This window comes from Hordeum vulgare, chromosome 2H, assembly GCF_904849725.1.
Source record: "Hordeum vulgare subsp. vulgare chromosome 2H, MorexV3_pseudomolecules_assembly, whole genome shotgun sequence".
Taxonomy (NCBI): Eukaryota; Viridiplantae; Streptophyta; class Magnoliopsida; order Poales; family Poaceae; genus Hordeum; species Hordeum vulgare.
Genome location: NC_058519.1, coordinates 638,901,358 through 639,045,536, shown reverse-complemented (window position 1 = coordinate 639,045,536; position 144,179 = coordinate 638,901,358). Strand labels below are relative to the sequence as shown.

The 144,179-nt window shown below is 44.0% G+C and overlaps 7 protein-coding genes and 3 long non-coding RNA genes across 14 annotated transcripts; 7 read left to right on the top strand and 3 right to left on the bottom strand.

The window, feature by feature from the left end:
- Positions 1-17,960: 17,960 nt before the first annotated feature.
- Positions 17,961-18,447, bottom strand: LOC123431099. The gene is made up of 2 exons (XR_006623031.1): positions 18,099-18,447; positions 17,961-18,008 (listed from the first exon to the last, which is right to left on the bottom strand). It is a non-coding gene; the product is annotated as an uncharacterized LOC123431099 (long non-coding RNA).
- A 13,486-nt stretch (positions 18,448-31,933) lies between these two features.
- On the top strand, positions 31,934-35,759 carry LOC123428202 (2-alkenal reductase (NADP(+)-dependent)-like). The gene is made up of 8 exons (XM_045112385.1): positions 31,934-32,459; positions 32,548-32,725; positions 33,074-33,240; positions 33,329-33,395; positions 33,496-33,615; positions 33,722-33,785; positions 33,878-34,927; positions 35,666-35,759. Exons 1-6 carry the CDS (start codon positions 32,277-32,279, stop codon positions 33,763-33,765), a joined length of 759 nt encoding a protein of 252 aa, XP_044968320.1. The 5' UTR covers positions 31,934-32,276; the 3' UTR covers positions 33,766-33,785; positions 33,878-34,927; positions 35,666-35,759.
- A 4,007-nt stretch (positions 35,760-39,766) lies between these two features.
- On the top strand, positions 39,767-40,294 carry LOC123431096 (SKP1-like protein 1). Its single transcript, XM_045114937.1, has one exon. The coding sequence runs from the start codon at positions 39,770-39,772 to the stop codon at positions 40,292-40,294; it is 525 nt and encodes a 174-aa protein (XP_044970872.1). The 5' UTR covers positions 39,767-39,769.
- A 45,012-nt stretch (positions 40,295-85,306) lies between these two features.
- LOC123431095 (2-alkenal reductase (NADP(+)-dependent)-like) lies at positions 85,307-89,191 on the top strand. Of its 4 annotated transcripts, none has more exons than XM_045114936.1 (9): positions 85,307-85,894; positions 85,983-86,160; positions 86,509-86,675; positions 86,764-86,830; positions 86,931-87,050; positions 87,157-87,220; positions 87,313-87,494; positions 88,162-88,362; positions 89,101-89,191. In XM_045114936.1, exons 1-6 carry the CDS (start codon positions 85,712-85,714, stop codon positions 87,198-87,200), a joined length of 759 nt encoding a protein of 252 aa, XP_044970871.1. In that variant the 5' UTR covers positions 85,307-85,711; the 3' UTR covers positions 87,201-87,220; positions 87,313-87,494; positions 88,162-88,362; positions 89,101-89,191. The 4 variants fall into 4 exon arrangements, with proteins under 4 accessions (XP_044970871.1, XP_044970868.1, XP_044970870.1 ...); XM_045114933.1 differs by having other exon boundaries at positions 86,928-87,050; XM_045114935.1 differs by having other exon boundaries at positions 86,928-87,050; positions 88,139-88,362.
- Positions 89,192-93,199: 4,008 nt separating this feature from the next.
- LOC123431094 (SKP1-like protein 1) lies at positions 93,200-93,727 on the top strand. The gene has a single exon (XM_045114932.1). It carries the CDS (start codon positions 93,203-93,205, stop codon positions 93,725-93,727), a length of 525 nt encoding a protein of 174 aa, XP_044970867.1. The 5' UTR covers positions 93,200-93,202.
- Positions 93,728-95,280: 1,553 nt separating this feature from the next.
- On the bottom strand, positions 95,281-96,015 carry LOC123428873 (protein TOPLESS-RELATED PROTEIN 2-like). The gene is made up of 4 exons (XM_045112986.1): positions 95,992-96,015; positions 95,751-95,889; positions 95,553-95,662; positions 95,281-95,403 (listed from the first exon to the last, which is right to left on the bottom strand). Exons 1-4 carry the CDS (start codon positions 96,013-96,015, stop codon positions 95,281-95,283), a joined length of 396 nt encoding a protein of 131 aa, XP_044968921.1.
- Positions 96,016-118,426: 22,411 nt separating this feature from the next.
- On the bottom strand, positions 118,427-118,913 carry LOC123431093. Its single transcript, XR_006623030.1, has 2 exons — positions 118,565-118,913; positions 118,427-118,474 (listed from the first exon to the last, which is right to left on the bottom strand). It is a non-coding gene; the product is annotated as an uncharacterized LOC123431093 (long non-coding RNA).
- Positions 118,914-132,280: 13,367 nt separating this feature from the next.
- On the top strand, positions 132,281-133,988 carry LOC123428872 (2-alkenal reductase (NADP(+)-dependent)-like). The gene is made up of 5 exons (XM_045112985.1): positions 132,281-132,868; positions 132,957-133,134; positions 133,483-133,649; positions 133,738-133,804; positions 133,924-133,988. Exons 1-5 carry the CDS (start codon positions 132,686-132,688, stop codon positions 133,986-133,988), a joined length of 660 nt encoding a protein of 219 aa, XP_044968920.1. The 5' UTR covers positions 132,281-132,685.
- Positions 133,989-133,994: 6 nt separating this feature from the next.
- Positions 133,995-136,165, top strand: LOC123431092. Of its 2 annotated transcripts, XR_006623029.1 has the most exons (5): positions 133,995-134,024; positions 134,131-134,194; positions 134,287-134,468; positions 135,136-135,336; positions 136,075-136,165. It is a non-coding gene; the product is annotated as an uncharacterized LOC123431092 (long non-coding RNA). The 2 variants fall into 2 exon arrangements; XR_006623028.1 differs by lacking the exon at positions 133,995-134,024 and having other exon boundaries at positions 134,045-134,194.
- A 4,008-nt stretch (positions 136,166-140,173) lies between these two features.
- On the top strand, positions 140,174-140,701 carry LOC123431091 (SKP1-like protein 1). Its single transcript, XM_045114930.1, has one exon. The coding sequence runs from the start codon at positions 140,177-140,179 to the stop codon at positions 140,699-140,701; it is 525 nt and encodes a 174-aa protein (XP_044970865.1). The 5' UTR covers positions 140,174-140,176.
- Positions 140,702-144,179: the final 3,478 nt, after the last annotated feature.

Here is a 144,179-nt window from a genome sequence, read left to right as displayed (position 1 = left end):
TGTGATGCTTTGTAATACTTTGTGATCTTGTTTGCACTTTAATGACATATATTCGTGTTGTTTGCACTTGTGTTGTGCTGTCCGTACTTTGTGGTGCACTTGTGGTGCTGTTTAGGGGCAGATTCAATATATATATGTTGCTGTTTGTATCTATGTTTTGCAAATGCAGGGAATTAAGAGAAAACAAATATGGAAAAAAAGCAAAGAGGGTCTTTGCCGACAGCTCACTGACGGCAACGCCTTTGCCATCGGTGGGCTGTCGGCAAAGAGGACACGTGGCGACAGCCTGTGCATTCTGGCAACTCTGGGCATCACAATTTTTCGGCTTTGCCGTCAGCTGGGACAAAGCTGTCGGCAAAGAGGAGGCCAAGGGGACTCAGGGGTAGGCTTTGCCGTCAGCTGGGCTCTAGCTGTCGGCAAAGAGGCGGCCAAGGGGACCCAGGTGTTTGGGCTTTGCCGTCAGCTCTGCTGCGGTTGTGGGCAAAGAGGGGAGGCTTTGCCGTCAGCTCTGCTGCGGCTGTGGGCAAAGAGGGGAGGCTTTGCCGTCAGCTCTGCTACGGCTGTGGGCAAAGCCTACCGTTAACCTTCTAACGGAGCTCGGCCTGCGCCGTTGCCGCCACTTCTCTTTGCCGTCAGCCCGTGCCACAAGGCTGATGGCAAAGTCTTTGCCGTCGGTGGAGCTCCGGCTGTCGGCAAAGAAGGTGATTGCCGATAAAATCTTGGCCGACACCTTTGCCGACAGCTCACTAACGGCAAAGCCTTTGCCATCAGTTAAACTGTCCTTTGCCGTCAGCTCTGGCTGTCGGCAAACCAGCAGATTCCAGTAGTGCAACATGACATATATTTTTAATCTAGGAGGTATGTGAACCGGAAATTCCAACCCACCTAGAAATGCTTCTCGAGAAGTTAACTTTGGTTGAAAAAGAAAACAAATACTTGAAGGAAAAATTGAAAATAATTGAGGATAATAATATGGAAATGGAGTTGCATGTTGCCGGGGTCATTGGCGATCGCAAGATGAAGATCGATGCGATGCGGTTGAATATGGATGCAATGCGCTTGAAGATGGATGAAATGCGCTTGAAGATTAGGAATATTAGAAAATATGCCATTGATAAAGAGGCTTGGTATCATTATGATGTTGGGTCAATTGTTACCTTACTTGCGATTTTGATCGCGTTTGTTGTTGCATTTAAATGTTTTACATAGTTGTATGTTGTTTTATGAGAGAACTTTATGTATTTTTTTTTCAAAAATAACATTTGATAACTATTGTGCTTTGGTTTTAATGTGATGATGAACTTGTATTAATTTGGTCATTTCTCTATTCATTTTGTTCTCCAATGGTTTTTTGATATATACATAATTTCATAATAGAGATGAACCGCCAATGGATGTACGGTGACCGACGCACTTTGGAGTACATTACGAACCGGGACTAATGCCCGAGTCGAAAAGGGTTGTAAATTGATGATGTGGCTTTGAATGGTGCATTTTGAAGACAGAAAAACTATGGAGTTCAAATAAGTTCAAAAAAATGAAATCCCTTTCTAACAAACGAGTTTCCGTATGAAACCCTCATACTTCCAAAGAGATTGTACGTTTTATACACGAAGTGCATCCAGTTTTTGTCGTACACCTCTCAACTTTCTCGCACATGCTATGTGGGTGAAATAAGGATACCATGCCAACTTGGAACCTTTTCAGAGTTCATTTCAAATACTTTTCAATTTCATGGTCTTATAGCTCATAATAATCAGTAAATGCATGAAAAATAACAAATGAAGTCAGAAAGGATTGTAAATTGATGATGTCGCTTTGAATGGTGCATTTTGAACACAGAAAAACTATGGATTTCAAATAAGTTCAAAAAATGAAATCCCTTTGTAAGAGACGAGTTTCCGTATGAAACCCTGATACTTCGAAAGAGATTGTCCATTTTGTACACGAAGTGCATCCAGTTTTTGCCGTAACCCTCTCAATTTTCTCACACATGCTATGTGGGTGAAATAATGATACCATGCCAACTTGGAAACTTTTCAGAGTTCATTTGAAATGCTTTTCAATTTCATGGTCTTATAGCTCAAAATAATGAGTAAATGCATGAAAACTAACAAATGAAGTCAGAAAGGGTTGTAAATTGATGATGTGGCTTTGAATGGTGCATTTTGAACACAGAAAAACTATGGAGTTCAAATAAGTTCAACAAAATGAAATCCCTTTGTAACAGACGAGTTTCCGTATGAAACCCTGATACTTCGAAAGAGATTGTCCGTTTTTTACACGAAGTGCATCCAGTTTTTGCCATAACCCTTTCAACTTTCTCATACATGCTATGTGGGTGAAATGATGATACCATGCCAACTTGGATCCTTTTCAGAGTTCATTTCAAATGCTTTTCAATTTCATGGTCTTATAGCTCAAAATAATCAGTAAATGCACGAAAAATAACAAATGAAGTTAGAAAGGGTTGTAAATTGATGATATGGCTTTGAATGGTGCATTTTGAACACACAAAACCTATGGAGTTCAAATAAGTTCAAAAAAATGAAATCCTTTGTAACAGACGAGTTTCCGTATGAAACCCTGATACTTCGAAAGAGATTGTCCGTTTTGTACACGAAGTGCATCCAGTTTTTGCCGTAACCCTCTCAACTTTCTTGCACATGCTATGTGGGTGAAATGATGATACCATGCCAACTTGGAACCTTTTCAGAGTTTATTTCAAATGCTTTTCAATTTCATGGTCTTATAGCTCATAATAATCAGTAAATGCATGAAAAGTAACAAATGAAGTCAGAAAGGGTTGTAAATTGATGATGTGGCTTTGAATGGTGCATTTTGAACACAGAAAAACTATGGAGTTCAAATAAGTTCAAAAAAAATGAAATCCCTTTGTAATAGACGAGTTTCCGTATGAAACACTCATACTTCGAAAGAGATTGTCCGTTTTGTACACGAAGTGCATCCAGTTTTTGCCGTAACCCTCTCAACTTTCTCGCACATGCTATGAGGGTGAAATGATGATACCATGCCAACTTGGAACCTTTTCAGAGTTCATTTCAAATGCTTTTCAATTTCATGGTCTTATAGCTCAAAATAATCAGTAAATGCATGAAAAATAACAAATGAAGTTAGAAAGGGTTGTAAATTGATGATGTGGCTTTGAATGGTGCATTTTGAACACGAAAAAAACTATGGAGTTCAAATAAGTTTAAAAAATGAAATCCCGTTGTAACAGACGAGTTTCCGTATGAAACCTGATAGTTCGAAAGAGATTGTCCGTTTTGTACACGAAGTGCATCCAGTTTTTGCCGTAACCCTCTCAACTTTCTTGCACATGCTATGTGGGTGAAATGATGATACCATGCCAACTTGGAACCTTTTCAGAGTTCATTTCAAATGCTTTTCAATTTCATGGTCTTATAGCTCAAAATAATCATTAAATGCATGACAAATAACAAATGCAGTCAAAAAGGGTTGTAAATTGATGATGTGGCTTTGAATGGTGCATTTTGAACACAGAAAAACTACGGAGTTCTAGAAGTTCAAAAAAATGAAATCCCTTTGTAACAGTCGAGTTTCTCTGACTAAAGATCCAGCGAAACCACGTGGCATGACGCGCAAACACGTGGCGTGCCGCATATGTTATTAGTCCCTGTTCAGGACAAAAATCGGGACTAAAGATTCAGGAAAACCACGTGGCGTGCCGCGCAAACACATGGCATGCCGCATATGTTATTAGTCCTGGTTTTAGATACGAACCGGGACTAAAGGATTGCCTATATGAACCCTCCCCCTCCCACCCCTCTCCCGTGTTTTTGGGCGTTGAGGTGTGAGCATGCATGCCATGCTCTTGCCAGTCTAGCTCATGCATATGAGAGAAGAAGAATGCCGGCTGTTGTTATGGGGGTCTCTCTTCCTTCTTCTCCTTGTGCTAGATATTTGTTATGCATTAGGGGAAGAAGGAATAGCGACCATCATCGACGGTCGAAAAATCAGGTGAGGGAGTGTCCACCATATATGAGAGAAACATTAATAGCAAAAAAGAATTATCATAAAATAAAATTAATAAGTAATTATAAACAAAATAAAATAAAATAAATACGTATTTTGTTGTAAGTAGAAACAAAACAAAATAAGCTAACTAGCACTTTGAATTTAAGTAGAAACAAAACAAAATAAACAAAACAAAAAATAAAAATAATAATAATCAGTAAATGCAACTAAAATAAGTATTTTCTGTTAAAAATCATTAAAAGCAAAAAGAATTTTCATAAAGAACTTTTTTTGTTAGAAACTTTAATGGCAAAAAGAATTATTATAAAATAAAAAATAAGTAATTAGAAACAAAAAAATAAAAAAATAAGTATTTTGTTGTAAGGAGAAACAAAACAAAATAAGCTAACTAAAAAACTAAATAAAACAAAAATAAAGCAAAAAAATAAAACAAAAATAATGGAAAAAAATAAAAAAATAGATGTTCCTCTACTCGTTGGAGCCGCGACGGAGCTTATAAACAGGCTCGGAAGCCCTTCGCTTGGCGAGGTGGGACTAAACATTCAACCGCACCACGGCTGTGGTAGGCAACCGGTACCAATGCAAAATAGAAATAAAGCAAAAACGAAAAACAAAAAAAACTAGGAAAAAATAAAGAATTTACCACCAACTAGGCCACCACGGCCTTAATACGACTAGAAACCCATCCATGGGCCAGGATTCAGGCCCGCAGTAGGCCCAGAAGGTCCATCACGCAACGCATTAGCAAGTAGGTCCGTAATCCTGCAGTGGAGAGGAGCTCGAGAGGGGTGCGGCAATGGGGCTTATAAACCACTACGTGCCCCTCTCAACTAGCGAGGTGGGACTAAACTTTGGCCGCGACGCGGGCACCGCACGGGCCTTTGGTACCGGTTCGTGGCACCAACCGGTACCAATGCCCACCCTTTAGTTCCGGTTGGTGCCACCAACCGGGATCAAAGGCCGCCGCTTCCCGCCCTTTGGTCCCGGTTGGTGCCACCAACCGGGACTAAAGGGGGCATTGGTACCGGATGGTGGCACCAACCGATACCAATGGCTTTGCTATATAAGCCAGCACTTGTGAAAATTTCGTCAGTTTCTTCGATTCCTGCGACGACGACGCCAGGCTGTCCGAGCTCGCCGTCGTCGCCCCTGCCCCCAACCACGAGGTCGTTGCCCGGCCCGACCACGCCGGCGTCGCCCCTGCCCCCCGACCACGCCGCGCGCCCTCGCCGTGCCTCTACCGCGCCCCTACCCGCCCCGTCGACGTCGTCGCCGCCCTTTGCCCCGTCGATCGCCATCGCCCCTGCCCCGACCACACCGCCGTTGCCCCTGCCCCGACCACGCCGCCGACGCCGCCCTCTACACCGACGTCGGCGCCGTGCCTCTCCTTGGTCAGGCCGGCACTGCCCACCCTGTACTCTCCTTTGTTCATATAAATGATGATTTGTTTTTTTCATTTTTATAAAAATGTATATATGTATGTATGTTCTCTGTGCAGATAAAAGTTAGATTTTTAGTACATTTGGGTACATTTTAGGTTAGTTTTATCTATATATATTCTCTGATTTAGTACATTTTAGGTTAGTTTCATTTTTAGAAAAGTTTTATATATTTAGGAAAAGAAGGAAGAAGGAAGAAGGAAGAAGAAGAAAAAGTTTTATATATGCAAAAGTTACATTTTTAAAAAAGTATGATATATAGCTAGGAAGATAACGAAGAAGAAGAAAAAGAATGAGAGGAGAAAAAGGAAAATAAGAAGAGGAAGAAAGGAGAAGAAGAGGAGAGGAAGAAGAGGAGAAATAAATAAGAAGAGAAAAAAAAAGAAAAAGAAGAGTAGAAGAAGAAAGGAATAGAGGAGAAAGAAGAAAAAAATAGAAATTCTAATTTCTATTTTTTTCTTCTTTCTCCTCTATTCCTTTCTTCTTCTCCTTTTTTTCTTCTTTTTTTCTTCGATTGCTTCTCTTCTATTCCTTTCTTCTTCTCCTCTTTTTATTTCTTCTTTTGTCTTCTTATTTTTTATCGGGTATGTCATTGTCGATATACCCCCTCCCGATCGAACTTCAACACGAGGGGGGGTACCGATATACCCCCTCCCCGATAACATTATTTTCCCATGTATATGTATGTCGCGTTGTTGTCGATATAACCCCCTCCCGGATAACTTTGACATGAGGGGCGGTCGATATATATACCCACTCTCGACCATGATAACTTATACCACGGGAGCACCCCCCCCTCGGCCCTCTCGCTCGACCAAAACTCTCAAGGACACCCAAACCCTAGAGAAAAAACGATGTTGGTCTCCTACCCCCTCCCGCCGCGCCCCTACCCGACAAACTCTCTCGAGGCCACCCAAATTTACCAAGTTAAAAGAGCGTTGTCGTCGAGGCCACCCCAAACCCTTGAAGCGTTGTGTCGAGGCCACCCCAAACCCTTGAAGCGTTGTCTAGGCCACCCCAAACCCTAGAGAAGCAGCGTCGAGGCCACTAACATGATTCCTTATTGTGATTAGCTAGCTAGTTCTACGTTTGCCACTAATATATATCCATCTGTACCATGTTTGAATAATAATTGACATGTTGTAAATATTTGCAGAAACTATGGATCACTCCCGAGACGAAGAGGAAGAAGCGATGTTGGGGGAGATAATCGCACAAGGAAGTGATGTCATTGCGTCGTTTCTTAGAGACACCGATGGTTTGGAAGGACTGGGTGAAGAAGAGGGCTATGTTTATGATGATCTGGAAGGACCGGGTGAAGAAGAGGGCGTTCATGATGATCTGGAAGGACCCGCCGCCGCTCCGTCTCCTCCGGCGCGTAGTCCTTCTCCTCCGCCTGGTAAGAAACGAAAGACAGTCGCAGCCGCTCCGTCTGCTCTAACGTGTAGCAGTACAGCCAGAGGCAGGCAATACAAATATGGTCCTTCTCTGAAGCCTCTAGAGAAGTTACCATACGAGAGGATCCCGGAGGAAAACGGGAAGATCGTGGAAGCCGAAGTGAAGAACTTCTTTGAAGGGGTGAAAGCAAAAGAACATCCACCTCCGGAGGAGAAGATAGATCCGGTAAAATCAAAGCGTACTCTGGCTGCCCTGAAGAAACCACCAAAGTCTCCAACGAAAGGCAACTATGAGCGCATTATTACAAAGTCATTTATCAAAGCGCAGCGGTCGGGAAGTACTGTCAGTGATCAAAGGTTAGCAGAACGACGAGCTGGGAAAAAAGTTGCCCAACTCGGCGAACAAGCGAACCAATCGTTCCCCCCGCTCAAGGTGTCTAGCGATATCGTCGCTAATCATCCGGGGATCTTGTTGCCCGGTACCAATCCTGCATATTACCTGCCCGATTATGCACATTTTGATTTATTGGAGGTGGACCAACACAAATACGTGTACGGGAAGCCTCTCGTCAAAGATGAAAGATCTCTAACAACGATGATGCGAAGATTCCATGATTGGTACATGAAAACTTGCAAAGAGTCTAGGGGGAGTAATATTTTGACGCTGGGAGTTAGAAAGGAGCATGACCTCGTTGGACTTGAACTCTTGATGGTTCCATTTGAGGAGTTCTTCCCGTTTTTCAATCTAAAGGCCCTCGATAAATTAGTGATCACTTGCTACTGCCTGTAAGTAGTACTACTTCTGTCATTAAGTCTCTATATATAGGTCAGCTCTTTCATTGCATGTATTTTTAATTATCATCACTATATTATATGCAGATTGAGGATCGTCGAATTGAAGAAAAGACAAATCGGTGATATTGGGTTCATTAACACAAATCTCGTAGATGCATTTATGATTAAATGTCAGGCCAAATATACCGAGGCCAACCTGCTACAATCGTTTGTATTGAATCAAAACAAAGCTATAATACTCTTCCCTTACGAATTCCACTGAGTGTCACTGTCTTGTGCATATTCGGTTTCCCTGATTAATCAAGGTTATAGTAATGTAATTGATGAGTTATGCATGCGTGCGCAGCTTCCACTATATTCTCCTATAGATTAAGCTTGAGCAGGGACTAGTAACCGTCTTAGACTCGATACGAAAAGATCCCAACGAGTATGCGGACATGACTGAAATTCTAGAGAAGTAAGTTAAATCGATCATTACCGCACCATATCGGCAACTTTGTTCATTTCCTGATATTAAGTAATTGTTTTCTTTGTGTGACAGGGTTTGAAAAAAATTCACCGCAAAAACTCCGGGACTGCCGAAGAAGCTGTAATTTAGACACCCGAAAGTAAGTACTATAGTAGCATGTTCCACGCATCTCCTAGTGATTCAAGCGCTAGTTTCATCAATACCATTTAGCATGATTGTTAACTATCAGTTTGATTGACCTCTATTTCTTGTAAAGTGGTTGTGGCAGGAACCAGGGAATGATTACTGTGGATACTACATTTGCGAGTCCACCCGCCACGTGACCTGTGAGCGGGGCTACTCTGACAAACAATATGACGTGCGTAAATAATAATATTCACAATTTTATTTTATTACCATCATTTGTGTTCAGTTTCATTTATTCATGTATATGTATTGACCCCCTTCTTCAAATTAGATATATCGGATGCGGATTGAACTCCTACCAGTAGATCGTATGCGAGGAATTCAAGAGGAATTGACGGCATTCTTTCTTGACCACGTGATCGCTAAAGACGGAGAATACCATGTGAACGCTAATGAGTTGAATTTTAATTAGGAGATTATATGGTAAGAGATAATTATATTGTATATATGTAGCCAGTAGCGTCGGATAGATATACGAGAACTTGTTGTTCGACCAATCTCTCAGAGAAGGAGAGGTGGTTGATATCACTTCTCTTTGTATGCATATGTTCATGACAATCTTCTGTTTCCTTCATTTGCTTACTAGCTAGCGTGTCTAGTCCTCTCTATACGTATAGTATGCAGCGTGGACCAAGCACGAAGATAAGAGAGGACACTTCTCTCTATTCATTAGCTAGCTAACACAATATATGAAACACCTAAATTAACCCCCCAAAACCCCCTACCCCCCCTCCTTTCAAAAAAAAAACCATCACCTGAAATGCTGACGCATGGATGCCTTTTGGTCCCGGTTGGTGTCACCAACCGGGACTAAAGGCCCCCCTGCTCGGGCTCGCCGCACCGGCCACGTGGAGGCCCATCCGTCTCGGTTCGTGTAAGAACCGGGACTAAAGGCCAAGGGCATTAGTAACGACCTTTTAGTCCCGGTTCCGAAACCGGGACAGAAGGCCCTTACGAACCGGGACAAAAGGCCCTTTTTCTACTAGTGATATGTCTGCTTAGCAAATGGTTATAGAGGGTACAGCGGGTTGCGGTAGAGTGAACCGCTGAATATAGATGGGGGAAGATGATGGAGATGTTGGTGAAGATGACGGAGGTGTTGGTGTAGATCGCCGTCACACGATGATGTCCCGGGCGGCGTTTTGGCGCCGCCGGGAGAGAGGGGGAGAGAGCCCCCCTCCTTCTTCTTCTTCTTCCTTGACCTCCTCCCTAGATGGGAGAAGGGTTTCCTCTCTAGTCCATGGTCTCCATGACGGCGAAGGGGCGAGAGCCCCTCCGAGATTGGATATCTCTCTCTGGGTCCTTCTGTTTCCGCGCTCCCGGATTCTGCATTTCACCGTTTCTTAAATTCCCGGAGATCCGTAACTTCGATTGGGCTGAAATTTTAACACGATTTTCTTCTGGATATTATCTTTCTTGTGGCAATAGAAGGGCTCCAACCGCTTTAAGGAGTGGCCACAAGCCTGCCTGCCGCGGGCCCACCCCCTGGCCGCTGCGACGGGGCTTTTGGGCACTCCGTGCATAGCGTCGCGTTGATTCTTCTTCCCAAAAATCATAAATATTCCAAAAAAATCCCCGTAAGTTTTTATTACGTTTGGACTTCGTTTGGTATGGATATTCTGCGAAACAAAAAACATGCAACAAACAGGAACTGGCACTGGGCACTGGATCAATATGTTAGTCCCAAAAATAGTATAAAAAGTTGCCAAAAATATATGAAAGTTGTAGAATATTGGCATGAAACAATCAAAAATTATAGATACGACGGAGACGTATCAGCATCCCCAAGCTTAATTCCTGCTCGTCCTTGAGTAGGTAAATGATAAAAAAGATAATTTTTTATGTGGAATGCTACCTAGCATAATCTTGATCATAGAATCTAATAATGGCATGAATACTAAAACACGAGTGATTCGAAGCAATAGTTTATCACTGGACATAAAGACAATAATATTTCAAGCATACTAACAAAGCAATCATGTCTTCTCAAAATATCATGTCCAAAGAAAGTTACCCTACAAAATCATATAGTCTGGCTATGCTTCATCTTCCCCACACAACATATTTAAATCATGCACAACCCCGGTTTTAGCCAAGCAATTGTTTTATACTTTAGTGTTCTCAAACTTTTTCAACTTTCACGCAATACATGAGCGTGAGCCATGGACATAGCACTATAGGTGGAATAGAATATGGTGGTTGTGGAGAAGACAAAAAGGAGGAGATAGTCTCACATCAACTAGGCGTATCAACGGGCTATGGAGATGTCCATCAATAGATATCAATGTGAGTGAGTAGGGATTGCCACGCAACGGATGCACTAGAGCTTATAAGTGTATGAAAGCTCACAAAAGAAACTAGTGGGTGTGCACCCAACTTGCTTGCTCATGAAGACCTAGGGAAATTTTGAGGAAGCCCATCATTGGAATATACAAGCCAAGTTATATAATGAAAATTTCCCACTAGTATATGGAAGTGACAACATAGGAGACTCTCTGTCATGAAGATCATAGTGCTATTTGAAGCACAAGTGTGGAAAGAGGATAGTAGCAATTGTACATTCTCTCTTTTCTCTCATTTTTTTTGTGGGCTCTTTGGCCTCTTTTTTTATTTTTTTTATTTATTTTTATTTTGGTGGGCATCTTTGGCCTCTTTTTTTGTAAATGGGCTTCGCTGGCCTCTTTTATTTCCTCACATGGGACAATGCTCTATTAATAATGATCATCACACTTACAACTCAATATTTAGAGAAATGATGACTCTATATGAAATGCCTTCGGTAGTGTACTGTGACAATGATCTAGCATAGCAATGACATCAAAAACGGACAAGCCATGGAAACATCATGCTAGCTATCTTACGATCATGCAATGGCAATATGGAAGTGGTGGCACATGTCATGAGACGGAACGGTGGTAGTTGCATGGCAATATATATCGGAATGGCTATGAAAATGCCATAATAGGTACGTATGGTGGCTGTTTTGAGGGAGGCTATATGGTGGGTGTAATGCACCGGCGAAAGTTGCGCGGTACTAGAGCGGCTAGCAAGGGTGGAAGGGTGAGAGTGCATATAATCCATGGACTCAACATTAGTCATAAAGAACTCACATACTTATTGCAAAAGTCTATTAGTCATCAAAACAAGGTACAACACGCATGCTCCTAGGGGAAAGGTTGGTAGGAGTTAACCATCGCACGATCCCGACCTCCACACAAAGGATGACAATCAATAAATAAATCATGCTCCGACTTCATCACATAACGGTTCACCATACATGCATGCTACGGGAATCACAAACCTTAACACAAGTATTTCTAAAAAACACAATTACTCACTAGCACGACTCTAATATCACATATTCATGTCGCAAAACTGTTGCAAGGAACCAAACATATCATATTCAGTGATCTACAAGTTTTATGTAGGGTTTTATGACTAACCATGTGAATGACCAACTCCTGTTAACTCTCTAAATAGGTATAAGTGAAGCATGAGAGTTTACTTCTTTCTACAAAATATATGCCCCGCTCTAACAAATATAAGTGAAGCAAAAGAGCATTCTACAAATGGCGGGTTTCTATATGTAGGGAAACATGCAATCCAAACTTCAAAAGATATAAGTGAAGCACATGAAGCATTCTATAAAGCCATACTCAAAAGATATAAGTGAAGTGCAAAGAGCATTCTATAAATCAACCAAGGACTATCTCATACCAGCATGGTGCATAAAATAAAAAGGAAAAATAAACACAAAAGACGCTCCAAGCATTTGCACATATCATGTGACGAATTAAAATATAGCTCCGAGTAAAATTACCGATAGATTGTAGACGAAAGAGGGGATGGCTTCCGGGGCATCCCCAAGCTTAGACGCTTGAGTCTTTCTTGAATATTACCTTGGGGTGCCTCGGGCATCCCCAAGCTTAGGCTCTTGCCTCTCCTTATTCCTTCATCCATCGTGCTCTCACCCAAAACTTGAAAACTTCAATCACACAAAACTCAACAAAACTTCGTGAGATCCATTAGTATAATAAAATAAATCACCACTTCAAGTACTGTTGTGAACTCATTCTAAATTCATATTAGCATTATATCTACTGTAATCCAACTTCATCATGGTTCATACCCCCCGATACTACCCATAGATTCATCAAAATAAGAGAACAATGCATAGAAAACAGAATCTGTCAAAACAGAACAGTTTGTAGCAATCTGTATATTCTGTATACTTCTGAAATCTCACAAAATCTGAAAAATTACGGACGTCTGGAAAATTTGCATATAAATCATCAGAAAAAAGAATCAACTCAAAAGCTCTTCCAGAATAAAAAAGAAAATTAATTTCGTGAGCAGAAAGTTTCTGTCTTTTCTCAGCGTGATCAAACAACTATCACCCAAACTAATCGTAAAGTCTTTGCTTGGCACATTATTTTTAAAAACACAAAGGAATTGTACAAGGGGATAATTATTTTTGTGAGAAACTTTCATGAAAAATTCTACATTGTTTCCATGAGCATGAACACAAGTGTTCAAGGTCGACCCTCACTTCCGCAATGCATCACCTTTCAATCGCTTCTCTTTTTGAAAAAGTTTTAAGTTCCCCTCTATATTTTTTTTGTTTTTAAACTATATAAAAGCACTCAACAGAAATAAATGACTCTCTAAAACTTCCGCGTTGTCTCCCAGGCAGCGCTTTCTTTAAATACATTAAGCTAGGCATAAAGTGCTCAAGTAATGGATCCACCCGGATCCCAAGGTATATCAAAGGCAATTTTAATTAGCAATGATTTGAAATTTAGTAGTGAGCACAAGGTAACATATAACAAGCAATGACGAAGTCTAACTCTCTTCCTATGCATTGGCATTTCATAAAAGAACAATTAATGCACACCAAGTAAAGGCCAATACATAGCATAAGCAGTTTCTTGCAATTTTATCGTATTGGAAACATAGAGAGGTGGAGATGTAGTTCCTCTCTCATAATAACTGCAAGTAGGAGCAGCAAGCACATGCATACTATATTCATCAAAATCATCATGTTTAACATAAGGGACTATAGCTAGCTCATCTTCATAAGCATCATTCATATTGGCAACATGGCCACAAGCATGGCAAGCATCAAGTTCATCAGAAAGGGATATTTCAAACGAATCCAAGGGATCATAGCAATCAACGTAGCATTCATCCTTCGGTAAGAACGAAGGGAAATTAAACAATGTATGAGTTGAATAGTTACTCTCATTAGAAGGTGGGCACGGGTAGCTAGTCTACTCTTCCTCCTTTTGTTCTTCGCTCTCCTCGTCATCTTCTTCATCTAATGAGCTCACAGTTTCATCATTTTCTTCTTCCATAGTTTCCTGCAAAATATTAGTCTCTTCTTGGGCAGCGGAGAATTTCTCCTTAAATCGTTCAATATGGGCATTATATTCATAACTAGTATAACAATAACGAAGCATAGCCAAATTTTCAGATCGGTAAGGAGCATCATCATTATCATCACACCTTTTAAACAAAGCCTCAATTTCATAAGCACCAATAAAAGCAACAAACTCTTCTATATGATCCACATCATAGTAATCATATATACCATTAGCATAAGAAGCCAAGGTTCTATGATCATTAAATTCACAAGAAAAGGGAAGGTGTGGAGCTTTCATCCTAGAGCAACAAGTAACACCATGTCTCTTGCATAGTTCCCAAGCATACCATTTCAACAAATGGATTTGATCCCATAAAAGTTTCCCTTTTTGAGTCAAGCGATAGTCCCTAAAGTATTCACGTTGATCCAACGTGTATCCCATTATATAATTGAATGGGGCTTTCTCAAGATTATTAAAGAAGTGCATAATATTTTCCACATAACGAGCCTCGAGGGTTTTAGGAGGTTCCCCATCTCCATGAGTAGCAAGTACATCTAATTTTTTTGGTATTTCGTGTTCCATATCCATAACTAAAGATAGATAACAACTTAGAACAGCAAATAAATCTACTTAGTGATAAAGCAAACAAGCACACACGAGGATATTCACCCCACGCTATTGCTCCCCGGCAACGGCGCCAGAAAAAGGTCTTGATAACCCACAAGTATAGGGGATCAATTGTAGCCTTTCTCGATAAGTAAGAGTGTCGAACCCAACGAGGAGCTAAAGGTAGGACAAATATTCCTTCAAGTTCTATAGACCACCGATACAACTCTACGCATACTTTACGTTCGCTTTACCTAGAATAAGTATGAAACTAGAAGTACTTTGTAGCAGTGATAGGATAGACTTGCAAGAAAGTAAAGAACACGTAAATAAAACTAGGGGCTCGTTAGAAAAAGAAACAAATACGAGTGTCTAACGAGTGTGGAAAAGTGGTGGTAGGAGTTGCGGAATTATCCCTAAGCAATTGACTACGTTACTAGATCGATAGCAAGTATCATGTGGGAGAGGCCTCTGCTAGCATGTCATCCCTTATTTAGAATTCTATGCACTTATGATTGGAACTATTAGCAAGCGTCCGCAACTACTAACGTTCATTAAGGTAAAACCCAACCATAGCAATAAGATATATTGGTCCCCCTTCAATCCCATATGCATCAATTTCTATGCTAGGTTTGAAGCTTCTGTCACTCTAGCCTGCCAATACATAGTCCTATCAACATACAACTAACCCTATGGTGTGATCCACGCACGCGATCATATGATGGGCAGCAAAGGACAGCAACATAACCACAAGCAAATTAAACCAATCATAGCAATTCATCAATCACCGATAGGACAACGATAATCTACTCAGACATCATAGGATAGCAACACGTCATTGGATAATAATATGTAGTATAAAGCACCATGTTCAAGTAGAGGGTACAACGGGTTGCGGTAGAGTGAACCGCTTAATATAGATGGGGGAAGATGATGGAGATGTTGGTGAAGATGATGGAGGTGTTGGTGTAGATCGCTGTCACACGATGATGTCCCGGGCGGCGTTCCGACGCCGCCGGGAGAGAGGGGGAGAGAGCCCCCCTCCTTCTTCTTCTTCCTTGACCTCCTCCCTAGATGGGAGAAGGGTTTCTCCTATGGTCCATGGTCTCCATGGCGGCGGAGGGGCGAGAGCCCCTCCGAGATTGGATCTCTCTCTCTGGGTCCTTCTGTTTCTGCGCTCCCGGATTCTGCGTTTCACCGTTTCTTAAATTCTCAGAGATCCGTAACTCCGATTGGGCTGAAATTTTAACACGATTTTCTTCTGAATGTTATATTTCTTGTGGCGAAAGAAGGGCTCCAACAGGCTTAAGGAGTGGCCACAAGCCTGCCTGCCGCGGGCCCACCCCCTGGCCGCTGCGACGGGGCTTTTGGGCACTCCGTGCATCGCGTCGCGTTGATTCTTCTTTCCAAAAATCATAAATATTCCAAAAAAAATCCCCATAGGTTTTTATTACATTTGGACTTCGTTTGGTATGGATATTCTGCGAAACAAAAAACATGCAATAAAGAGGAACTGACACTGGGCACTGGATCAATATGTTAGTCCCAAAAATAGTATTAAAAGTTGGCAAAAATATATGAAAGTTGTAGAATATTGGCATGAAACAATCAAAAATTATAGATACGACGAACACGTATCAAGCTGTATGTGTGTTGAACGCGAAGGTGTCGTCCGTTCGGCGCTAGATCGGGATGGATCGTGGGATAGATCACGAGACGGATCGTGGGACGGATCACGAGACGGATCGTGGGACGGTTCGAGGGACCGATCGTGAAGACGTACCACTACATCAAACGCGTTTCTTAACGCTTCCCGCTGAGCGATCTACAAGGGTACGTAGATCTAATCTCCTCTCATAGATGGACATCTCCATGATAGGTCTTCGTGTGCGTAGGAAATTTTTTGTTTCCCATGCAACGTTCCCCAACATATAGGAGGACCAGAGTCGGGACCGTGTCGCGATCATGAAAACTGACTTGGTTTATATGTCGTATACTTACCGAAAAAGAAATAATTAACTTGTGTGCCAAGACATAAAAATAAAATGGCAAAAGGAAGCCACGCCCCCGCAAGGCAATAGGCCGGGCGAGGCGAGGCGAGCGAGCGCGCGTGTTTTCTTCTCCTTTCTCTTCTCAACACACACTTGGAGTGGTGGAGAGAACTCATTATATAAAGAGGTCAGCTCTTCCTCAACTAGCTGTATAGGACTAAACTTTAGCACCACCACACCAACTCTTGCCATTTTACTCATGGGATCATTTAAGATTTCAGAATTTTGAAGATAGGCCAAACCCATCAATTCTAACACGCATCTGCCTCAAGTTCTAGATAGAGGTGTGCTAGACCGAGCTCCGTTGTTCTTGGCTCTAGTGTGTATATAGGTTGATCTCCTCCTCCTTCTCGTCAGAGTGGACGGAGAGAATTTCCTGATTAGAGGCTCCCCCTCGTACCCCCTGCGTCGTATCCCCGAGTTAGGCAATCATAGATATGGGTTCTTTGGGCCCGATCCCGGACAAGGCGGGCTGGTTGGCCTCCGTCGGGTCACCAACGGCCAGTCTGGCGAGCTATGGGCGATGTGTGTGTGGGGGGGGGGGGGGGGGCACTGTGTTGCGTCTGCTACAGCGCGGCGGTTGGAGCTTAGCGGGCCCGAGCTGGACCCGATTGGGGAAGTTGGCCTCGCGTGTTCCTCCTCTTGAGTTCGGTCTGCTACCGCTTGAGCCGGTGGAGGTTGTCCCCCCCCCCCACATGGTTGTGGTTCTGCCGGTCCCCGTGTATGGTGACCTTGTTTTGCCCCGTCTGGCCTGGCAGCATTTGTCGTGGTGAGATGACGGTGGTGTCCTCGTGAGTGTGGTGTCGCATGTTGGTGGACGGTAGGCACGGTGAAGCCGAAGGTTGGTCCTAGAGTGTGGGCGTGAGAGGTCAGGACAAATTTTTGTCGGGTCTGACTTGAATCGACGCGGCGAGCGTGTGGGTGCCACCTTCCTTCTTAAAGGGTGTCGGGTGTACCTCTCCACCACCCCCCTCCATGTATAGGGAGAAATCCTAGGACTCGTTAGGCCAGCAACATCGTCGTCGTCGCAGTCCTTCTTGACGGTGTTGCTTAGTACGTGGCAATCTGATGACATTTGAGTGTGGTGGGATTCTCTCGTCAGCGCAACGGTTACGTGATGCTACAACTTTCGTTGGTCCGGTATTGCCCGCATTTTTTCTCTTATTTTTTCTTTTGAGCATGATTGTGTTGTTTGCCCCCGCGTGAAACGCATTGGTGTGTCGGATGGTTGCTATAATAATATATACCTCGAAATAGAGTTTCGCACCGTTATAGGCTATCTATCTTCGTTATCTATGGACATGTTGGTCAAGTTTATCCATGGTTGTGGACTGTACACGTGGACATGTAGTTGGCTAAGGTTATCTATGGTATGGACATGTAGAGCTATATGTGAAACCCTCGTGACGATGGTGTTTGCATACCTAAGAAATTCTGTGGAAACACTGTAGTAGTTTAGCTAGCTGAACCTGTTTCACTTCGCCCCTTGAATGACCAGAATTTGCTTATGCCATGCCTTGTTGGTTTGAGCTGGCCGTGTTTGCTCTTTGCTGTTGAATGGGTACGAGTTCGTGCTGAGCTCATCGTGTCATGTGGATCACAGCATATTGCATCCAGAAACACACAGACACGCACAAGCATGCATTTCCAGAGGTCATCGGAGCAAAACATACATTATCAAGCTGCAAGAACAACACGCATCAAGAGGAGAAGGAAAATATACGAAAATCACAAGGGAGATCACAGCACCGGAACAAAACCCTCCTACCTACCTGATCGAACGAACAACGACAAACTAGAGAGCCAAGAAGTCCGAATGAGGGAACTCCATGCGAGGACGACGACGACGACCTCTTCTCCTCCTACGGTATGAGGAAGAGGAGGAAAAGCGCCCGCCGCATCGCCATCATCCCGCCTCTGTGAATGATGCTTCTCCAAAGATGCGTATACCCTCAGTATCTCCATCTCCATCTCAATCAACATGCCCTTTCCAAGCATCTTCTCTGTTTTGAAACTAGTCATCATTTGGGTCTCTAAACTTTGAACGACGACAGTGATCGAGTGCATTGAACCTGGACACCATCTTGTAGCTAGCTAGTCATCGATTCTGTGATGAGTGTGTTGCCATCAGTGTCACAAGCTTTCCTGGCACTCTCTCTCTTTATGCCGTCAGCCCATACTATACAGTCACGTATGCACAATGAGACAACTAGCCAGACCATTTGGACCAGAGTCGAGAGCAGACAGGTTTTTTAATAGAAAATACAGTACCAGATTAGGTCCATGTGCTGTGGCATCAGGGCTACCAAATGCGTCCTAGTTCTAACTTCTAAGCATTATTTTGTACTCGTATGTAATAGCTGACCTTTAATCTTTCTGAAAGAGAAGTACTAGCTGGCCTTTAATTAACACTGATGAACATGAAGTCCCTCCGACTACAGACACGTACGTACGCAAACGACATGTGAAAATACTTTATCTTGGTATATGATTATCTCAAGCTTAGTTCTTCGCATTTTTTTTGAAGATCCAGTTTGCAGCTGCCTTTTCATTGATTTAGCAGAAGAAGAATACAAGAAATAACCTGATCAAGTGATTAGGAAAGGACCGCGGATTCACCAACAGTCTTGTACTCCCATCAAAACAGGGCTGACGAACAAACTTCTCACGTTGGATCCCCAAAAGGGGACGTTATGCATTTTGCTCCGGCCAGACGGCATTGCTTCAGATCGCTACGAACTCGATCGATCACTCGCCGAACGCATGGTATGTGTCCACGGAAAGTGCACCCATTTCTTTCTAACCAAATGTGCCACTGCCAAGCCACCGCGATCAGAATGGACCGCTTTTGTTCTCAACATGGATTCTCCTGCAGCCTGACGACACATTTTAATGAAGCCACTGCATGTGAAAAGTAGTATTAGCACCAGTGGAATAAATTAGTAAGCAGTCAAGATACTGAACCCACTATTTAATAAACTGTACAAAAATGCTGTGATTTTAATTTTTTTAATTAAGTAGAGGTGGCGCCCTTAACCTCTTCTGGATAATGGTGCGCAATGTTCAACATTTCACACACGAAAGTGCATTTTCTCTTCTTCTTCTACCTATGTTCCGGATTACTTTTCTTGTACCTAAGTTCTTTATCAGCTATACTGACTTTTCGTCTAGAATTGAGCTCCAAACTTGTGAAGGATGTGGACCAAGTTTAGAAGACTCACGTGAAACCCCTCCCCTCGCGTCGCCTCCCCTCGGGCGACGCTAGGGGCTCCCGAAACCCTAGCCTCCAGAGTTTTTCCCTCCTTCCCCGGCCGCCGCTGCCGCCGGCAAGGGCCGCGGTGGCGGCGGGCCCTGCGCCTTAGAGCCAGGGCGGGTGGTGCCGCGGAACCCCAGCGAGGCGGAGGGGCCGTCGCGCGCGGGGAAGACGGGGGCGGCAGTCAGGGCGGCGGACCTGATGTGCGGCGGCGTTCGTGGCCCCATGGCCGGCCGTGGTCAGGTTGGATGGCGGCGGTGGCGCTCCATCCGGCGAGGGCAGCGGTTGCGCGCAAGGGCGGTCATCGAAGGCTGCGGATCTGGCGTGTCTTGCCCAGATCTGTCACGGCTTGGACTTCTTCGGTCGGTGGCGCGAGGAGGATCGGTGCGGGGCGGCTGGAGGCCCCTGCCGGCATGCCTACGGCGGTCTTCGTCTACATGACGTGCCTCCCTCGGTTCCATCCAGCCACGAGATCGGGGGGTCGTGACTTTCGGTGAAAACCGCGCCGACCTCGGTCATGGCGGACGATGGCGGCGTCTAGGACGTCGTTACCAGCCCATGGCATCGTTGTTGCGGGTCGTGGCACCACACTCGTGATGCTCCGAGGGAAACCTTAGATCTGGATCTACCGGTCGGACGATGATGTCATCTTTGATGTCGTTTCCCTCCTGAGGGCATCGTTTTGGAGTACGTGCTGGGTGGACGGGACAAGAGGAGGAGCGGTGTTTGATCTACCGTGAGCCCTACGGTGTAGCCCGGCGGCATGGCGCTGCGGTGGTTCATCGACAGGCACGTGTAGGCGGATACGTGCAGGATGGTGGCGCTGTCTGGCACCGTGGTGGCGTCGACGACAGACCTCGCAAGGATGATGCGTTTGTTCTAGCTCTGGAGAGGGTACGGTGGTAGATGGTGGGGCGGCCTCTGCGCCGGACCAGTTTGGGATCCAGTCTCAGTGGTGGCTGGGCTGGAGCATCAGACTATAGATGTTAGGATTTGGTGCGATATCTGTTTGGTATTTGGCCCGGACATTCAGCACACCTTCATCAAGGAATAGGAGAAGCAACATGTGTTGCCTAGATGGTGGCTTCAGGCTAACTGATGTATTACTTTGTATGGTCTCTGTGAATAATTAATAAAATGGCTGCATGCATCGTCTAGATGCAGAGGCCGGGGGTATATCCTCCTTTTCTAAAAAAACTGACTTTATCAAGATACTGCACCATATCATTTATTTTTAGAAGGAGGAAACGAGCCCCCGGCCTCTGCATCAATCGATGCATGCAGCCATATTATTAAATATCCCAAGTAACAAAATAGTTCGAGATAAGTCTGAAGGCTGAAAATAAAATGAATCTGAAACTAAACTAACTCTTAAGAACTAGCCACATCCGGCGTAACTAATAGCAGACTACGATGCCTATACACCTAGTCTATTACTAGCACGCCATCCAAACCGGTTGAAGATAACCCGTGCGGCCATCTCCCATCGGTTGCACCCAGTAACCATAAGCTCCTTGTTGTCCGCAGGACTGAGTAATGACCACGTACGGATCCAGGACGTTGCTCGGAATATGACATGCAAAAAATTGTTGAATTTCTTACCATTAAAGATTATGTCATTCCTGGTATTCCATATAGCCCACAAAAGAGCACATATCCCTATTCTAATAAGTTTAGATACTAACGTCCACTCCATTGAGCCACGTTGTAAAAATTGAATCGATACACGTAGGTGGGATCACATTAAAAGCTATATGGATAGTGCGCGAAAGTAGTTTTGCGAGAGGACAGTCCAAGAACAAGTGTCTGATTGTTTCATGTTGATCACAATAACAGCAATTCGATCTACCTCTCCAACTACGCTTAATTAAATTATCTTTGGTTAATACCACACCTTTGTGTAAAAAGCACATAAGTTTTTTAATCTTTAACGGCACTTTAATATCCCAAATATGCAATGATCTAGCTAAGGGTCCTGAATTAACCAGATCTGTGTACATGAACTTAACTGAAAATACCCCATTGACAGTTAAAATCCATCGAACATTGTCTGAATGATCTGATAGTTGTACCTGCATAAGTCTTCTTACCAGATGCATCCATGCCTCCCAACGTGCTCCTACTAGAGCTCGCCTGAAGTGCATATTTATAGGTATCGATTCTAAGACTGTGGACACATAGTCCTGCTTACGTTGCGTAATATTGTAGAGCATGAGATATTTTAAAGCAAGTGGTGTATCCCCAAGCCAAATATCTTCCCAAAATCTTGTTGAGGTACCATCCCCTACAATAAATTTCACCCGTTGAAAGAAATTAATCTTTGTCCTCATTAACCCTTTCCAAAAAGGTGAGTCATTGGCTCTAATTGTAGCTTGAGCTAGAGTTCTTGAGGTTAGATACTTATTTCTTAAAATTTGAATCCACATACCCTCTGTCTCTGTGGAAATTCTATACAACCATTTGCTAAGCCAGCATTTGTTCTTTACTTCTAAATTTTCAATTCCCAAACCCCCCTGGTCTTTGGGTCTACAAATCATATCCCAACGTGCTAGTCTGTATTTTTTCTTATTCTCATCAGTTTGCCAAAAGAAACGAGATCTATAAAAATCCAGTCTTTTCCGTACCCCTGTAGGTATCTCGGAAAAAGACAAAAGGAACATGGGTAGACTTGTTAAAACAGCCTCCATATGACATAAGCTTGCCCTTCCAGCAACTTAGTTTCGTTTCAAATCTTTCTTCAATACATTTCCATTCTTTAATTGTTAACCTCCTGTGATGAATAGGGATCCCAAGATAGCTAAAAGGTAGAGAACCCATCTCACAACCAAATAGCTGTCGATAAGCGTCTTGCTCTTCTCTTGCCTTCCCAAAGCATAAGAGTTCACTTTTGTTAAAATTAATTTTCAACCCCGATAGTTGTTCAAACAAACATAATATTAATTTCATATTCCTCGCTTTCTCCATATCATGTTCCATGAAAATAATTGTATCATCCGCATATTGTAGAATGGACACACCTCCATCTACCAGATGTGGAATGAGACAACCTATTTGTCCTTTCTCTTTGGCTCTTTCAATGAGCATTGTCAACATATCTGCTATATATTAAACAATATTGGAGACATTGAATCCATGTGTATTAACCCCTTATGTGTTTGAAAGAAATTAGCAATGTCGTCATTAACTTTAACTCCGACACTCCCCTTATGAATGAAAGTGTCAACCTGCTGTCTCCACTTTTCATTGAACCCTTTCATACGTAAGGCTTGTTGAAGAAAAGACCACTTAGCTTTATCATAAGCCTTTTCGAAATCCACTTTAAAGATAACCCCGTATAGTTTCTTTGTGTGAATTTCATGAAGCGTTTCGTGCAAAACAACAACACCCTCCAAAATGTGTCGCCCAGGCATGAACGCTGACTGTGTTGGTTGGACAACTGAATCGGCTATCTTCGTTAATCTATTGGTGGCTGTCTTAGTAAAAATCTTGAAGCTGACATTGAATAAACGGATAGGTCTAAATTGTTGGATGCGCATGGCATCCACCTTTTATGGAAACAATGTTATTGTTCCAAAGTTAAGGTGGAATAACTGTAGCCGACCATTGAATAAATCATGAAACATAGCCATTAGATCCCCCTTAATAACATGCCAGCACTTTTTATAAAATTCTGCAGGGAACCCATCTGGTCCCGGTGCTTTATTGTGTTCCATTTGTACTATTGCATCATACACCTCTTTCTGTGTGAATCTAGCTGATAAAACCTCATTCTCCTGTTCATTTAGTTGAGGAATATCCTGAACATTGGTTTCATCCAAAGAGATCATCGTCTCATCTGGTGCACCAAAAAGACTCCTATAATATTCTGAGATATATACCTTTAAGTTTTCATGACCTATTATAGTTCCCTCATCTTGCTCTAGCTGAGTAATTATCTTCTTTCGATGTTTGCCATTTGCAATCATGTGAAAGAACTTAGTATTATCATCCCCATGAACCAGCTTCATCACCTTAGCTCTTAGTGCCCATTTCATCTCCTCTTCTCTCAATAATTTTTGCAATCTAATCTCAGCATCCATTTTAATATTCCTATCAATAAGATTTAGCTGCGCTGACTCAGCTTTGACGTCAAGTTCATCAATCAGCTTCGTTAGTCTTTCTTTTTCTTTCTTATAAATACCACTTTGATTTTTCGCCCATCCTCTAAAGAATCGGCGCAAATTTCTGATTTTGTTTTGCCAAATTTCCACACTGGTGGATCCACCTAAGTGTGTAGCCCATTCCTTTGTAATTAGATCCATGAACCCTTCTCTTTCAAACCAGCTTAGTTCGAATGAGAAGACATTCTTGTTGCCCCTATGATTGGCCTCCCGTGAGTCAACTAGAAGAGGCGTGTGATCTAAGATTGCCCTCTGTAACGCTTGTACAGTGACTAATGGGTATTTATGCTCCCACTCAACACTAGTAAGAACCCGATCCAACTTCTCATATGTTGGTATCGGTAGTGAATTTGCCCAAGTGTATTGTCTGCCAGAAAGACGAATCTCCCTTAAATTAAGACTCTCAATAACCATATTAAACATCGCTGACCATCTTGTGTCAAGATTGTCATTATTTTTTTCATTCTGTCTACGAATAATATTAAAATCTCCCCCACCATAATTGGTAATGTTTCATCTCCACAGATTCTCACTAGATCTGCAAGAAAATCAGGTTTGAGCTCCAATTGTGCCGCCCCATATACAGCCACTAGAGCCCACTTAAAACCATCAACTTTCGACCTTACACGAAATTTGACGGAGAACTCACCATAGACCACACTCATCACCTCTAAAGTCTCGCATTTAACCCCAAGTAAGATCCCACCGGATCTTCCCCTTGGTGGTAGACAATGCCAATCAAAATCAACCCCTCTTGATAAACTATTTAAAAATTGAGTTGTGAAATTATCTCTCCTAGTTTCTTGTAATGCCATGAAATCCAGATTATATTGTATCGATGCTTCTCTAAGGAACCTTTTTTTAGCCAAGTCCGCCCGACCTCTGCTATTCCAAAAAATTCCTTTCATAATTCATCATGAAATTTTTTCTTTTGTTTAACTCTCGCACTCCTAACCACTGATTCAGGATAAACCTTCCTTTTCCAAGATCTCCTAGTTTTTTCGTGAATACTATTTAAGTCATTATGTGTTTTGTGAATGATACTCCGCATGTGAAGAGGCCATATACCCCTCCAAACCCATATCATCCACATCGTCTACTTCCCCGTCTATATGTAAAATGCTATCACATAATGTTTGAAGTTCAGGACCTCCTAAGTCATTAATATCTGAATCATTCATAGGTTTAACCGCCGCTAGATTTTTGATAAACTCTATGGTTCTGTCAACTTCTAAATCAAGAATATCATTGATGGACTTAGCTATATTTTTACTAGATGTACCCATAGAAATTCCTATGTCGCTAGCATTAATCATGATCTCAGAGTCATATAAGTTTAAAATAGAAGCAGTTTGATCAATAGACAAACCTGTAGTTGTTTCAGCATCTCGTAATTTTGCAGCTCGCATAGCACGTCCCATCAACATATCATTAGCATCAGGCTTCTCCTGAATACGCTGACTGAAATGTCTATCACCAGATGTAGGATCCGTTATCCCACCAAAAGAGATCACATCATCATTAGTAATCTCATTGTGGGTCTTCCCTGTTACCACAGAATCAAAGTGCTGGTCAAAAGTTGTTTCCTGAACAAGATTATTGTACTTAGAAAAGAGCACTTGCTGCTTACTATTCGAAGTACTATGAGAAGGGACATGACTAGGAGAACGGCTCGCCTCCTGCTTACTATCTCGCATGAGCAATGGCACATCCCTCACAGTCGGCGATGTCGGAGAAGTGTGACAGCAGGCCTCCTGCGTGTTATCGTGCACAAGCATATGCAGTGGCTCGGCCCTCCTAGCCAGCGGTACTGCAGAGGATGCTTGTCTGTTCTCCTGAGTAATCATATGCGTGGGTAATTCCAGCTTTGATGTGGAGACCGATCGTTGAATTGGAACAGAAGGGGTTGGCTCAACATGTGCCTCCTTTTGTACAAAAGCACTGCCAAGATTGTATGATGTACTCATAACATCAAACGAACCAAAACGTAGTGTCTCCATGGGTAATTTCGATGTAGAAGATGCACCCCCAATAAGCGGTTTCTCCTTATTAGAGGAGGGAGGAGGGTTAGTGTTATCCTTTGACTGATCGGAATGTTGATCATTCGCATCCCCATGATCCTTGTCCCTATCCTCCCCATCGGCCATGAGAATATCAGCACCATTTGGCTCCTTTTGTGGCACCTTCTCGACCTCCACTTCAAGGTCATAGTGCACACCATCATAAGACCACGGAGCAAAATCAGGAATCTGGTCAACATCAAGCACCATCACAAGCAATCTGGCTATCCCCCTTTTGCGTGTAAAAGGCATATCTACTTTCTCAGTCTTCCCAATCAACCAACCAAGGCTCCATACGATTAGGAAATCATTAAGAAGAATTTCTAGAATGCCTGAGAATCTGATCCAAACCTTCTGCAACCTAGTACCCTGCGGTGTTGGTTTAATGCATTCCTCAAACTCAAGTAAACACTTGCTGCCACTAACCTTACTGACCCCAAAAGTGAGTAGACGTTGAAGATCCTCTCTTCTAGGAAACTCAACCTGGAAGGTATTTTGATCCACCCTTATTGGTTCCCAATTGTATGCCTCAGAAACAAGCCTTCTCATCTATTGAGATACTTGCTCAGCAGTCAAATCCCCATTCGTGACTTTGACGAGACCCGTTCTTGAGCTCTCAAGACGAGGTGGAGTTAGAACTGAAGTGGAACCTGGTGTCTCAAAAAACATTAGTTTGCTGTGGCAAGCCCCATAGATGCTCATGACCGGCTTAGGAGCTAAAAGTAATGGGCATGCCATATCAATATGACCAGGCTTTTGACAGATATCACACAGATCCGTGGTACAATCCACAACGAAGTGTCCGGGAATCCCACACCTATAGCATGTCAATTTTTCTTTTTTGCGAGCCGCCTTGTTGGCTCTCGCTACTTCCCTGTCCTCTGTCGTTATAGTTGGTAGTTGCTGTGTGGGCGGGGTGACACTTGCTTCCTCCCCGTCCGCTTGGGTGACTTCCTTCCACATCGGCCCCGAATTGTTCCGACCATAGTTGCGTACTACACCCCCGCCTCTTTGCCAGAAATTAGCACCTCGCGCCCCTTCCACAAAATTGCCTTCGGGAGGCTGGAAGGGACGATGCCACTGATTGGCTCCTCCCCCAGGACCTCCTCCGGCGTTCCAATTCGACCGACCACCACCTGGACCGCCAGCAAACTCGTTCCAATGATTTGGATATCCTCTGTGTCCATGGAATCCACCTCCGCCACCGCGGTTATGAGCTCCTGGACCACCTCTTCCAGCACCAGCAGTGTCGCGCCCCTGACCAACAGGAACGGTAGCTCTCTGAGTATTCTCCCGCGCGCCAGCAGCCACTACAGTAGATACCCCAATAGCAGGTCCTGCTACCGCAGATGCAGTCGTCGCAGGCGCAGTCCCAGCCGACGCACTCACTGCAGGCGTAGACGGCGCGCCTTGCCTCGCAGCCTTGGAGCCAACGCAGGAATACGCCTCGTTGTGCCAGAACGCGATGGGAAACCAGGGTTCGCCCGTCTGCTAACCCCAGATATTCCCGATCGCGATCCACGCTCGATTTTAGAAAGAGGAGAACCACCAGACGAGGAACCTCCCGTAACAACAGCGGTAACCAAATCAATCACGCTAGAAGTCCTAACCGGAATATCTGGTATACTCTGATGGACTCCTACAACGGACTGGGCCACATACCCAGGCGTGTCGAGTCCAGCAGGTTGAGATTCCGGCCCATCTTGGCACAGAATCGATTTCAGACGAAATTCCCTGGCCTCACGAATCCCAAGATCCGTTTTGGCTGTAGCATGTGCCGTCGGCCGTGACATCGCCGCCGGTCGACGTGATTTCTTCCTGACCGGTGCTTGTTTGCAAGAATGGAGAAAGTCCGCTAAAGTAAGAGCCGGAAGACGTACCTTCGGTAGCGGTCCCTTCCATGGTCTTACCGCGTTCGCCGAAGTTCGCCGGTGAACGACGCGTCGGAGAACCTCAACCCTGTCTTCGTCGTTAGCCGTCAGGCCATCCCAAGCAGGGTCCGAATCAGGAACGAATCCGTCTATGGATTTCGCGACCTGCTCCTCGGAGTATCCCACCAAAATGAATTCGCATACGATGTTGGAAGGAGTTGGAGAAGCCGCCGGTGTGTTCTGGAGGTCATCGTCTTTGTTCGCCAGAGCCCAGAATCGGCCGCCGACGAGACCAAGTCCCCTGCCGGCCGGCGGGGAGTCCATCGCATGGCACACCCCTCCTGTCGCCTCAGAATATAGTGCGGTACTTAAACGTTTTGAATTGCCACATCATGACTGCAACGAAAACAATCACCAATGAGATCCACGGAGCATTTGCCTGCAGCAAATTACTAGTAGAGTAGCTCACATGTCTGTACCTATTCTTGACAATGGCCAGCTCAAGCTTTGCACCCAGTTGCATGGGATGATAATCATATTTATGGCGTGATCCCTGCTGTCGTTTGCATCGACGCGCTGACAGAAATGTTCACGGACACAAACTGAGTGACGCCACCGACGACATTGATCTCTTGCTAGCTGCTTGAGGAGATAAGGAACTTGCAGGCTGAGCAGGCACCTTTATACCCTGAGCTTTTGCATGATTCGGAGCTGCCAATCTTGGCCACATCTCACGAGATTCCCTTGGCTCTAGCAGCTACTTCCTTCTAACCTAGGCTGCATCACGTCTAGGTGCACTGCCAGGTTCATCGACCCAGCACCAAGATCATGTACTACATTGTACGCCGCAGTCCACACGAGGCAACAAGCCAACAAGTTTGCTAGTAGCTCGTTAGTCTCTGGTCTAGACTTATAAATAGCTGCCGCCGCACGGCAGATTAAACAAGTCAGTGAAGTTCTAGCTACCTAGTGTGTTTGATTGTCACCTGGAGTTCTTATCAAATCACTTCAGTAGCTAGCTCATACTACACCTTGCATTGCCACTGTTTTAAAAGTGTGCATCGAGGGGATAGAGCTTTGCACAGTGAAGTATTTGGGAGAACTCTGGGTGGCAACCAACAGTATCAGTAGGATTTTAGAGTGTTTGCGCTTTGGATATTATAGTGGTGTCTCCATATAAATTATGATTCATTGGTTCGTGGGGATTTATCGAGTTTGGCCTCGTCGGGAGTTCTCTTCAAGCACTTCAGGATGCGTCTCTTCAGGAACTTCTCTGAAGTGTTTGGGGGAACTCTTGCTGTTACCAAGCATTTTGTAGATACTGGTTACCTACCACGAGAGATGCACTGGTTGACCGAGAATCACGTTTTGTATTACCGGGAGTTCCCTTCAAGCACTTTAGGAAGCACCTTTTTCAGGTATTATGTGAAGTGTTTTGGGGAACTCTTGGTCTAACCAAGCACTTAGCAGATATTACAGGACATAAACCACACAAGATGTACTACAAATCACGTTTGGTATTACTAGGAGTTCCCTTCAAACACTTTATGAAGCGCCTTTTTGAGACCTTATGTGAAGTGTTTGGGGGAACACTTAGTGCAATCAAACATTTACCACACACCGGTCGCGAACCTCAAGAGTTGCGCTAATGGTGAACCATGTTTGTTCTTACCGTGGGTTCCTTGCAAGCACTTCACGAGCATTCTTTGAAATGCCATTGTGAAGTGTTTGGGGGAACTCTTGGTGATGCCAAGCTTTATTCAATGCGAGCCAAGAATCAAAGGGGACGATCATCAAAACGCATGTTTGGTCTTACCATGGGTTCCCTACAAGCACTTCACAATGCATTATTACAAATGCCACTGTGAAGTGTTTGGGGAACTCTTGGTGATTCCAAGCTTTGCTCAATGCCGACTAACAACTAGGAGATATGATCAATATAAAGCAAGTTTCGTCTTACCTTGGGTTCCCTGCAGGCACTTCATGGGGCATTATTCGAAATACCACTGTAAAGTGTTTGGGAAAACTCTTAGTACCACGAAGCAATCGCTTGGTATTGTTTCAGATGATCCTACAAGATTTTGCATCGAAACCACGTTCAGGTATCGACATGAGCTCCTGTCAACAAGTATACATTGCATCATCAGAATGTCACTCCCAATGATCTTAAGGTTTAATGTGAAGTGTTTTTTGTCGAATAGGTAAGAGGTGGGGGATATAATTTTGTAGCATCCATGCCCACCTCCTTGTTCAAATGCACCGGTGAATGGATGGGCTCCCATTTGATTTTTTTTTCTTTTTCACTCACACATGATTCAGACCCAAATGAAGGAGTGTATGGAGAACTGGCCAATATACACGTGGGCCCTTCACGACAATGCATGCACGATGACACTTTTCAAACAATCAACCACAACCCTTTCATTTTGCTGATAGTGTCTCAAAACATTTCAAGTTAAGTCCATCTATAGGCTGAGTGTTGGTACACAGAGGGTTAATGAAATCAATGAAGACGTTGATAATAAAATACTTCCTATAGAATGTCATGAAACACAAAGTGACCATGATAAAGAGAATGAATTTCATGTGTGTTCGAATTCTACTATATTTGCTACACAATAGGGGGAGATATTTTTTAGAAAAAGCACTCCAATGCTGAAGAGACTAAGGCTTTTTTTTTTCTACAAGCTCCTCTACAAGATATTGTGGTGGGAAATGATGATAATAAAAGGAAGCTATGTTGTGTTGTTGCAAGAGTTCAAAAAACCAAGGACAAACCTGCTCTAGACGAATCATCAAGAAGGAGTGGTATGAATAAAATCAGGATATAGGAAAAACTATGATTAAAGCCATTGAGAGGGCAATGAAGAAAAATCTGGAGAAAAATCTATACCCGTTGTTCTAAATAATGTTCCTAATTTTATTTCCCACACTACTAGTAATATTGGTGTCAACTTAGATTGGGAAGTTAATAAATATAGTACCCTATATTATTATTAAGGACCTAAAATCTAGAAGTGATTTGTTTAGTGCTAGATTAGGGAAACGGAGCAGAAAATATAATACCGAGCAAAACGTAAAAAGCTTTAACCCTAATGCTATTGCAAACTTAGATTCTGATTCTGATTGCGAAGAGGATGATGATCTAAGAGATGAGATGTTGATATTGTTTTCCTTATTTAAACCTAAGCCAAAAAATGCTTCCACTAGTGATTTCACCGTCAAACCAAAGGTACGTTGCAGTACCAATAATTGTAGTTACAAAAGAGTTCAAATGGCTAGTGTTCTTTTGAACAACATGAGTTTAGGGGAATAAAAGAGAAATTTTCTTAAAGAAACTACCTATGAGTAAAAATTTGAGTTGATACATATCAAGAGATAAACAAAGTGCTTTTCACTGCCTCCTAGGTGGCTGGGGTTATTGCCCATTTTACCCTTATATGGCTTTGGCAGCTAGCTGTTGTTGCTTTGGGTGACTCGATTATGGGGTGAGTGAAACTTTGGTTCTAGCTGATACATGTGTAGTTAATAACTACTCTCTTCGTCCGAAAATACTTATCATAGTAGTGGATGTATTTAGATGTATTTTACAATATATATATCCTTTTTTGTGACAAATAATTTCGGACGGAGGAAGTACATGACTAAAATGAGTCCTATGAATAAGATGACACGGTTCAAACAGGGGCGAGTGCCAGTTCTCTTGCAAGGTTTGGCAGGTGCCATATATACCTAAATTTGTTTATAGATACACCTAGTATATATACTATGTATAGCAGTTTGAACCAGTAAGATTGAGCCTGTGTTAGGCCTGATTGTTTCCTACTGGTGATCTTGATACATCGATCAATGGGTTTGTGAATTGTGAGTTCCACTACTAGGAAAAAGGCTATAGATGATATAGACACTAATGTCGCACTAGACAAGTAGTGCGTCACTACTATATAGCAGTGGCGCATCATGTGCATGTGTGTCATTAGTGTGATGGACATTAATGACGCACCACACACTCGATGCGCCACTACTATATTTTTTATTTTATTTTTATAAAATTACTAATAACGCACCGTGACAGAGTGTGTCATTACTAGTTTAGCTAGTAATGACGCACCATTCATCTAGTGGGTCACTATTATATTTTTTTTTGCAAAACTACTAATGGTCACCACCAGCTCGTGCGTCGTTAGTAACCAGCTGATGGTGCGCCATTAGTAGTTTTGCAAACCCTCGTCCAATCCGCCGAATCCGGCGACCAAGGTAGGCATCCGGAGCCGCCCCCGTCGCCGTGCCGTCCAGCCCCTCCTCCTGCAGCCACCCTACCCTCCCTCCGCAGCCAGGGGGTCCCGGCCTCGCCCTCGCCCTGACTCCCCGTCGGCCGGCCCCGGCGACCGGACGAGGAAGCCCGGCAGCGCCACCAGTGGAGGGTTCATTGTCGTCGCCCGGTCCCAGATTCGCGTGATCCACGCGAATCCGGCCCCCGTCGCCTCCCCGCGCCCATCGCCCGTCGCTCGCTCGTCGCCTCGTCGTCGGTGGTGGTGGCTCCGCCCTCCCCCTCCCTCCGCGTCGCCCAGGTCGAGCTCGTCCTCCTCCCCTCTCCCTAAGTTGGATGAGGGGGAGGGAGGACGACATGTCGCTCGTCAACGGCGGCGCCGTGCCGCTGCGCGTCCCCGAGGCCGCCGCCGGCCCGGCCGTGCTGGTGAAGAACCTCTACCTCTCCTGCGACCCCTACATGCGCGGCCGGATGCGGGACTTCCACGGCTCCTACATCCCCCCGTTCAAGCCCGGATCTGTCAGTCCTTTTTCCACTCTGACTGCTCTTTCTTCTTGTTGTTGGTTAATTCATGTTTACTGACCAGAGAAATTTTATTGTGTCAAAGGTTATAGAAGGGTTGGGCGTGGCAAGAGTGGTGGACTCCACTCATCCGGGGTTCGTCGCCGGCGACATTGTTTCGGGAATGACTGGCTGGGAGGAATACAGCCTGATTGACAAGCCTGAACAGCTGAACAAGATTCAGCAAAGCGACATACCACTCTCCTACCATCTGGGGCTTCTCGGTTAGTTTCTTGCTGCTATTTTACTTATCCGGTTGAATCCTGAAGCGTCCACGGTATGTATCATGAGTGAAGATATGCAACCATGCGAAGGACAACACCTACTGCACTTCATTCCTTTTAGAAAGTCTTCCCTTGCTTGCACGAATTTTTAATGTGTAATCTAGAAGAAAATGGAGGTTAGAGTAGGCACAAAATGAATAATGGTATGTGGTTGAGGGAATGTCGATGTTGTAACAGGGACTAGTGTATGCTGAATTGCTGATCCATCTAGCTACTGTTTCTGATATTGCTGTTTGTTAACTATTCTTTGTTCCGACATGCTTAATAATACCCTGGTCTTCCCTGCAGGCATGCCTGGTTTTACAACTTACGTTGGATTCTATGAAATCTGCTCACCGAAGAAAGGAGAGTTTGTCTTTGTTTCTGCTGCATCTGGAGCAGTTGGTCAGATTGTCGGTCAACTTGCAAAGCTCCATGGCTGCTATGTTGTCGGAAGTGCTGGAACAAATGAGAAAGTACATTCTTTCTTCATGTACTCTCGTCGCATAAATTGTCTTCTTCCATGATCCTGACTGAGGCTAGCTGGTTCTTCTTGTTCTGAAGCGTAAGACTGGGTGCACCTTAAACTGCAAGTGCAAGGATTGCCGTAATCCCTTTGGGGCCAGAGAGGGTGAGTACACCACATTCTCTTGTTTCATGTGTGTCTTTCTGCATGATCGACCAAACTCGTGTAATTTAAATTTCTCCGTTGCTCTGCATTTACAAAGCAGCTGGTGTGTCCAACGCTAGTCCAGGAGAAACCACACCACCATCAAGCACTGGAACGAAACCCGACCGATGCCATTACAAGGTAAACAGATGCAAAAAAGCGGGGCTGTTACTGTGTGAAGGTGTGTACTCTTCCCCATGCACGCTCTATCTTCATTTGAAAGCTTAGACATGCTTCTTTTTTCTCTGATCCTGACTGAGGCTAGCTGACTCTTCTTCTTCCTAAAGCACAAGGTCAGGTGCACCTCATATTGCAAGTGCCTAGGGTGTGACAATCCCAAGGGGGTCAAAGGTAGTGAGTACACCGCATTCTCCTCTTTCATGAGTGTTTTCTTGCATAACCTACCACGCTCGTGTGATTTCCATTGTTCTACGTGTACAAAGGAGGTGAGTTGAACACCGGATCAGGAAGTGCTGATGGCGTAGGCAACATACCTGACGAAGCAGTGCAAACGACCACACCATCAATTACTGAACCAGGTCAGGTTGATACTACCAGCATGGCATATTGTCCGGATCAACCCTCACGGCCTATGAGCGAGTGACCAGGATTCTAGGTAACTGAGGTAAGTTTGCGCCTCCGCTTATCTGTGCAGTTTGCTGGGAGAAATCAATGTTCAGTTGAGAGTTAGTAACCCTGGTGATCTACTCCTTTTGACTTGTCCTGTCCAAACATGAGGAATCTTCAAGAATGATGGAAAAGTAGATGGTTTACCAAAACTCATTGAAAGTGTTGTTATTGTAGACATGTCTTTATCATCTGATGTCCTTTAAGGCCTAAAGGGTTGTTCCTCCACTATTCCTTTTCATTGTCAGAACTCAGTAGTGTCATATGCAGGAGGAAATTTGAAACAAGTAGATTACAGCATTGCTTAGCACTCATTTTGTTGTACAATGACGTTGCTGAAGTCCTTTTGTTGTTAGTTGCTGCTGTCAAGGACCATGATGCTTGCATCGTCCTCACATCCACCATCTGGTGGACAATGGAAATGTTAACACATGCTACAACGAGCTCTGGGCCAACCAACTAATAAGTTCCATAATATAATTTAAATTTGACTGCTCTAGTCTGTGTCCTTTGTTAGTTCATGAATACTGTCAGTTAACCTAAACATGCGGTCTTTATTAACAGCATTGCATTATTATTTACTTTCACGCCATCCTGCTAACTTTGGTTATTGTCTTTAAATTATGAAAATATTGCTTCAAGACTATGCTTCATGGTTATTGTAGAGGAGCTCTTCTGCTCAGGTGCTACACAAACGGAAGCATTCCGTGGATACTGAAGGTGCCCTTGCAGTTGCAGAACACACAGTGCAAACTGAACCATTGGCTAGTGACACCAATACACAGACAATTTCATCTCAGACTGAACTAAATACAAAGGAGCATCAGGCTGCAACAGTTATTCAATCAGCCTTTCGAGCATTCTTGGTATTATATTCTATCTTTGATTACCATATTATTATTGACAATTCAAAAGAAAATCATGCAAAACGTTGCATTTTGTAACGTGCTCAGGATTCCGCTTTAGGCCTGCAACTTGGTAAATGCCACAAAATGTTCAGTGATAATTTAAAAATCATAATGGATGAAAATAAAGGGGAAATCGGATTCATGTGATCTTTATCCCTTTTGTTATTAATGACAAAGTTCCGGTATATTCTTCATAAAGAAGATCTGTAGTGGAACATGATTGATTGATTCCATTAGTGAAAGAATTAGCAAAGTAAATAGATACATCTCTCCACGATATGTTAACTTAAATATTTGAGTTGAAAGGTATTAAGCTACAATGTGCTCGCTCTGAACACGAATATAGAAGGCACAATGATCAACATGGTACTAGAATTGTCTAAATTGCCCCTAATTAATATTTGTCAATACATTCAATGCAACTGCTCTCTGTTCCACCATCACCTAATAGCACCAGCATCATCAAATAATCTGTGAAAGGAAATGCATGCATGTATGTGAAGTAGACAAGCAATGAGTGTACCGCCCAGAGGTGCTTCTTTCTCTACTCCTATCTATTTATCAATAGAAATCTCTAAGCTTTTCAAGTGTTGTAATTTGCTAGAGGTTGCTCTTTTCGCCTATGCATCACTAGCATTGTTGCTCAAAACATGTAAGTAGAGACCCATTTGACATGTTGATGATTTCATCTTGTAGGTTGCCACGCGGATGCTCTTTGGACTACGATATGGACATGAAGACATTTGTTTTAGTGCCAAATATTACTTACTAATGCCCACAAAGTATCGTTGTGTATTATATTTGCTATGGAGCTATGTATGTATGGATGCTATGGAACTATATGTATATATGGATGCTATGGAATTTTGGATGTATGCATGCTATGGAATTTTGATATATGGATAATGAAATTTGTTATGCAACTTCGCATATATGTTATGTGTTGTGGATCAGTAAAACTATTGGGCACATATTATGTATTATATATTTGATATATATGTTATGAGCTGTTGAATTTGTGGTTTTGAAACAAAACATATATATGCTAGAATACCAGATACTAATGGAGCACCATGGGCTATACTAATGGTGCACTGTCTGGTGCGCCATTAGTATATATGCCCTGAGAGGCATACTAATGGAGCACCATGGGCTATACTAATGGCGCACTGCCTGGTGCGCCATTAGTATATATGCCCTGGGAGGCATATTAATGGAGCACCATGGGCTATACTAATGGCGCACTGCCTGGTGCGCCATTAGTATATATGCCCTGGGAGGCATACTAATGGAGCACCATGGGCTATACTAATGGCGCACTGCCTAGTGCGCCATTAGTATACCAGTTACTAATGGCGGACCTGTTGTGCGCCATTACTAAAAAATTCTAATGGCGTGATGCTAGTGACGCACTTGTAGTGCGCCATTAGTAGCCAAAACAGGTGCACCACTAGCAGGCCTTTTCCTAGTAGTGTTCACTCCATGGACAGAAGAATATACCAATATAGGATCTAGCCGGCCAACCAGGGATCACCATTTCACTCAAAAAATAGCGATCACAATTTTCAAAATTCATGGAAGTTGAAACCATTAAGCGCCCAAGAAGAATTGCCTTTACAAATTGAAAAATAATTCAAAATTGAAGTTGAACTTCATTTTTAAGAAATCTTGTTACCGCTGAGCCAAATAGTGATATCTCATTGTTGAAACCCACTTAGGGTTAGCTCTTTTAATAAATTTTTTGGGCTTTCAGAATAAGTGACCCCCTACCCACCTTATTCTAGAAGTCTAACTAAGAATATATTTTTAGAAGCCTACTAGTCAAGCCTTAGTTAGTAGACTCCTAAAAAATAAATTGATTGGGCTTCTAAAATAAGCTGGGTTGGGGGCAGCTTATTTTAGCTTATTTTAAAAGCTATCAAAATAACTGACCCTTACCCATTGACCGATACATCATGCTCACTTCCTGACCAAAATGTAATTTTGGATTTTGGTTATACTTCCTGAACACAAAATAACATATATCCGTCACACCTAAATATTATTTCTGGCTTCGCCACTAGGTTCAAATGGAACATGGACAATGTTTACGCGTTTGCTCACTCGAGTGATATGATAAGGAGGACTTCTGGATTGATTTCGTGCAAATGCTTGGTTGTAATGATCCCCTGTTCACTATTGAGGAGATTTTAATATCGTAAGGAGAAGTTACAAATAAATATCGGTTGTAGTACGAAATTTTTGTAACGACTTCCATCCGTGATAAAATGGCTAGCCATAATTTTTGCTGCTCGCACGTAATATCCAACACAAACACTAATTTTTTTAAATAGTTGTGGCGTTGACATATTTGGTATGCTAGCTTTGTACAAGTATTGCTGGCATGGATATAATTTGAAACTCCACCAATGTGTAGGCCCTGCCGTGCTGATCAGTCAAAAGATACTGGTGTCATTGGATTTCTATGTACTTTACAGATAAATAATATAGTGTTGTCGCGTCATTTGTGTAAACTCCAGCATTAAGTTTTGTCGATATATAGAATTGTTGGCAAGTCCATCGCTTCTCAAATACATTCACTTCCAATTCTTCACAAAATCCTTCTTCATAACTAGCGAGCTCCTCTTAGTAATGGACCCGTCAGAGCTTGTCGAATCGGGACAAGCCCCGTGTGTGAACCCCCGTCGACAGAGCCTGTGGAAAGTTTGGGACTCCGCCGTCTTGACCAACCTCCCCTCTAGCCCGGTTGGTTACACCATAAGCTCGTCATGGGCAATGCAGCCAGCCCTGTCTGGCGAATCATCCCACTGCAACAGGTCTGCATCCGTTCAATCCGGCAGCTATGCCACGAGCGTCGAAGCTGCCAGGAATCGAGCGAGGGCACATGTGCTGCTTTGCGGCTGTCGACCTCTATTGATAAACGTATGTCACACACAATCCAGACCCAACTGTGGAAAGGTACCGATAAGACAAAAAATAGTTCTCGATATATTTTGAGCTAATTTGCTCAATTCAACTCTATCTAGTGTCGCTCACATCAATATGTGTATATATTGTGATACATAGACAACATAGAGAAAGTATTGATACTCATGGATATGGTTTGATCTAGTCCACGTATGAGAGTTGCTCGACTATTCTATTATCTGGACCACTCACACAATTGATCGATGAGATGCAACTCAAGAACGATGTGATGCGAGGCCAAATCCAAAATTTCAAGATGCTTTGATATGCAATTTTAGTTGGTGTTATGCTTGGCTTCGTTCTTCTAGCTCGATCGGTGGCAGGATTTTGTCTCGTGGGAGTCACTACACTGATGATGTTTCTTAGTCGATATTGTTCTCCCAGCTCTATCATCATACGTCAACTGTTATTTTAATATGTATATATATTTACAAAAAGAAATGAATTTAAAATAATAAAATCATAAATAATAGAATAATACATAATAAAATTATAAACTACACATACATAGAAATATAAATTAATGTGTACAAAATATATAAAAATATAATAAAATTGCATAGCTATGGCTTTGGCCACGCTGGCCAACGTCACCAAACACTACGCCGCCCCCAAATACAACCATCCGTATAAACCCTGATTCCCCACCCACCACACCCAAATCCATCCACACCCCGCCGCATCGTCGCCAACGTCCAAGCCCCGACGCTGCCTCCATCTCCGGCTTTAGCGCCGTCATCAAGGACCCATCGTCATCTCCATCACCGTCTTCTCCTATGTCTCCCCCTTAAACGACCCTCGTTGTGGTCTCCGCTTTCGGCGCCGCCATCAACGAGCCGCCAGCCCCGTCGTCTCCGTCGTCGTGTTCTCTGGCGCAGCCTCCTGCGTCTTCGCGACCGCCGATGAGTTAAAGGTAGTGTGGAATTTTTAGTGTAGTTGTAGTGTTGAATTTTGAGTGTGGTTGTAGTGTAAGATTTTAGTATAATTGTATAGAATTTTTACTGTAGTTGTAGTGTAAGATTTATTGTAGATTTTTTAGTTTAGTTGTGGTGTAAGATTTGAATGTAGTTGTAGCTTTTTAGAATTTTTTGTCGGATTATAGTATAATATTTGAGTGTAGTTGTAGTGTACTCCCTCCATTCCTTTATATAAGGCGTATTTGTTACTAAGTCCAAGGCATATTTAGCATTTTCAGCTTGTGCTCTTGAGGCTTCAAAAAACAACATAGAATCATCTGCAAAAAACTCTACTTATAATAACGTTGCCTACAGAATCTCGAAATTAACTAGCAGTAGCAGACATGTTAACTTTTTTTATTTTGAAGAAGCAGACATGTTAACAAGTAGACCAGACGCCACGACGCGGACTCAAATCCCTGATGAAGATGAATACGACCCGATCGAGTCCTTCTCCTTGATGCGCCGGTGCCCAAAAAAACAAGCTGGAACGAGTTCTAGGCCAAGAGAACTCTACGTACGTATATAAGTTGCGTATATATATATATATAGACTCTCCAAATTCAGCAGTAGCAGTAGCAGATACGTTGACGAGAGGAAAGGAAACGCCATGACGCGGGACTCAAACATGACCGAGTCTAATCCTCGATGAAGATGGATACGATCGATCCGAGTTCTACTTCCTTGATGAATACACGAACGCGATTCTAGTCCTCCCCGCCCCAATAAATATCCCCGGCCGGTTCCCAGCCCCAACCCAACACGCAAAAGAGCTCCCATCGTATCGTTGGTCGTCGCTTACGCCGCAGCTTTACTAGCTAGGTTTCGCTAGGGTTTCGATCGTATCGCTTTCGCCTAGCTCCTAATCCTCGGATCAATGGCGGCCGCGGAGGGCGAGAAGAAGATCACGCTCAAGAGCTCAGATGGCGAGGAGTTCGACGTGGACAAGACGGTCGCCATGGAGTCGGTGACCCTCGGCCACATGATCGAGGACGAGTGCGCCGACAACGCCATCCCGCTCCCCAACGTCAACTCGAAGATCCTCTCCAGGGTCATCGAATACTGCAAACAGCACGTGCAGGCCAGACCAAAGCCGGCCGACTCCGCCGCCGCCGACGCCTCCTCCTCCTCTTCCCCAGCCGCGGCGCCAGCCCCCACCGTGGACATGAAGAACTGGGACGCCGAGTTCATCAAGGTCGACCAGGCCACCCTCTACGACCTTATCCTGGCTGCAAATTATCTTGACATCAAGGGACTACTGGACCTCACTTGCCAGACTGTCGCCGACATGATCAAGGGCAAGACTCCCGAGGAGATCCGCAAGACCTTCAACATTGAGAATGACTTCACACCGGAGGAGGAGGCCGAGATTCGCAAGGAGAACCAGTGGGCTTTTGAGTAGAGAAGCATATATAGGCGTTTCTATTATGTTGTTGTAATTCTTCCGCTCTTGTTGGGGTCGTTGAACATCGTAGAGAAGAAGAGTATGCATATATGTAGGCAGTGCTAGTAGGTTTAATTAGTAGTGCTCAGTATTCATCATGTCCACATCCGAATTTTTTTTAGAAAATATTTACTTGAAGTGGATGCTCCCTTAATTAGTATTTTTAGACTATATACGCAGTGTGATTTGGGATTACCAAAAGAAATGACATATACAATCATCGAACCATAACGAAGCAAACTGATACAGTGACCTTTGAGCGCGTGATAGAAGAACTAGTCAACTATCCTTGTATACTTTCTTTTTTTGAAACAGAGGCATAAGCTTTGTCTCATCCACTAATTAAGAGAGGAGAATTGTCTCATCCACTAAGTAAAAGAGGAGAATTGTCTTATTCACTAATTAAGAGAGGAGAGTCCAATTTTATTGCTCCCGTTATAACCCAGAGTTTTGCTTCTCTCTTGATCATGCCTCAGCCTAGACGAGGCGAGCGGTCTTTCGGCCCGGCCCGCGGCCTGCTATGGACCGGACCGAGTGGCCCTGGCCCAGTCGAAAAATCAGCCGGTCTGGGACGTCAATTTCGGCTCGAGAAAACGACGATCCGGGCCTCCTGTGAAGGCTTTGACCGGTCCACTCGTTGGGACCGAAGAAAGGCATATCCCTGTAGACTACAATCACCTTCGCCGCCGTGCTTCGTCGTCGTGGCCACCAGCAGCCACGACGATCATCATGATCTCGATGCGCCATAGCCTCTTCGCACCGCTCGCCATCGCTGTCTTGCATGCACCGCCACCTATCTTAAGTTCTCGACCCCTAACGTGGCCCTAGTTCCTACCATAGCCCCAAAGGGTAGAACCAGCGACGGAGAAGGCTTCTTCGGTGAAACCTAAACCTTGGGTTAGTCCACTACCGAAGGTAAGTCCTCCTGATCTTAAGCTGTTAGATTTTTTAGATGTCTCGAACTGGAAGGTAGTTCGCAATAAGAAGCATCGTCGGCGTCCGGCATCGATGATGCCGACGCTGGAGATGAACCCGATGGTGGAGATTTGTAGGGTACGGGAAGATCGCTTTCATGACTCTGGTGCTTGACGTGGACAAAACCGAACAGGAGGTTCTGGTGCTCCGACGAATTGTGGCCGCGGCGCTGCGAATGCAAGTCAAGACCGAGGCGCTGCGACTACAGCAAATGGACGTGCGCCACCACGAGGCCAGTGGGGAGACGATGGGTACGATGCCTACGACAATAGGCAGCACCGTGGTTCTTCATCGACGGGTGGTGGACGTGGCTATGCTTGGAATAACTCTACGGCTCCGACGCGAGAGTTCAACGGACCTGCTGGAGGTTTTGTTGAAGGTGCGTCTGGGCCAACTAACAAGCAGCATGGCACGTACAAACCAAAAGTCAGGGGGGTGGCAGGCGACCGAATCCTCTGAGAACGCAGGCACTTGCCAACGAGGAGCAGCCTAGTACGACTCCCAAAGAGGCTCAGACAACTAAGGCTGTTTCGTCTGAATCGGAATGGGATGTTGTTCAGAAGTTGGCTGCGGTTGACTTGCTAGCAAAAAATAAAGGGGCTCAAATTGTTACCAATAAAAAAGAAAAATTATGTTGCTTCCATTGTGGTGAAACAAGACACTTTGCGGCGGAATAATGCTCGGTGTTGCTTTGTGATATTTGTCGTAAGCCTAACCATGACTCCACGGGATGTCCTTTGATATTAGGGACGAAACAAGTGGTAACCATTTTTGGGGCCTGCTATCCACAATTGATGTTCTTTGAGTGTGCCTTGTCGACACCGGTTGCTCCCAGCATGGACAATGCTAGGAGTGGTGTGATGAAGGTGACTAGGGGCGTTTTGTCTAAAGATCAGGTGATTCGGCGCCTGCAGGACTTGGTTTCATCTACCTTTCAGTGAGCACCAGTGGTTCTGGATGATCGGAGCTTCAAGGTTGACTTCCCCTCTAAGGAAGATCTTGCTAGACTTTTAAACTTCGGAATGAGCAGGGTTTTGAACAGTTCGTGTATTATGGAGTTCAAGGCTTGGACTAGCAAGGAGCCAGAGGGGGTACCTATGTTGCAGCTTTGGGTGCGTCTTATCGGAGCACCAAGCGCTGCTTTGGATGACTACCTGGTTACTTGGAGTCTGAGGTCGTTAATTGGGAAGACGGAGGAGGTGGATATGACCTTTACTCGGGCACATGGTGAGGCGCGTTTGTTGGTAACGTCATCATTATTGAGCACATTCTTGATGTGGTCCGATGGTGCTATGCTGGTAGGAGCTATGACGTGGAAATCAAGATTGAAGACAATGCTCATTTCCAGGAGCTGGGGCAGCACATGGACATGGACATAGATGGAGGCTATCAAGGTGATGATTCTCAGGACAGGTCGAAAGATCCCTCGAAGGGTGATGGGATGGGTTCGGCTAAGCCAGATAAGACATCAGACGCATCGCCACAGACGGTTCCAACTCCACCTCAATCTGTGCATGTCAATTCGAATCAGCTCAGGTTTGGGTCATTTGTTTCGTCATCGGCATCAGGCAAGATGTGGTCTGCATCGTTGAATTACTGGCCGGAGCGGTCATGCCAAATGGAGTTGCCGGCCACTTCCCATGGAAATTCTCAGTTTGAAGAGGTTGTTACGCCAACGCAGCAACATGGAATGCCTTTCTCGAAGCTGAAGAATGCGTCGTCGCCAGCTCTTCTTCAGGTTGGACCTACGCACAAGGAGCAAACGATGGTTGAAGCACCAATGGTTCTCGAGCAGCAGCAGCTGCAGCTTTCACCGCATCAGGCGCATGTGGCTGTTGCACCAAGTGAGGCTTCCGCTCTTGCGGGTTGCCATGACGCGGCGTCGAGTTGCACTCCTGGCTGCCCGCTAACACCTCTGGTCAATCTTGCGCTCCAGCCAGATGCTCTCCCTCGGATGCCAACAGGCAGGCGGCCTCTTTGACTTCGAGTGAGCAGTTCTCTTTTGACAATGCTATGCACGAGGCCGCAACGACAATGGCAGCTGCCTCTGTTGATATCAGACGGTCTATGCCTGAGGTTATTGCTTTCGGAGGGATACCAAACCCGAGGATGGCTGATAGGAGATCAAGCTTACGTCTTCAGGGTTAGTTGGACATTGATGAGCTGCAGTTGGGCTGAGCCAAGAGGGCAGCTAAACTTTGGGACGTCAAAGTAACTACATGTATGTCTGTTAATACTAGCTATTCTATTTTACACTACTCAGATGAGGAGATTATTTTAAATGCGAACAAACTAGGGGTATCTTTGGGCAATAATGATAAAGAACTTTCAAAATCGGTTAACCACCTTCTTGACTTAGAGGCTGAGAGAACTATGGATATGATTAGGAACTTAGTTGCAGTTAAGACTATGAATGGTGATGAAATTAATGCGCTTGGTGTTCGTGCTCTAGAGAGCCTTTGTGAGGATCTAAAGCCTATTTCCATTTTAGCTGATCATGGTGTGTCGGCTGAGATGGAAGAGACTGGGACGCCAGAAAATTTAGATGATTGCGCTAAGCCAGATTTCGGTTATATGGATCGGCTGGTTGACCAGGATAGACCAAAAAGAACTTGGAAGAGGAAGGTTTATCATGTATCTGCAGTTCGTAGATGTGCGAGGTTAAAGAAGGCAAAAAAATTCTACGATGAAAGATGAGAGGAATCTTTTGGAATAGCAGAGGTCTTGCTGACTTGGCTAAAAGAAGGTTCCTTGCAGAAGCGACGTTAGAACACAAACTTGACTTTATAGCATTAATGCAGATCGGTAGGGATAATTTCACCCCACAATTCCCGCGAACTCTATCCAGCGGTATTGGCTTTGATTGGAAGTGTCTACCACGAAGAGGAAGATCTGGTGGTATCTTACTTGGGGTAAAGTGCGAAACTCTCAAAGTTCGACACGTGTCCTACGGGGACTTTGCAGTCAAGTTCAGGGTAAGATCAAGGCACGATGGGTTCGAGTGGGCGCTGGTTGCAGTCTATGGTGCTGCCCAACCGGAGCTCAAGATGGACTTTTTAGCAGATTTAGTCAGGGTTTGTGGTAACGAGACACTTCTGGTTCTTGTCGGGGGTGATTTCAATTACATTCACCGAAGGCATGAAAAGAATAATGATAACTTTGATATCAGATGGTCATTTATGTTTAATACGATCATCAAAAGCTTAGATCTTTGGGAGATTGAACTTTCGGGCAGGAAGTTTATGTGGGCAAACGCGTAACCTAACCTAACTTTTGAGAAGTTGGACTGGGTATTAACCAGTGTGGATTTGGAGGAGAAGTTCCCTCTCGTCTCGGTTACAGCTTTGCAACGAGCTATTTCCGATCATTCTCCGCTGCTTGTGGATTCTGGAGAAGCAACCCACGGGGGGAATAAGAATGTATTTTCCTTTGAACTAGCTTGGTTCGAGAGGGAGGGCTTTCTGAACATGATAGCCATGGAGTGGAACCGTGTCAAGGCGGGGCAATCGACTATGGAGACTTGGCAGAATAAAGTTAGACACTTAAGACAATTCTTAAGGGGATGGGCAAAACATGAAAGCGGGATTTATAAGGTGGAAAAGGAGAGACTCCTGAATCTTATAAATGAGCTTGATATCAAGGCCGAAGGGGCTGTTCTCCTTCAACACGACAGGGCTGCCAAGTCCGAGGCTGAACAGAAGCTGAAATAACTTCTGAGAGAGGAGGAGTTGAAGTGGGCACTAAGGGCTAAAGTGCATCATGTAGTTGAGGGTGATGATAACACACAATATTTCCACTTGATTGCCAATCGAAACATAGAAAGAAAATAATTTTCCAGCTTGAACAAGATGAAGGTACAATTTTAGGAACTGAGAACCTAAAACTGTATATTTCTGACTATTATGAACACTGTTGGGTGCTCATGACGACAGTTACATGTCTATGGATGAGCAAAGGGTCGATTACATACCTCAACTCTGTGTGGCCGATAATGAGGTTCTCTCAGAGCCTTTTTCGGAGAAAGAGGTTTTTGAAGCGATTGCGCAGATGAATAATAACAAGGCGGCAAAACCGGAGGGGTTCCCGGCTGAATTTTATAGAAAGTGCTGGCACATTATTAAGGATGATTTACTTCCGATGTTCCATCTTCTGTTGAACGGGCAGTTACAGTTGTTCCACCTTAACTTTGGAACGATCACGTTGTTGCCAAAGAAGGAAGGGGTTGTGCGCATTGATCTGCTTTGTTCGATTTTGCCTCCTGAATGTGAGTTTCAAGATATTCACTAAGGTCGGTACGAACAGGTTGACACAGGTTGCACACGATGTAGTGCAACCGAGTTAAATGACTTTCATGCCGGGCAGAAACATACTTGAGGGTGTGGTGGTCCTTCATGAAACGCTGCATGAAATTCACTGAAAGAAACTAGACTGGGTTATCTTCAAAGTGGATTTCGAGAAAGCGTATGATAAGGTAAAATGGCCTTTCCTGCAGCAAGCATTACATATGAAAGGGTTTGATGACTTGTGGAGAAAACTCGTATAATCCTTCGTACAAAAGGGGAGCGTTGGAATTAAGGTCTATGATGACATTGGCCATTACTTCCAAACACACAAAGGGCTGCGGCAGGGGGATCTAATGTCCCCTCTCCTCTTTAATATAGTTGCGGATATGTTGGCAATTATGATTGGGAGAGCAAAGCAGGAAGGCTTGGTAGGCGGACTTGTCCCACATCTCATTGATGATGGTGTATCCATTTTACAGTACGCTGATGACACTATTTTATTCATGAACATGATGTTGCAATTGCCTGAAATATGAAATTGGTCCTTTGTTTGTTTGAACAACTTTATGGATTGAAGATAAACTTCCACAAGAGCGAGCATGCCAATGTTCCTTCTATCCTTTTTTCACATACCTATTGGGGTACGGAAAAGGTTGGACTTCTATAGATCCCATTTCTTTTGGCAAAGTCGTGAAGTCAAAAGAAAAAACAGCCTTTCTCGGTGGGATATTGGCTATCGACCGAAAGAACAAGGCGGTCTTGGGATCGATAATTTGGAGGTCAAGAACATACACTAGTAGAAAACAGGGCTACCGTTCGGCCCTCGCCAACCCATTAGTTCCGGTTCTTCAAGAACCGGGACCAATGGGGGTATTAGACCCGGTTCGTGAGCCCAGGGGGCCGGCCGGGGCCTCGTGGGCATTGGTCCCGGTTCGTGTGGAACCATTTATCCCGGTTCGAGCCACGAACCAGGACCAATGGTCCTCGCTGCTGGCCCACAACCTTTAGTCCCGGTTCATGCCACGAACCGGGACAAATAACTTGCCTACATATATACCCACCGCCACGGCAGAGCACTCCACAGTGCTCTGTTTTTGTCGAGCCGGCGAGGGGAGGGCATTTGGGTGCTCTAGTTCACCTCATATGCACATGAGGTGTTCGATGAAATGCCCGAGCCACACTAGTTTAGCTTTCTCCTCTCGAAACTCGACCTCCGAGCTCCATTTTCAACGAGACTTGTCTAGATTTAGCGGTCCGTCACGCCCCGTCCCCGCCCCGTCTTCACCGTCGTCGATCGCCCGCGCCAATCTCGTCGCCGGCACCACCGTGGTGAGCCTCTTGTTCTTATCTTCTTCCTGAAAGAAAAAAATGCTGACTTCAGATAGATACTTGTCTAATTTTCTTACTTTTATTATTCCTTGTTATTATATAGTGCGATGGTTTTGGTATCCACCCCCGTCGGCCCTCGTCCTGTCTATGATTCAGATGTGGTATATATTATCTTTTCATAACTATTTGGTTCATTTATTGTTTATGACAATTATGATGACCAACACTACTGGAATCTGCTAGTTTGCCAACAGCTTTAAGCTTTGCCGTCAGCAATTTCACGGGGCTGACGGCAAAGAGACTTTGCCCTCACCCATAATGAAAGCTGACGGCATAGGAGGGGCTGACGGCAAATAAAATCTCTACCGTCCGCTTTATCTAAGCCGGTAGCCGGCTGATGGCAAAGGACAAAAAAAGCTGTTGGCATAGAAAGGCTGACGGCATAGGGGCTAACACAGTCGCCGCCTCGACCAGGAAAAAAAAACGGGGGCTGTCTTTGCCGACAGCCAGCTGAGGGCAAAGACTAACGGCTGTCTTTGCCGACAGCTGGCTGAGGGCAAAGAAAAGTGCCTTATCCCCCCGTGCCTACCTCTCTTAACTTCTCTCTCTCACCGTTCTCTCTCTCACCCTCCCGCGCATACTCTCTCCCCCGCACTGCGCCGCCCCGCCCCTCGCCGGCCCCGCCCCTCGCCGGCCCCGCGCCGCCGTGCGTCGGCCCCGCGCCGCCCTGCGCCCGCGCCGCGCCGCCGTGCGCCGCCCCCTCCGGCTCGGGCCCTCGCCGCGCCGCCCGCCCCGGCCCCCGCCGCCAGCCGCCGGACGACGAGGCGCCGCCCGCCCCGGCCCCCGCCGCCCCCCCGCCCGACGCCGCCGGAGTCCCCTCCTCCTCCCCTCCTCCAGGTCTTCAGCTTTTCAGATTCATCCCGTTCTGCATATTTGTTTACAACATTTAGCAGCTGAGCAGAGAAGCATGCCCAAATGATATGCACTCCCGAGCACAAAACGATGCCCAAATGCTATCTTTTTATTGAAAAATGGCGCGTATTAATAATGCAGCTGAACTGCCTGTTGACACATATTGCAGCATCTTTCATTAGTGCAGCCTGAACAAAGAACAACACATTTTATGCATTAGAAGTTCAGAACTCACAATATAAGTCAGAATGCTGCTAATTGCAGGCTTACAGCACATTAGAAGTGGCTAACAAAACGGAATAAAATAGATCCAAGAATTTATCATTCAAATAATGACCTGCAATGGCAAGGTACAGGAGCCAATGTCCCAAACTTTAAATGTCTTGTGTGCTATCCTTTCGCGTGAACCAACTTCCCATATCCCGATGTCAGCAACATTTGTTCCAACTGTTTTACAGCAGAGATATTAAAATACACAATATGCACTAACAAAGTAAAAAATTCAAGAACCAAGCTAAGTGTTTGAAGCATGTACCTAGAAGAATAGTTTGTTGAACAGGATGGAAATCCAGGCTCATAACATTAGAACCCTGATTGAGTGTGCGAACAACTTGTTTGGGGAGCTCTTCTTGACTGTAAACATTGGGAGGATGGCTTGCACCAGAGAATGACACCTGAAATAGTTTTGTAAGGTGTCAAAACTGCTTCATCAATCTGTTGTTACAGAAATGAGCAAAGAGCAGAAACTATGGCAAAGTCCACGTTCACCCAAATACCTCATCTGGCTGGCCTACACGCATTCTTTTCATCAGATGTTCAGAATCTGCAGACTGATAGTCAATGCGAGGCGCACTTGTAGGAGTCCTTGGATGCTTTAGAAATGCCGTTGTAAACAAATAGAGCATCCAAACAAAAAATCAAACAACATTGGAACAGTGACACACACCATTTTGCTGAACTGCAGTTTTATGATACCTGTGTTTGGTGGCTGAACAAGACCGTGCGGCCCTTGTGCAATAGCAGGATGTGGTAAAGAGGGATTGGGATTTGTCATCCAACCAACAATTGCATTTGGAGATGGTGAAACCACAGGTTGAAACGGCTGCGAGATTGAGAATATAGTAAATGATAGGATGATATAAAATGTCAAAATAGAAAAAACGGCTGCGAGATTGAGAATATACTAAAGCAAGAGAAGGCAATACCGAAAGCCTTGTAGGCCAAACACCAAGCATTGCATGTGTTGAATATAGGCAGTATGCAGAAAAAATAGAAAAAAATATGGCACGTCATAAACCTACACATATTTGTTATATAGACATCAACAGTGACATAATGAGCAACCTCACCTTAATGAGTTTGTCATCGCCACATGTAATAATTGATAGGGACTTGTTGGTGTGAGAGAATGCAATGTCATTGACCCCGCCAATGTGAGCATCGATCCGTGCAATTCACAAAGAATCAAACAGTTAGAAACCTTTAAGGGGTTGCAATGAGGATTAGTTTGGGCATTATGGGGAGTTAAGGACTCTGTCCACCTAAGGGCTCGAATCCAAACTCCATGTTGTCAAACAGACCGAAAGGGGGTGTACATGGAAAACTATTTGATATATAGTCTCATCAATATGCACGTACCTCTGCTTGCTGTCTTAACTCTCCATTAGGAACAAACGTATAAATCTGGAAGTGCGGGGCCTCTCCCTCCCGCCGGTCCGTCCGCGCCAGGTCCGGCACGAGAGCTCTAGACTTTCCTTGATGATTTTAAAGATGTTCTAGACTTTCAGCATAGATATGCAAGCAAACATCAGAGAGATTACTGTCAATTTCATTTGCGGCCATAAGAAAATCATTGCAAATTGACAAACTATTTAATCTGACCACAACATGCATGTCAGCTACTGTATTTAATGTTTATAAAAAATATATATAATTCAGTTGTAGCGGTAAGAATATGCAAGCATGTAGAAAATATACCTACAGAACAGTAGCCTATGCCATGCAATGCACCATATCACAAATTAAATTTAGAATCTTGACCACTGATTTGAGGCATATATTGTTAGCTTTTATACATCAATTTATCCCTAATTAACGTGGTAAGAGGAAGAGAAGAGTAACAAAACTTGAATAATAAATTATTAGTTGAATTATTCATGTATTTATTATTGTTCACTTAATTATTGTCCTTGAATTTGTACTAATTATTTAACTATTTATCGTTACAGGTGGTGAGACATGGCAGGCGGGGATAAGTTGAGGATAGCACCTGGGCAGCTACGGAGAACTTTGTTGCAGAGCTTTGCTGAGGAGCCCCGTGGGAGAGGCGTAGGAAAGAAGAGAGGCAGAGGACGTGGTCGTGGGAGAGGGAGGCTGCATGATAGGAGCCAGTCGCCACCACCCTCGGCCACTTCATCCTTGCAGACGAGGGTGTCGCCGGTGCGGGATCCTACCGTCCAGGAGGAGACACCGATGCAGGGGGCTGAGGCGGAGGGTGAGGGTGCTGAGGCGGAGGGTGCTGAGGCGTTGGCTGAGGCGGAGGGTGCTGAGGCGGAGGCTGAGGGGGCTGCCAGCAAGTCGGTCTACTAACGTGGTATGACACGAGTTCCAGACCGATTGGACTTGCAGCACAGGCCATTAATTAAGCCAGAAGGCGAGAAGTAAGTTGATATATATTGTGTACCTTATATCATTATATTTCACCAAGTAGCTAATGTCTTTGCCTTATCATTATGTAGGGGGTGGGATTACCCGCAGAATACCCGGAATCCAAACTGCCTCCTTGGTGCTTTACTTAGGGATCACTTCCCCGGGATAGTGCAGTTGCCCGGTGAGGGTATGGTTCCCGAGCCAGGACTCAACTGGGAGCACTACCAAGCCGCTCTGCTCCCGGAACACACACATGTCAATGGTGTTGTTTGCGTGAGCGTGGCCGACAAGGTGTTGGCTGATTTTTGGGTAAGTATACAATGTTATATATTGTTATTTCCTTCCACATCATTTCACTATTCATCTGTGCATCTATTTGGCATAATTGCAGAGTCACTTTAGGGTCGAGGAGGGGACGGAGGAGGCGGCCAAGAAGAACCTCGTGAAAGAGTGCAAGAGTTTATTGAATAACACGAGGCACGAAATGCGTGTTCAGGCTGTTCGAGATTGGTACGCCAAGCAAGGGGAGCCGAAGACAAAGACTGAATGTCGAAAGATTTTCCTTGATAAGACCGAGTACATGGAGGTATGTACATTCCAAAGATCAATTCTTAGGGCTAGTTAGGTCTATTTAGTTATAATACTTAGTTTCATTCTTCATTAACTTACATTCATAGGTGCCCCCGAGATGGTTGGCCGATAAGATGGATTGTTGGGAGATGATAGCGGACAGGTGGTGCACAGAGGCTTGGTTGAGCACCCACACTATGGCCAAGGACCGTCGTGCCCAACTGGTTGGTGTGCCACACCACCAAGGCAATGCCAACATCAAGCAATACGCCAAAAAATGGGTATGTGTGCCTTGTTTTGTTTCATCTATAATTCGTTCGTTCATGATTTTTGTTGTACTAATTCTGTCTTTTCGTGTAGGCCAAACACAATAACCAGCCCGAGCCTGAGGGATACGCCGCGTTTAGCATGGCCCATAAGGGCTCGTACAAGACGGCGAAGGCATATTCTGAGGGGGACGGGCCATCGGCGTACACAAGCCTGTCCGCCTACAGCAAGATGACGTCTTATTCTGAGGTGGTCAAACAGCTGCGCGGGCCTGACTTTGACCCGAGCCAGAATCCTATCGATCCACAGGCGTTAATGATCTCTGGTGGCGCTAAGAGTCATGGCACGCTGGCCATGTGTGATGGCTTCGTCCCTATCACTGAGACTCTATCTCAGATCAAGTCGAGGCAAACGAGCTCGGCTCCTGCAATACGGCAACGCGCGAGGCCAGTTGATCTTGCCATCGAGGTTAGTTTTCTTCATTAGTTCTTTCGTTCTTTTGTCCCTGGATGGATGATGAAAATTCCTTTTGAGGAGTGGTTGCAGGCCGCACTTATGAAGGAGAGGGAGGCCACCAGGCTCTTGTTGGAGGAGAGGGACCGGAATACGCAGAGGTTGCTTGACGAGGAGAGGGCACGCAATAATGCCCATGCGAAGGCCATGCACGACTTCATTGGGGTAAGTCAGTTGTGTGAGAAGCAAGGCCATGTGTGAGACGCAACAAGGCTATTTCTTTGACTCCTCGAAAACTAATTTGCAGGCTATGTGTGAGAAGCAAGGTTTGCCGCCCCCTCCGCTGATGCCTTCTCCGGTGGGAACGGTGAGTTCCTTTTCAATGACCGACCTTGCACGGTCTTATACCATTGTCTGTTGCCGTGCTAACCACATATTTTAACTCTTGCCTTGTTGCAGCATCATTCAAGAGTTGAATCCCACGATCCCTTTGCTTCTCCTGGTGAGAGCCCTAGCAATCCAGCGACCAACGGAGCTGCAGCTTCTCCTTTGTTTCCTGGCATTTGGTAAGTTATTCCTCTCCTTCTTATTCTTCTTATTGTTTAGATCAACTTAGATTATGCCAGGCTTTAATTAGCTTAGTAAATTCTAGTTGATATTAGCCATGGTTTAGTTAGCTTAGTAAATTCTAGTTGATATTAGAGCTCAAAAATGACATAATTAGTTTAGAAAGTTTTAAAAGAAACCAGAAGAGAAGAACAAACAAGAGATGAAGAAATAAGAGAAGAAGAAAGAGGAGAAAAAGATAACTTCTCTTCTTTCTTTTTCTCTATCTTCTTCTTCTTCTTCTTCTTCCACTTCTTCCACTTCTTCTTCTTGTTCTTCTTCTTCTTCTTCCCCTTCTTCTTCTAATTGCTTAGCTTAATTTAGGTAACTTCTTTCTTATTGTATTCTTCTTCTAAATTCTTTCTCATTATGCAGATTTTGATAAAGCAGCATGGCATATGGATGGATGCTCGAGACTTTTTAATGCACTTGTGTAGTCCTAGATGAACTTTGTAATGCAATTGTATTTGTGGATGCACTTGTGATGCTTTGTAATACTTTGTGATCTTGTTTGCACTTTAATGACATATATTCGTGTTGTTTGCACTTGTGTTGTGCTGTCCGTACTTTGTGGTGCACTTGTGGTGCTGTTTAGGGGCAGATTCAATATATATATGTTGCTGTTTGTATCTATGTTTTGCAAATGCAGGGAATTAAGAGAAAACAAATATGGAAAAAAAATCAAAGAGGGTCTTTGCCGACAGCTCACTGGCGGCAACGCCTTTGCCATCGGTGGGCTGTCGGCAAAGAGGACACGTGGCGACAGCCTGTGCATTCTGGCAACTCTGGGCATCACAATTTTTCGGCTTTGCCGTCAGCTAGGACAAAGCTGTCGGCAAAGAGGAGGCCAAGGGGACTCAGGGGTAGGCTTTGCCGTCAGCTGGGCTCTAGCTGTCGGCAAAGAGGCGGCCAAGGGGACCCAGGTGTTTGGGCTTTGCCGTCAGCTCTGCTGCGGTTGTGGGCAAAGAGGGGAGGCTTTGCCGTCAGCTCTGCTGCGGCTGTGGGCAAAGAGGGGAGGCTTTGCCGTCAGCTCTGCTACGGCTGTGGGCAAAGCCTACCGTTATCCTTCTAACGGAGCTCGGCCTGCGCAGTTGCCGCCACTTCTCTTTGCCGTCAGCCCGTGCCACAAGGCTGATGGCAAAGTCTTTCCGTCGGTGGAGCTCCGGCTGTCGGCAAAGAAGGTGATTGCCGATAAAATCTTGGCCGACACCTTTGCCGACAGCTCACTGACGGCAAAGCCTTTGCCATCAGTTAAACTGTCCTTTGCCGTCAGCTCTGGCTGTCGGCAAACCAGCAGATTCCAGTAGTGCAACATGACATATATTTTTAATCTAGGAGGTATGTGAACCGGAAATTCCAACCCACCTAGAAATGCTTCTCGAGAAGTTAACATTGGTTGAAAAAGAAAACAAATACTTGAAGGAAAAATTGAAAATAATTGAGGATAATAATATGGAAATGGAGTTGCATGTTGCCGGGGTCATTGGTGATCGCAAGATGAAGATCGATGCGATGCGGTTGAAGATGGATGCAATGCGCTTGAAGATGGATGAAATGCGCTTGAAGATTAGGAATATTAGAAAATATGCCATTGATAAAGAGGCTTGGTATCATTGTGATGTTGGGTCAATTGTTACCTTACTTGCGATTTTGATCGCGTTTGTTGTTGCATTTAAATGTTTTACATAGTTGTATGTTGTTTTATGAGAGAACTTTATGTATTTTTTTTTCAAAAATAACATTTGATAACTATTGTGCTTTGGTTTTAATGTGATGATGAACTTGTATTAATTTGGTCATTTCTCTATTCATTTTGTTCTCCAATGGTTTTTTGATATATACATAATTTCATAATAGAGATGAACCGCCAATGGATGTACGGTGACCGACGCACTTTGGAGTACATTACGAACCGGGACTAATGCCCGAGTCGAAAAGGGTTGTAAATTGATGATGTGGCTTTGAATGGTGCATTTTGAACACAGAAAAACTATGGAGTTCAAATAAGTTCAAAAAAATGAAATCCCTTTCTAACAAACGAGTTTCCGTATGAAACCCTCATACTTCCAAAGAGATTGTACGTTTTATACACGAAGTGCATCCAGTTTTTGTCGTACACCTCTCAACTTTCTCGCACATGCTACGTGGGTGAAATAAGGATACCATGCCAACTTGGAACCTTTTCAGAGTTCATTTCAAATGCTTTTCAATTTCATGGTCTTATAGCTCATAATAATCAGTAAATGCATGAAAAATAACAAATGAAGTCAGAAAGGGTTGTAAATTGATGATGTCGCTTTGAATGGTGCATTTTGAACACAGAAAAACTATGGAGTTCAAATAAGTTCAAAAAATGAAATCCCTCTGTAAGAGACGAGTTTCCGTATGAAATCCTGATACTTCGAAAGAGATTGTCCGTTTTGTACACGAAGTGCATCCAGTTTTTGCCGTAACCCTCTCAATTTTCTCACACATGCTATGTGGGTGAAATAATGATACCATGCCAACTTGGAAACTTTTCAGAGTTCATTTGAAATGCTTTTCAATTTCATGGTCTTATAGCTCAAAATAATGAGTAAATGCATGAAAACTAACAAATGAAGTCAGAAAGGGTTGTAAATTGATGATGTGGCTTTGAATGGTGCATTTTGAACACAGAAAAACTATGGAGTTCAAATAAGTTCAACAAAATGAAATCCCTTTGTAACAGACGAGTTTCCGTATGAAACCCTGATACTTCGAAAGAGATTGTCCGTTTTTACACGAAGTGCATCCAGTTTTTGCCATAACCCTTTCAACTTTCTCATACATGCTATGTGGGTGAAATGATGATACCATGCCAACTTGGATCCTTTTCAGAGTTCATTTCAAATGCTTTTCAATTTCATGGTCTTATAGCTCAAAATAATTAGTAAATGCACGAAAAATAACAAATGAAGTTAGAAAGGGTTGTAAATTGATGATATGGCTTTGAATGGTGCATTTTGAACACACAAAAACTATGGAGTTCAAATAAGTTCAAAAAAATGAAATCCCTTTGTAACAGACGAGTTTCCGTATGAAACCCTGATACTTCGAAAGAGATTGTCCGTTTTGTACACGAAGTGCATCCAGTTTTTGCCGTAACCCTCTCAACTTTCTTGCACATGCTATGTGGGTGAAATGATGATACCATGCCAACTTGGAACCTTTTCAGAGTTTATTTCAAATGCTTTTCAATTTCAAAGTCTTATAGCTCATAATAATCAGTAAATGCATGAAAAGTAACAAATGAAGTCAGAAAGGGTTGTAAATTGATGATGTGGCTTTGAATGGTGCATTTTGAACACAGAAAAACAACGGACTTCAAATAAGTTCAAAAAATGAAATCCCTTTGCAACAGACGAGTTTCCGTATGAAACCGTGATACTTCGAAAGAGATTGTCCGTTTTGTACACGAAGTGCATCCAGTTTTTGCCTTAACCCTCTCAACTTTCTCGCACATGCTATGTGGGTGAAATGATGATACCATGCCTACTTGGAACCTTTTCAGAGTTCATTTGAAATTCTTTTCAATTTCATGGTCTTATATCTCAAAATAATCAGTAAATGCATGAAAAATAACAAATGAAGTCAGAAAGGGTTGTAAATTGATGATGTGGCTTTGAATGGTGCATTTTGAACACAGAAAAACTATGGAGTTCAAATAAGTTCAAAAAAATGAAATCCTTTTGTAACAGACGAGTTTCCGTACGAAACACTCATACTTCGAAAGAGATTGTCCGTTTTGTACACGAAGTGCATCCAGTTTTTGCCTTAACCCTCTCAACTTTCTCGCACATGCTATGTGGGTGAAATGATGATACCATGCCAACTTGGAACCTTTTAAGAGTTCATTTGAAATGCTTTTCAATTTCATGGTCTTATATCTCAAAATAATCAGTAAATGCATGAAAAATAACAAATGAAGTCAGAAAGGGTTGTAAATTGATGATGTGGCTTTGAATGGTGCATTTTGAACACAGAAAAACTATGGAGTTCAAATAAGTTCAAAAAAATGAAATCCCTTTGTAATAGACGAGTTTCCGTATGAAACACTCATACTTCGAAAGAGATTGTCCGTTTTGTACACGAAGTGCATCCAGTTTTTGCCGTAACCCTCTCAACTTTCTCGCACATGCTATGAGGGTGAAATGATGATACCATGCCAACTTGGAACCTTTTCAGAGTTCATTTCAAATGCTTTTCAATTTCATGGTCTTATAGCTCAAAATAATCAGTAAATGCATGAAAAATAACAAATGAAGTCAGAAAGGGTTGTAAATTGATGATGTGGCTTTGAATGGTGCATTTTGAACACGAAAAAAACTATGGAGTTCAAATAAGTTTAAAAAATGAAATCCCTTTGTAACAGAGGAGTTTCCGTATGAAACCTGATAGTTCGAAAGAGATTGTCCGTTTTGTACACGAAGTGCATCCAGTTTTTGCCGTAACCCTCTCAACTTTCTTGCACATGCTATGTGGGTGAAATGATGATACCATGCCAACTTGGAACCTTTTCAGAGTTCATTTCAAATGCTTTTCAATTTCATGGTCTTATAGCTCCAAATAATCATTAAATGCATGACAAATAACAAATGCAGTCACAAAGGGTTGTAAATTGATGATGTGGCTTTGAATGATGCATTTTGAACACAGAAAAACTACGGAGTTCTAGAAGTTCAAAAAAATGAAATCCCTTTGTAACAGACGAGTTTCTCGGACTAAAGATCCAGCGAAACCACGTGGCATGACGCGCAAACACGTGGCGTGCCGCATATGTTATTAGTCCCTGTTCAGGACAAAAACCGGGACTAAAGATCCAGCAAAACCACGTGGCGTGCCGCGCAAACACATGGCATGCGGCATATGTTATTAGTCCTGGTTTTAGATACGAACCGGGACTAAAGGATTGCCTATATGAACCCTCCCCCTCCCACCCCTCTCCCGTGTTTTTGGGCGTTGAGGTGTGAGCATGCATGCCATGCTCTTGCCACTCTAGCTCATGCATATGAGAGAAGAAGAATGCCGGCTGTTGTTATGGGGGTCTCTCTTCCTTCTTCTCCTTGTGCTAGATATTTGTTATGCATTAGGGGAAGAAGGAATAGCGACCATCATCGACGGTCGAAAAATCAGGTGAGGGAGTGTCCACCATATATGAGAGAAACATTAATAGCAAAAAAGAATTATCATAAAATAAAATTAATAAGTAATTATAAACAAAATAAAATAAAATAAAAAAGTATTTTGTTGTAAGTAGAAACAAAACAAAATAAGCTAACTAGCACTTTGAATTTAAGTAGAAACAAAACAAAATAAACAAAACAAAAAATAAAAAAATAATAATCAGTAAATGCAACTAAAATAAGTATTTTCTGTTAAAAATCATTAAAAGCAAAAAGAATTTTCATAAAGAACTTTTTTTGTTAGAAACTTTAATGGCAAAAAGAATTATCATAAAATAAAAAATAAGTAATTAGAAACAAAAAAATAAAAAAATAAGTATTTTGTTGTAAGGAGAAACAAAACAAAATAAGCTAAATAAAAAACTAAACAAAACAAAAATAAAGCAAAAAATAAAACAAAAATAATGGAAAAAAATAAAAAAAATAGATGTTCCTCTACTCGTTGGAGCCGCGACGGAGCTTATAAACAGGCTCAGAAGCCCTTCGCTTGGCGAGGTGGGACTAAACATTCAACCGCACCACGGCTGTGGTAGGCAACCGGTACCAATGCAAAATAGAAATAAAGCAAAAACGAAAAACAAAAAAAACTAGGAAAAAATAAAGAATTTACCACCAACTAGGCCACCACGGCCTTAATACGACTAGAAACCCATCCATGGGCCAGGATTCAGGCCCGCAGTAGGCCCAGAAGGTCCATCAGGCAAAGCATTAGCAAGTAGGTCCGTAATCCTGTAGTGGAGAGGAGCTCGAGAGGGGTGCGGCAATGGGGCTTATAAACCACTACGTGCCCCTCTCAACTAGCGAGGTGGGACTAAACTTTGGCCGCGACGCGGGCACCGCACGGGCCTTTGGTACCGGTTCGTGGCACCAACCGGTACCAATGCCCACCCTTTAGTTCCGGTTGGTGCCACCAACCGGGACCAAAGGCCGCCGCTTCCCGCCCTTTGGTCCCGGTTGGTGCCACCAACCGGGACTAAAGGGGGCATTGGTACCGGATGGTGGCACCAACCGATACCAATGGCTTTGCTATATAAGCCAGCACTTGTGAAAATTTCGTCAGTTTCTTCGATTCCTGCGACGACGCCGCCAGGCTGTCCGAGCTCGCCGTCGTTGCCCCTGCCCCCAACCACGAGGTCGTTGCCCGGCCCGACCACGCCGGCGTGGCCCCTGCCCCCCGACCACGCCGCGCGCCCTCCCCGTGCCTCTACCGCGCCCCTACCCGCCCCGTCGACGTCGTCGCCGCCCTTTGCCCCGTCGATCGCCATCGCCCCTGCCCCGACCACGCCGCCGTTGCCCCTGCCCCGACCACGCCGCCGACGCCGCCCTCTACACCGACGTCGGCGCCGTGCCTCTCCTTGGTCAGGCCGGCACTGCCCACCTTGTACTCTCCTTTGTTCATATAAATGATGATTTGTTTTTTTCATTTTTATAAAAATGTATATATGTATGTATGTTCTCTGTGCATATAAAAGTTAGATTTTTAGTACATTTGGGTACATTTTAGGTTAGTTTTATCTATATATATTCTCTGATTTAGTACATTTTAGGTTAGTTTCATTTTTAGAAAAGTTTTATATATTTAGGAAAAGAAGGAAGAAGGAAGAAGGAAGAAGAAGAAAAAGTTTTATATATGCAAAATTTATATTTTAAAAAAAGTATGATATATAGCTAGGAAGATAACGAAGAAGAAGAAAAAGAATGAGAGGAGAAAAAGGAAAATAAGAAGAGGAAGAAAGGAGAAGAAGAGGAGAGGAAGAAGAGGAGAAATAAATAAGAAGAGAAAAAAAGAAGAAAAAGAAGAGTAGAAGAAGAAAGGAATAAAGGAGAAAGAAGAAAAAAATAGAAATTCTAATTTCTATTTTTTTCTTCTTTCTCCTCTATTCCTTTCTTCTTCTCCTTTTTTTCTTATTTTTTTCTTCGATTGCTTCTCTTCTATTCCTTTCTTCTTCTCCTCTTTTTATTTCTTCTTTTGTCTTCTTATTTTTTATCGGGTATGTCATTGTCGATATACCCCCTCCCGATCGAACTTCAACACGAGGGGGGGGGTACCGATATACCCCCTCCCCGATAACATTATTTTCCCATGTATATGTATGTCGCGTCGTTGTCGATATAACCCCCTCCCGGATAACTTTGACATGAGGGGCGGTCGATATATATACCCACTCTCGACCATGATAACTTATACCACGGGAGCACCCCCCCCCCTCGGCCCTCTCGCTCGACCAAAACTCTCAAGGACACCCAAACCCTAGAGAAAAAACGATGTTGGTCTCCTACCCCCTCCCGCCGCGCCCCTACCCGACAAACTCTCTCGAGGCCACCCAAATTTACCAAGTTAAAAGAGCGTTGTCGTCGAGGCCACCCCAAACCCTTGAAGCGTTGTGTCGAGGCCACCCCAAACCCTTGAAGCGTTGTCTAGGCCACCCCAAACCCTAGAGAAGCAGCGTCGAGGCCACTAACATGATTCCTTATTGTGATTAGCTAGCTAGTTCTACGTTTGCCACTAATATATATCCATCTGTACCATGTTTGAATAATAATTGACATGTTGTAAATATTTGCAGAAATTATGGATCACTCCCGAGACGAAGAGGAAGAAGCGATGTTGGGGGAGATAATCGCACAAGGAAGTGATGTCATTGCGTCGTTTCTTAGAGACACCGATGGTTTGGAAGGACTGGGTGAAGAAGAGGGCTATGTTTATGATGATCTGGAAGGACCGGGTGAAGAAGAGGGCGTTCATGATGATCTGGAAGGACCCGCCGCCGCTCCATCTCCTCCGGCGCGTAGTCCTTCTCCTCCGCCTGGTAAAACGTGTAGCAGTACAGCCAGAGGCAGGCAATACAAATATGGTCCTTCTCTGAAGCCTCTAGAGAAGTTACCATACAAGAGGATCCCGGAGGAAAACGGGAAGATCGTGGAAGCCGAAGTGAAGAACTTCTTTGAAGGGGTGAAAGCAAAAGAACATCCACCTCCGGAGGAGAAGATAGATCCGGTAAAATCAAAGCGTACTCTGGCTGCCCTGAAGAAACCACCAAAGTCTCCAACGAAAGGCAACTATGAGCGCATTATTACAAAGTCATTTATCGAAGCGCAGCGGTCGGGAAGTACTGTCAGTGATCAAAGGTTAGCAGAACGACGAGCTGGGAAAAAAGTTGCCCAGCTCGGCGAACAAGCGAACCAATCGTTCCCCCCGCTCAAGGTGTCTAGCGATATCGTCGCTAATCATCCGGGGATCTTGTTGCCCGGTACCAATCCTGCAGATTACCTGCCCGATTATGCACATTTTGATTTATTGGAGGTGGACCAACACAAATACGTGTACGGGAAGCCTCTCGTCAAAGATGAAAGATCTCTAACAACGATGATGCGAAGATTCCATGATTGGTACATGAAAACTTGCAAAGAGTCTAGGGGGAGTAATATTTTGACGCTCGGAGTTAGAAAGGAGCATGACCTCGTTGGACTTGAACTCTTGATGGTTCCATTTGAGGAGTTCTTCCCGTTTTTCAATCTAAAGGCCCTCGATAAATTAGTGATCACTTGCTACTGCCTGTAAGTAGTACTACTTCTGTCATTAAGTCTCTATATATAGGTCAGCTCTTTCATTGCATGTATTTTTAATTATCATCACTATATTATATGCAGATTGAGGATCGTCGAATTGAAGAAAAGACAAATCGGTGATATTGGGTTCATTAACACAAATCTCGTAGATGCATTTATGATTAAATCTCAGGCCAAAGATACCGAGGCCAACCTGCTACAATCGTTTGTATTGAATCAAAACAAAGCTATAATACTCTTCCCTTACGAATTCCACTGAGTGTCACTGTCTTGTGCATATTCGGTTTCCCTGATTAATCAAGGTTATAGTAATGTAATTGATGAGTTATGCATGCGTGCGCAGCTTCCACTATATTCTCCTATAGATTAAGCTTGAGCAGGGACTAGTAACCGTCTTAGACTCGATATGAAAAGATCCCAACGAGTATGCGGACATGACTGAAATTCTAGAGAAGTAAGTTAAATCGATCATTACCGCACCATATCGGCAACTTTGTTCATTTCCTGATATCAAGTAATTGTTTTCTTTGTGTGACAGGGTTTGAAAAAAATTCACCGCAAAAACTCCGGGACTGCCGAAGAAGCTGCAATTTAGACACCCGAAAGTAAGTACTATAGTAGCATGTTCCACGCATCTCCTAGTGATTCAAGCGCTAGTTTCATCAATACCATTTAGCATGATTGTTAACTATCAGTTTGATTGACCTCTATTTCTTGTAAAGTGGTTGTGGCAGGAACCAGGGAATGATTACTGTGGATACTACATTTGCGAGTCCACCCGCCACGTGACCTGTGAGCGGGGCTACTCTGACAAACAATATGACGTGCGTAAATAATAATATTCACAATTTTATTTTATTACCATCATTTGTGTTCAGTTTCATTTATTCATGTATATGTATTGACCCCCTTCTTCAAATTAGATATATCGGATGCGGATTGAACTCCTACCAGTAGATCGTATGCGAGGAATTCAAGAGGAATTGGCGGCATTCTTTCTTGACCACGTGATCGCTAAAGACGGAGAAGACCATGTGAATGCTAATGAGTTGAATTTTAATTAGGAGATTATATGGTAAGAGATAATTATATTGTATATATGTAGCCAGTAGCGTCGGATAGATATACGAAAACTTGTTGTTCGACCAATCTCTCAGAGAAGGAGAGGTGGTTGATATCACTTCTCTTTGTATGCATATGTTCATGACAATCTTCTGTTTCCTTCATTTGCTTACTAGCTAGCGTGTCTAGTCCTCTCTATACGTATAGTATGCAGCGTCGACCAAGCACGAAGATAAGAGAGGACACTTCTCTCTATTCATTAGCTAGCTAACACAATATATGAAACACCTAAATTAACCCCCCAAAACCCCCTACCCCCCCCCTTTCAAAAAAAAATCATCACCTGAAATGCTGACACATGGATGCCTTTTGGTCCCGGTTGGTGTCACCAACCGGGACTAAAGGCCCCCCTGCTCGGGCTCGCCGCACCGGCCACGTGGAGGCCCATCCGTCTCGGTTCGTGTAAGAACCGGGACTAAAGGCCAAGGGCATTAGTAACGACCTTTTAGTCCCGGTTCCGAAACCGGGACAGAAGGCCCTTACGAACCGGGACAAAAGGCCCTTTTTCTACTAGTGATATGTCTGCTTAGCAAATGGTTATAGAGGGTACAGCGGGTTGCGGTAGAGTGAACCGCTGAATATAGATGGGGGAAGATGATGGAGATGTTGGTGAAGATGACGGAGGTGTTGGTGTAGATCGCCGTCACACGATGATGTCCCGGGCGGCGTTTCGGCGCCGCCGGGAGAGAGGGGGAGAGAGCCCCCCTCCTTCTTCTTCTTCCTTGACCTCCTCCCTAGATGGGAGAAGGGTTTCCTCTCTAGTCCATGGTCTCCATGGCGGCGGAGGGGCGAGAGCCCCTCCGAGATTGGATATCTCTCTCTGGGTCCTTCTGTTTCTGCACTCCCGGATTCTGCATTTCACCGTTTCTTAAATTCCCGGAGATCCGTAACTTCGATTGGGCTGAAATTTTAACACGATTTTCTTCTGGATATTATCTTTCTTGTGGCGAAAGAAGGGCTCCAACCGCTTTAAGGATTGGCCACAAGCGTGCCTGCCGCGGGCCCACCCCCTGGCCGCTGCGACGGGGCTTTTGGGCACTCCGTGCATAGCGTCGCATTGATTCTTCTTCCCAAAAATCATAAATATTCCAAAAGAAATCCCCGTAAGTTTTTATTACGTTTGGACTTCGTTTGGTATGGATATTCTGCGAAACAAAAAACATGCAACAAACAGGAACTGGCACTAGGCACTGGATCAATATGTTAGTCCCAAAAATAGTATAAAAAGTTGCCAAAAATATATGAAAGTTGTAGAATATTGGCATGAAACAATCAAAAATTATAGATACGACGGAGACGTATCAGCATCCCCAAGCTTAATTCCTGCTCGTCCTTGAGTAGGTAAATGATAAAAAAGATAATTTTTTATGTGGAATGCTACCTAGCATAATCTTGATCATAGAATCTAATAATGGCATTAATACTAAAACACGAGTGATTCGAAGCAATAGTTTATCACTGGACATAAAGACAATAATATTTCAAGCATACTAACAAAGCAATCATGTCTTCTCAAAATATCATGTCCAAAGAAAGTTATCCCTACAAAATCATATAGTCTGGCTATGCTTCATCTTCCCCACACAACGTATTTAAATCATGCACAACCCCGGTTTTAGCCAAGCAATTATTTTATACTTTAGTGTTCTCAAACTTTTTCAACTTTCACGCAATACATGAACGTGAGCCATGGACATAGCACTATAGGTGGAATAGAATATGGTGGTTGTGGAGAAGACAAAAAGGAGGAGATAGTCTCACATCAACTAGGCGTATCAACGGGCTATGGAGATGCCCATCAATAGATATCAATGTGAGTGAGTAGGGATTGCCACGCAACAGATGCACTAGAGCTTATAAGTGTATGAAAGCTCACAAAAGAAACTAGTGGGTGTGCACCCAACTTGCTTGCTCATGAAGACCTAGGGAAATTTTGAGGAAGCCCATCATTGGAATATACAAGCCAAGTTATATAATGAAAATTTCCCACTAGTATATGGAAGTGACAACATAGGAGACTCTCTGTCATGAAGATCATAGTGCTATTTGAAGCACAAGTGTGGAAAGAGGATAGTAGCAATTGTACATTCTCTCTTTTCTCTCATTTTTTTTGTGGGCTCTTTGGCCTCTTTTTTTATTTTATTTATTTATTTTTATTTTGGTGGGCATCTTTGGCCTCTTTTTTGTAAATGGGCTTCGCTGGCCTCTTTTATTTCCTCACATGGGACAATGCTCTATTAATAATGATCATCACACTTACAACTCAATATTTAGAGCAATGATGACTCTATATGAAATGCCTTCGGTAGTGTACTGTGACAATGATCTAGCATAGCAATGACATCAAAAACGGACAAGCCATGGAAACATCATGCTAGCTATCTTACGATCATGCAATGGCAATATGGAAGTGGTGGCACATGTCATGAGACGGAACGGTGGTAGTTGCATGGCAATATATATCGGAATGGCTATGAAAATGCCATAATAGGTACGTATGGTGGCTGTTTTGAGGGAGGCTATATGGTGGGTGTAATGCACCGGCGAAAGTTGCGCGGTACTAGAGCGGCTAGCAAGGGTGGAAGGGTGAGAGTGCATATAATCCATGGACTCAACATTAGTCATAAAGAACTCACATACTTATTGCAAAAGTCTATTAGTCATCAAAACAAGGTACAACACACATGCTCCTAGGGGAAAGGTTGGTAGGAGTTAACCATCGCACGATCCCGACCTCCACACAAAGGATGACAATCAATAAATAAATCATGCTCCGACTTCATCACATAACGGTTCACCATACATGCATGCTACGGGAATCACAAACCTTAACACAAGTATTTCTAAAAAACACAATTACTCACTAGCACGACTCTAATATCACATATTCATGTCGCAAAACTGTTGCAAGGAATCAAACATATCATATTCAGTGATCTACAAGTTTTATGTAGGGTTTTATGACTAACCATGTGAATGACCAACTCCTGTTAACTCTCTAAATAGGTATAAGTGAAGCATGAGAGTTTACTTCTTTCTACAAAATATATGCCCCGCTCTAACAAATATAAGTGAAGCAAAAGAGCATTCTACAAATGGCGGGTTTCTATATGTAGGGAAACAGGCAATCCAAACTTCAAAAGATATAAGTGAAGCACATGAAGCATTCTATAAAGCCATACTCAAAAGATATAAGTGAAGTGCAAAGAGCATTCTATAAATCAACCAAGGACTATCTCATACCAGCATGGTGCATAAAATAAAAAGGAAAAATAAACACAAAAGACGCTCCAAGCATTTGCACATATCATGTGACGAATTAAAATATAGCTCCGAGTAAAATTACCGATAGATTGTAGACGAAAGAGGGGATGGCTTCCGGGTCAGCCCCAAGCTTAGACGCTTGAGTCTTTCTTGAATATTACCTTGGGGTGCCTCGGGCATCCCCAAGCTTAGGCTCTTGCCTCTCCTTATTCCTTCATCCATCGTGCTCTCACCCAAAACTTGAAAACTTCAATCACACAAAACTCAACAAAACTTCGTGAGATCCATTAGTATAATAAAATAAATCACCACTTCAAGTACTGTTGTGAACTCATTCTAAATTCATATTAGCATTATATCTACTGTAATCCAACTTCATCATGGTTCATACCCCCCGATACTACCCATAGATTCATCAAAATAAGAGAACAATGCATAGAAAACAGAATCTGTCAAAACAGAACAGTTTGTAGCAATCTGTATATTCTGTATACTTCTGAAATCTCACAAAATCTGAAAAATTACGGACGTCTGGAAAATTTGCATATAAATCATCAGCAAAAAGAATAAACTCAAAAGCTCTTCCAGAATAAAAAAGAAAATTAATTTCGTGAGCAGAAAGTTTCTGTCTTTTCTCAGCGTGATCAAACAACTATCACCCAAACAAATCGTAAAGTCTTTGCTTGGCACATTATTTTTAAAAACACAAAGGAATTGTACAAGGGGATAATTATTTTTGTGAGAAACTTTCATGAAAAATTCTACATTGTTTCCATGAGCATGAACACAAGTGTTCAAGGTCGACCCTCACTTCCGCAATGCATCACCTTTCAATCGCTTCTCTTTTTGAAAAAGTTTTAAGTTCCCCTCTATATTTTTTTGTTTTTAAACTATATAAAAGCACTCAACAGAAATAAATGACTCTCTAAAACTTCCGCGTTGTCTCCCAGGCAGCGCTTTCTTTAAATACATTAAGCTAGGCATAAAGTGCTCAAGTAATGGATCCACCCGGATCCCAAGGTATATCAAAGGCAATTTTAATTAGCAATGATTTGAAATTTAGTAGTGAGCACAAGGTAACATATAACAAGCAATGACGAAGTCTAACTCTCTTCCTATGCATTGGCATTTCATAAAAGAACAATTAATGCACACCAAGTACAGGCCAATACATAGCATAAGCAGTTTCTTGCAATTTTATCGTATTGGAAACATAGAGAGGTGGAGATGTAGTTCCTCTCTCATAATAACTGCAAGTAGGAGCAGCAAGCACATGCATACTATATTCATCAAAATCATCATGTTTAACATAAGGGGCTATAGCTAGCTCATCTTCATAAGCATCATTCGTATTGGCAACATGGCCACAAGCATGGCAAGCATCAAGTTCATCAGAAAGGGATATTTCAAACGAATCCAAGGGATCATAGCAATCAACGTAGCATTCATCCTTCGGTAAGAACGAAGGGAAATTAAACAATGTATGAGTTGAATAGTTACTCTCATTAGAAGGTGGGCACGGGTAGCTAGTCTACTCTTCCTCCTTTTGTTCTTCGCTCTCCTCGTCATCTTCTTCATCTAATGAGCTCACAGTTTCATCATTTTCTTCTTCCATAGTTTCCTGCAAAATATTAGTCTCTTCTTGGGCAGCGGAGAATTTCTCCTTAAATCGTTCAATATGGGCATTATATTCATAACTAGTATAACAATAACGAAGCATAGCCAAATTTTCAGATCGGTAAGGAGCATCATCATTATCATCACACCTTTTAAACAAAGCCTCAATTTCATAAGCACCCATAAAAGCAACAAACTCTTCTATATGATCCACATCATAGTAATCATATATACCATTAGCATAAGAAGCCAAGGTTCTATGATCATTAAATTCACAAGAAAAGGGAAGGTGTGGAGCTTTCATCCTAGAGCAACAAGTAACACCATGTCTCTTGCATAGTTCCCAAGCATACCATTTCAACAAATGGATTTGATCCCATAAAAGTTTCCCTTTTTGAGTCAAGCGATAATCCCTAAAGTATTCACGTTGATCCAACGTGTATCCCATTATATAATTGAATGGGGCTTTCTCAGGATTATTAAAGAAGTGCATAATATTTTCCACATAACGAGCCTCGAGGGTTTTAGGAGGTTCCCCGTCTCCATGAGTAGCAAGTACATCTAATTTTTTTGGTATTTCGTGTTCCATATCCATAACTAAAGATAGATAACAACTTAGAACAGCAAATAAATCTACTTAGTGATAAAGCAAACAAGCACACACGAGGATATTCACCCCACGCTATTGCTCCCCGGCAACGGCGCCAGAAAAAGGTCTTGATAACCCACAAGTATAGGGGATCAATTGTAGCCTTTCTCGATATGTAAGAGTGTCGAACCCAACGAGGAGCTAAAGGTAGGACAAATATTCCCTCAAGTTCTATAGACCACCGATACAACTCTACGCACACTTTACGTTCGCTTTACCTAGAATAAGTATGAAACTAGAAGTACTTTGTAGGAGTGATAGGATAGACTTGCAAGAAAGTAAAGAACACGTAAATAAAACTAGGGGCTCGTTAGAAAAAGAAACAAATACGAGTGTCTAACGAGTGTTGAAAAGTGGTGGTAGGAGTTGCGGAATTGTCCCTAAGCAATTGACTACGTTACTAGATCGATAGCAAGTATCATGTGGGAGAGGCCTCTGCTAGCATGTCATCCCTTATTTAGAATTCTATGCACTTATGATTGGAACTATTAGCAAGCGTCCGCAACTACTAACGTTCATTAAGGTAAAACCCAACCATAGCAATAAGATATATTGGTCCCCCTTCAATCCCATATGCATCAATTTCTATGCTAGGTTTGAAGCTTCTGTCACTCTAGCCTGCCAATACATAGTCCTATCAACATACAACTAACCCTATGGTGTGATCCACGCGCGCGATCATATGATGGGCACCAAAGGACAGCAACATAACCACAAGCAAATTAAACCAATCATAGCAATTCATCAATCACCGATAGGACAACGATAATCTACTCAGACATCATAGGATAGCAACACGTCATTGGATAATAATATGTAGCATAAAGCACCATGTTCAAGTAGAGGGTACAACGGGTTGCGGTAGAGTGAACCGCTTAATATAGATGGGGGAAGATGATGGAGATGTTGGTGAAGATGACGGAGGTGTTGGTGTAGATCGCTGTCACACGATGATGTCCCGGGCGGCGTTCCGACGCCGCCGGGAGAGAGGGGGAGAGAGCCCCCCTCCTTCTTCTTCTTCCTTGACCTCCTCCCTAGATGGGAGAAGGGTTTCTCCTATGGTCCATGGTCTCCATGGCGGCGGAGGGGCGAGAGCCCCTCCGAGATTGGATCTCTCTCTCTGGGTCCTTCTGTTTCTGCGCTCCCGGATTCTGCGTTTCACCGTTTCTTAAATTCCCAGAGATCCGTAACTCCGATTGGGCTGAAATTTTAACACGATTTTCTTCTGAATATTATCTTTCTTGTGGCGAAAGAAGGGCTCCAACAGGCTTAAGGAGTGGCCACAAGCCTGCCTGCCGCAGGCCCACCCCCTGGCCGCTGCGATGGGGCTTTTGGGCACTCCGTGCATCGCGTCGCGTTGATTCTTCTTTCCAAAAATCATAAATATTCCAAAAAAAAATCCCCGTAGGTTTTTATTACGTTTGGACTTCGTTTGGTATGGATATTCTGCGAAACAAAAAACATGTAATAAAGAGGAACTGACACTGGGCACTGGATCAATATGTTAGTCCCAAAAATAGTATAAAAAGTTGCCAAAAATATATGAAAGTTGTAGAATATTGGCATGAAACAATCAAAAATTATAGATACGACGAACACGTATCAAGCTGTATGTGTGTTGAACGCGAAGGTGTCGTCTGTTCGGCGCTAGATCGGGATGGATCGTGGGATAGATCACGAGACGGATCGTGGGACGGATCACGAGACGGATCGTGGCACGGTTCGAGGGACCGATCGTGAAGACGTACCACTACATCAAACGCGTTTTATTAACGCTTCCCGCTGAGCGATCTACAAGGGTACGTAGATCTAATCTCCTCTCATAGATGGACATCTCCATGATAGGTCTTCGTGTGCGTAGGAAATTTTTTGTTTCCCATGCAACGTTCCCCAACATATAGGAGGACCAGAGTCGGGACCGTGTCGCGATCACGAAAACTGACTTGGTTTATATGTCGTATACTTACCGAAAAAGAAATAATTAACTTGTGTGCCAAGACATAAAAATAAAATGGCAAAAGGAAGCCACGCCCCCGCAAGGCAATAGGCCGGGCGAGGCGAGGCGAGCGAGCGCGCGTGTGGTCTTCTCCTTTCTCTTCTCAACACACACTTGGAGTGGTGGAGAGAACTCATTATATAAAGAGGTCAGCTCTTCCTCAACTAGCTGTATAGGACTAAACTTTAGCACCACCACACCAACTCTTGCCATTTTACTCATGGGATCATTTAAGATTTCAGAATTTTGAAGATAGGCCAAACCCATCAATTCTAACACGCATCTGCCTCAAGTTCTAGATAGAGGTGTGCTAGACCGAGCTCCGTTGTTCTTGGCTCTAGTGTGTATATAGGTTGATCTCCTCCTCCTTCTCGTCAGAGTGGACGGAGAGAATTTCCTGATTAGAGGCTCCCCCTCGTACCCCCTGCGTCGTATCCCCGAGTTAGGCAATCACAGATATGGGTTCTTTGGGCCCGATCCCGGACAAGGCGGGCCGGTTGGCCTCCGTCGGGTCACCAACGGCCAGTCTGGCGAGCTATGGGCGATGTGTGTGTGGGGGGGGGGCACTGTGTTGCGTCTGCTACAGCGCGGCGGTTGGAGCTTAGCGGGCCCGAGCTGGACCCGATTGGGGAAGTTGGCCTCGCGTGTTCCTCCTCTTGAGTTCGGTCTGCTACCGCTTGAGCCGGAGGAGGTTGTCCCCCCCCCCCCCCACACATGGTTGTGGTTCTGCCGGTCCCCGTGTATGGTGACCTTGTTTTGCCCCGTCTGGCCTGGCAGCATTTGTCGTGGTGAGATGACGGTGGTGTCCTCGTGAGTGTGGTGTCGCATGTTGGTGGACGGTAGGCACGGTGAAGCCGAAGGTTGGTCCTAGAGTGTGGGCGTGAGAGGTCAGGACAAATTTTTGTCGGGTCTGACTTGAATCGACGCGGCGAGCGTGTGGGCGCCACCTTCCTTCTTAAAGGGTGTCGGGTGTACCTCTCCACCACCCCCCTCCATGTATAGGGAGAAATCCTAGGACTCGTTAGGCCAGCAACATCGTCGTCGTCGCAGTCCTTCTTGACGGTGTTGCTTAGTACGTGGCAATCTGATGACATTTGAGTGTGGTGGGATTCTCTCGTCAGCGCAACGGTTACGTGATGCTACAACTTTCGTTGGTCCGGTATTGCCCGCATTTTTTCTCTTATTTTTTCTTTTGAGCATGATTGTGTTGTTTGCCCCCGCGTGAAACGCATTGGTGTGTCGGATGGTTGCTATAATAATATATACCTCGAAATAGAGTTTCGCACCGTTATAGGCTATCTATCTCGTTATCTATGGACATGTTGGTCAAGTTTATCCATGGTTGTGGACTGTACACGTGGACATGTAGTTGGCTAAGGTTATCTATGGTATGGACATGTAGAGCTATATGTGAAACCCTCGTGACGATGGTGTTTGCATACCTAAGAAATTCTGTGGAAACACTGTAGTAGTTTAGCTAGCTGAACCTGTTTCACTTCGCCCCTTGAATGACCAGAATTTGCTTATGCCATGCCTTGTTGGTTTGAGCTGGCCGTGTTTGCTCTTTGCTGTTGAATGGGTACGAGTTCGTGCTGAGCTCATCGTGTCATGTGGATCACAGCATATTGCATCCAGAAACACACAGACACGCACAAGCATGCATTTCCAGAGGTCATCGGAGCAAAACATACATTATCAAGCTGCAAGAACAACACGCATCAAGAGGAGAAGGAAAATATACGAAAATCACAAGGGAGATCACAGCACCGGAACAAAACCCTCCTACCTACCTGATCGAGCGAACAACGACAAACTAGAGAGCCAAGAAGTCCGAATGAGGGAACTCCATGCGAGGACGACGACGACGACCTCTTCTCCTCCTACGGTATGAGGAAGAGGAGGAAAAGCGCCCGCCGCATCGCCATCATCCCGCCTCTGTGAATGATGCTTCTCCAAAGATGCGTATACCCTCAGTATCTCCATCTCCATCTCAATCAACATGCCCTTTCCAAGCATCTTCTCTGTTTTGAAACTAGTCATCATTTGGGTCTCTAAACTTTGAACGACGACAGTGATCGAGTGCATTGAACCTGGACACCATCTTGTAGCTAGCTAGTCATCGATTCTGTGATGAGTGTGTTGCCATCAGTGTCACAAGCTTTCCTGGCACTCTCTCTCTTTATGCCGTCAGCCCATACTATACAGTCACGTATGCACAATGAGACAACTAGCGAGACCATTTGGACCAGAGTCGAGAGCAGGCAGGTTTTTTAATAGAAAATACAGTACCAGATTAGGTCCATGTGCTGTGGCATCAGGGCTACCAAATGCGTCCTAGTTCTAACTTCTAAGCATTATTTTGTACTCGTATGTAATAGCTGACCTTTAATCTTTCTGAAAGAGAAGTACTAGCTGGCCTTTAATTAACACTGATGAACATGAAGTCCCTCCGACTACAGACACGTACGTACGCAAACGACATGTGAAAATACTTTATCTTGGTATATGATTATCTCAAGCTTAGTTCTTCGCATTTTTTTTGAAGATCCAGTTTGCAGCTGCCTTTTCATTGATTTAGCAGAAGAAGAATACAAGAAATAACCTGATCAAGTGATTAGGAAAGGACCGCGGATTCACCAACAGTCTTGTACTCCCATCAAAACAGGGCTGACGAACAAACTTCTCACGTTAGATCCCCAAAAGGGGACGTTATGCATTTTGCTCCGGCCAGACGGCATTGCTTCAGATCGCTACGAACTCGATCGATCACTCGCCGAACGCATGGTATGTGTCCACGGAAAGTGCACCCATTTCTTTCTAACCAAATGTGCCACTGCCAAGCCACCGCGATCAGAATGGACCGCTTTTGTTCTCAACATGGATTCTCCTGCAGCCTGACGACACATTTTAATGAAGCCACTGCATGTGAAAAGTAGTATTAGCACCAGTGGAATAAATTAGTAAGCAGTCAAGATACTGAACCCACTATTTAATAAACTGTACAAAAATGCTGTGATTTTAATTTTTTTAATTAAGTAGAGGTGGCGCCCTTAACCTCTTCTGGATAATGGTGCGCAATGTTCAACATTTCACACACGAAAGTGCATTTTCTCTTCTTCTTCTACCTATGTTCCGGATTACTTTTCTTGTACCTAAGTTCTTTATCAGCTATACTGACTTTTCGTCTAGAATTGAGCTCCAAACTTGTGAAGGATGTGGACCAAGTTTAGAAGACTCACGTGAAACCCCTCCCCTCGCGTCGCCTCCCCTCGGGCGACGCTAGGGGCTCCCGAAACCCTAGCCTCCAGAGTTTTTCCCTCCTTCCCCGGCCGCCGCTGCCGCCGGCAAGGGCCGCGGTGGCGGCGGGCCCTGCGCCTTAGAGCCAGGGCGGGTGGTGCCGCGGAACCCCAGCGAGGCGGAGGGGCCGTCGCGCGCGGGGAAGACGGGGGCGGCAGTCAGGGCGGCGTACCTGATGTGCGGCGGCGTTCGTGGCCCCATGGCCGGCCGTGGTCAGGTTGGATGGCGGCGGTGGCGCTCCATCCGGCGAGGGCAGCGGTTGCGCGCAAGGGCGGTCATCGAAGGCTGCGGATCTGGCATGTCCTGCCCAGATCCGTCACGGCTTGGACTTCTTCGGCCGGTGGCGCGAGGAGGATCGGTGCGGGGCGGCTGGAGGCCCCTGCCGGCATGCCGACGGCGGTCTTCGTCTACATGACGTGCCTCCCTCGGTTCCATCCAGCCACGAGATCGGGGGGTCGTGACTTTCGGTGAAAACCGCGCCGACCTCGGTCATGGCGGACGATGGCAGCGTCTAGGACGTCGTTACCAGCCCATGGCATCGTTGTTGCGGGTCGTGGCACCACACTCGTGATGCTCCGAGGGAAACCTTAGATCTGGATCTACGGTCGGACGATGATGTCATCTTTGATGTCGTTTCCCTCCTGAGGGCATCGTTTTGGAGTACGTGCTGGGTGGACGGGACAAGAGGAGGAGCGGTGTTTGATCTACCGTGAGCCCTACGGTGTAGCCCGGCGGCATGGCGCTGCGGTGGTTCGTCGACAGGCACGTGTAGGCGGATACGTGCAGGATGGTGGCGCTGTCTGGCACCGTGGTGGCGTCGACGACAGACCTCGCAAGGATGATGCGTTTGTTCTAGCTCTGGAGAGGGTACGGTGGTAGATGGTGGGGCGGCCTCTGCGCCGGACCAGTTTGGGATCCAGTCTCAGTGGTGGCTGGGCTGGAGCATCAGACTATAGATGTTAGGATTTGGTGCGATATCTGTTTGGTATTTGGCCCGGACATTCAGCACACCTTCATCAAGGACTAGGAGAAGCAACATGTGTTGCCTAGATGGTGGCTTCAGGCTAACTGATGTATTACTTTGTATGGTCTCTGTGAATAATTAATAAAATGGCTGCATGCATCGTCTAGATGCAGAGGCCGGGGGTATATCCTCCTTTTCTAAAAAAACTGACTTTATCAAGATACTGCACCATATCATTTATTTTTAGAAGGAGGAAACGAGCCCCCGGCCTCTGCATCAATCGAGGCATGCAGCCATATTATTAAATATCCCAAGTAACAAAATAGAACTAGCCACATCCGGCGTAACTAATAGCAGACTACGATGCCTATACACCTAGTCTATTACTAGCACGCCATCCAAACCGGTTGAAGATAACCCGTGCGGCCATCTCCCATCGGTTGCACCCAGTAACCATAAGCTCCTTGTTGTCCGCAGGACTGAGTAATGACCACGTACGGATCCAGGACGTTGCTCGGAATATGACATGCAAAAAATTGTTGAATTTCTTACCATTAAAGATTATGTCATTCCTGGTATTCCATATAGCCCACAAAAGAGCACATATCCCTATTCTAATAAGTTTAGATACTAACGTCCACTCCATTGAGCCACGTTGTAAAAATTGAATCGATACACGTAGGTGGGATCACATTAAAAGCTATATGGATAGTGCGCGAAAGTAGTTTTGCGAGAGGACAGTCCAAGAACAAGTGTCTGATTGTTTCATGTTGATCACAATAACAGCAATTCGATCTACCTCTCCAACTACGCTTAATTAAATTATCTTTGGTTAATACCACACCTTTGTGTAAAAAGCACATAAGTTTTTTAATCTTTAACGGCACTTTAATATCCCAAATATGCAATGATCTAGCTAAGGGTCCTGAATTAACCAGATCTGTGTACATGAACTTAACTGAAAATACCCCATTGACAGTTAAATTCCATCGAACGTTGTCTGAATGATCTGATAGTTGTACCTGCATAAGTCTTCTTACCAGATGCATCCATGCCTCCCAACGTGCTCCTACTAGAGCTCGCCTGAAGTGCATATTTATAGGTATCGATTCTAAGACTGTGGACACATAGTCCTGCTTACGTTGCGTAATATTGTAGAGCATGAGATATTTTAAAGCAAGTGGTGTATCCCCAAGCCAAATATCTTCCCAAAATCTTGTTGAGGTACCATCCCCTACAATAAATTTCACCCTTTGAAAGAAATTAATCTTTGTCCTCATTAACCCTTTCCAAAAAGGTGAGTCATTGGGTCTAATTGTAGCTTGAGCTAGATTTCTTGAGGTTAGATACTTATTTCTTAAAATTTGAATCCACATACCCTCTGTCTCTGTGGAAATTCTATACAACCATTTGCTAAGCCAGCATTTGTTCTTTACTTCTGAATTTTCAATTCCCAAACCCCCCTGGTCTTTGGGTCTACAAATCATATCCCAACGTGCTAGTCTGTATTTTTTCTTATTCTCATCAGTTTGCCAAAAGAAACGAGATCTATAAAAATCCAGTCTTTTCCGTACCCCTATAGGTATCTCGAAAAAAGACAAAAGGAACATGGGTAGACTTGTTAAAACAGCCTTCATATGACATAAGCTTGCCCTTCCAGCAACTTAGTTTCGTTTCAAATCTTTCTTCAATACATTTCCATTCTTTAATTGTTAACCTCCTGTGATGAATAGGGATCCCAAGATAGCTAAAAGGTAGAGAACCCATCTCACAACCAAATAGCTGTCGATAAGCGTCTTGCTCTTCTCTTGCCTTCCCAAAGCATAAGAGTTCACTTTTGTTAAAATTAATTTTCAACCCCGATAGTTGTTCAAACAAACATAATATTAATTTCATATTCCTCGCTTTCTCCATATCGTGTTCCATGAAAATAATTGTATCATCCGCATATTGTAGAATGGACACACCTCCATCTACCAGATGTGGAATGAGGCAACCTATTTGTCCTTTCTCTTTGGCTCTTTCAATGAGCATTGTCAACATATCTGCTACTATATTAAACAATATTGGAGACATTGAATCCATGTGTATTAACCCCTTATGTGTTTGAAAGAAATTAGCAATGTCGTCATTAACTTTAACTCCGACACTCCCCTTATGAATGAAAGTGTCAACCTGCTGTCTCCACTTTTCATTGAACCCTTTCATACGTAAGGCTTGTTGAAGAAAAGACCACTTAGCTTTATCATAAGCCTTTTCGAAATCCACTTTAAAGATAACCCCGTCTAGTTTCTTTGTGTGAATTTCATGAAGCGTTTCGTGCAAAACAACAACACCCTCCAAAATGTGTCGCCCAGGCATGAACGCTGACTGTGTTGGTTGGACAACTGAATCGGCTATCTTCGTTAATCTATTGGTGGCTGTCTTAGTAAAAATCTTGAAGCTGACATTGAATAAACGGATAGGTCTAAATTGTTGGATGCGCATGGCATCCACCTTTTATGGAAACAACGTTATTGTTCCAAAGTTAAGGTGGAATAACTGTAGCCGACCATTGAATAAATCATGAAACATAGCCATTAGATCCCCCTTAATAACATGCCAGCACTTTTTATAAAATTCTGCAGGGAACCCATCTGGTCCCGGTGCTTTATTGTGTTCCATTTGTACTATTGCATCATACACCTCTTTCTGTGTGAATCTAGCTGATAAAACCTCATTCTCCTGTTCATTTAGTTGAGGAATATCCTGAACATTGGTTTCATCCAAAGAGATCATCGTCTCATCTGGTGCACCAAAAAGACTCCTATAATATTCTGAGATATATACCTTTAAGTTTTCATGACCTATTATAGTTCCCTCATCTTGCTCTAGCTGAGTAATTATCTTCTTTCGATGTTTGCCATTTGCAATCATGTGAAAGAACTTAGTATTATCATCCCCATGAACCAGCTTCATCACCTTAGCTCTTAGTGCCCATTTCATCTCCTCTTCTCTCAATAATTTTTGCAATCTAATCTCAGCATCCATTTTAATATTCCTATCAATAAGATTTAGCTGCGCTGACTCAGCTTTGACGTCAAGTTCATCAATCAGCTTCGTTAGTCTTTCTTTTTCTTTCTTATAAATACCACTTTGATTTTTCGCCCATCCTCTAAAGAATCGGCGCAAATTTCTGATTTTGTTTTGCCAAATTTCCACACTGGTGGATCCACCTAAGTCTGTAGCCCATTCCTTTGTAACTAGATCCATGAACCCTTCTCTTTCAAACCAGCTTAGTTCGAATGAGAAGACATTCTTGTTGCCCCTATGATTGGCCTCCCGTGAGTCAACTAGAAGAGGCGTGTGATCTAAGATTGCCCTCTGTAACGCTTGTACAGTGACTAATGGGTATTTATGCTCCCACTCAACACTAGTAAGAACCCGATCCAACTTCTCATATGTTGGTATCGGTAGTGAATTTGCCCAAGTGTATTGTCTGCCAGAAAGACGAATCTCCCTTAAATTAAGACTCTCAATAACCATATTAAACATCCCTGACCATCTTGTGTCAAGATTGTCATTATTTTTTTCATTCTGTCTATGAATAATATTAAAATCTCCCCCACCATAATTGGTAATGTTTCATCTCCACAGATTCTCACTAGATCTGCAAGAAAATCAGGTTTGAGCTCCAATTGTGCCGCCCCATATACATCCACTAGAGCCCACTTAAAACCATCAACTTTCGACCTTACACGAAATTTGACGGAGAACTCACCATAGACCACACTCATCACCTCTAAAGTCTCGCATTTAACCCCAAGTAAGATCCCACCGGATCTTCCCCTTGGTGGTAGACAATGCCAATCAAAATCAACCCCTCTTGATAAACTATTTAAAAATTGAGTTGTGAAATTATCTCTCCTAGTTTCTTGTAATGCCATGAAATCCAGATTATATTGTATCGATGCTTCTCTAAGGAACCTTTTTTAGCCAAGTCCGCCCGACCTCTGCTATTCCAAAAAATTCCTTTCATAATTCATCATGAAATTTTTTCTTTTGTTTAACTCTCGCACTCCTAACCACTGATTCAGGATAAACCTTCCTTTTCCAAGATCTCCTAGTTTTTTCGTGAATACTATTTAAGTCATTATGTGTTTTGTGAATGATACTCCGCATGTGAAGAGGCCATATACCCCTCCAAACCCATATCATCCACATCGTCTACTTCCCCGTCTATATGTAAAATGCTATCACATAATGTTTGAAGTTCAGCACCTCCTAAGTCATTAATATCTGAATCATTCATAGGTTTAACCGCCGCTAGATTTTTGATAAACTCTATGGTTCTGTCAACTTCTAAATCAAGAATATCATTGATGGACTTAGCTATATTTTTACTAGATGTACCCATAGAAATTCCTATGTCGCTAGCATTAATCATGATCTCAGAGTCATATAAGTTTAAAATAGAAGCAGTTTGATCAATAGACAAACCTGTAGTTGTTTCAGCATCTCGTAATTTTGCAGCTCGCATAGCACGTCCCATCAACATATCATTAGCATCAGGCTTCTCCTGAATACGCTGACTGAAATGTCTATCACCAGATGTAGGATCCGTTATCCCACCAAAAGAGATCACATCATCATTAGTAATCTCATTGTGGGTCTTCCCTGTTACCACAGAATCAAAGTGCTGGTCAAAAGTTGTTTCCTGAACAAGATTATTGTACTTAGAAAAGAGCACTTGCTGCTTACTATTCGAAGTACTATGAGAAGGGACATGACTAGGAGAACGGCTCGCCTCCTGCTTACTATCTCGCATGAGCAATGGCACATCCCTCACAGTCGGCGATGTCGGAGAAGTGTGACAGCAGGCCTCCTGCGTGTTATCGTGCACAAGCATATGCAGTGGCTCGGCCCTCCTAGCCAGCGGTACTGCAGAGGATGCTTGTCTGTTCTCCTGAGTAATCATATGCGTGGGTAATTCCAGCTTTGATGTGGAGACCGATTGTTGAATTGGAACAAAAGGGGTTGGCTCAACATCTGCCTCCTTTTGTACAAAAGCACTGCCAAGATTGTATGATGTACTCATAACATCAAACGAACCAAAACGTAGTGTCTCCATGGGTAATTTCGATGTAGAAGATGCACCCCCAATAAGCGGTTTCTCCTTATTAGAGGAGGGAGGAGGGTTAGTGTTATCCTTTGACTGATCGGAATGTTGATCATTCGCATCCCCATGATCCTTGTCCCTATCCTCCCCATCGGCCATGAGAATATCAGCACCATTTGGCTCCTTTTGTGGCACCTTCTCGACCTCCACTTCAAGGTCATAGTGCACACCATCATAAGACCACGGACCAAAATCAGGAATCTGGTCAACATCAAGCACCATCACAAGCAATCTGGCTATCCCCCTTTTGCGTGTAAAAGGCATATCTACTTTCTCAGTCTTCCCAATCAACCAACCAAGGCTCCATACGATTAGGAAATCATTAAGAAGAATTTCTAGAATGCCTGAGAATCTGATCCAAACCTTCTGCAACCTAGTACCCTGCGGTGTTGGTTTAATGCATTCCTCAAACTCAAGTAAACACTTGCTGCCACTAACCTTACTGACCCCAAAAGTGAGTAGACGTTGAAGATCCTCTCTTCTAGGAAACTCAACCTGGAAGGTATTTTGATCCACACTTATTGGTTCCCAATTGTATGCCTCAGAAACAAGCCTTCTCATCTATTGAGATACTTGCTCAGCAGTCAAATCCCCATTCGTGACTTTGACGAGACCCGTTCTTGAGCTCTCAAGACGAGGTGGAGTTAGAACTGAAGTGGAACCTGGTGTCTCAAAAAACATTAGTTTGCTGTGGCAAGCCCCATAGATGCTCATGACCGGCTTAGGAGCTAAAAGTAATGGGCATGCCATATCAATATGACCAGGCTTTTGACAGATATCACACAGATCCGTGGTACAATCCACAACGAAGTGTCCGGGAATCCCACACCTATAACATGTCAATTTTTCTTTTTTGCGAGCCGCCTTGTTGGCTCTTGCTACTTCCCTGTCCTCCGTCGTTATAGTTGGTAGTTGCTGTGTGGGTGGGGTGACACTTGCTTCCTCCCCGTCCGCTTGGGTGACTTCCTTCCACATCGGCCCCGAATTGTTCCGACCATAGTTGCGTACTACACCCCCGCCTCTTTGCCAGAAATTAGCACCTCGCGCCCCTTCCACAAAATTGCCTTCGGGAGGCTGGAAGGGACGATGCCACTGATTGGCTCCTCCCCCAGGACCTCCTCCGGCGTTCCAGTTCGACCGACCACCACCTGGACCGCCAGCAAACTCGTTCCAATGATTTGGATATCCTCTGTGTCCATGGAATCCACCTCCGCCACCGCGGTTATGAGCTCCTGGACCACCTCTTCCAGCACCAGCAGTGCCGCGCCCCTGACCAACAGGAACGGTAGCTCTCTGAGTATTCTCCCGCGCGCCAGCAGCCACTACAGTAGATACCCCAACAGCAGGTCCTGCTACCGCAGATGCAGTCGTCGCAGGCGCAGTCCCAGCCGACGCACTCACTGCAGGCGTAGACGGCGCGCCTTGCCTCGCAGCCTTGGAGCCAACGCAGGAATACGCCTCGTTGTGCCAGAACGCGATGGGAAACCAGGGTTCGCCCGTCTGCTAACCCCAGATATTCCCGATCGCGATCCACGCTCGATTTTAGAAAGAGGAGAACCACCAGACGAGGAACCTCCCGTAACAACAGCGGTAACCAAATCAATCACGCTAGAAGTCCTAACCGGAATATCTGGTATACTCTGATGGACTCCTACAACGGACTGGGCCACATACCCAGGCATGTCGAGTCCAGCAGGTTGAGATTCCGGCCCATCTTGGCACAGAATCGATTTCAGACGAAATTCCCTGGCCTCACGAATCCCAAGATCCGTTTTGGCTGTAGCATGTGCCGTCGGCCGTGACATCGCCGCCGGTCGACGTGATTTCTTCCTGACCGGTGCTTGTTTGCAAGAATGGAGAAAGTCCGCTAAAGTAAGAGCCGGAAGACGTACCTTCGGTAGCGGTCCCTTCCATGGTCTTACCGCGTTCGCCGAAGTTCGCCGGTGAACGACGCGTCGGAGAACCTCAACCCTGTCTTCGTCGTTAGCCGTCAGGCCATCCCAAGCAGGGTCCGAATCAGGAACGAATCCGTCTATGGATTTCGCGACCTGCTCCTCGGAGTATCCCACCAAAATGAATTCGCATACGATGTTGGAAGGAGTTGGAGAAGCCGCCGGTGTGTTCTGGAGGTCATCGTCTTCGTTCGCCAGAGCCCAGAATCGGCCGCCGACGAGACCAAGTCCCCTGCCGGCCGGCGGGGAGCCCATCGCATGGCACACCCCTCCTGTCGCCTCAGAATATAGTGCGGTACTTAAACGTTTTGAATTGCCACATCATGACTGCAACGAAAACAATCACCAATGAGATCCACGGAGCATTTGCCTGCAGCAAATTACTAGTAGAGTAGCTCACATGTCTGCACCTATTCTTGACAATGGCCAGCTCAAGCTTTGCACCCAGTTGCATGGGATGATAATTATATTTATGGCGTGATCCCTGCTGTCGTTTGCATCGACGCGCTGACAGAAATGTTCACGGACACAAACTGAGTGACGCCACCGACGACATTGATCTCTTGCTAGCTGCTTGAGGAGATAAGGAACTTGCAGGCTGAGCAGGCACCTTTATACCCTGAGCTTTTGCATGATTCGGAGCTGCCAATCTTGGCCACATCTCACGAGATTCCCTTGGCTCTAGCAGCTACTTCCTTCTAACCTAGGCTGCATCACGTCTAGGTGCACTGCCAGGTTCATCGACCCAGCACCAAGATCATGTACTACATTGTACGCCGCAGTCCACACGAGGCAACAAGCCAACAAGTTTGCTAGTAGCTCGTTAGTCTCTGGTCTAGACTTATAAATAGCTGCCGCCGCACGGCAGATTAAACAAGTCAGTGAAGTTCTAGCTACCTAGTGTGTTTGATTGTCACCTGGAGTTCTTATCAAATCACTTCAGTAGCTAGCTCATACTACACCTTGCATTGCCACTGTTTTAAAAGTGTGCATCGAGGGGATAGAGCTTTGCACAGTGAAGTATTTGGGAGAACTCTGGGTGGCAACCAACAGTATCAGTAGGATTTTAGAGTGTTTGCGCTTTGGATATTATAGTGGTGTCTCCATATAAATTATGATTCATTGGTTCGTGGGGATTTATCGAGTTTGGCCTCGTCGGGAGTTCTCTTCAAGCACTTCAGGATGCGTCTCTTCAGGAACTTCTCTGAAGTGTTTGGGGGAACTCTTGGTGTTACCAAGCATTTTGTAGATACTGGTTACCTACCACGAGAGATGCACTGGTTGACCGAGAATCACGTTTTGTATTACCGGGAGTTCCCTTCAAGCACTTTAGGAAGCACCTTTTTCAGGTATTATGTGAAGTGTTTTGGGGAACTCTTGGTCTAACCAAGCACTTAGCAGATATTACAGGACATAAACCACACAAGATGTACTACAAATCACGTTTGGTATTACTAGGAGTTCCCTTCAAACACTTTATGAAGCGCCTTTTTGAGACCTTATGTGAAGTGTTTGGGGGAACACTTAGTGCAATCAAACATTTACCACACACCGGTCGCGAACCTCAAGAGTTGCGCTAATGGTGAACCATGTTTGTTCTTACCGTGGGTTCCTTGCAAGCACTTCACGAGCATTCTTTGAAATGCCATTGTGAAGTGTTTGGGGGAACTCTTGGTGATGCCAAGCTTTATTCAATGCGAGCCAAGAATCAAAGGGGACGATCATCAAAACGCATGTTTGGTCTTACCATGGGTTCCCTACAAGCACTTCACAATGCATTATTACAAATGCCACTGTGAAGTGTTTGGGGAACTCTTGGTGATTCCAAGCTTTGCTCAATGCCGACTAACAACTAGGAGATATGATCAATATAAAGCAAGTTTCGTCTTACCTTGGGTTCCCTGCAGGCACTTCATGGGGCATTATTCGAAATACCATTGTAAAGTGTTTGGGAAAACTCTTAGTACCACGAAGCAATCGCTTGGTATTGTTTCAGATGATCCTACAAGATTTTGCATCGAAACCACGTTCAGGTATCGACATGAGCTCCTGTCAACAAGTATACATTGCATCATCAGAATGTCACTCCCAATGATCTTAAGGTTTAATGTGAAGTGTTTTTTGTCGAATAGGTAAGAGGTGGGGGATATAATTTTGTAGCATCCATGCCCACCTCCTTGTTCAAATGCACCGGTGAATGGATGGGCTCCCATTTGATTTTTTTTTTCTTTTTCACTCACACATGATTCAGACCCAAATGAAGGAGTGTATGGAGAACTGGCCAATATACACGTGGGCCCTTCACGACAATGCATGCACGATGACACTTTTCAAACAATCAACCACAACCCTTTCATTTTGCTGATAGTGTCTCAAAACATTTCAAGTTAAGTCAATCTATAGGCTGAGTGTTGGTACACAGAGGGTTAATGAAATCAATGAAGACGTTGATAATAAAATACTTCCTATAGAATGTCATGAAACACAAAGTGACCATGATAAAGAGAATGAATTTCATGTGTGTTCGAATTCTACTATATTTGCTACACAATAGGGGGAGATATTTTTTAGAAAAAGCTCTCCAATGCTGAAGAGACTAAGGCTTTTTTTCTATACAAGCTCCTCTACAAGATATTGTGGTGGGAAATGATGATAATAAAAGGAAGCTATGTTGTGTTGTTGCAAGAGTTCAAAAAACCAAGGACAAACCTGCTCTAGACGAATCATCAAGAAGGAGTGGTATGAATAAAATCAGGATATAGGAAAAACTATGATTAAAGCCATTGAGAGGGCAATGAAGAAAAATCTGGAGAAAAATCTATACCCGTTGTTCTAAATAATGTTCCTAATTTTATTTCCCACACTACTAGTAATATTGGTGTCAACTTAGATTGGGAAGTTAATAAATATAGTACCCTATATTATTATTAAGGACCTAAAATCTAGAAGTGATTTGTTTAGTGCTAGATTAGGGAAACGGAGCAGAAAATATAATACCGAGCAAAACGTAAAAAGCTTTAACCCTAATGCTATTGCAAACTTAGATTCTGATTCTGATTGCGAAGAGGATGATGATCTAAGAGATGAGATGTTGATATTGTTTTCCTTATTTAAACCTAAGCCAAAAAATGCTTCCACTAGTGATTTCACCGTCAAACCAAAGGTACGTTGCAGTACCAATAATTGTAGTTACAAAAGAGTTCAAATGGCTAGTGTTCTTTTGAACAACATGAGTTTAGGGGAATAAAAGAGAAATTTTCTTAAAGAAACTACCTATGAGTAAAAATTTGAGTTGATACATATCAAGAGATAAACAAAGTGCTTTTCACTGCCTCCTAGGTGGCTGGGGTTATTGCCCATTTTACCCTTATATGGCTTTGGCAGCTAGCTGTTGTTGCTTTGGGTGACTCGATTATGGGGTGAGTGAAACTTTGGTTCTAGCTGATACATGTGTAGTTAATAACTACTCTCTTCGTCCGAAAATACTTATCATAGTAGTGGATGTATTTAGATGTATTTTACAATAGATATATCCTTTTTTGTGACAAATAATTTCGGACGGAGGAAGTACATGACTAGAATGAGTCCTATGAATAAGATGACACGGTTCAAACAGGGGCGAGTGCCAGTTATCTTGCAAGGTTTGGCAGGTGCCATATATACCTAAATTTGTCTATAGATACACCTAGTATATATACTATGTATAGCAGTTTGAACCAGTAAGATTGAGCCTGTGTTAGGCCTGATTGTTTCCTACTGGTGATCTTGATACATCGATCAATGGGTTTGTGAATTGTGAGTTCCACTACTAGGAAAAAGGCTATAGATGATATAGACACTAATGTCGCACTAGACAAGTAGTGCGTCACTACTATATAGCAGTGGCGCATCATGTGCAGGTGTGTCATTAGTGTGATGGACATTAATGACGCACCACACACTCGATGCGCCACTACTATATTTTTTATTTTATTTTTATAAAATTACTAATAACGCACCATGACAGAGTGCGTCATTACTAGTTTAGCTAGTAATGACGCACCATTCATCTAGTGGGTCACTATTATATTTTTTTTTTGCAAAACTACTAATGGTCACCACCAGCTCGTGCGTCGTTAGTAACCAGCTGATGGTGCGCCATTAGTAGTTTTGCAAACCCTCGTCCAATCCGCCGAATCCGGCGACCAAGGTAGGCATCCGGAGCCGCCCCCGTCGCCGTGCCGTCCAGCCCCTCCTCCTGCAGCCACCCTACCCTCCCTCCGCAGCCAGGGGGTCCCGGCCTCGCCCTCGCCCTGACTCCCCGTCGGCCGGCCCCGGCGACCGGACGAGGAAGCCCGGCAGCGCCACCAGTGGAGGGTTCATTGCCGTCGCCCGGTCCCAGATTCGCGTGATCCACGCGAATCCGGCCCCCGTCGCCTCCCCGCGCCCATCGCCCGTCGCTCGCTCGTCGCCTCGTCGTCGGTGGTGGTGGCTCCGCCCTCCCCCTCCCTCCGCGTCGCCCAGGTCGAGCTCGTCCTCCTCCCCTCTCCCTAAGTTGGATGAGGGGGAGGGAGGACGACATGTCGCTCGTCAACGGCGGCGCCGTGCCGCTGCGCGTCCCCGAGGCCGCCGCCGGCCCGGCCGTGCTGGTGAAGAACCTCTACCTCTCCTGCGACCCCTACATGCGCGGCCGGATGCGGGACTTCCACGGCTCCTACATCCCCCCGTTCAAGCCCGGATCTGTCAGTCCTTTTTCCACTCTGACTGCTCTTTCTTCTTGTTGTTGGTTAATTCATGTTTACTGACCAGAGAAATTTTATTGTGTCAAAGGTTATAGAAGGGTTGGGCGTGGCAAGAGTGGTGGACTCCACTCATCCGGGGTTCGTCGCCGGCGACATTGTTTCGGGAATGACTGGCTGGGAGGAATACAGCCTGATTGACAAGCCTGAACAGCTGAACAAGATTCAGCAAAGCGACATACCACTCTCCTACCATCTGGGGCTTCTCGGTTAGTTTCTTGCTGCTATTTTACTTATCCGGTTGAATCCTGAAGCGTCCACGGTATGTATCATGAGTGAAGATATGCAACCATGCGAAGGACAACACCTACTGCACTTCATTCCTTTTAGAAAGTCTTCCCCTGCTTGCACGAATTTTTAATGTGTAATCTAGAAGAAAATGGAGGTTAGAGTAGGCACAAAATGAATAATGGTATGTGGTTGAGGGAATGTCGATGTTGTAACAGGGACTAGTGTATGCTGAATTGCTGATCCATCTAGCTACTGTTTCTGATATTGCTGTTTGTTAACTATTCTTTGTCCCGACATGCTTAATAATACCCTGGTCTTCCCTGCAGGCATGCCTGGTTTTACAACTTACGTTGGATTCTATGAAATCTGCTCACCGAAGAAAGGAGAGTTTGTCTTTGTTTCTGCTGCATCTGGAGCAGTTGGTCAGATTGTCGGTCAACTTGCAAAGCTCCATGGCTGCTATGTTGTCGGAAGTGCTGGAACAAATGAGAAAGTACATTCTTTCTTCATGTACTCTCGTCGCATAAATTGTCTTCTTCCATGATCCTGACTGAGGCTAGCTGGTTCTTCTTGTTCTGAAGCGCAAGACTGGGTGCACCTTAAACTGCAAGTGCAAGGATTGCCATAATCCCTTTGGGGCCAGAGAGGGTGAGTACACCACATTCTCTTGTTTCATGTGTGTCTTTCTGCATGATCGACCAAACTCGTGTAATTTAAATTTCTCCGTTGCTCTGCATTTACAAAGCAGCTGGTGTGTCCAACGCTAGTCCAGGAGAAACCACACCACCATCAAGCACTGGAACGAAACCCGACCGATGCCATTACAAGGTAAACAGATGCAAAAAAGCGGGGCTATTACTGTGTGAAGGTGTGTACTCTTCCCCATGCACGCTCTATCTTCATTTGAAAGCTTAGACATGCTTCTTTTTTCTCTGATCCTGACTGAGGCTAGCTGACTCTTCTTCTTCCTAAAGCACAAGGTCAGGTGCACCTCATATTGCAAGTGCCTAGGGTGTGACAATCCCAAGGGGGTCAAAGGTAGTGAGTACACCGCATTCTCCTCTTTCATGAGTGTTTTCTTGCATAACCTACCACGCTCGTGTGATTTCCATTGTTCTACGTGTACAAAGGAGGTGAGTTGAACACCGGATCAGGAAGTGCTGATGGCGTAGGCAACATACCTGATGAAGCAGTGCAAACGACCACACCATCAATTACTGAACCAGGTGAGGTTGATACTACCAGCATGGCATATTGTCCGGATCAACCCTCACGGCCTATGAGCGAGTGACCAGGATTCTAGGTAACTGAGGTAAGTTTGCGCCTCCGCTTATCTGTGCAGTTTGCTGGGAGAAATCAATGTTCAGTTGAGAGTTAGTAACCCTGGTGATCTACTCCTTTTGACTTGTCCTGTCCAAACATGAGGAATCTTCAAGAATGATGGAAAAGTAGATGGTTTACCAAAACTCATTGAAAGTGTTGTTATTGTAGACATGTCTTTATCATCTGATGTCCTTTAAGGCCTAAAGGGTTGTTCCTCCACTATTCCTTTTCATTGTCAGAACTCAGTAGTGTCATATGCAGGAGCAAATTTGAAACAAGTAGATTACAGCATTGCTTAGCACTCATTTTGTTGTACAATGACGTTGCTGAAGTCCTTTTGTTGTTAGTTGCTGCTGTCAAGGACCATGATGCTTGCATCGTCCTCACATCCACCATCTGGTGGACAATGGAAATGTTAACACATGCTACAACGAGCTCTGGGCCAACCAACTAATAAGTTCCATAATATAATTTAAATTTGACTGCTCTAGTCTGTGTCCTTTGTTAGTTCATGAATACTGTCAGTTAACCTAAACATGCGGTCTTTATTAACAGCATTGCATTATTATTTACTTTCACGCCATCCTGCTAACTTTGGTTATTGTCTTTAAATTATGAAAATATTGCTTCAAGACTATGCTTCATGGTTATTGTAGAGGAGCTCTGCTGCTCAGGTGCTACACAAACGGAAGCATTCCGTGGATACTGAAGGTGCCCTTGCAGTTGCAGAACACACAGTGCAAACTGAACCATTGGCTAGTGACACCAATACACACACAATTTCATCTCAGACTGAACTAAATACAAAGGAGCATCAGGCTGCAATAGTTATTCAATCAGCCTTTCGAGCATTCTTGGTATTATATTCTATCTTTGATTACCATATTATTATTGACAATTGAAAAGAAAATCATGCAAAACGTTGCATTTTGTAACGTGCTCAGGATTCCGCTTTAGGCCTGCAACTTGGTAAATGCCACAAAATGTTCGGTGATAATTTAAAAATCATAATGGATGAAAATAAAGGGGAAATCGGATTCATGTGATCTTTATCCCTTTTGTTATTAATGACAAAGTTCCGGTATATTCTTCATAAAGAAGATCTGTAGTGGAACATGATTGATTGATTCCATTAGTGAAAGAATTAGCAAAGTAAATAGATACATCTCTCCACGATATGTTAACTTAAATATTTGAGTTGAAAGGTATTAAGCTACAATGTGCTCGCTCTGAACACGAATATAGAAGGCACAATGATCAACATGGTACTAGAATTGTCTAAATTGCCCCTAATTAATATTTGTCAATACATTCAATGCAACTGCTCTCTGTTCCACCATCACCTAATAGCACCAGCATCATCAAATAATCTGTGAAAGGAAATGCATGCATGTATGTGAAGTAGACAAGCAATGAGTGTACCGCCCAGAGGTGCTTCTTTCTCTACTCCTATCTATTTATCAATAGAAATCTCTAAGCTTTTCAAGTGTTGTAATTTGCTAGAGGTTGCTCTTTTCGCCTATGCATCACTAGCATTGTTGCTCAAAACATGTAAGTAGAGACCCATTTGACATGTTGATGATTTCATCTTGTAGGTTGCCACGCGGATGCTCTTTGGACTACGATATGGACATGAAGACATTTGTTTTAGTGCCAAATATTACTTACTAATGCCCACAAAGTATCGTTGTGTATTATATTTGCTATGGAGCTATGTATGTATGGATGCTATGGAACTATATGTATATATGGATGCTATGGAATTTTGGATGTATGCATGCTATGGAATTTTGATATATGGATAATGAAATTTGTTATGCAACTTCGCATATATGTTATGTGTTGTGGATCAGTAAAACTATTGGGCACATATTATGTATTATATATTTGATATATATGTTATGAGCTGTTGAATTTGTGGTTTTGAAACAAAACATATATATGCTAGAATACCAGATACTAATGGAGCACCATGGGCTATACTAATGGTGCACTGTCTGGTGCGCCATTAGTATATATGCCCTGAGAGGCATACTAATGGAGCACCATGGGCTATACTAATGACACACTGCCTGGTGCGCCATTAGTATATATGCCCTGGGAGGCATATTAATGGAGCACCATGGGCTATACTAATGGCGCACTGCCTGGTGCGCCATTAGTATATATGCCCTGGGAGGCATACTAATGGAGCACCATGGGCTATACTAATGGCGCACTGCCTAGTGCGCCATTAGTATACCAGTTACTAATGGCGGACCTGTTGTGCGCCATTACTAAAAAATTCTAATGGCGTGATGCTAGTGACGCACTTGTAGTGCGCCATTAGTAGCCAAAACAGGTGCACCACTAGCAGGCCTTTTCCTAGTAGTGTTCACTCCATGGACAGAAGAATATACCAATATAGGATCTAGCCGGCCAACCAGGGATCACCATTTCACTCAAAAAATAGCGATCACAATTTTCAAAATTCATGGAAGTTGAAACCATTAAGCGCCCAAGAAGAATTGCCTTTACAAATTGAAAAATAATTCAAAATTGAAGTTGAACTTCATTTTTAAGAAATCTTGTTACCGCTGAGCCAAATAGTGATATCTCATTGTTGAAACCCACTTAGGGTTAGCTCTTTTAATAAATTTTTTGGGCTTTCAGAATAAGTGACCCCCTACCCACCTTATTCTAGAAGTCTAACTAAGAATATATTTTTAGAAGCCTACTAGTCAAGCCTTAGTTAGTAGACTCCTAAAAAATAAATTGATTGGGCTTCTAAAATAAGCTGGGTTGGGGGCAGCTTATTTTAGCTTATTTTAAAAGCTATCAAAATAACTGACCCTTACCCATTGACCGATACATCATGCTCACTTCCTGACCAAAATGTAATTTTGGATTTTGGTTATACTTCCTGAACACAAAATAACATATATCCGTCACACCTAAATATTATTTCTGGCTTCGCCACTAGGTTCAAATGGAACATGGACAATGTTTACGCGTTTGCTCACTCGAGTGATATGATAAGGAGGACTTCTGGATTGATTTCGTGCAAATGCTTGGTTGTAATCATCCCCTGTTCACTATTGAGGAGATTTTAATATCGTAAGGAGAAGTTACAAATAAATATCGGTTGTAGTACGAAATTTTTGTAACGACTTCCATCCGTGATAAAATGGCTAGCCATAATTTTTGCTGCTCGCACGTAATATCCAACACAAACACTAATTTTTTTAAATAGTTGTGGCGTTGACATATTTGGTATGCTAGCTTTGTACAAGTATTGCTGGCATGGATATAATTTGAAACTCCACCAATGTGTAGGCCCTGCCGTGCTGATCAGTCAAAAGATACTGGTGTCATTGGATTTCTATGTACTTTACAGATAAATAATATAGTGTTGTCGCGTCATTTGTGTAAACTCCAGCATTAAGTTTTGTCGATATATAGAATTGTTGGCAAGTCCATCGCTTCTCAAATACATTCACTTCCAATTCTTCACAAAATCCTTCTTCATAACTAGCGAGCTCCTCTTAGTAATGGACCCGTCAGAGCTTGTCGAATCGGGACAAGCCCCGTGTGCGAACCCCCGTCGACAGAGCCTGTGGAAAGTTTGGGACTCCGCCGTCTTGACCAACCTCCCTTCTAGCCCGGTTGGTTACACCATAAGCTCGTCATGGGCAATGCAGCCAGCCCTGTCTGGCGAATCATCCCACTGCAACAGGTCTGCATCCGTTCAATCCGGCAGCTATGCCACGAGAGTCGAAGCTGCCAGGAATCGAGCGAGGGCACATGTGCTGCTTTGCGGCTGTCGACCTCTATTGATAAACGTATGTCACACACAATCCAGACCCAACTGTGGAAAGGTACCGATAAGACAAAAAATAGTTCTCGATATATTTTGAGCTAATTTGCTCAATTCAACTCTATCTAGTGTCGCTCACATCAATATGTGTATATATTGTGATACATAGACAACATAGAGAAAGTATTGATACTCATGGATATGGTTTGATCTAGTCCACGTATGAGAGTTGCTCGACTATTCTATTATCTGGACCACTCACACAATTGATCGATGAGATGCAACTCAAGAACGATGTGATGCGAGGCCAAATCCAAAATTTCAAGATGCTTTGATATGCAATTTTAGTTGGTGTTATGCTTGGCTTCGTTCTTCTAGCTCGATCGGTGGCAGGATTTTGTCTCGTGGGAGTCACTACACTGATGATGTTTCTTAGTCGATATTGTTCTCCCAGCTCTATCATCATACGTCAACTGTTATTTTAATATGTATATATATTTACAAAAAGAAATGAATTTAAAATAATAAAATCATAAATAATAGAATAATACATAATAAAATTATAAACTACACATATATAGAAATATAAATTAATGTGTACAAAATATATAAAAATATAATAAAATTGCATAGCTATGGCTTTGGCCACGCTGGCCAACGTCACCAAACACTACGCCGCCCCCAAATACAACCATCCGTATAAACCCTGATTCCCCACCCACCACACCCAAATCCATCCACACCCCGCCGCATCGTCGCCAACGTCCAAGCCCCGACGCTGCCTCCATCTCCGGCTTTAGCGCCGTCATCAAGGACCCGTCGGCATCTCCATCACCGTCTTCTCCTATGTCTCCCCCTTAAACGACCCTCGTTGTGGTCTCCGCTTTCGGCGCCGCCATCAACGAGCCGCCAGCCCCGTCGTCTCCGTCGTCGTGTTCTCCGGCGCAGCCTCCTGCATCTTCGCGACCGCCGATGAGTTAAAGGTAGTGTGGAATTTTTAGTGTAGTTGTAGTGTTGAATTTTGAGTGTGGTTGTAGTGTAAGATTTTAGTATAATTGTATAGAATTTTTACTGTAGTTGTAGTGTAAGATTTATTGTAGATTTTTTAGTTTAGTTGTGGTGTAAGATTTGAATGTAGTTGTAGCTTTTTAGAATTTTTTGTCGGATTATAGCATAATATTTGAGTGTAGTTGTAGTGTACTCCCTCCATTCCTTTATATAAGGCGTATTTGTTACTAAGTCCAAGGCATATTTAGCATTTTCAGCTTGTGCTCTTGAGGCTTCGAAAAACAACATAGAATCATCTGCAAAAAACTCTACTTATAATAACGTTGCCTACAGAATCTCGAAATTAACTAGCAGTAGCAGACATGTTAACTTTTTTTATTTTGAAGAAGCAGACATGTTAACAAGTAGACCAGACGCCACGACGCGGACTCAAATCCCTGATGAAGATGAATACGACCCGATCGAGTCCTTCTCCTTGATGCGCCGGTGCCCAAAAAAACCAGCTGGAACGAGTTCTAGGCCAAGAGAACTCTACGTACGTATATAAGTTGCGTATATATATATATAGACTCTCCAAATTCAGCAGTAGCAGTAGCAGATACGTTGACGAGAGGAAAGGAAACGCCATGACGCGGGACTCAAACATGACCGAGTCTAATCCTCGATGAAGATGGATACGATCGATCCGAGTTCTACTTCCTTGATGAATACACGAACGCGATTCTAGTCCTCCCCGCCCCAATAAATATCCCCGGCCGGTTCCCAGCCCCAACCCAACACGCAAAAGAGCTCCCATCGTATCGTTGTTCGTCGCTTACGCCGCAGCTTTACTAGCTAGGTTTCGCTAGGGTTTCGATCGTATCGCTTTCGCCTAGCTCCTAATCCTCGGATCAATGGCGGCCGCGGAGGGCGAGAAGAAGATCACGCTCAAGAGCTCAGATGGCGAGGAGTTCGACGTGGACAAGACGGTCGCCATGGAGTCGGTGACCCTCCGCCACATGATCGAGGACGAGTGCGCCGACAACGCCATCCCGCTCCCCAACGTCAACTCGAAGATCCTCTCCAGGGTCATCGAATACTGCAAACAGCACGTGCAGGCCAGACCAAAGCCGGCCGACTCCGCCGCCGCCGACGCCTCCTCCTCCTCTTCCCCAGCCGCGGCGCCAGCCCCCACCGTGGACATGAAGAACTGGGACGCCGAGTTCATCAAGGTCGACCAGGCCACCCTCTACGACCTTATCCTGGCTGCAAATTATCTTGACATCAAGGGACTACTGGACCTCACTTGCCAGACTGTCGCCGACATGATCAAGGGCAAGACTCCCGAGGAGATCCGCAAGACCTTCAACATTGAGAATGACTTCACACCGGAGGAGGAGGCCGAGATTCGCAAGGAGAACCAGTGGGCTTTTGAGTAGAGAAGCATATATAGGCGTTTCTATTATGTTGTTGTAATTCTTCCGCTCTTGTTGGGGTCGTTGAACATCGTAGAGAAGAAGAGTATGCATATATGTAGGCAGTGCTAGTAGGTTTAATTAGTAGTGCTCAGTATTCATCATGTCCACATCCGAATTTTTTTTAGAAAATATTTACTTGAAGTGGATGCTCCCTTAATTAGTATTTTTAGACTATATACGCAGTGTGATTTGGGATTACCAAAAGAAATGACATATACAATCATCGAACCATAACGAAGCAAACTGATACAGTGACCTTTGAGCGCGTGATAGAAGAACTAGTCAACTATCCTTGTATACTTTCTTTTTTTGAAACAGAGGCATAAGCTTTGTCTCATCCACTAATTAAGAGAGGAGAATTGTCTCATCCACTAAGTAAAAGAGGAGAATTGTCTTATTCACTAATTAAGAGAGGAGAGTCCAATTTTATTGCTCCCGTTATAACCCAGAGTTTTGCTTCTCTCTTGATCATGCCTCAGCCTAGACGAGGCGAGCGGTCTTTCGGCCCGGCCCGCGGCCTGCTATGGACCGGACCGAGTGGCCCTGGCCCAGTCGAAAAATCAGCCGGTCTGGGACGTCAATTTTCTTACTTTTATTATTCCTTGTTATTATATAGTGCGATGGTTTTGGTATCCACCCCCGTCGGCCCTCGTCCTGTCTATGATTCAGATGTGGTATATATTATCTTTTCATAACTATTTGGTTCATTTATTGTTTATGACAATTATGATGACCAACACTACTGGAATCTGCTAGTTTGTCAACAGCTTTAAGCTTTGCCGTCAGCAATTTCACGGGGCTGACGGAAAAGAGACTTTGCCCTCAGCCAAAATGAAAGCTGACGGCATAGGAGGGGCTGACGGCAAATAAAATCTCTACCGTCCGCTTTATCTAAGCCGGTAGCCAGCTGATGGCAAAGGACAAAAAAAGCTGTCGGCATAGAAAGACTGACGGCATAGGGGCTAACACAGTCGCCGCCTCGACCAGGAAAAAAAAAACGGGGGCTGTCTTTGCCGACAGCCAGCTGAGGGCAAAGACTAACGGCTGTCTTTGCCGACAGCTGGCAGAGGGCAAAGAAAAGTGCCTTATCCCCCCGTGCCTACCTCTCTTAACTTCTCTCTCTCACCGTTCTCTCTCTCACCCTCCCGCGCATACTCTCTCCCCCGCACTGCGCCGCCCCGCCCCTCGCCGGCCCCGCCCCTCGCCGGCCCCGCGCCGCCGTGCGTCGGCCCCGCGCCGCCGTGCGCCGCCCCCTCCGGCTCGGGCCCTCGCCGCGCCGCCCGCCCCGGCCCCAGCCGCCAGCCGCCGGACAACGAGGCGCCGCCCGCCCCGGCCCCCGCCGCCCCCCCGCCCGACGCCGCCGGAGTCCCCTCCTCCTCCCCTCCTCCAGGTCTTCAGTTTTTCAGATTCATCCCGTTCTGCAAATTTGTTTACAACATTTAGCAGCTGAGCAGAGAAGCATGCCCAAATGATATGCACTCCCGAGCACAAAACGATGCCCAAATGCTATATTTTTATTGAAAAATGGCGCGTATTAATAATGCAGCTGAACTGCCTGTTTCCATACCTAGAATATTTCCATCAGGGCTCCACAGACACCTATTGACACATATTGCAGCATCTTTCATTAGTGCAGCCTGAACAAAGAACAACACATTTTATGCATTAGAAGTTCAGAACTCACAATATAAGTCAGAATGCTGCTAATTGCAGGCTTACAGCACATTAGAAGTGGCTAACAAAACGGAATAAAATAGGTCCAAGAATTTATCATTCAAATAATGACCTGCAATGGCAAGGTACAGGAGCCAATGTCCCAAACTTTAAATGTCTTGTGTGCTATCCTTTCGCGTGAACCAACTTCCCATATCCCGATGTCACCAACATTTGTTCCAACTGTTTTACAGCAGAGATATTAAAATACACAATATGCACTAACAAAGTAAAAAATTCAAGAACCAAGCTAAGTGTTTGAAGCATGTACCTAGAAGAATAGTTTGTTGAACAGGATGGAAATACAGGCTCATAACATTAGAACCCTGATTGAGTGTGCGAACAACTTGTTTGGGGAGCTCTTCTTGACTGTAAACATTGGGAGGATGGCTTGCACCAGAGAATGACACCTGAAGTAGTTTTGTAAGGTGTCAAAACTGCTTCATCAATCTGTTGTTACAGAAATGAGCAAAGAGCAGAAACTATGGCAAAGTCCACGTTCACCCAAATACCTCATCTGGCTGGCCTACACGCATTCTTTTCATCAGATGTTCAGAATCTGCAGACTGATAGTCAATGCGAGGCGCACTTGTAGGAGTCCTTGGATGCTTTAGAAATGCCGCTGTAAACAAATAGAGCATCCAAACAAAAAATCAAACAACATTGGAACAGTGACACACACCATTTTGCTGAACTGCAGTTTTATGATACCTGTGTTTGGTGGCTGAACAAGACCGTGCGGCCCTTGTGCAATAGGAGGATGTGGTAAAGAGGGATTGGGATTTGTCATCCAACCAACAATTGCATTTGGAGATGGTGAAACCACAGGTTGAAACGGCTGCGAGATTGAGAATATAGTAAATGATAGGATGATATAAAATGTCAAAATAGAAAAAACGGCTGCGAGATTGAGAATATACTAAAGCAAGAGAAGGCAATACCGAAAGCCTTGTAGGCCAAACACCAAGCATTGCATGTGTTGAATATAGGCAGTATGCAGAAAAAATAGAAAAAAATATGGCACGTCATAAACCTACACATATTTGTTATATAGACATCAACAGTGACATAATGAGCAACCTCACCTTAATGAGTTTGTCATCGCCACATGTAATAATTGATAGGGACTTGTTGGTGTGAGAGAATGCAATGTCATTGACCCCGACAATGTGAGCATCGATCCGTGCAATTCACAAAGAATCAAACAGTTAGAAACCTTTAAGGGGTTGCAATGAGGATTAGTTTGGGCATTATGGGGAGTTAAGGACTCTGTCCACCTAAGGGCTCGAATCCAAACTCCATGTTGTCAAACAGACCGAAAGGGGGTGTACATGGAAAACTATTTGATATATAGTCTCATCAATATGCACGTACCTCTGCTTGCTGTCTTAACTCTCCATTAGGAACAAACGTATAAATCTGGAAGCGCGGGGCCTCTCCCTCCCGCCGGTCCGTCCGCGCGAGGTCCGGCACGAGAGCTCTAGACTTTCCTTGATGATTTTAAAGATGTTCTAGACTTTCAGCATAGATATGCAAGCAAACATCAGAGAGATTACTGTCAATTTCATTTGCGGCCATAAGAAAATCATTGCAAATTGACAAACTATTTAATCTGACCACAACATGCATGTCAGCTACTGTATTTAATGTTTATAAAAAATATATATAATTCAGTTATAGCGGTAAGAATATGCAAGCATGTAGAAAATATACCTACAGAACAGTAGCCTATGCCATGCAATGCACCATATCACAAATTAAATTTAGAATCTTGACCACTGATTTGAGGCATATATTGTTAGCTTTTATACATCAATTTATCCCTAATTAACGTGGTAAGAGGAAGAGAAGAGTAACAAAACTTGAATAATAAATTATTAGTTGAATTATTCATGTATTTATTATTGTTCACTTAATTATTGTCCTTGAATTTGTACTAATTATTTAACTATTTATCATTACAGGTGGTGAGACATGGCAGGCGGGGATAAATTGAGGATAGCACCTGGGCAGCTACGGAGAACTTTGTTGCAGAGCTTTGCTGAGGAGCCCCGTGGGAGAGGCGTAGGAAAGAAGAGAGGCAGAGGACGTGGTCGTGGGAGAGGGAGGCTGCATGATAGGAGCCAGTCGCCACCACCCTCGGCCACTTCATCCTTGCAGACGAGGGTGTCGCCGGTGCGGGATCCTACCGTCCAGGAGGAGACACCGATGCAGGGGGCTGAGGCGGAGGGTGAGGGTGCTGAGGCGGAGGGTGCTGAGGCGTTGGCTGAGGCGGAGGGTGCTGAGGCGGAGGCTGAGGGGGCTGCCAGCAAGTCGGTCTACCAACGTGGTATGACACGAGTTCCAGACCGATTGGACTTGCAGCACATGCCATTAATTAAGCCAGAAGGCGAGAAGTAAGTTGATATATATTGTGTACCTTATATCATTATATTTCACCAAGTAGCTAATGTCTTTGCCTTATCATTATGTAGGGGGTGGGATTACCCGTAGAATACCCGGAATCCAAACTGCCTCCTTGGTGCTTTACTTAGGGAGCACTTCCCCGGGATAGTGCAGTTGCCCGGTGAGGGTATGGTTCCCGAGCCAGGACTCAACTGGGAGCACTACCAAGCCGCTCTGCTCCCGGAACACACACATGTCAATGGTGTTGTTTGCGTGAGCGTGGCCGACAAGGTGTTGGCTGATTTTTGGGTAAGTATACAATGTTATATATTGTTATTTCCTTCCACATCATTTCACTATTCATCTGTGCATCTATTTGGCATAATTGCAGAGTCACTTTAGGGTCGAGGAGGGGACGGAGGAGGCGGCCAAGAAGAACCTCGTGAAAGAGTGCAAGAGTTTATTGAATAACACGAGGCACGAAATGCGTGTTCAGGCTGTTCGAGATTGGTACGCCAAGCAAGGGGAGCCGAAGACAAAGACTGAATGTCGAAAGATTTTCCTTGATAAGACCGAGTACATGGAGGTATGTACATTCCAAAGATCAATTCTTAGGGCTAGTTAGGTCTATTTAGTTATAATACTTAGTTTCATTCTTCATTAACTTACATTCATAGGTGCCCCCGAGATGGTTGGCCGATAAGATGGATTGTTGGGAGATGATAGCGGACAGGTGGTGCACAGAGGCTTGGTTGAGCACCCACACTATGGCCAAGGACCGTCGTGCCCAACTGGTTGGTGTGCCACACCACCAAGGCAATGCCAACATCAAGCAATACGCCAAAAAATGGGTATGTGTGCCTTGTTTTGTTTCATCTATAATTCGTTCGTTCATGATTTTTGTTGTACTAATTCTGTCTTTTCGTGTAGGCCAAACACAATAACCAGCCCGAGCCTGAGGGATACGCCGCGTTTAGCATGGCCCATAAGGGCTCGTACAAGACGGCGAAGGCATGTTCTGAGGGGGACGGGCCGTCGGCGTACACAAGCCTGTCCGCCTACAGCAAGATGACGTCTTATTCTGAGGTGGTCAAACAGCTGCGCGGGCCTGACTTTGACCCGAGCCAGAATCCTATCGATCCAGAGGCGTTAATGATCTGGTGGCGCTAAGAGTCATGGCACGCTGGCCATGTGTGATGGCTTCGTCCCTATCACTGAGACTCTATCTCAGATCAAGTCGAGGCAAACGAGCTCGGCTCCTGCAATACGGCAATGCGCGAGGCCAGTTGATCATGCCATCGAGGTTAGTTTTCTTCATTAGTTCTTTCGTTCTTTTGTCCCTGGATGGATGATGAAAATTCCTTTTGAGGAGTGGTTGCAGGCCGCACTTATGAAGGAGAGGGAGGCCACCAGGCTCTTGTTGGAGGAGAGGGACCGGAATACGCAGAGGTTGCTTGACGAGGAGAGAGCACGCAATAATGCCCATGCGAAGGCCATGCACGACTTCGTTGCGGTAAGTCAGTTGTGTGAGAAGCAAGGCCATGTGTGAGACGCAACAAGGCTATTTCTTTGACTCCTCGAAAACTAATTTGCAGGCTATGTGTGAGAAGCAAGGTTTGCCGCCCCCTCCGCTGATGCCTTCTCCGGTGGGAACGGTGAGTTCCTTTTCAATGACCGACCTTGCACGGTCTTATACCATTGTCTGTTGCCGTGCTAACCACATATTTTAACTCTTGCCTTGTTGCAGCATCATTCAAGAGTTGAATCCCACGATCCCTTTGCTTCTCCTGGTGAGAGCCCTAGCAATCCAGCGACCAACGGAGCTGCAGCTTCTCCTTTGTTTCCTGGCATTTGGTAAGTTATTCCTCTCCTTCTTATTCTTCTTATTGTTTAGATCAACTTAGATTATGCCAGGCTTTAATTAGCTTAGTAAATTCTAGTTGATATTAGCCATGGTTTAGTTAGCTTAGTAAATTCTAGTTGATATTAGAGCTCAAAAATGACATAATTAGTTCAGAAAGTTTTAAAAGAAACCAGAAGAGAAGAACAAACAAGATATGAAGAAATAAGAGAAGAAGAAAGAGGAGAAAAAGATAACTTCTCTTCTTTCTTTTTCTCTATCTTCTTCTTCTTCTTCTTCCACTTCTTCTTCTTGTTCTTCTTCTTCTTCTTCCCCTTCTTCTTCTAATTGCTTAGCTTAATTTAGGTAACTTCTTTCTTATTGTATTCTTCTTCTAAATTCTTTCTCATTATGCATATTTTGATAAAGCAGCATGGCATATGGATGGATGCTCGAGACTTTTTAATGCACTTGTGTAGTCCTAGATGAACTTTGTAATGCAATTGTATTTGTGGATGCACTTGTGATGCTTTGTAATACTTTGTGATCTTGTTTGCACTTTAATGACATATATTCGTGTTGTTTGCACTTGTGTTGTGCTGTCCGTACTTTGTGGTGCACTTGTGGTGCTGTTTAGGGGCAGATTCAATATATATATGTTGCTGTTTGTATCTATGTTTTGCAAATGCAGGGAATTAAGAGAAAACAAATATGGAAAAAAAGCAAAGAGCGTCTTTGCCGACAGCTCACTGACGGCAACGCCTTTGCCATCGGTGGGCTGTCGGCAAAGAGGACACGTGGCGACAGCCTGTGCATTCTGGCAACTCTGGGCACCACAATTTTTCGGCTTTGCCGTCAGCTGGGACAAAGCTGTCGGCAAAGAGGAGGCCAAGGGGACTCAGGGGTAGGCTTTGCCGTCAGCTGGGCTCTAGCTGTCGGCAAAGAGGCGGCCAAGGGGACCCAGGTGTTTGGGCTTTGCCGTCAGCTCTGCTACGGTTGTGAGCAAAGAGGGGAGGCTTTGCCGTCAGCTCTGCTGCGGCTGTGGGCAAAGAGGGGAGGCTTTGCCGTCAGCTCTGCTACGGCTGTGGGCAAAGCCTACCGTTAACCTTCTAACGGAGCTCGGCTTGCGCCGTTGCCGCCACTTCTCTTTGCCGTCAGCCCGTGCCACAAGGCTGATGGCAAAGTCTTTGCCGTCAGTGGAGCTCCGGCTGTCGGCAAAGAAGGTGATTGCCGATAAAATCTTGGCCGACACCTTTGCCGACAGCTCACTGACGGCAAAGCCTTTGCCATCAGTTAAACTGTCCTTTGCCGTCAGCTCTGGCTGTCGGCAAACCAGCAGATTCCAGTAGTGCAACATGACATATATTTTTAATCTAGGAGGTATGTGAACCGGAAATTCCAACCCACCTAGAAATGCTTCTCGAGAAGTTAAGTTTGGTTGAAAAAGAAAACAAATACTTGAAGGAAAAATTGAAAATAATTGAGGATAATAATATGGAAATGGAGTTGCATGTTGCCGGGGTCATTGGCGATCGCAAGATGAAGATCGATGCGATGCGGTTGAAGATGGATGCAATGCGCTTGAAGATGGATGAAATGCGCTTGAAGATTAGGAATATTAGAAAATATGCCATTGATAAAGAGGCTTGGTATCATTATGATGTTGGGTCAATTGTTACCTTACTTGCGATTTTGATCGCGTTTGTTGTTGCATTTAAATGTTTTACATAGTTGTATGTTGTTTTATGAGAGAACTTTATGTATGTTTTTTTCAAAAATAACATTTGATAACTATTGTGCTTTGGTTTTAATGTGATGATGAACTTGTATTAATTTGGTCATTTCTCTATTCATTTTGTTCTCCAATGGTTTTTTGATATATACATAATTTCATAATAGAGATGAACCGCCAATGGATGTACGGTGACCGACGCACTTTGGAGTACATTACGAACCGGGACTAATGCCCGAGTCGAAAAGGGTTGTAAATTGATGATGTGGCTTTGAATGGTGCATTTTGAACACAGAAAAACTATGGAGTTCAAATAAGTTCAAAAAAATGAAATCCCTTTCTAACAAACGAGTTTCCGTATGAAACCCTCATACTTCCAAAGAGATTGTACGTTTTATACACGAAGTGCATCCAGTTTTTGTCGTACACCTCTCAACTTTCTCGCACATGCTATGTGGGTGAAATAAGGATACCATGCCAACTTGGAACCTTTTCAGAGTTCATTTCAAATGGTTTTCAATTTCATGGTTTTATAGCTCATAATAATCAGTAAATGCATGAAAAATAACAAATGAAGTCAGAAAGGGTTGTAAATTGATGATGTCGCTTTGAATGATGCATTTTGAACACAGAAAAACTATGGAGTTCAAATAAGTTCAAAAAATGAAATCCCTTTGTAAGAGACGAGTTTCCGTATGAAACCCTGATACTTCGAAAGAGATTGTCCGTTTTGTACACGAAGTGCATCCAGTTTTTGCCGTAACCCTCTCAATTTTTTCACACATGCTATGTGGGTGAAATAATGATACCATGCCAACTTGGAAACTTTTCAGAGTTCATTTGAAATGCTTTTCAATTTCATGGTCTTATAGCTCAAAATAATGAGTAAATGCATGAAAAATAACAAATGAAGTCAGAAAGGGTTGTAAATTGATGATGTGGCTTTGAATGGTGCATTTTGAACACAGAAAAACTATGGAGTTCAAATAAGTTCAACAAAATGAAATCCCTTTGTAACAGACGAGTTTCCGTATGAAACCCTGATACTTCGAAAGAGATTGTCCGTTTTTTACACGAAGTGCATCCAGTTTTTGCCATAACCCTTTCAACTTTCTCATACATGCTATGTGGGTGAAATGATGATACCATGCCAACTTGGATCCTTTTCAGAGTTCATTTCAAATGCTTTTCAATTTCATGGTCTTATAGCTCAAAATAATCAGTAAATGCACGAAAAATAACAAATGAAGTTAGAAAGGGTTGTAAATTGATGATATGGCTTTGAATGGTGCATTTTGAACACACAAAAACTATGGAGTTCAAATAAGTTCAAAAAAATGAAATCCCTTTGTAACAGACGAGTTTCTGTATGAAACCCTGATACTTCGAAAGAGATTGTCCGTTTTGTACACGAAGTGCATCCAGTTTTTGCCGTAACCCTGTCAACTTTCTTGCACATGCTATGTGGGTGAAATGATGATACCATGCCAACTTGGAACCTTTTCAGAGTTTATTTCAAATGCTTTTCAATTTCATGGTCTTATAGCTCATAATAATCAGTAAATGCATGAAAAGTAACAAATGAAGTCAGAAAGGGTTGTAAATTGATGATGTGGCTTTGAATGGTGCATTTTGAACACAGAAAAACAACGGACTTCAAATAAGTTCAAAAAATGAAATCCCTTTGCAACAGACGAGTTTCCGTATGAAACCGTGATACTTCGAAAGAGATTGTCCGTTTTGTACACGAAGTGCATCCAGTTTTTGCCTTAACCCTCTCAACTTTCTCGCACATGCTATGTGGGTGAAATGATGATACCATGCCAACTTGGAACCTTTTCAGAGTTCATTTGAAATGCTTTTCAATTTCATGGTCTTATATCTCAAAATAATCAGTAAATGCATGAAAAATAACAAATGAAGTCAGAAAGGATTGTAAATTGATGATGTGGCTTTGAGTGGTGCATTTTGAACACAGAAAAACTATGGAGTTCAAATAAGTTCAAAAAAATGAAATCCCTTTGTAACAGACGAGTTTCCGTATGAAACACTCGTACTTCGAAAGAGATTGTCCGTTTTGTACACGAAGTGCATCCAGTTTTTGCCTTAACCCTCTCAACTTTCTCGCACATGCTATGTGGGTGAAATGATGATACCATGCCAACTTGGAACCTTTTCAGAGTTCATTTGAAATGCTTTTCAATTTCAGGGTCTTATATCTCAAAATAATGAGTAAATGCATGAAAAAATAACAAATGAAATCAGAGAGGGTTGTAAATTGATGATGTGGCTTTGAATGGTGCATTTTGAACATAGAAAAACTATGGAGTTCAAATAAGTTCAAAAAAATGAAATCCCTTTGTAATAGACGAGTTTCCGTATGAAACACTCACACTTCGAAAGAGATTGTCCGTTTTGTACACGAAGTGCATCCAGTTTTTGCCTTAACCCTCTCAACTTTCTCGCACATGCTATGAGGGTGAAATGATGATACCATGCCAACTTGGAACCTTTTCAGAGTTCATTTGAAATGCTTTTCAATTTCATGGTCTTATATCTCAAAATAATCAGTAAATGCATGAAAAATAACAAATGAAGTCAGGGTTGTAAATTGATGATGTGGCTTTGAATGGTGCATTTTGAACACGAAAAAAACTATGGAGTTCAAATAAGTTTAAAAAATGAAATCCCTTTGTAACAGAGGAGTTTCCGTATGAAACCTGATAGTTCGAAAGAGATTGTCCGTTTTGTACACGAAGTGCATCCAGTTTTTGCCGTAACCCTCTCAACTTTCTTGCACATGCTATGTGGGTGAAATGATGATACCATGCCAACTTGGAACCTTTTCAGAGTTCATTTCAAATGCTTTTCAATTTCATGGTCTTATAGCTCAAAATAATCATTAAATGCATGACAAATAACAAATGCAGTCAGAAAGGGTTGTAAATTGATGATGTGGCTTTGAATGGTGCATTTTGAACACAGAAAAACTACGGAGTTCTAGAAGTTCAAAAAAATGAAATCCCTGTGTAACAGACGAGTTTCTCGGACTAAAGATCCAGCGAAACCACGTGGCATGACGCGCAAACACGTGGCGTGCCGCATATGTTATTAGTCCCTGTTCAGGACAAAAACCGGGACTAAAGATCCAGCAAAACCACGTGGCGTGCCGCGCAAACACATGGCATGCCGCATATGTTATTAGTCCTGGTTTAGATACGAACCGGGACTAAAGGATTGCCTATATGAACCCTCCCCCTCCCACCCCTCTCCCGTGTTTTTGGGCGTTGAGGTGTGAGCATGCATGCCATGCTCTTGCCACTCTAGCTCATGCATATGAGAGAAGAAGAATGCCGGCTGTTGTTATGGGGGTCTCTCTTCCTTCTTCTCCTTGTGCTAGATATTTGTTATGCATTAGGGGAAGAAGGAATAGCGACCATCATCGACGGTCGAAAAATCAGGTGAGGGAGTGTCCACCATATATGAGAGAAACATTAATAGCAAAAAAGAATTATCATAAAATAAAATTAATAAGTAATTATAAACAAAATAAAATAAAATAAATAAGTATTTTGTTGTAAGTAGAAATAAAACAAAATAAGCTAACTAGCACTTTGAATTTAAGTAGAAACAAAACAAAATAAACAAAACAAAAAATAAAAAAAAAAATAATCAGTAAATGCAACTAAAATAAGTATTTTCTGTTAAAAATCATTAAAAGCAAAAAGAATTTTCATAAAGAACTTTTTTTGTTAGAAACTTTAATGGCAAAAAGAATTATCATAAAATAAAAAATAAGTAATTAGAAACAAAAAAATAAAAAAATAAGTATTTTGTTGTAAGGAGAAACAAAACAAAATAAGCTAACTAAAAAACTAAACAAAACAAAAATAAAGCAAAAAATAAAACAAAAATAATGGAAAAAAATAAAAAAATAGATGTTCCTCTACTCGTTGGAGCCGCGACGTAGCTTATAAACAGGCTCGGAAGCCCTTCGCTTGGCGAGGTGGGACTAAACATTCAACCGCACCACGGCTGTGGTAGGCAACCGGTACCAATGGAAAATAGAAATAAAGCAAAAACGAAAAACAAAAAAAACTAGGAAAAAATAAAGAATTTACCACCAACTAGGCCACCACGGCCTTAATACGACTAGAAACCCATCCATGGGCCAGGATTCAGGCCCGCAGTAGGCCCAGAAGGTCCATCAGGCAAAGCATTAGCAAGTAGGTCCGTAATCCTGCAGTGGAGAGGAGCTCGAGAGGGGTGCGGCAATGGGGCTTATAAACCACTACGTGCCCCTCTCAACTAGCGAGGTGGGACTAAACTTTGGCCGCGACGCGGGCACCGCACGGGCCTTTGGTACCGGTTCGTGGCACCAACCGGTACCAATGCCCACCCTTTAGTTCCGGTTGGTGCCACCAACCGGGACCAAAGGCCGCCGCTTCCCGCCCTTTGGTCCCGTTTGGTGCCACCAACCGGGACTAAAGGGGGCATTGGTACCGGATGGTGGCACCAACCGATACCAATGGCTTTGCTATATAAGCCAGCACTTGTGAAAATTTCGTCAGTTTCTTCGATTCCTGCGACGACGCCGCCAGGCTGTCCGAGCTCGCCGTCGTCGCCCCTGCCCCCAACCACGAGGTCGTTGCCCGGCCCGACCACGCCGGCGTGGCCCCTGCCCCCCGACCACGCCGCGCGCCCTCGCCGTGCCTCTACCGCGCCCCTACCCGCCCCGTCGACGTCGTCGCCGCCCTTTGCCCCGTCGATCGCCATCGCCCCTGCCCCGACCACGCCGCCGTTGCCCCTGCCCCGACCACGCCGCTGACGCCGCCCTCTACACCGACGTCGGCGCCGTGCGTCTCCTTGGTCAGGCCGGCACTGCCCACCCTGTACTCTCCTTTGTTCATATAAATGATGATTTGTTTTTTTCATTTTATAAAAATGTATATATGTATGTATGTTCTCTGTGCATATAAAAGTTAGATTTTTAGTACATTTGGGTACATTTTAGGTTAGTTTTATCTATATATATTCTCTGATTTAGTACATTTTAGGTTAGTTTCATTTTTAGAAAAGTTTTATATATTTAGGAAAAGAAGGAAGAAGGAAGAAGGAAGAAGAAGAAAAAGTTTTATATATGCAAAAGTTACATTTTTAAAAAAGTATGATATATAGCTAGGAAGATAACGAAGAAGAAGAAAAAGAATGAGAGGAGAAAAAGGAAAATAAGAAGAGGAAGAAAGGAGAAGAAGAGGAGAGGAAGAAGAGGAGAAATAAATAAGAAGAGAAAAAAGAAGAAAAAGAAGAGTAGAAGAAGAAAGGAATAGAGGAGAAAGAAGAAAAAAATAGAAACTAAAAAAATTCTAGTTTCTATTTTTTTCTTCTTTCTCCTCTATTCCTTTCTTCTTCTCCTTTTTTTCTTCTTTTTTTCTTCGATTGCTTCTCTTCTATTCCTTTCTTCTTCTCCTCTTTTTATTTCTTCTTTTGTCTTCTTATTTTTTATCGGGTATGTCATTGTCGATATACCCCCTCCCGATCGAACTTCAACACGAGGGGGGGTACCGATATACCCCCTCCCCGATAACATTATTTTCCCATGTATATGTATGTCGCGTCGTTGTCGATATAACCCCCTCCCGGATAACTTTGACATGAGGGGCGGTCGATATATATACCCACTCTCGACCATGATAACTTATATCACGGGAGCACCCCCCCTCGGCCCTCTCGCTCGACCAAAACTCTCAAGGACACCCAAACCCTAGAGAAAAAACGATGTTGGTCTCCTACCCCCTCCCGCCGCGCCCCTACCCGACAAACTCTCTCGAGGCCACCCAAATTTACCAAGTTAAAAGAGCGTTGTCGTCGAGGCCACCCCAAACCCTTGAAGCGTTGTGTCGAGGCCACCCCAAACCCTTGAAGCGTTGTCTAGGCCACCCCAAACCCTAGAGAAGCAGCGTCGAGGCCACTAACATGATTCCTTATTGTGATTAGCTAGCTAGTTCTACGTTTGCCACTAATATATATCCATCTGTACCATGTTTGAATAATAATTGACATGTTGTAAATATTTGCAGAAACTATGGATCACTCCCGAGACGAAGAGGAAGAAGCGATGTTGGGGGAGATAATCGCACAAGGAAGTGATGTCATTGCGTCGTTTCTTAGAGACACCGATGGTCTGGAAGGACTGGGTGAAGAAGAGGGCTATGTTTATGATGATCTGGAAGGACCGGGTGAAGAAGAGGGCGTTCATGATGATCTGGAAGGACCCGCCGCCGCTCCGTCTCCTCCGGCGCGTAGTCCTTCTCCTCCGCCTGGTAAGAAACGAAAGACAGTCGCAGCCGCTCCGTCTGCTCTAACGTGTAGCAGTACAGCCAGAGGCAGGCAATACAAATATGGTCCTTCTCTGAAGCCTCTAGAGAAGTTACCATACGAGAGGATCCCGGAGGAAAACGGGAAGATCATGGAAGCCGAAGTGAAGAACTTCTTTGAAGGGGTGAAAGCAAAAGAACATCCACCTCCGGAGGAGAAGATAGATCCGGTAAAATCAAAGCGTACTTTGGCTGCCCTGAAGAAACCACCAAAGTCTCCAACGAAAGGCAACTATGAGCGCATTATTACAAAGTCATTTATCGAAGCGCAGCGGTCGGGAAGTACTGCCAGTGATCAAAGGTTAGCAGAACGACGAGCTGGGAAAAAAGTTGCCCAGCTCGGCGAACAAGCGAACCAATCGTTCCCCCCGCTCAAGGTGTCTAGCGATATCGTCGCTAATCATCCGGGGATCTTGTTGCCCGGTACCAATCCTGCAGATTACCTGCCCGATTATGCACATTTTGATTTATTGGAGGTGGACCAACACAAATACGTGTACGGGAAGCCTCTCGTCAAAGATGAAAGATCTCTAACAACGATGATGCGAAGATTCCATGATTGGTACATGAAAACTTGCAAAGAGTCTAGGGGGAGTAATATTTTGACGCTGGGAGTTAGAAAGGAGCATGACCTCGTTGGACTTGAACTCTTGATGGTTCCATTTGAGGAGTTCTTCCCGTTTTTCAATCTAAAGGCCCTCGATAAATTAGTGATCACATGCTACTGCCTGTAAGTAGTACTACTTCTGTCATTAAGTCTCTTTATATAGGTCAGCTCTTTCATTGCATGTATTTTTAATTATCATCACTATATTATATGCAGATTGAGGATCGTCGAATTGAAGAAAAGACAAATCGGTGATATTGGGTTCATTAACACAAATCTCGTAGATGCATTTATGATTAAATCTCAGGCCAAAGATACCGAGGCCAACCTGCTACAATCGTTTGTATTGAATCAAAACAAAGCTATAATACTCTTCCCTTACGAATTCCACTGAGTGTCACTGTCTTGTGCATATTCGGTTTCCCTGATTAATCAAGGTTATAGTAATGTAATTGATGAGTTATGCATGCGTGCGCAGCTTCCACTATATTCTCCTATAGATTAAGCTTGAGCAGGGACTAGTAACCGTCTTAGACTCGATACGAAAAGATCCCAACGAGTATGCGGACATGACTGAAATTCTAGAGAAGTAAGTTAAATCGATCATTACCGCACCATATCGGCAACTTTGTTCATTTCCTGATATCAAGTAATTGTTTTCTTTGTGTGACAGGGTTTGAAAAAAATTCACCGCAAAAACTCCGGGACTACCGAAGAAGCTGCAATTTAGACACTCGAAAGTAAGTACTATAGTAGCATGTTCCACGCATCTCCTAGTGATTCAAGCGCTAGTTTCATCAATACCATTTAGCATGATTGTTAACTATCAGTTTGATTGACCTCTATTTCTTGTAAAGTGGTTGTGGCAGGAACCACGGAATGATTACTGTGGATACTACATTTGCGAGTCCACCCGCCACGTGACCTGTGAGCGGGGCTACTCTGACAAACAATATGACGTGCGTAAATAATAATATTCACAATTTTATTTTATTACCATCATTTGTGTTCAGTTTCATTTATTCATGTATATGTATTGACCCCCTTCTTCAAATTAGATATATCGGATGCGGATTGAACTCCTACCAGTAGATCGTATGCGAGGAATTCAAGAGGAATTGGCGGCATTCTTTCTTGACCACGTGATCGCTAAAGACGGAGAATACCATGTGAATGCTAATGAGTTGAATTTTAATTAGGAGATTATATGGTAAGAGATAATTATATTGTATATATGTAGCCAGTAGCGTCGGATAGATATACGAAAACTTGTTGTTCGACCAATCTCTCAGAGAAGGAGAGGTGGTTGATATCACTTCTCTTTGTATGCATATGTTCATGACAATCTTCTGTTTCCTTCATTTGCTTACTAGCTAGCGTGTCTAGTCCTCTCTATACGTATAGTATGCAGCGTCGACCAAGCACGAAGATAAGAGAGGACACTTCTCTCTATTCATTAGCTAGCTAACACAATATATGAAACACCTAAATTAACCCCCCAAAACCCCCTACCCCCCCTTTCAAAAAAAAACCATCACCTGAAATGCTGACGCATGGATGCCTTTTGGTCCCGGTTGGTGTCACCAACCGGGACTAAAGGCCCCCCTGCTCGGGCTCGCCGCACTGGCCACGTGGAGGCCCATCCATCTCGGTTCGTGTAAGAACCGGGACTAAAGGCCAAGGGCATTAGTAACGAACTTTTAGTCCCGGTTCCGAAACCGGGACAGAAGGCCCTTACGAACCGGGACAAAAGGCCCTTTTTCTACTAGTGATATGTCTGCTTAGCAAATGGTTATAGAGGGTACAGCGGGTTGCGGTAGAGTGAACCGCTGAATATAGATGGGGGAAGATGATGGAGATGTTGGTGAAGATGACGGAGGTGTTGGTGTAGATCGCCGTCACACGATGATGTCCCGGGCGGCGTTTCGGCGCCGCCGGGAGAGAGGTGGAGAGAGCCCCCCTCCTTCTTCTTCTTCCTTGACCTCCTCCCTAGATGGGAGAAGGGTTTCCTCTCTAGTCCATGGTCTCCATGGCGGCAGAGGGGCGAGAGCCCCTCCGAGATTGGATATCTCTCTCTGTGTCCTTCTGTTTCTGCGCTCCCGAATTCTGCATTTCACCGTTTCTTAAATTCCGGAGATCCGTAACTTCGATTGGGCTGAAATTTTAACACGATTTTCTTCTGGATATTATCTTTCTTGTGGTGAAAGAAGGGCTCCAACCGCTTTAAGGAGTGGCCACAAGCCTGCCTGCCGCTGGCCCACCCCCTGGCCGCTGCGACGGGGCTTTTGGGCACTCCGTGCATAGCGTCGCGTTGATTCTTCTTCCCAAAAATCATAAATATTCCAAAAAAATCCCCGTAAGTTTTTATTACGTTTGGACTTCGTTTGGTATGGATATTCTGCGAAACAAAAAACATGCAACAAACAGGAACTGGCACTGGGCACTGGATCAATATGTTAGTCCCAAAAATAGTATAAAAAGTTGCCAAAAATATATGAAAGTTGTAGAATATTGGCATGAAAGAATCAAAAATTATAGATACGACGGAGACGTATCAGCATCCCCAAGCTTAATTCCTGCTCGTCCTTGAGTAGGTAAATGATAAAAAAGATAATTTTTTATGTGGAATGCTACCTAGCATAATCTTGATCATAGAATCTAATAATGGCATGAATACTAAAACACGAGTGATTCGAAGCAATAGTTTATCACTGGACATAAAGACAATAATATTTCAAGCATACTAACAAAGCAATCATGTCTTCTCAAAATATCATGTCCAAAGAAAGTTATCCCTACAAAATCATATAGTCTGGCTATGCTTCATCTTCCCCACACAACGTATTTAAATCATGCACAACCCCGGTTTTAGCCAAGCAATTGTTTTATACTTTAGTGTTCTCAAACTTTTTCAACTTTCACGCAATACATGAGCGTGAGCCATGGACATAGCACTATAGGTGGAATAGAATATGGTGGTTGTGGAGAAGACAAAAAGGAGGAGATAGTCTCACATCAACTAGGCGTATCAACGGGCTATGGAGATGCCCATCAATAGATATCAATGTGAGTGAGTAGGGATTGCCACGCAACGGATGCACTAGAGCTTATAAGTGTATGAAAGCTCACAAAAGAAACTAGTGGGTGTGCACCCAACTTGCTTGCTCATGAAGACCTAGGGAAATTTTGAGGAAGCCCATCATTGGAATATACAAGCCAAGTTATATAATGAAAATTTCCCACTAGTATATGGAAGTGACAACATAGGAGACTCTCTGTCATGAAGATCATAGTGCTATTTGAAGCACAAGTGTGGAAAGAGGATAGTAGCAATTGTACATTCTCTCTTTTCTCTCATTTTTTTTGTGGGCTCTTTGGCCTCTTTTTTTATTTTATTTATTTATTTTTATTTTGGTGGGCATCTTTGGCCTCTTTTTTTGTAAATGGGCTTCGCTGGCCTCTTTTATTTCCTCACATGGGACAATGCTCTATTAATAATGATCATCACACTTACAACTCAATATTTAGAGCAATGATGACTCTATATGAAATGCCTTCGGTAGTGTACTGTGACAATGATCTAGCATAGCAATGACATCAAAAACGGACAAGCCATGGAAACATCATGCTAGCTATCTTACGATCATGCAATGGCAATATGGAAGTGGTGGCACATGTCATGAGACGGAACGGTGGTAGTTGCATGGCAATATATATCGGAATGGCTATGAAAATGCCATAATAGGTACGTATGGTGGCTGTTTTGAGGGAGGCTATATGGTGGGTGTAATGCACCGGCGAAAGTTGCGCGGTACTAGAGCGGCTAGCAAGGGTGGAAGGGTGAGAGTGCATATAATCCATGGACTCAACATTAGTCATAAAGAACTCACATACTTATTGCAAAAGTCTATTAGTCATCAAAACAAGGTACAACACGCATGCTCCTAGGGGAAAGGTTGGTAGGAGTTAACCATCGCACGATCCCGACCTCCACACAAAGGATGACAATCAATAAATAAATCATGCTCCGACTTCATCACATAACGGTTCACCATACATGCATGCTACGGGAATCACAAACCTTAACACAAGTATTTCTAAAAAACACAATTACTCACTAGCACGACTCTAATATCACATATTCATGTCGCAAAACTGTTGCAAGGAATCAAACATATCATATTCAGTGATCTACAAGTTTTATGTAGGGTTTTATGACTAACCATGTGAATGACCAACTCCTGTTAACTCTCTAAATAGGTATAAGTGAAGCATGAGAGTTTACTTCTTTCTACAAAATATATGCCCCGCTCTAACAAATATAAGTGAAGTAAAAGAGCATTCTACAAATGGCGGGTTTCTATATGTAGGGAAACAGGCAATCCAAACTTCAAAAGATATAAGTGAAGCACATGAAGCATTCTATAAAGCCATACTCAAAAGATATAAGTGAAGTGCAAAGAGCATTCTATAAATCAACCAAGGACTATCTCATACCAGCATGGTGCATAAAATAAAAAGGAAAAATAAACACAAAAGACGCTCCAAGCATTTGCACATATCATGTGACGAATTAAAATATAGCTCCGAGTAAAATTACCGATAGATTGTAGACGAAAGAGGGGATGGCTTCCGGGGCATCCCCAAGCTTAGACGCTTGAGTCTTTCTTGAATATTACCTTGGGGTGCCTCGGGCATCCCCAAGCTTAGGCTCTTGCCTCTCCTTATTCCTTTATCCATCGTGCTCTCACCCAAAACTTGAAAACTTCAATCACACAAAACTCAACAAAACTTCGTGAGATCCATTAGTATAATAAAATAAATCACCACTTCAAGTACTATTGTGAACTCATTCTAAATTCATATTAGCATTATATCTACTGTAATCCCACTTCATCATGGTTCATACCCCCCGATACTACCCATAGATTCATCAAAATAAGAGAACAATGCATAGAAAACAGAATCTGTCAAAACAGAACAGTATGTACCAATCTGTATATTCTGTATACTTCTGAAATCTCACAAAATCTGAAAAATTACGGACGTCTGGAAAATTTGCATATAAATCATCAGCAAAAAGAATCAACTCAAAAGCTCTTCCAGAATAAAAAAGAAAATTAATTTCGTGAGCAGAAAGTTTCTGTCTTTTCTCAGCGCGATCAAACAACTATCACCCAAACTAATCGTAAAGTCTTTGCTTGGCACATTATTTTTAAAAACACAAAGGAATTGTACAAGGGGATAATTATTTTTGTGAGAAACTTTCATGAAAAATTCTACATTGTTTCTTTGAGCATGAACACAAGTGTTCAAGGTCGACCCTCACTTCCGCAATGCATCACCTTTCAATCGCTTTTCTTTTTGAAAAAGTTTTAAGTTCCCCTCTATATTTTTTTGTTTTTAAACTATATAAAAGCACTCAACAGAAATAAATGACTCTCTAAAACTTCCGCGTTGTCTCCCAGGCAGCGCTTTCTTTAAATACATTAAGCTAGGCATAAAGTGCTCAAGTAATGGATCCACCAGGATCCCAAGGTATATCAAAGGCAATTTTAATTAGCAATGATTTGAAATTTAGTAGTGAGCACAAGGTAACATATAACAAGCAATGACGAAGTCTAACTCTCTTCCTATGCATTGGCATTTCATAAAAGAACAATTAATGCACACCAAGTAAAGGCCAATATATAGCATAAGCAGTTTCTTGCAATTTTATCGTATTGGAAACATAGAGAGGTGGAGATGTAGTTCCTCTCTCATAATAACTGCAAGTAGGAGCAGCAAGCACATGCATACTATATTCATCAAAATCATCATGTTTAACATAAGGGACTATAGCTAGCTCATCTTCATAAGCATCATTCATATTGGCAACATGGCCACAAGCATGGCAAGCATCAAGTTCATCAGAAAGGGATATTTCAAACGAATCCAAGGGATCATAGCAATCAACGTAGCATTCATCCTTCGGTAAGAACGAAGGGAAATTAAACAATGTATGAGTTGAATAGTTACTCTCATTAGAAGGTGGGCACGGGTAGCTAGTCTACTCTTCCTCCTTTTGTTCTTCGCTCTCCTCGTCATCTTCTTCATCTAATGAGCTCACAGTTTCATCATTTTCTTCTTCCATAGTTTCCTGCAAAATATTAGTCTCTTCTTGGGCAGCGGAGAATTTCTCCTTAAATCGTTCAATATGGGCATTATATTCATAACTAGTATAACAATAACGAAGCATAGCCAAATTTTCAGATCGGTAAGGAGCACCATCATTATCATCACACCTTTTAAACAAAGCCTCAATTTCATAAGCACCCATAAAAGCAACAAACTCTTCTATATGATCCACATCATAGTAATCATATATACCATTAGCATAAGAAGCCAAGGTTCTATGATCATTAAATTCACAAGAAAAGGGAAGGTGTGGAGCTTTCATCCTAGAGCAACAAGTAACACCATGTCTCTTGCATAGTTCCCAAGCATACCATTTCAACAAATGGATTTGATCCCATAAAAGTTTCCCTTTTTGAGTCAAGCGATAGTCCCTAAAGTATTCACGTTGATCCAACGTGTATCCCATTATATAATTGAATGGGGCTTTCTCAGGATTATTAAAGAAGTGCATAATATTTTCCACATAACGAGCCTCGAGGGTTTTAGGAGGTTCCCCATCTCCATGAGTAGCAAGTACATCTAATTTTTTTGGTATTTCGTGTTCCATATCCATAACTAAAGATAGATAACAACTTAGAACAGCAAATAAATCTACTTAGTGATAAAGCAAACAAGCACACACGAGGATATTCACCCCACGCTATTGCTCCCCGGCAACGGCGCCAGAAAAAGGTCTTGATAACCCACAAGTATAGGGGATCAATTGTAGCCTTTCTCGATAAGTAAGAGTGTCGAACCCAACGAGGAGCTAAAGGTAGGACAAATATTCCCTCAAGTTCTATAGACCACCGATACAACTCTACGCACACTTTACGTTCGCTTTACCCATATGCATCAATTTCTATGCTAGGTTTGAAGCTTCTGTCACTCTAGCCTGCCAATACATAGTCCTATCAACATACAACTAACCCTATGGTGTGATCCACGCGCGCGATCATATGATGGGCACCAAAGGACAGCAACATAACCACAAGCAAATTAAACCAATCATAGCAATTCATCAATCACCGATAGGACAACGATAATCTACTCAGACATCATAGGATAGCAACACGTCATTGGATAATAATATGTAGCATAAAGCACCATGTTCAAGTAGAGGGTACAACGGGTTGCGGTAGAGTGAACCGCTTAATATAGATGGGGGAAGATGATGGAGATGTTGGTGAAGATGACGGAGGTGTTGGTGTAGATCGCTGTCACACGATGATGTCCCGGGCGGCGTTCCGACGCCGCCGGGAGAGAGGGGGAGAGAGCCCCCCTCCTTCTTCTTCTTCCTTGACCTCCTCCCTAGATGGGAGAAGGGTTTCCTCTCTAGTCCATGGTCTCCATGGCGGCGGAGGGGCGAGAGCCCCTCCGAGATTGGATATCTCTCTCTGGGTCCTTCTGTTTCTGCGCTCCCGGATTCTGCATTTCACCGTTTCTTAAATTCCGGAGATCCGTAACTTCGATTGGGCTGAAATTTTAACACGATTTTCTTCTGGATATTATCTTTCTTGTGGCGAAAGAAGGGCTCCAACCGCTTTAAGGAGTGGCCACAAGCCTGCCTGCCGCGGGCCCACCCCCTGGCCGCTGCGACGGGGCTTTTGGGCACTCCGTGCATAGCGTCGCGTTTGGTATGGATATTCTGCGAAACAAAAAACATGCAATAAAGAGGAACTGACACTGGGCACTGGATCAATATGTTAGTCCCAAAAATAGTATAAAAAGTTGCCAAAAATATATGAAAGTTGTAGAATATTGGCATGAAACAATCAAAAATTATAGATACGACGAACACGTATCAAGCTGTATGTGTGTTGAACGCGAAGGTGTCGTCCGTTCGGCGCTAGATCGGGATAGATCGTGGGATAGATCACGAGACGGATCGTGGGACGGATCACGAGACGGATCGTGGGACGGTTCGAGGGACCGATCGTGAAGACGTACCACTACATCAAACGCGTTTCTTAACGCTTCCCGCTGAGCGATCTACAAGGGTACGTAGATTTAATCTCCTCTCATAGATGGACATCTCCATGATAGGTCTTCGTGTGCGTAGGAAATTTTTTGTTTCCCATGCAACGTTCCCCAACATATAGGAGGACCAGAGTCGGGACCGTGTCGCGATCACGAAAACTGACTTGGTTTATATGTCGTATACTTACCGAAAAAGAAATAATTAACTTGTGTGCCAAGACATAAAAATAAAATGGCAAAAGGAAGCCACGCCCCCGCAAGGCAATAGGCCGGGCGAGGCGAGGCGAGCGAGCGCGCGTGTGGTCTTCTCCTTTCTCTTCTCAACACACACTTGGAGTGGTGGAGAGAACTCATTATATAAAGAGGTCAGCTCTTCCTCAACTAGCTGTATAGGACTAAACTTTAGCACCACCACACCAACTCTTGCCATTTTACTCATGGGATCATTTAAGATTTCAGAATTTTGAAGAGAGGCCAAACCCATCAATTCTAACACGCATCTGCCTCAAGTTCTAGATAGAGGTGTGCTAGACCGAGCTCCGTTGTTCTTGGCTCTAGTGTGTATATAGGTTGATCTCCTCCTCCTTCTCGTCAGAGTGGACGGAGAGAATTTCCTGATTAGAGGCTCCCCCTCGTACCCCCTGCGTCGTATCCCCGAGTTAGGCAATCACAGATATGGGTTCTTTGGGCCCGATCCCGGACAAGGCGGGCCGGTTGGCCTCCGTCGGGTCACCAACGGCCAGTCTGGCGAGCTATGGGCGATGTGTGTGTGGGGGGGGGGGGGCACTGTGTTGCGTCTGCTACAGCGCGGCGGTTGGAGCTTAGCGGGCCCGAGCTGGACCCGATTGGGGAAGTTGGCCTCGCGTGTTCCTCCTCTTGAGTTCGGTCTGCTACCGCTTGAGCCGGTGGAGGTTGTCCCCCCCCCCCCACACATGGTTGTGGTTCTGCCGGTCCCCGTGTATGGTGACCTTGTTTTGCCCCGTCTGGCCTGGCAGCATTTGTCGTGGTGAGATGACGGTGGTGTCCTCGTGAGTGTGGTGTCGCATGTTGGTGGACGGTAGGCACGGTGAAGCCGAAGGTTGGTCCTAGAGTGTGGGCGTGAGAGGTCAGGACAAATTTTTGTCGGGTCTGACTTGAATCGACGCGGCGAGCGTGTGGGCGCCACCTTCCTTCTTAAAGGGTGTCGGGTGTACCTCTCCACCACCCCCCTCCATGTATAGGGAGAAATCCTAGGACTCGTTAGGCCAGCAACATCGTCGTCGTCGCAGTCCTTCTTGACGGTGTTGCTTAGTACGTGGCAATCTGATGACATTTGAGTGTGGTGGGATTCTCTCGTCAGCGCAACGATTACGTGATGCTACAACTTTCGTTGGTCCGGTATTGCCCGCATTTTTTCTCTTATTTTTTCTTTTGAGCATGATTGTGTTGTTTGCCCCCGCGTGAAACGCATTGGTGTGTCGGATGGTTGCTATAATAATATATACCTCGAAATAGAGTTTCGCACCGTTATAGGCTATCTATCTCGTTATCTATGGACATGTTGGTCAAGTTTATCCATGGTTGTGGACTGTACACGTGGACATGTAGTTGGCTAAGGTTATCTATGGTATGGACATGTAGAGCTATATGTGAAACCCTCGTGACGATGGTGTTTGCATACCTAAGAAATTCTGTGGAAACACTGTAGTAGTTTAGCTAGCTGAACCTGTTTCACTTCGCCCCTTGAATGACCAGAATTTGCTTATGCCATGCCTTGTTGGTTTGAGCTGGCCGTGTTTGCTCTTTGCTGTTGAATGGGTACGAGTTCGTGCTGAGCTCATCGTGTCATGTGGATCACAGCATATTGCATCCAGAAACACACAGACACGCACAAGCATGCATTTCCAGAGGTCATCGGAGCAAAACATACATTATCAAGCTGCAAGAACAACACGCATCAAGAGGAGAAGGAAAATATACGAAAATCACAAGGGAGATCACAGCACCGGAACAAAACCCTCCTACCTACCTGATCGAACGAACAACGACAAACTAGAGAGCCAAGAAGTCCGAATGAGGGAACTCCATGCGAGGACGACGACGACGACCTCTTCTCCTCCTACGGTATGAGGAAGAGGAGGAAAAGCGCCCGCCGCATCGCCATCATCCCGCCTCTGTGAATGATGCTTCTCCAAAGATGCGTATACCCTCAGTATCTCCATCTCCATCTCAATCAACATGCCCTTTCCAAGCATCTTCTCTGTTTTGAAACTAGTCATCATTTGGGTCTCTAAACTTTGAACGACGACAGTGATCGAGTGCATTGAACCTGGACACCATCTTGTAGCTAGCTAGTCATCGATTCTGTGATGAGTGTGTTGCCATCAGTGTCACAAGCTTTCCTGGCACTCTCTCTCTTTATGCCGTCAGCCCATACTATACAGTCACGTATGCACAATGAGACAACTAGCGAGACCATTTGGACCAGAGTCGGGAGCAGGCAGGTTTTTTAATAGAAAATACAGTACCAGATTAGGTCCATGTGCTGTGGCATCAGGGCTACCAAATGCGTCCTAGTTCTAACTTCTAAGCATTATTTTGTACTCGTATGTAATAGCTGACCTTTAATCTTTCTGTAAGAGAAGTACTAGCTGGCCTTTAATTAACACTGATGAACATGAAGTCCCTCCGACTACAGACACGTACGTACGCAAACGACATGTGAAAATACTTTATCTTGGTATATGATTATCTCAAGCTTAGTTCTTCGCATTTTTTTTGAAGATCCAGTTTGCAGCTGCCTTTTCATTGATTTAACAGAAGAAGAATACAAGAAATAACCTGATCAAGTGATTAGGAAAGGACCGCGGATTCACCAACAGTCTTGTACTCCCATCAAAACAGGGCTGACGAACAAACTTCTCACGTTGGATCCCCAAAAGGGGACGTTATGCATTTTGCTCCGGCCAGACGGCATTGCTTCAGATCGCTACGAACTCGATCGATCACTCACCGAACGCATGGTATGTGTCCACGGAAAGTGCACCCATTTCTTTCTAACCAAATGTGCCACTGCCAAGCCACCGCGATCAGAATGGACCGCTTTTGTTCTCAACATGGATTCTCCTGCAGCCTGACGACACATTTTAATGAAGCCACTGCATGTGAAAAGTAGTATTAGCACCAGTGGAATAAATTAGTAAGCAGTCAAGATACTGAACCCACTATTTAATAAACTGTACAAAAATGCTGTGATTTTAATTTTTTTAATTAAGTAGAGGTGGCGCCCTTAACCTCTTCTGGATAATGGTGCGCAATGTTCAACATTTCACACACGAAAGTGCATTTTCTCTTCTTCTTCTACCTATGTTCCGGATTACTTTTCTTGTACCTAAGTTCTTTATCAGCTATACTGACTTTTCGTCTAGAATTGAGCTCCAAACTTGTGAAGGATGTGGACCAAGTTTAGAAGACTCACGTGAAACCCCTCCCCTCGCGTCGCCTCCCCTCGGGCGACGCTAGGGGCTCCCGAAACCCTAGCCTCCAGAGTTTTTCCCTCCTTCCCCGGCCGCCGCTGCCGCCGGCAAGGGCCGCGGTGGCGGCGGGCCCTGCGCCTTAGAGCCAGGGCGGGTGGTGCCGCGGAACCCCAGCGAGGCGGAGGGGCCGTCGCGCGCGGGGAAGACGGGGGCGGCAGTCAGGGCGGCGTACCTGATGTGCGGCGGCGTTCGTGGCCCCATGGCCGGCCGTGGTCAGGTTGGATGGCGGCGGTGGCGCTCCATCCGGCGAGGGCAGCGGTTGCGCGCAAGGGCGGTCATCGAAGGCTGCGGATCTGGCGTGTCCTGCCCAGATCCGTCACGGCTTGGACTTCTTCGGCCGGTGGCGCGAGGAGGATCGGTGCGGGGCGGCTGGAGGCCCCTGCCGGCATGCCGACGGCGGTCTTCGTCTACATGACGTGCCTCCCTCGGTTCCATCCAGCCACGAGATCGGGGGGTCGTGACTTTCGGTGAAAACCGCGCCGACCTCGGTCATGGCGGACGATGGCGGCGTCTAGGACGTCGTTACCAGCCCATGGCATCGTTGTTGCGGGTCGTGGCACCACACTCGTGATGCTCCGAGGGAAACCTTAGATCTGGATCTACGGTCGGACGATGATGTCATCTTTGATGTCGTTTCCCTCCTGAGGGCATCGTTTTGGAGTACGTGCTGGGTGGACGGGACAAGAGGAGGAGCGGTGTTTGATCTACCGTGAGCCCTACGGTGTAGCCCGGCGGCATGGCGCTGCGGTGGTTCATCGACAGGCACGTGTAGGCGGATACGTGCAGGATGGTGGCGCTGTCTGGCACCGTGGTGGCGTCGACGACAGACCTCGCAAGTATGATGCGTTTGTTCTAGCTCTGGAGAGGGTACGGTGGTAGATGGTGGGGCGGCCTCTGCGCCGGACCAGTTTGGGATCCAGTCTCAGTGGTGGCTGGGCTGGAGCATCAGACTATAGATGTTAGGATTTGGTGCGATATCTGTTTGGTATTTGGCCCGGACATTCAGCACACCTTCATCAAGGAATAGGAGAAGCAACATGTGTTGCCTAGATGGTGGCTTCAGGCTAACTGATGTATTACTTTGTATGGTCTCTGTGAATAATTAATAAAATGGCTGCATGCATCGTCTAGATGCAGAGGCCGGGGGTATATCCTCCTTTTCTAAAAAAACTGACTTTATCAAGATACTGCACCATATCATTTATTTTTAGAAGGAGGAAACGAGCCCCCGGCCTCTGCATCAATCGAGGCATGCAGCCATATTATTAAATATCCCAAGTAACAAAATAGAACTAGCCACATCCGGCGTAACTAATAGCAGACTACGATGCCTATACACCTAGTCTATTACTAGCACGCCATCCAAACCGGTTGAAGATAACCCGTGCGGCCATCTCCCATCGGTTGCACCCAGTAACCATAAGCTCCTTGTTGTCCGCAGGACTGAGTAATGACCACGTACGGATCCAGGACGTTGCTCGGAATATGACATGCAAAAAATTGTTGAATTTCTTACCATTAAAGATTATGTCATTCCTGGTATTCCATATAGCCCACAAAAGAGCACATATCCCTATTCTAATAAGTTTAGATACTAACGTCCACTCCATTGAGCCACGTTGTAAAAATTGAATCGATACACGTAGGTGGGATCACATTAAAAGCTATATGGATAGTGCGCGAAAGTAGTTTTGCGAGAGGACAGTCCAAGAACAAGTGTCTGATTGTTTCATGTTGATCACAATAACAGCAATTCGATCTACCTCTCCAACTACGCTTAATTAAATTATCTTTGGTTAATACCACACCTTTGTGTAAAAAGCACATAAGTTTTTTAATCTTTAACGGCACTTTAATATCCCAAATATGCAATGATCTAGCTAAGGGTCCTGAATTAACCAGATCTGTGTACATGAACTTAACTGAAAATACCCCATTGACAGTTAAAATCCATCGAACGTTGTCTGAATGATCTGATAGTTGTACCTGCATAAGTCTTCTTACCAGATGCATCCATGCCTCCCAACGTGCTCCTACTAGAGCTCGCCTGAAGTGCATATTTATAGGTATCGATTCTAAGACTGTGGACACATAGTCCTGCTTACGTTGCGTAATATTGTAGAGCATGAGATATTTTAAAGCAAGTGGTGTATCCCCAAGCCAAATATCTTCCCAAAATCTTGTTGAGGTACCATCCCCTACAATAAATTTCACCCTTTGAAAGAAATTAATCTTTGTCCTCATTAACCCTTTCCAAAAAGGTGAGTCATTGGGTCTAATTGTAGCTTGAGCTAGATTTCTTGAGGTTAGATACTTATTTCTTAAAATTTGAATCCACATACCCTCTGTCTGTGTGGAAATTCTATACAACCATTTGCTAAGCCAGCATTTGTTCTTTACTTCTGAATTTTCAATTCCCAAACCCCCCTGGTCTTTGGGTCTACAAATCATATCCCAACGTGCTAGTCTGTATTTTTTCTTATTCTCATCAGTTTGCCAAAAGAAACGAGATCTATAAAAATCCAGTCTTTTCCGTACCCCTATAGGTATCTCGAAAAAAGACAAAAGGAACATGGGTAGACTTGTTAAAACAGCCTCCATATGACATAAGCTTGCCCTTCCAGCAACTTAGTTTCGTTTCAAATCTTTCTTCAATACATTTCCATTCTTTAATTGTTAACCTCCTGTGATGAATAGGGATCCCAAGATAGCTAAAAGGTAGAGAACCCATCTCACAACCAAATAGCTGTCGATAAGCGTCTTGCTCTTCTCTTGCCTTCCCAAAGCATAAGAGTTCACTTTTGTTAAAATTAATTTTCAACCCCGATAGTTGTTCAAACAAACATAATATTAATTTCATATTCCTCGCTTTCTCCATATCATGTTCTATGAAAATAATTGTATCATCCGCATATTGTAGAATGGACACACCTCCATCTACCAGATGTGGAATGAGACAACCTATTTGTCCTTTCTCTTTGGCTCTTTCAATGAGCATTGTCAACATATCTGCTACTATATTAAACAATATTGGAGACATTGAATCCATGTGTATTAACCCCTTATGTGTTTGAAAGAAATTAGCAATGTCGTCATTAACTTTAACTCCGACACTCCCCTTATGAATGAAAGTGTCAACCTGCTGTCTCCACTTTTCATTGAACCCTTTCATACGTAAGGCTTGTTGAAGAAAAGACCACTTAGCTTTATCATAAGCCTTTTCGAAATCCACTTTAAAGATAACCCCGTCTAGTTTCTTTGTGTGAATTTCATGAAGCGTTTCGTGCAAAACAACAACACCCTCCAAAATGTGTCGCCCAGGCATGAACGCTGACTGTGTTGGTTGGACAACTGAATCGGCTATCTTCGTTAATCTATTGGTGGCTGTCTTAGTAAAAATCTTGAAGCTGACATTGAATAAACGGATAGGTCTAAATTGTTGGATGCGCATGGCATCCACCTTTTATGGAAACAACGTTATTGTTCCAAAGTTAAGGTGGAATAACTGTAGCCGACCATTGAATAAATCATGAAACATAGCCATTAGATCCCCCTTAATAACATGCCAGCACTTTTTATAAAATTCTGCAGGGAACCCATCTGGTCCCGGTGCTTTATTGTGTTCCATTTGTACTATTGCATCATACACCTCTTTCTGTGTGAATCTAGCTGATAAAACCTCATTCTCCTGTTCATTTAGTTGAGGAATATCCTGAACATTGGTTTCATCCAAAGAGATCATCGTCTCATCTGGTGCACCAAAAAGACTCCTATAATATTCTGAGATATATACCTTTAAGTTTTCATGACCTATTATAGTTCCCTCATCTTGCTCTAGCTGAGTAATTATCTTCTTTCGATGTTTGCCATTTGCAATCATGTGAAAGAACTTAGTATTATCATCCCCATGAACCAGCTTCATCACCTTAGCTCTTAGTGCCCATTTCATCTCCTCTTCTCTCAATAATTTTTGCAATCTAATCTCAGCATCCATTTTAATATTCCTATCAATAAGATTTAGCTGCGCTGACTCAGCTTTGACGTCAAGTTCATCAATCAGCTTCGTTAGTCTTTCTTTTTCTTTCTTATAAATACCACTTTGATTTTTCGCCCATCCTCTAAAGAATCGGCGCAAATTTCTGATTTTGTTTTGCCAAATTTCCACACTGGTGGATCCACCTAAGTCTGTAGCCCATTCCTTTGTAATTAGATCCATGAACCCTTCTCTTTCAAACCAGCTTAGTTCGAATGAGAAGACATTCTTGTTGCCCCTATGATTGGCCTCCCGTGAGTCAACTAGAAGAGGCGTGTGATCTAAGATTGCCCTCTGTAACGCTTGTACAGTGACTAATGGGTATTTATGCTCCCACTCAACACTAGTAAGAACCTGATCCAACTTCTCATATGTTGGTATCTGTAGTGAATTTGCCCAAGTGTATTGTCTGCCAGAAAGACGAATCTCCCTTAAATTAAGACTCTCAATAACCATATTAAACATCGCTGACCATCTTGTGTCAACATTGTCATTATTTTTTTCATTCTGTCTACGAATAATATTAAAATCTCCCCCACCATAATTGGTAATGTTTCATCTCCACAGATTCTCACTAGATCTGCAAGAAAATCAGGTTTGAGCTCCAATTGTGCCGCCCCATATACAGCCACTAGAGCCCACTTAAAACCATCAACTTTCGACCTTACACGAAATTTGACGGAGAACTCACCATAGACCACACTCATCACCTCTAAAGTCTCGCATTTAACCCCAAGTAAGATCCCACCGGATCTTCCCCTTGGTGGTAGACAATGCCAATCAAAATCAACCCCTCTTGATAAACTATTTAAAAATTGAGTTGTGAAATTATCTCTCCTAGTTTCTTGTAATGCCATGAAATCCAGATTATATTGTATCGATGCTTCTCTAAGGAACCTTTTTTTAGCCAAGTCCGCCCGACCTCTGCTATTCCAAAAAATTCCTTTCATAATTCATCATGAAATTTTTTCTTTTGTTTAACTCTCGCACTCCTAACCGCTGATTCAGGATAAACCTTCCTTTTCCAAGATCTCCTAGTTTTTTCGTGAATACTATTTAAGTCATTATGTGTTTTGTGAATGATACTCCGCATGTGAAGAGGCCATATACCCCTCCAAACCCATATCATCCACATCGTCTACTTCCCCGTCTATATGTAAAATGCTATCACATAATGTTTGAAGTTCAGCACCTCCTAAGTCATTAATATCTGAATCATTCATAGGTTTAACCGCTGCTAGATTTTTGATAAACTCTATGGTTCTGTCAACTTCTAAATCAAGAATATCGTTGATGGACTTAGCTATATTTTTACTAGATGTACCCATAGAAATTCCTATGTCGCTAGCATTAATCATGATCTCAGAGTCATATAAGTTTAAAATAGAAGCAGTTTGATCAATAGACAAACCTGTAGTTGTTTCAGCATCTCGTAATTTTGCAGCTCGCATAGCACGTCCCATCAACATATCATTAGCATCAGGCTTCTCCTGAATACGCTGACTGAAATGTCTATCACCAGATGTAGGATCCGTTATCCCACCAAAAGAGATCACATCATCATTAGTAATCTCATTGTGGGTCTTCCCTGTTACCACAGAATCAAAGTGCTGGTCAAAAGTTGTTTCCTGAACAAGATTATTGTACTTAGAAAAGAGCACTTGCTGCTTACTATTCGAAGTACTATGAGAAGGGACATGACTAGGAGAACGGCTCGCCTCCTGCTTACTATCTCGCATGAGCAATGGCACATCCCTCACAGTCGGCGATGTCGGAGAAGTGTGACAGCAGGCCTCCTGCGTGTTATCGTGCACAAGCATATGCAGTGGCTCGGCCCTCCTAGCCAGCGGTACTGCAGAGGATGCTTGTCTGTTCTCCTGAGTAATCATATGCGTGGGTAATTCCAGCTTTGATGTGGAGACCGATTGTTGAATTGGAACAAAAGGGGTTGGCTCAACATCTGCCTCCTTTTGTACAAAAGCACTGCCAAGATTGTATGATGTACTCATAACATCAAACGAACCAAAACGTAGTGTCTCCATGGGTAATTTCGATGTAGAAGATGCACCCCCAATAAGCGGTTTCTCCTTATTAGAGGAGGGAGGAGGGTTAGTGTTATCCTTTGACTGATCGGAATGTTGATCATTCGCATCCCCATGATCCTTGTCCCTATCCTCCCCATCGGCCATGAGAATATCAGCACCATTTGGCTCCTTTTGTGGCACCTTCTCGACCTCCACTTCAAGGTCATAGTGCACACCATCATAAGACCACGGACCAAAATCAGGAATCTGGTCAACATCAAGCACCATCACAAGCAATCTGGCTATCCCCCTTTTGCGTGTAAAAGGCATATCTACTTTCTCAGTCTTCCCAATCAACCAACCAAGGCTCCATACGATTAGGAAATCATTAAGAAGAATTTCTAGAATGCCTGAGAATCTGATCCAAACCTTCTGCAACCTAGTACCCTGTGGTGTTGGTTTAATGCATTCCTCAAACTCAAGTAAACACTTGCTGCCACTAACCTTACTGACCCCAAAAGTGAGTAGACGTTGAAGATCCTCTCTTCTAGGAAACTCAACCTGGAAGGTATTTTGATCCACCCTTATTGGTTCCCAATTGTATGCCTCAGAAACAAGCCTTCTCATCTATTGAGATACTTGCTCAGCAGTCAAATCCCCATTCGTGACTTTGACGAGACCCGTTCTTGAGCTCTCAAGACGAGGTGGAGTTAGAACTGAAGTGGAACCTGGTGTCTCAAAAAACATTAGTTTGCTGTGGCAAGCCCCATAGATGCTCATGACCGGCTTAGGAGCTAAAAGTAATGGGCATGCCATATCAATATGACCAGGCTTTTGACAGATATCACACAGATCCGTGGTACAATCCACAACGAAGTGTCCGGGAATCCCACACCTATAACATGTCAATTTTTCTTTTTTGCGAGCCGCCTTGTTGGCTCTCGCTACTTCCCTGTCCTCCGTCGTTATAGTTGGTAGTTGCTGTGTGGGCGGGGTGACACTTGCTTCCTCCCCGTCCGCTTGGGTGACTTCCTTCCACATTGGCCCCGAATTGTTCCGACCATAGTTGCGTACTACACCCCCGCCTCTTTGCCAGAAATTAGCACCTCGCGCCCCTTCCACAAAATTGCCTTCGGGAGGCTGGAAGGGACGATGCCACTGATTGGCTCCTCCCCCAGGACCTCCTCCGGCGTTCCAATTCGACCGACCACCACCTGGACCGCCAGCAAACTCGTTCCAATGATTTGGATATCCTCTGTGTCCATGGAATCCACCTCCGCCACCGCGGTTATGAGCTCCTGGACCACCTCTTCCAGCACCAGCAGTGCCGCGCCCCTGACCAACAGGAACGGTAGCTCTCTGAGTATTCTCCCGCGCGCCAACAGCCACTACAGTAGATACCCCAACAGCAGGTCCTGCTACCGCAGATGCAGTCGTCGCAGGCGCAGTCCCAGCCGGCGCACTCACTGCAGGCGTAGACGGCGCGCCTTGCCTCGCAGCCTTGGAGCCAACGCAGGAATACGCCTCGTTGTGCCAGAACGCGATGGGAAACCAGGGTTCGCCCGTCTGCTAACCCCAGATATTCCCGATCGCGATCCACGCTCGATTTTAGAAAGAGGAGAACCACCAGACGAGGAACCTCCCGTAACAACAGCGGTAACCAAATCAATCACGCTAGAAGTCCTAACCGGAATATCTGGTATACTCTGATGGACTCCTACAACGGACTGGGCCACATACCCAGGCATGTCGAGTCCAGCAGGTTGAGATTCCGGCCCATCTTGGCACAGAATCGATTTCAGACGAAATTCCCTGGCCTCACGAATCCCAAGATCCGTTTTGGCTGTAGCATGTGCCGTCGGCCGTGACATCGCCGCCGGTCGACGTGATTTCTTCCTGACCGGTGCTTGTTTGCAAGAATGGAGAAAGTCCGCTAAAGTAAGAGCCGGAAGACGTACCTTCGGTAGCGGTCCCTTCCATGGTCTTACCGCGTTCGCCGAAGTTCGCCGGTGAACGACGCGTCGGAGAACCTCAACCCTGTCTTCGTCGTTAGCCGTCAGGCCATCCCAAGTAGGGTCCGAATCAGGAACGAATCCGTCTATGGATTTCGCGACCTGCTCCTCGGAGTATCCCACCAAAATGAATTCGCATACGATGTTGGAAGGAATTGGAGAAGCCGCCGGTGTGTTCTGGAGGTCATCGTCTTCGTTCGCCAGAGCCCAGAATCGGCCGCCGACGAGACCAAGTCCCCTGCCGGCCGGCGGGGAGCCCATCGCATGGCACACCCCTCCTGTCGCCTCAGAATATAGTGCGGTACTTAAACGTTTTGAATTGCCACATCATGACTGCAACGAAAACAATCACCAATGAGATCCACGGAGCATTTGCCTGCAGCAAATTACTAGTAGAGTAGCTCACATGTCTGCACCTATTCTTGACAATGGCCAGCTCAAGCTTTGCACCCAGTTGCATGGGATGATAATCATATTTATGGCGTGATCCCTGCTGTCGTTTGCATCGACGCGCTGACAGAAATGTTCACGGACATAAACTGAGTGACGCCACCGACGACATTGATCTCTTGCTAGCTGCTTGAGGAGATAAGGAACTTGCAGGCTGAGCAGGCACCTTTATACCCTGAGCTTTTGCATGATTCGGAGCTGCCAATCTTGGCCACATCTCACGAGATTCCCTTGGCTCTAGCAGCTACTTCCTTCTAACCTAGGCTGCATCACGTCTAGGTGCACTGCCAGGTTCATCGACCCAGCACCAAGATCATGTACTACATTGTACGCCGCAGTCCACACGAGGCAACAAGCCAACAAGTTTGCTAGTAGCTCGTTAGTCTCTGGTCTAGACTTATAAATAGCTGCCGCCGCACGGCAGATTAAACAAGTCAGTGAAGTTCTAGCTACCTAGTGTGTTTGATTGTCACCTGGAGTTCTTATCAAATCACTTCAGTAGCTAGCTCATACTACACCTTGCATTGCCACTGTTTTAAAAGTGTGCATCGAGGGGATAGAGCTTTGCACAGTGAAGTATTTGGGAGAACTCTGGGTGGCAACCAACAGTATCAGTAGGATTTTAGAGTGTTTGCGCTTTGGATATTATAGTGGTGTCTCCATATAAATTATGATTCATTGGTTCGTGGGGATTTATCGAGTTTGGCCTCGTCGGGAGTTCTCTTCAAGCACTTCAGGATGCGTCTCTTCAGGAACTTCTCTGAAGTGTTTGGGGGAACTCTTGGTGTTACCAAGCATTTTGTAGATACTGGTTACCTACCACGAGAGATGCACTGGTTGACCGAGAATCACGTTTTGTATTACCGGGAGTTCCCTTCAAGCACTTTAGGAAGCACCTTTTTCAGGTATTATGTGAAGTGTTTTGGGGAACTCTTGGTCTAACCAAGCACTTAGCAGATATTACAGGACATAAACCACACAAGATGTACTACAAATCACGTTTGGTATTACTAGGAGTTCCCTTCAAACACTTTATGAAGCGCCTTTTTGAGACCTTATGTGAAGTGTTTGGGGGAACACTTAGTGCAATCAAACATTTACCACACACCGGTCGCGAACCTCAAGAGTTGCGCTAATGGTGAACCATGTTTGTTCTTACCGTGGGTTCCTTGCAAGCACTTCACGAGCATTCTTTGAAATGCCATTGTGAAGTGTTTGGGGGAACTCTTGGTGATGCCAAGCTTTATTCAATGCGAGCCAAGAATCAAAGGGGACGATCATCAAAACGCATGTTTGGTCTTACCATGGGTTCCCTACAAGCACTTCACAATGCATTATTACAAATGCCACTGTGAAGTGTTTGGGGAACTCTTGGTGATTCCAAGCTTTGCTCAATGCCGACTAACAACTAGGAGATATGATCAATATAAAGCAAGTTTCGTCTTACCTTGGGTTCCCTGCAGGCACTTCATGGGGCATTATTCGAAATACCACTGTAAAGTGTTTGGGAAAACTCTTAGTACCACGAAGCAATCGCTTGGTATTGTTTCAGATGATCCTACAAGATTTTGCATCGAAACCACGTTCAGGTATCGACATGAGCTCCTGTCAACAAGTATACATTGCATCATCAGAATGTCACTCCCAATGATCTTAAGGTTTAATGTGAAGTGTTTTTTGTCGAATAGGTAAGAGGTGGGGGATATAATTTTGTAGCATCCATGCCCACCTCCTTGTTCAAATGCACCGGTGAATGGATGGGCTCCCATTTGATTTTTTTTTTCTTTTTCACTCACACATGATTCAGACCCAAATGAAGGAGTGTATGGAGAACTGGCCAATATACACGTGGGCCCTTCACGACAATGCATGCACGATGACACTTTTCAAACAATCAACCACAACCCTTTCATTTTGCTGATAGTGTCTCAAAACATTTCAAGTTAAGTCAATCTATAGGCTGAGTGTTGGTACACAGAGGGTTAATGAAATCAATGAAGACGTTGATAATAAAATACTTCCTATAGAATGTCATGAAACACAAAGTGACCATGATAAAGAGAATGAATTTCATGTGTGTTCGAATTCTACTATATTTGCTACACAATAGGGGGAGATATTTTTTAGAAAAAGCTCTCCAATGCTGAAGAGACTAAGGCTTTTTTTCTCTACAAGCTCCTCTACAAGATATTGTGGTGGGAAATGATGATAATAAAAGGAAGCTATGTTGTGTTGTTGCAAGAGTTCAAAAAACCAAGGACAAACCTGCTCTAGACGAATCATCAAGAAGGAGTGGTATGAATAAAATCAGGATATAGGAAAAACTATGATTAAAGCCATTGAGAGGGCAATGAAGAAAAATCTGGAGAAAAATCTATACCCGTTGTTCTAAATAATGTTCCTAATTTTATTTCCCACACTACTAGTAATATTGGTGTCAACTTAGATTGGGAAGTTAATAAATATAGTACCCTATATTATTATTAAGGACCTAAAATCTAGAAGTGATTTGTTTAGTGCTAGATTAGGGAAACGGAGCAGAAAATATAATACCGAGCAAAACGTAAAAAGCTTTAACCCTAATGCTATTGCAAACTTAGATTCTGATTCTGATTGCGAAGAGGATGATGATCTAAGAGATGAGATGTTGATATTGTTTTCCTTATTTAAACCTAAGCCAAAAAATGCTTCCACTAGTGATTTCACCGTCAAACCAAAGGTACGTTGCAGTACCAATAATTGTAGTTACAAAAGAGTTCAAATGGCTAGTGTTCTTTTGAACAACATGAGTTTAGGGGAATAAAAGAGAAATTTTCTTCAAGAAACTACCTATGAGTAAAAATTTGAGTTGATACATATCAAGAGATAAACAAAGTGCTTTTCACTGCCTCCTAGGTGGCTGGGGTTATTGCCCATTTTACCCTTATATGGCTTTGGCAGCTAGCTGTTGTTGCTTTGGGTGACTCGACTATGGGGTGAGTGAAACTTTGGTTCTAGCTGATACATGTGTAGTTAATAACTACTCTCTTCGTCCGAAAATACTTATCATAGTAGTGGATGTATTTAGATGTATTTTACAATAGATATATCCTTTTTTGTGACAAATAATTTCGGACGGAGGAAGTACATGACTAGAATGAGTCCTATGAATAAGATGACACGGTTCAAACAGGGGCGAGTGCCAGTTATCTTGCAAGGTTTGGCAGGTGCCATATATACCTAAATTTGTCTATAGATACACCTAGTATATATACTATGTATAGCAGTTTGAACCAGTAAGATTGAGCCTGTGTTAGGCCTGATTGTTTCCTACTGGTGATCTTGATACATCGATCAATGGGTTTGTGAATTGTGAGTTCCACTACTAGGAAAAAGGCTATAGATGATATAGACACTAATGTCGCACTAGACAAGTAGTGCGTCACTACTATATAGCAGTGGCGCATCATGTGCAGGTGTGTCATTAGTGTGATGGACATTAATGACGCACCACACACTCGATGCGCCACTACTATATTTTTTATTTTATTTTTATAAAATTACTAATAACGCACCATGACAGAGTGCGTCATTACTAGTTTAGCTAGTAATGACGCACCATTCATCTAGTGGGTCACTATTATATTTTTTTTTTTGCAAAACTACTAATGGTCACCACCAGCTCGTGCGTCGTTAGTAACCAGCTGATGGTGCGCCATTAGTAGTTTTGCAAACCCTCGTCCAATCCGCCGAATCCGGCGACCAAGGTAGGCATCCGGAGCCGCCCCCGTCGCCGTGCCGTCCAGCCCCTCCTCCTGCAGCCACCCTACCCTCCCTCCGCAGCCAGGGGGTCCCGGCCTCGCCCTCGCCCTGACTCCCCGTCGGCCGGCCCCGGCGACCGGACGAGGAAGCCCGGCAGCGCCACCAGTGGAGGGTTCATTGCCGTCGCCCGGTCCCAGATTCGCGTGATCCACGCGAATCCGGCCCCCGTCGCCTCCCCGCGCCCATCGCCCGTCGCTCGCTCGTCGCCTCGTCGTCGGTGGTGGTGGCTCCGCCCTCCCCCTCCCTCCGCGTCGCCCAGGTCGAGCTCGTCCTCCTCCCCTCTCCCTAAGTTGGATGAGGGGGAGGGAGGACGACATGTCGCTCGTCAACGGCGGCGCCGTGCCGCTGCGCGTCCCCGAGGCCGCCGCCGGCCCGGCCGTGCTGGTGAAGAACCTCTACCTCTCCTGCGACCCCTACATGCGTGGCCGGATGCGGGACTTCCACGGCTCCTACATCCCCCCGTTCAAGCCCGGATCTGTCAGTCCTTTTTCAACTCTGACTGCTCTTTCTTCTTGTTGTTGGTTAATTCATGTTTACTGACCAGAGAAATTTTATTGTGTCAAAGGTTATAGAAGGGTTGGGCGTGGCAAGAGTGGTGGACTCCACTCATCCGGGGTTCGTCGCCGGCGACATTGTTTCGGGAATGACTGGCTGGGAGGAATACAGCCTGATTGACAAGCCTGAACAGCTGAACAAGATTCAGCAAAGCGACATACCACTCTCCTACCATCTGGGGCTTCTCGGTTAGTTTCTTGCTGCTATTTTACTTATCCGGTTGAATCCTGAAGCGTCCACGGTATGTATCATGAGTGAAGATATGCAACCATGCGAAGGACAACACCTACTGCACTTCATTCCTTTTAGAAAGTCTTCCCCTGCTTGCACGAATTTTTAATGTGTAATCTAGAAGAAAATGGAGGTTAGAGTAGGCACAAAATGAATAATGGTATGTGGTTGAGGGAATGTCGATGTTGTAACAGGGACTAGTGTATGCTGAATTGCTGATCCATCTAGCTACTGTTTCTGATATTGCTGTTTGTTAACTATTCTTTGTTCCGACATGCTTAATAATACCCTGGTCTTCCCTGCAGGCATGCCTGGTTTTACAACTTACGTTGGATTCTATGAAATCTTCTCACCGAAGAAAGGAGAGTTTGTCTTTGTTTCTGCTGCATCTGGAGCAGTTGGTCAGATTGTCGGTCAACTTGCAAAGCTCCATGGCTGCTATGTTGTCGGAAGTGCTGGAACAAATGAGAAAGTACATTCTTTCTTCATGTACTCTCGTCGCATAAATTGTCTTCTTCCATGATCCTGACTGAGGCTAGCTGGTTCTTCTTGTTCTGAAGCGCAAGACTGGGTGCACCTTAAACTGCAAGTGCAAGGATTGCCATAATCCCTTTGGGGCCAGAGAGGGTGAGTACACCACATTCTCTTGTTTCATGTGTGTCTTTCTGCATGATCGACCAAACTCGTGTAATTTAAATTTCTCCGTTGCTCTGCATTTACAAAGCAGCTGGTGTGTCCAATGCTAGTCCAGGAGAAACCACACCACCATCAAGCACTGGAACGAAACCCGACCGATGCCATTACAAGGTAAACAGATGCAAAAAAGCGGGGCTATTACTGTGTGAAGGTGTGTACTCTTCCCCATGCACGCTCTATCTTCATTTGAAAGCTTAGACATGCTTCTTTTTTCTCTGATCCTGACTGAGGCTAGCTGACTCTTCTTCTTCCTAAAGCACAAGGTCAGGTGCACCTCATATTGCAAGTGCCTAGGGTGTGACAATCCCAAGGGGGTCAAAGGTAGTGAGTACACCGCATTCTCCTCTTTCATGAGTGTTTTCTTGCATAACCTACCATGCTCGTGTGATTTCCATTGTTCTACGTGTACAAAGGAGGTGAGTTGAACACCGGATCAGGAAGTGCTGATGGCGTAGGCAACATACCTGATGAAGCAGTGCAAACGACCACACCATCAATTACTAAACCAGGTCAGGTTGATACTACCAGCATGGCATATTGTCCGGATCAACCCTCACGGCCTATGAGCGAGTGACCAGGATTCTAGGTAACTGAGGTAAGTTTGCGCCTCCGCTTATCTATGCAGTTTGCTGGGAGAAATCAATGTTCAGTTGAGAGTTAGTAACCCTGGTGATCTACTCCTTTTGACTTGTCCTGTCCAAACATGAGGAATCTTCAAGAATGATGGAAAAGTAGATGGTTTACCAAAACTCATTGAAAGTGTTGTTATTGTAGACATGTCTTTATCATCTGATGTCCTTTAAGGCCTAAAGGGTTGTTCCTCCACTATTCCTTTTCATTGTCAGAACTCAGTAGTGTCATATGCAGGAGGAAATTTGAAACAAGTAGATTACAGCATTGCTTAGCACTCATTTTGTTGTACAATGACGTTGCTGAAGTCCTTTTGTTGTTAGTTGCTGCTGTCAAGGACCATGATGCTTGCATCGTCCTCACATCCACCATCTGGTGGACAATGGAAATGTTAACACATGCTACAACGAGCTCTGGGCCAACCAACTAATAAGTTCCATAATATAATTTAAATTTGACTGCTCTAGTCTGTGTCCTTTGTTAGTTCATGAATACTGTCAGTTAACCTAAACATGCGGTCTTTATTAACAGCATTGCATTATTATTTACTTTCACGCCATCCTGCTAACTTTGGTTATTGTCTTTAAATTATGAAAATATTGCTTCAAGACTATGCTTCATGGTTATTGTAGAGGAGCTCTGCTGCTCAGGTGCTACACAAACGGAAGCATTCCGTGGATACTGAAGGTGCCCTTGCAGTTGCAGAACACACAGTGCAAACTGAACCATTGGCTAGTGACACCAATACACAGACAATTTCATCTCAGACTGAACTAAATACAAAGGAGCATCAGGCTGCAATAGTTATTCAATCAGCCTTTCGAGCATTCTTGGTATTATATTCTATCTTTGATTACCATATTATTATTGACAATTGAAAAGAAAATCATGCAAAACGTTGCATTTTGTAACCTGCTCAGGATTCCGCTTTAGGCCTGCAACTTGGTAAATGCCACAAAATGTTCGGTGATAATTTAAAAATCATAATGGATGAAAATAAAGGGGAAATCGGATTCATGTGATCTTTATCCCTTTTGTTATTAATGACAAAGTTCCGGTATATTCTTCATAAAGAAGATCTGTAGTGGAACATGATTGATTGATTCCATTAGTGAAAGAATTAGCAAAGTAAATAGATACATCTCTCCACGATATGTTAACTTAAATATTTGAGTTGAAAGGTATTAAGCTACAATGTGCTCGCTCTGAACACGAATATAGAAGGCACAATGATCAACATGGTACTAGAATTGTCTAAATTGCCCCTAATTAATATTTGTCAATACATTCAATGCAACTGCTCTCTGTTCCACCATCACCTAATAGCACCAGCATCATCAAATAATCTGTGAAAGGAAATGCATGCATGTATGTGAAGTAGACAAGAAATGAGTGTACCGCCCAAAGGTGCTTCTTTCTCTACTCCTATCTATTTATCAATAGAAATCTCTAAGCTTTTCAAGTGTTGTTATTTGCTAGAGGTTGCTCTTTTCGCCTATGCATCACTAGCATTGTTGCTCAAAACATGTAAGTAGAGACCCATTTGACATGTTGATGATTTCATCTTGTAGGTTGCCACGCGGATGCTCTTTGGACTACGATATGGACATGAAGACATTTGTTTTAGTGCCAAATATTACTTACTAATGCCCACAAAGTATCGTTGTGTATTATATTTGCTATGGAGCTATGTATGTATGGATGCTATGGAACTATATGTATATATGGATGCTATGGAATTTTGGATGTATGCATGCTATGGAATTTTGATATATGGATAATGAAATTTGTTATGCAACTTCGCATATATGTTATGTGTTGTGGATCAGTAAAACTATTGGGCACATATTATGTATTATATATTTGATATATATGTTATGAGCTGTTGAATTTGTGGTTTTGAAACAAAACATATATATGCTAGAATACCAGATACTAATGGAGCACCATGGGCTATACTAATGGTGCACTGTCTGGTGCGCCATTAGTATATATGCCCTGAGAGGCATACTAATGGAGCACCATGGGCTATACTAATGGCGCACTGCCTGGTGCGCCATTAGTATATATGCCCTGGGAGGCATATTAATGGAGCACCATGGGCTATACTAATGGCGCACTGCCTGGTGCGCCATTAGTATATATGCCCTGGGAGGCATACTAATGGAGCACCATGGGCTATGCTAATGGCGCACTGCCTAGTGCGCCATTAGTATACCAGTTACTAATGGCGGACCTGTTGTGCGCCATTACTAAAAAATTCTAATGGCGTGATGCTAGTGACGCACTTGTAGTGCGTCATTAGTAGCCAAAACAGGTGCACCACTAGCAGGCCTTTTCCTAGTAGTGTTCACTCCATGGACAGAAGAATATACCAATATAGGATCTAGCCGGCCAACCAGGGATCACCATTTCACTCAAAAAATAGCGATCACAATTTTCAAAATTCATGGAAGTTGAAACCATTAAGCGCCCAAGAAGAATTGCCTTTACAAATTGAAAAATAATTCAAAATTGAAGTTGAACTTCATTTTTAAGAAATCTTGTTACCGCTGAGCCAAATAGTGATATCTCATTGTTGAAACCCACTTAGGGTTAGCTCTTTTAATAAATTTTTTGGGCTTTCAGAATAAGTGACCCCCTACCCACCTTATTCTAGAAGTCTAACTAAGAATATATTTTTAGAAGCCTACTAGTCAAGCCTTAGTTAGTAGACTCCTAAAAAATAAATTGATTGGGCTTCTAAAATAAGCTGGGTTGGGGGCAGCTTATTTTAGCTTATTTTCAAAGCTATCAAAATAACTGACCCTTACCCATTGACCGATACATCATGCTCACTTCCTGACCAAAATGTAATTTTGGATTTTGGTTATACTTCCTGAACACAAAATAACATATATCCGTCACACCTAAATATTATTTCTGGCTTCGCCACTAGGTTCAAATGGAACATGGACAATGTTTACGCGTTTGCTCACTCGAGTGATATGATAAGGAGGACTTTTGGATTGATTTCGTGCAAATGCTTGGTTGTAATGATCCCCTGTTCACTATTGAGGAGATTTTAATATCGTAAGGAGAAGTTACAAATAAATATCGGTTGTAGTACGAAATTTTTGTAACGACTTCCATCCGTGATAAAATGGCTAGCCATAATTTTTGCTGCTCGCACGTAATATCCAACACAAACACTAATTTTTTTAAATAGTTGTGGCGTTGACATATTTGGTATGCTAGCTTTGTACAAGTATTGCTGGCATGGATATAATTTGAAACTCCACCAATGTGTAGGCCCTGCCGTGCTGATCAGTCAAAAGATACTGGTGTCATTGGATTTCTATGTACTTTACAGATAAATAATATAGTGTTGTCGCGTCATTTGTGTAAACTCCAGCATTAAGTTTTGTCGATATATAGAATTGTTGGCAAGTCCATCGCTTCTCAAATACATTCACTTCCAATTCTTCACAAAATCCTTCTTCATAACTAGCGAGCTCCTCTTAGTAATGGACCCGTCAGAGCTTGTCGAATCGGGACAAGCCCCGTGTGCGAACCCCCGTCGACAGAGCCTGTGGAAAGTTTGGGACTCCGCCGTCTTGACCAACCTCCCCTCTAGCCCGGTTGGTTACACCATAAGCTCGTCATGGGCAATGCAGCCAGCCCTGTCTGGCGAATCATCCCACTGCAACAGGTCTGCATCCGTTCAATCCGGCAGCTATGCCACGAGAGTCGAAGCTGCCAGGAATCGAGCGAGGGCACATGTGCTGCTTTGCGGCTGTCGACCTCTATTGATAAACGTATGTCACACACAATCCAGACCCAACTGTGGAAAGGTACCGATAAGACAAAAAATAGTTCTCGATATATTTTGAGCTAATTTGCTCAATTCAACTCTATCTAGTGTCGCTCACATCAATATGTGTATATATTGTGATACATAGACAACATAGAGAAAGTATTGATACTCATGGATATGGTTTGATCTAGTCCACGTATGAGAGTTGCTCGACTATTCTATTATCTGGACCACTCACACAATTGATCGATGAGATGCAACTCAAGAACGATGTGATGCGAGGCCAAATCCAAAATTTCAAGATGCTTTGATATGCAATTTTAGTTGGTGTTATGCTTGGCTTCGTTCTTCTAGCTCGATCGGTGGCAGGATTTTGTCTCGTGGGAGTCACTACACTGATGATGTTTCTTAGTCGATATTGTTCTCCCAGCTCTATCATCATACGTCAACTGTTATTTTAATATGTATATATATTTACAAAAAGAAATGAATTTAAAATAATAAAATCATAAATAATAGAATAATACATAATAAAATTATAAACTACACATATATAGAAATATAAATTAATGTGTACAAAATATATAAAAATATAATAAAATTGCATAGCTATGGCTTTGGCCACGCTGGCCAACGTCACCAAACACTACGCCGCCCCCAAATACAACCATCCGTATAAACCCTGATTCCCCACCCACCACACCCAAATCCATCCACACCCCGCCGCATCGTCGCCAACGTCCAAGCCCCGACGCTGCCTCCATCTCCGGCTTTAGCGCCGTCATCAAGGACCCGTCGGCATCTCCATCACCGTCTTCTCCTATGTCTCCCCCTTAAACGACCCTCGTTGTGGTCTCCGCTTTCGGCGCCGCCATCAACGAGCCGCCAGCCCCGTCGTCTCCGTCGTCGTGTTCTCCGGCGCAGCCTCCTGCGTCTTCGCGACCGCCGATGAGTTAAAGGTAGTGTGGAATTTTTAGTGTAGTTGTAGTGTTGAATTTTGAGTGTGGTTGTAGTGTAAGATTTTAGTATAATTGTATAGAATTTTTACTGTAGTTGTAGTGTAAGATTTATTGTAGATTTTTTAGTTTAGTTGTGGTGTAAGATTTGAATGTAGTTGTAGCTTTTTAGAATTTTTTGTCGGATTATAGCATAATATTTGAGTGTAGTTGTAGTGTACTCCCTCCATTCCTTTATATAAGGCGTATTTGTTACTAAGTCCAAGGCATATTTAGCATTTTCAGCTTGTGCTCTTGAGGCTTCAAAAAACAACATAGAATCATCTGCAAAAAACTCTACTTATAATAACGTTGCCTACAGAATCTCGAAATTAACTAGCAGTAGCAGACATGTTAACTTTTTTTATTTTGAAGAAGCAGACATGTTAACAAGTAGACCAGACGCCACGACGCGGACTCAAATCCCTGATGAAGATGAATACGACCCGATCGAGTCCTTCTCCTTGATGCGCCGGTGCCCAAAAAAACCAGCTGGAACGAGTTCTAGGCCAAGAGAACTCTACGTACGTATATAAGTTGCGTATATATATATATAGACTCTCCAAATTCAGCAGTAGCAGTAGCAGATACGTTGACGAGAGGAAAGGAAACGCCATGACGCGGGACTCAAACATGACCGAGTCTAATCCTCGATGAAGATGGATACGATCGATCCGAGTTCTACTTCCTTGATGAATACACGAACGCGATTCTAGTCCTCCCCGCCCCAATAAATATCCCCGGCCGGTTCCCAGCCCCAACCCAACACGCAAAAGAGCTCCCATCGTATCGTTGGTCGTCGCTTACGCCGCAGCTTTACTAGCTAGGTTTCGCTAGGGTTTCGATCGTATCGCTTTCGCCTAGCTCCTAATCCTCGGATCAATGGCGGCCGCGGAGGGCGAGAAGAAGATCACGCTCAAGAGCTCAGATGGCGAGGAGTTCGACGTGGACAAGACGGTCGCCATGGAGTCGGTGACCCTCCGCCACATGATCGAGGACGAGTGCGCCGACAACGCCATCCCGCTCCCCAACGTCAACTCGAAGATCCTCTCCAGGGTCATCGAATACTGCAAACAGCACGTGCAGGCCAGACCAAAGCCGGCCGACTCCGCCGCCGCCGACGCCTCCTCCTCCTCTTCCCCAGCCGCGGCGCCAGCCCCCACCGTGGACATGAAGAACTGGGACGCCGAGTTCATCAAGGTCGACCAGGCCACCCTCTACGACCTTATCCTGGCTGCAAATTATCTTGACATCAAGGGACTACTGGACCTCACTTGCCAGACTGTCGCCGACATGATCAAGGGCAAGACTCCCGAGGAGATCCGCAAGACCTTCAACATTGAGAATGACTTCACACCGGAGGAGGAGGCCGAGATTCGCAAGGAGAACCAGTGGGCTTTTGAGTAGAGAAGCATATATAGGCGTTTCTATTATGTCGTTGTAATTCTTCCGCTCTTGTTGGGGTCGTTGAACATCGTAGAGAAAAAGAGTATGCATATATGTAGGCAGTGCTAGTAGGTTTAATTAGTAGTGCTCAGTATTCATCATGTCCACATCCGAATTTTTTTTAGAAAATATTTACTTGAAGTGGATGCTCCCTTAATTAGTATTTTTAGACTATATACGCAGTGTGATTTGGGATTACCAAAAGAAATGACATATACAATCATCGAACCATAACGAAGCAAACTGATACAGTGACCTTTGAGCGCGTGATAGAAGAACTAGTCAACTATCCTTGTATACTTTCTTTTTTTGAAACAGAGGCATAAGCTTTGTCTCATCCACTAATTAAGAGAGGAGAATTGTCTCATCCACTAAGTAAAAGAGGAGAATTGTCTTATTCACTAATTAAGAGAGGAGAGTCCAATTTTATTGCTCCCGTTATAACCCAGAGTTTTGCTTCTCTCTTGATCATGCCTCAGCCTAGACGAGGCGAGCGGTCTTTCGGCCCGGCCCGCGGCCTGCTATGGACCGGACCGAGTGGCCCTGGCCCAGTCGAAAAATCAGCCGGTCTGGGACGTCAATTTCGGCTCGAGAAAACGACGATCCGGGCCTCCTATGAAGGCTTTGACCGGTCCACTCGTTGGGACCGAAGAAAGGCATATCCCTGTAGACTACAATCACCTTCGCCGCCGTGCTTCGTCGTCGTGGCCACCAGCAGCCACGACGATCATCATGATCTCGATGCGCCATAGCCTCTTCGCACCGCTCGCCATCGCTGTCTTGCATGCACCGCCACCTATCTTAAGTTCTCGACCCCTAACGTGGCCCCAGTTCCTACCATAGCCCCAAAGGGTAGAACCAGCGACGGAGAAGGCTTCTTCGGTGAAACCTAAACCTTGGGTTAGTCCACTACCGAAGGTAAGTCCTCCTGATCTTAAGCTGTTAGGTTTTTTAGATGTCTCGAACTGGAAGGTAGTTCGCAATAAGAAGCATCGTCGGCGTCCGGCATCGATGATGCCGACGCTGGAGATGAACCCGATGGTGGAGATTTGTAGGGTACGGGAAGATCGCTTTCATGACTCTCGTGCTTGACGTGGACAAAACCGAACAGGAGGTTCTGGTGCTCCGACGAATCGTGGCCGCGGCGCTGCGAATGCAAGTCAAGACCGAGGCGCTGCGACTACAGCAAATGGACGTGCGCCACCACGAGGTCAGTGGGGAGACGATGGGTACGATGCCTACGGCAATAGGCAGCACCGTGGTTCTTCATCGACGGGTGGTGGACGTGGCTATGCTTGGAATAACTCTACGGCTCCGACGCGAGAGTTCAACGGACCTGCTGGAGGTTTTGTTGAAGGTGCGTCTGGGCCAACTAACAAGCAGCATGGCACGTACAAACCAAAAGTCAGGGGGGTGGCAGGCGACCGAATCCTCTGAGAACGCAGGCACTTGCCAACGAGGAGCAGCCTAGTACGACTCCCAAAGAGGCTCAGACAACTAAGGCTGTTTCGTCTAAATCGGAATGGGATGTTGTTCAGAAGTTGGCTGCGGTTGACTTGCTAGCAAAAAATAAAGGGGCTCAAATTGTTACCAATAAAAAAGAAAAATTATGTTGCTTCCATTGTGGTGAAACAAGACACTTTGCGGCGGAATAATGCTCGGTGTTGCTTTGTGATATTTGTCGTAAGCCTAACCATGACTCCACGGGATGTCCTTTGATATTAGGGACGAAACAAGTGGTAACCATTTTTGGGGCCTGCTATCCACAATTGATGTTCTTTGAGTGTGCCTTGTCGACACCGGTTGCTCCCAGCATGGACAATGCTAGGAGTGGCGTGATGAAGGTGACTAGGGGCGTTTTGTCTAAAGATCAGGTGATTCGGCGCCTGCAAGACTTGGTTTCATCTACCTTTCAGTGAGCACCAGTGGTTCTGGATGATCGGAGCTTCAAGGTTGACTTCCCCTCTAAGGAAGATCTTGCTAGACTTTTAAACTTCGGAATGAGCAGGGTTTTGAACAGTTCGTGTATTATGGAGTTCAAGGCTTGGACTAGCAAGGAGCCAGACGGGGTACCTATGTTGCAGCTTTGGGTGCGTCTTATCGGAGCACCAAGCGCTGCTTTGGATGACTACCTGGTTACTTGGAGTCTGGGGTCGTTAATTGGGAAGACGGAGGAGGTGGATATGACCTTTACTCGGGCACATGGTGAGGCGCGTTTGTTGGTAACGTCATCATTATTGAGCACATTCTTGATGTGGTCCGATGGTGCTATGCTGGTAGGAGCTATGACGTGGAAATCAAGATTGAAGACAATGCTCATTTCCAGGAGCTGGGGCAGCACATGGACATGGACATAGATGGAGGCTATCAAGGTGATGATTCTCAGGACAGGTCGAAAGATCCCTCGAAGGGTGATGGGATGGGTTCGGCTAAGCCAGATAAGACATCAGACGCATCGCCACAGACGGTTCCAACTCCACCTCATTCTGTGCATGTCAATTCGAATCAGCTCAGGTTTGGGTCATTTGTTTCGTCATTGGCACCAGGCAAGATGTGGTCTGCATCGTTGAATTACTGGCCGGAGCGGTCATTCCAAATGGAGTTGCCGGCCACTTCCCATGGAAATTCTCAGTTTGAAGAGGTTGTTACGCCAACGCAGCAACATGGAATGCCTTTCTCGAAGCTGAAGAATGCGTCGTCGCCAGCTCTTCTTCAGGTTGGACCTACGCACAAGGAGCAAACGATGGTTGAAGCACCAATGGTTCTCGAGCAGCAGCAGCTGCAGCTTTCACCGCATCAGGCGCATGTGGCTGTTGCACCAAGTGAGGCTTCCGCTCTTGCGGGTTGCCATGACGCGGCGTCGAGTTGCACTCCTGGCTGCCCGCTAACACCTCTGGTCGATCTTGCGCTCCAGCCAGATGCTCTCCCTCGGATGCCAACAGGCAGGCGGCCTCTTTGACTTCGAGTGAGCAATTCTCTTTTGACAATGCTATGCACGAGGCCGCAACGACAATGGCAGCTGCCTCTGTTGATATCAGACGGTCTATGCCTGAGGTTATTGCTTTCGGAGGGATACCAAACCCGAGGATGGCTGATAGGAGATCAAGCTTACGTCTTCAGGGTTAGTTGGACATTGATGAGCTGAAGTTGGGCTGAGCCAAGAGGGCAGCTAAACTTTGGGACGTCAAAGTAACTACATGTATGTCTGTTAATACTAGCTATTCTATTTTACACTACTCAGATGAGGAGATTATTTTAAATGCGAACAAACTAGGGGTATCTTTGGGCAATAATGATAAAGAACTTTCAAAATCGGTTAACCACCTTCTTGACTTAGAGGCTGAGAGAACTATGGATATGATTAGGAACTTAGTTGCAGTTAAGACTATGAATGGTGATGAAATTAATGCGCTCGGTGTTCGTGCTCTAGAGAGCCTTT

What these genes read in the sequence shown, in the direction of transcription:
- LOC123428202 (XM_045112385.1), top strand. Translation starts at nt 32,277, where the DNA reads ATGAGGGGGAGGGAGGACGACATGTCGCTCGTCAACGGCGGCGCCGTG. An exon ending in CCCCGTTCAAGCCCGGATCT is followed by an intron (nt 32,460 to 32,547) that starts GTCAGTCCTTTT and finishes ATTGTGTCAAAG; the next exon opens with GTTATAGAAGGGTTGGGCGT. An exon ending in CTACCATCTGGGGCTTCTCG is followed by an intron (nt 32,726 to 33,073) that starts GTTAGTTTCTTG and finishes TCTTCCCTGCAG; the next exon opens with GCATGCCTGGTTTTACAACT.
- LOC123431096 (XM_045114937.1), top strand. Translation starts at nt 39,770, where the DNA reads ATGGCGGCCGCGGAGGGCGAGAAGAAGATCACGCTCAAGAGCTCAGAT.
- LOC123431095 (XM_045114933.1), top strand. Translation starts at nt 85,712, where the DNA reads ATGAGGGGGAGGGAGGACGACATGTCGCTCGTCAACGGCGGCGCCGTG. An exon ending in CTACCATCTGGGGCTTCTCG is followed by an intron (nt 86,161 to 86,508) that starts GTTAGTTTCTTG and finishes TCTTCCCTGCAG; the next exon opens with GCATGCCTGGTTTTACAACT. An exon ending in GGGGCTATTACTGTGTGAAG is followed by an intron (nt 87,051 to 87,156) that starts GTGTGTACTCTT and finishes TTCTTCCTAAAG; the next exon opens with CACAAGGTCAGGTGCACCTC.
- LOC123431094 (XM_045114932.1), top strand. Translation starts at nt 93,203, where the DNA reads ATGGCGGCCGCGGAGGGCGAGAAGAAGATCACGCTCAAGAGCTCAGAT.
- LOC123428873 (XM_045112986.1), bottom strand. Translation starts at nt 96,015, where the DNA reads ATGCGTGTAGGCCAGCCAGATGAG. An exon ending in GTGTAGGCCAGCCAGATGAG is followed by an intron (nt 95,890 to 95,991) that starts GTATTTGGGTGA and finishes AAACTACTTCAG; the next exon opens with GTGTCATTCTCTGGTGCAAG. An exon ending in TCAACAAACTATTCTTCTAG is followed by an intron (nt 95,663 to 95,750) that starts GTACATGCTTCA and finishes GCTGTAAAACAG; the next exon opens with TTGGAACAAATGTTGGTGAC.
- LOC123428872 (XM_045112985.1), top strand. Translation starts at nt 132,686, where the DNA reads ATGAGGGGGAGGGAGGACGACATGTCGCTCGTCAACGGCGGCGCCGTG. An exon ending in CCCCGTTCAAGCCCGGATCT is followed by an intron (nt 132,869 to 132,956) that starts GTCAGTCCTTTT and finishes ATTGTGTCAAAG; the next exon opens with GTTATAGAAGGGTTGGGCGT. An exon ending in CTACCATCTGGGGCTTCTCG is followed by an intron (nt 133,135 to 133,482) that starts GTTAGTTTCTTG and finishes TCTTCCCTGCAG; the next exon opens with GCATGCCTGGTTTTACAACT.
- LOC123431091 (XM_045114930.1), top strand. Translation starts at nt 140,177, where the DNA reads ATGGCGGCCGCGGAGGGCGAGAAGAAGATCACGCTCAAGAGCTCAGAT.